Below are 144,179 nucleotides of genomic sequence, written 5' to 3' on the forward strand. Positions count from 1 at the left end.
GTTGGCTCAAATACTAAAGCTAAGAGCACAATTTTCAGATTATACAATTAAGATAATTCGTCTTAATAATGCCGGTGAGTTTACATCCCAGGCCTTTACTGATTATTGTATATCAACTTGGATAACAATTGAGCATCTGATTGCTCATGTTCATACACAAAATGGTCTAGCAGAATCATTGATCAAACGCCTCCAATTAGTTGCTAGACCAATGCTTATGAGAACAAAACTCCCCATTTCAGTATGGGGGCATGCTATTTTGCATACAGCAGTATTTGTGCGGATAAGGCCCACAAGTTGTCATAAAGTCTCCCCATTGCAATTGGCTTTTGGTTAGGAGCCAAATATTTTCCATCTTAGAATCTTTGGATGTGCGGTATATGTTCCAATTGCTCTACCACAACGCACAAAGATGGGTCCCTAAAGAAGGTTGTGGATATATGTTGGGTATGAATCTCCTTCTATTATAAAATATCTGGAGCATATGACTGGAGATTTATTTACTACAAGATTTTCTGATTGTCATTTTGATGAATCAGTATACCCAACATTAGGGGGAGAAAATAAGTAGATGAGAAAAGAGATAGATTGAAATGTATTATCACTATCTCATTTAGATCCTCGAACAAATAAATGTGAACAAGAGGTTCAAAAGATAATTCATTTGCAAAATATTGCAAATCAACTGCCAGATGCATTTACTGACCTACCAAGGGTGATTAAGTCATATATTTCAGCTGCTAATGCTCTAATTCGAGTTGATATCCCGGTAGGACAATCAATTAAAGCAAATAAGTTTAAACCACACTTGAAACGTGGTAGACCAATCGATTCTAAGGATAAAAATCCTCGAAAAAGAAAATGAGCAAATGATCAAAGTGATCATAATACGGAGGTAGTGGATCAAGAAGAGCACGGAGACATAACAAATGATAAAACCTCAAGGGAGGTTCAGGTACCAGAAAATGATGAGAATGGAAAGATCTCAATAAATTATGTCTCAACGGGAAAATGATGGAACCGAAATAATATTGTTAACGATAACATTTTTGCTTATAATGTCGTTGTTGAAATAATGCACCAAGATGAGGATCTTGAACCAAAATCTATTGATGAATGTAGACAGAGAAATGATTGGCCAAAATGGAAAGATGTTATCCAGGCATAATTAACTTCACTTGCGAAACGTGAAGTTTTTGAGTTTGTAGTCCAAACATCAAATGGTGTTAAGCCTGTTGGCTATAAATAGTTTTTTGTACGTAAAAGGAATGGTAAAAATGAGGTACAAAGATATAAGGAACACCTGGTTGCACAAGGATTTTCACAAAGGCCCGATATCGATTATGAAGAGATGTACTCTCCTGTTATGGATGCTATAACATTTCATTATCTCATTTGTTTTGTTGTCCATAAAAAGCTTGACATGTATTTAATAGATGTGGTAACAGCCTACCTTTACGACTCACTTGATAATGAGATATACATGAAAATTTTCGAGGGATTTAAAATGCCTGACGCACATAATTTGAAGTCACGGGAAGTGTTTTCAATCAAATTGCAAAGATCTTTGTATGGTCTAAAGCAATCAGGAAGAATGTGGTATAACCGCCTTAATAAATATTTATTAAAGGAAGGTTATATAAATGATACCATTTGTCCATATGTTTTTATAAAGAAAACAACATCGGAATTTGTTGTACTTGTTGTATATGTTGATGACATAAACCTTATTGGTACTCCTACAGAACTCCAAAAGGCAACTGATTATTAAAAGAAGTAATTCGAGATAAAAGATCTCGGAAAGATAAATTTATGTCTTGGTTTGCAAATTGAACATTTGGCAAACGGGACTTTTGTTCATCAATTTGCCTACATAGAAAAGGTATTGAAATGGTTTTACATGGATGGAGCACATCCATTAAGTACTCTGATGATTGTTCGATCACTTGATGTGAATAAGAACTCGTTCCGACCTCAAAAAAAAGAACAAAGAGATTCTTGGTCCCGAAGTACCATATCTTAGTGCAATTGGTGCACTAATGTATCTTGCTAATACTACAAGGCCTGACATAACTTTTTCAGTTAATGTCTTAACAAGATATTGACAAGAGTGGGTTGCTCTAGTGGTAAGCACCCTCCATTTCCAACCAAGAGGTTGCGAGTTCGAGTCACCCCAAGAGCAAGGTGGGGAGTTCTTGGAGGGAGGAAGCCGAGGGTCTATCGGAAATAGCCTCTCTACCCCAAGGTAGGGGTAAGGTCTGCATACATACTACCCTCCTCCGATCCCACTAGTGGGATTATACTGGTTTGTTATTGTTGTTGTTGTTGTCGTCTTAGCAAGATATAGCTCTGTTCATACAAGGATACAATGGAATGGAATCAAACACATATTGCGGTATCTAAAAAGGACTACCAATATGGGAATATTTTATGGCAATGATTGCAGTTCCGATCTTATTGGTTATGCCGATGTTGGGTATTTATCTAACCCACATAAGGCTCGATCTCAAACAGGCTATGTGTTTACATATGGAGGCACTGCCATATCTTGGCGATCGACTAAGCAATCAATCATGTCTACTTTATCTAATCATGCTGAGATAATTGCTATTCATGAAGGAAGTCGAGAATATGTATGGTTGAGGTCTATAATACATCTTATTCGAGACAAATGTAGTTTGAAGTGTGACAAACTACCCACAATTTTGTATGATGACAATGCAGCATGCATAGTCCAATTGAATGGAGGAATCATAAAAGGGGATAGGACAAAGCACATTTCATCAAAGTTATTTTTCACACATGATCTTCAAAAGAATGGTGATATCAATGTGCAACAGATCCGTTCATGTGATAATATGGCTGATTTGTTCACCAAATCTCCACCGACGTCAATCTTCAAGAAACTAGTGTACAAGATTGGGATGCATAGACTCATGGATGTGAATTGATGCTCTCATCAGGGGTAGTTAATACGCGTTATACTCTTTTTCCTTTACAAGGTTTTGTCCCACTGGATTTTCCTTGCAAGGTTTTTAACGAGGCAACCAAAAGGCGTATTTCTAAACATATGTACTCTTTTTCTTTCACTAGGATTTTTTTTTTCTAATAAGGTTTTAACGAGGCACATTATCTATGGACATCCGGGGGGGAGGGGGAGAGTGTTATAAGAAATATCAAATTATGGTAGATGTCTACTCTTCCTCCATGATCTTCAATTCAAATGCTTAATGACATATTCAATGACATATTTTCTGTGTTTAATGACATATTCAATGACATATTTTCTTCACTTTTCATGCCTACATAAAGGCCTTGTAATAGATAGGAAAATACATACAATTGAAGAAGAAATAAGAATCTCTTCCTCTCTATATCTCTTAGCTTGTTTTTCTTTGTTCTATATTGTTACTTTGAGTAATAATAGAAATGTACTTTTATGCTAACTTTTTTTTGCACGTGTACGCCCTGTCATAGTATGTCATTTTATAAAATAATATCAATATTATTAAAATAAAGCTTTTACTAGTAAATAATTAAACATAAAAGAATAAAGTACATATTTGTGTGAATGGTTAATGTAGACATTATATGATAACTTGTTTATGGAGGTCAAGATGATTGAATATATCAGCTGAACCTATTAAGATGGACAATCAAAGTTTAGCTATATGTGATTTTTTTACTGATCTTATATTAGTGAGGTACAAACATGTATCGAGGCGTATTTTACTGAATACTTTATTATAGATGATATTCCTTATGTGCATTCCTTTTATTCGTTTAAATTGTTCATATAATATTGCGTCAATTTAAGAAAAACAGTATAAAAGTATTATTTGAGTTGTTTATGTGAGTTCAATTTAAGGAGCAAGGTGAAGCATTGTACAAAATAATAATAATATGTAATAAGTTGAATTGATTCAGTGTGATAATTTTTTAATTCAGTTTGTTAAAGAGATTAACTTTCTAGTATCAAGCAGACATGAGGATTCTTTTCCTTTACGGAAAAGGTTCAAATATGCCCCTGAACTATTTAAAAATAGAGCAAGTATGCCCTCCGTTTGCATTTGGGTACAAAATTGCCCTTGTCGTTAATAAAATGGTTCACTTTTGCCCCTCCCCAATAACAGACTCAACATCAAGGACAATTTTGTACCCAAATACAAACGGAGGGCATAATTGCTCTATTTTTAATAGTTCGGGGGCATATTTGACCCTTTCCCGTATAAAATAATATTTTTTTGCTGAGTTGAAAATCCATGTTTGAGAAAAAGTCTTCTCTATAAAAAAAAAGAGGGAAATGAATGACTTGCCATATCTTTTACATAGTAATTACTACGATGACGAGAAATCTCACTGGAAAATTCCTTCGGCCAGCTGATAACAACCTCCTACTTTATTTTTTTGACTTATTATTTTCTTACTAGATCAAATTTGTGTGATTTGATTTTTATATTCTTTGAACTCCTAAGTCCTAGCTTGTAAGATAACCAAATAATACCTTATTAGAGGGACTCGAATCCGGATGTAACGACCCGACCAGTCATTTTAAAAATTTAAGTCTCGTTCGGCGGCATAAGGCCCTAAGTAGCTTCGTATTATGTGTATTGACTTGCGTGCGTGGTTGAATTCAGTCACCGGATGATTTGGAGTCAAATCGGAAGAAGGATGCAAGTTTTGGAAGCTTAAGCGGTAATAGTTGATCGGAATTTGACTTTTGTGTAAACGGCTCCGGAATGGATTTTGGATGATCGCAATAGCTTCGTATGGTGATTTTGGACTTAGGTGTGCGTCCGGATTTGGAGACCCGTAGGGTAATTTGGAGCATTTCAGCGAAAGTTGGAAAAGTTAAAGTTTTGAAGGTTGAGAGGTTTGACCAAGAGTTGACTTTGGCGATATTGGGGTCGGAATACAATTCTGAGAGTTGGAACAACTCCGTTATGTTATTTGGGACATGCCTGCAAAAGTTGACGTCATTCCGGGTTGGTTTGATAGGTTTCGCGCTCGAGTTTTAGAAGTTGAAAGATTTGAAAGTTCATAAGTTCGATTTATGGTGCGATTTATAGTTTTGGCATTGTTTGATATGATTTGAGACCTCGAGCGAGTCCGTGTTAGGTTATGGAACTTGTTGGTATGCTTGGACGGGGTCCCAGGGGCCCCGGGTGTGTTTTAGACGAGTTTCAGATATTTTTTATAATTCTGAACAGGTCTGGTTCTAGTGTTTTCGCATCTGCGACACTTTGGAGCGCATGTGCGGCTCCGCTTCTGTGTGAGCCTAGTCGCTTCTGTGATCGTTGAGGTCTGGGAGCTAGCCCGCTTCTGCGTATGCTAGTACGCGAGTGCGAAGGCCGCTTCTGCGGTTGAGTGATCGCATCTGCGAATGAGTCCGCTTCTGTGCTCATGTCATCGCTTTTGCGGCACCGCTGGTGCGACTATGTTGTCCGCAAATGCGGACCTGGTCCTGGTAAGTTAAGTTCGCAGATGCGAACGTCTGCCCGCAAATGCGATAGCGCATATGTGCTTAATGGTCCGCAGATGCGAAAGTCCTGGGCAGAGAGTTTATATTCGAGGGTTTTGCCATTTTCTCCATATTTTGAGTTTTAGACCTCGGTTTTGGGAGCTTCTTTGAAGGTTTTTCAAGCAAATCGATTGGGTAAGTGTTCTTCACCTAAAATTTATTATATTCCATAATTTTATCTTTATTTTATCATATAATTTGTATTTTGAGTTGAGGAAAATGGAGGTTTTTGAAGAAAAAAATCAAAATGAAAAATCATGATTTGAAGGACGAAATGGTATCGGAATTTGATAATTTTAGTATGGTTGAACTCGTATCGCAATGGGTATTCGGGTTTTGTGAAATTTGTCGGGTTCCGAGGAGTGAGCTCGGGGGTCGACTTTTGGATCTATTTTTAGATTTTGATAAAGATTGAGGCTTTATGATCCGGAATAGTTTCTTATGAGTTTTATTTGTGATTTGAAGTTATTTTGGTTAGATTTGAGCCGTACGGAGGTCATTTCACCCGAGAAGTTCATTTTAGAGTATCAGTCTGTCTTCTTTGAGGTAAGTATCTTGCCTAACTTCGTGTGAGGGAACTACCTCTTAGGATTTGAGTCTTCTACGCTAATTGTAGTCCGTGTACGCGAGGTGATGAGTACATGCTGGCACGACCCGAATTTCCCACCGACGGGACCGTGATGGCGCCTAACATTTCACTTGCTAGACAAGCCAACATTAGAGAATCATTAAACCAATTCCTTGTTCCCATTCAGTAATTAACAATAATTAACTAAGATGAAATATAACAAGTGCAGAATATCATAAAAAAGTATTAATTACTACCATCCCGATCTGGAGTCACAATTTACGAGCATTCTAGAATTTATTACAAGTAATAGTCTGAAAGAAATACAACTGTCTGAATGAAAGAAACAGTAAAACATAAAAGATAGACGTGGACTTCAAGGTCTGTAAACGCCGACAGATCTACCTTGAGTCTCCGGACAGCGGACCAATAGTAAAATCTCGATCAACCCGAGCCGGTATCAAAATTTGCACAGAAAGTGCAGAGTGCAGTATCAGTATAACCGACCCCATGCACTGGTAAGTGTCGAGCCTAACCTCGACGAAGTAGTGACGAGGCTAAGGCAAGGCAAGGCACCTACAAATCAACATGTACAATTTAACAGTTATATACAAATAACAGAAATGAAGAACTAAACAGGAAATGTCGGGAGGGGAACATACTGAGGGGATACAAGATAAAGAACTACAACAGAATGATCACCGGAGCAGTCAATATACCATGAATCAAAAGGAATAGTGAATAAAATAAAGAAAAAATGCACGGCATCACCCTTCGTGCTTTTACACTCACAATATGGCACGACATCACCCTTCGTACATTAACACTCATAATATGGCACAACATCACCCTTCGTGTATTAACACTCACAATATGACACGGCATCACCCTTCGTGCATTAACACTCTCACTTACTATAATGTAATGCATAAATAACAATAGGGAGATAGAATAACAAGTACAAAACCTTACTTCAATATTTGGTTCCACAATATAAATCTCAACTTTTAAATGAATACTCGATTACCAACAGAAAATCCGTAACCATGATAATGACGATCAATTTAACAACATCAGTATAAACATGTAGCAATTAGGCATAGGAAAGAGACAATATAAGAAAATGGAAGAAACATGGAATACAGGTAAATTGGTGGAGCATAAGTACTCGTCACCTCACATATACTCCGCTCACATGAATTTCACTTAACAAATAATCTAAGGTTCATAATTCCCTCGAGTCAGGGTTAGACACAATACTTACCTCGCTCCTAAGGCCACTTAATTCTCAATCACAGCTTTTCCTTTAGAATTCACCTCCAAAACACTCGTATCTATTCATAAATGAATCAATAATATCAAATATTGCTAAAGAAATCAATTATATTGTATAAATTAAATTTCCCAAATTTTCTTCCAAAAAAGTCAAAAAATCGACCTCGGACCCGCTTGGTCAAAACCCGAGGTTCGGACCAAAATTCATTTACCCATTCACCCCCGAGCCCGAATATGTAATTATCTTTGGAATCTGACCTCAAATTGAGGTCTAAATTCCCAAATTTCTGAAATCCCTAGCTTTCTACCCTAACCCCTAATTCTACGATGAAAACTCTAGATTTTAGGTTGATAATTCAAGAAATGTAATGGGTCATTGAAAGAAAATGGTTTAGAATCACTTACCAACACTTTGGGGAAGAAAATGACTTTTGAAAATCGCCTCTACCCGTTTGGTTTTTGAAAAATGTTGAAGAAATGGCTTAAACCCATGTTTGATTCTGTTTTATACACTGGGCGACAGTGTGCATCGCGTTCGCGAGGCCACTGTCGCGTTCGCGAAGGATACTAGCTGCCAAACCTTCACGTTTGCGAGCCCCTGCTCGTGTTAGCGATGGTTACTCCCCCCTGGCCTTCGCATTCGCGAGACATTGCTCGCGTTCGCGATGAAGGAACGACCAATCCTCCTCCAGGTCCCCAAGTGCTTCGCATTCGCGATGAGCCGGTCGCGTTCGCAAAGGGTATATCCCCCATTACTTCGCGTTCGTGACCAGGCCTTCGCGTTCGCGAAGAAGAAGTCTCAGGCTCCCCAGTTTACTCTTCGCGTTCACGAGAGGACCTTCGCGAACGCGAAGAAGGATATGCCAGACACCAGAATCTGCAAAAAACCAAAATTTTCCCAAGTCCAAAACACCCCGTGGCTTATCCGAAACTCACCCGAGCCCTCGGGGCTCCAAACCAAACATGCATACAAGTCTAAAAATATCATACAGACCTGCTCGCTCGATCAAATAGACAAAATAACACTCAGAACTCCAAATTTAGCACCAAATCAAATGGAATTCTTAAGAACGCTTTAAAATTCCTATCTTCTCAACTGGACGTCCGAATCACGTCAAATCAACTCCGTTTCTCACCAAATTTCACAGACAAGTCTTAAATATCATAATGAACCTGTACCGGGCTACAAAACCAAAATACTAACCCGGTACTAACAATGCCAAACATCAATCAATTCATAAAAACAAATAATTTTCAGACTTTTAATTTTCATCAAAAATTCATAACTCAAGCTAGGGACCTCCGAATTCGATTCTGGGCATATGCCCAGGTCCCATAATTCGATACGGACCCACCGGGATCGTCAAAATACGGATCCGGACCCGTTTACCAAAAATATTGACCAAAGTCAAATAAAATTAACTTTTTAAGGCATAAATTCTTGTTTTCATCAATTTTCAACATAAAGCTTTTCCGGAAACATGCCCGGATTGCGCATGTAAATCGAGAAGGGTAAAAATGAGATTTGTAAGGCTTAAGAGCGCAGATTCAACTTCTAAAACGTAAGATGACCTTTTGGGTCATCACATTCTCCACCTCTAAAATAAACGTTCATCCTCGAACGGACATAGAAAAGTACCTGAACTGGTGAAAAAGTGAGGATATCTACACCGCATATCGGACTCGGACTCCCAAGTAGCTGCCTCAATAGGCTGACCTCTCCACTGCACTCAAATTGAAGGGTAACATTTTGATCTCAACTGGCGAACTTGCCGGGCTAAAATAGCCACCGGCTCCTCCTCGTAAGTCAAATCCTTGTCCAACTGGACAGAGCTGAAATCTAGCACATAGGACGGATCGCCGTGATACTTTCGAAGCATGAACACGTGGAATACTGGATGAACAGCTGCTAAACGAGGTGGCAACGCAAGCTTGTAAGTCACCTCTCCCACTCTCTCCAGAATCTCAAAAGGTCCGATATACCTAGGGCTCAATTTGCCCTTCTTTCCGAACCTCATTACACCCTTCATGGGTGATACCCGAAGTAACACTCTCTTTCCGACCATGAATAAAATATCTCGAACTCTACGGTCGGCATAACTCTTCTGCCTGGACTGAGCTGTGCGAAGTCAATCCTGAATAATCTTGACTTTATCCAAGGCATCCTGTACTAAGTCTGTGCCCAACAACCGAGCCTCTCCCGACTCGAACCATCCAACTAGCTACCGGCACCGCCTACCATATAATGCCTTATAGAGAGCCATTTGAATGCTCGACTGGCAGCTGTTGTTGTTGGCAAACTCTGCAAGGGGCAAGAATTGATCCCACGATTTTCTGAAGTCTATAACACATGCGCGAAGCATATCCTCCAAGATCTGGATAGTGCACTCGGATTGCCCGTCCGTCTGAGGATGGAATGTTGTGCTTAACTCAACCCGCATACCCAAATCACACTGTACTGCCCTCCAGAAGTGCGAGGTAAACTGTGTACCTCGGTCCGATATAATAGACACGGACACACCGTGAAGACGGACGATCTCCCAGATGTAAATCTCTGCTAACCGCTCCGAGGAATAGGTAACTGCCACAGGAATGAAATGCGCTGACTTAGTCAGCATGTCCACAATGACCCAAACTGCATCGAACTTCCTCTGAGTCCATTGGAGTCCAACAATAAAATTCATAGTGATACGCTCCCACTTCCACTCAGGAATCTCTAACCTCTGAAGTAAACCACCAGGTCTCTGATGCTCACACTTTACCTGCTGGCAATTTAGGCACCGAGCTACATAGGCAACTATGTCTTACTTCATTCGCCTCCACTAATAATGTTGCCTCAAGTATTGATACATCTTGGTGGCGCCCGGATGAATAGAATACCGGGAACTGTGGGACTCCTCAAGAATCAACTCACAAAGTCCATCCCCATTAGGCACACAAATACGACCCTGTATCCTTAAAACTCTGTCATCTCCAACAGTAACCTGCTTGGTACCACCATGCCATACTGTATCTCCAAGGACAAGTAAATGAGGATCGTCATCATGTCGATCTCTGATGTGCTCAAACAAAGAAGACCGGGCAACTGTACAAGCTAGAACACGGCTGGGCTCAGAAACATCTAACCTCACGAACTGGTTGGCCAGGACCTGAACATACAATACTAGCGGTCTTTCACTAACTGGAATATAACCAAGGCTGCCCATACTGGCTGACTTTCTACTCAAGGCATCGGTCACCACATTGGCCTTCCCAGGATGATACAATATGGTGATATCATAGTCTTTCAATAGCTCCAGCCACCTCCTCTGCCTCAAATTGAGTTCCTCCTACTTGAACAAATACTGCAAGCTTCGATGATCAGTGAATACCTCACATGACACGCCGTAAAGATAGTGCCTCCAAATCTTCAGCGCGTGAACAATGGCTGCCAACTCTAGATCATAAACAGGATAATTCTTCTCGTGAACCTTCAGCTACCACGAAGCATATACAATAACCTTGCCACCCTGCATCAATAACGCACCCAGACCAATACGAGATGCGTCACAATATACTGTATAAGATCCTGAACCTGTGGGTAACACCAATACCGGTGATGTAGTCAAAGCTGTCTTGAGCTTTTGAAAGCTCGCTTCACACTCGTCTGACCACCTGAACGGGGCATCCTTGTGGGTCAATCTGGTCAACGGGGCTGCTATGGATGAAAAACCCTCCACAAATCTACGGTAATAGCCCGCCAAACCCAAGAAACTACGGATCTCTATAGCTGATATGGGTCTAGGCCAGTTCTGAACTGCCTCAATCTTCTTAGGATCCACCTGAATACCCTCTGTTGATACAACGTGACCCAATAAAGCAACTGAACTCAACCAAAACTCGCATTTTGAGAACTTAGCATATAACTGGCTATCTTTCAGAGTCTGAAGAACGATTCGAAGGTGCTGCTCATGCTCCTCTCAACTATGGAAGTAGATAAAGATATCATCAATAAACACAACTAAAAAGGAATCCAAGTAGGGTTTAAACACCCGATTCATCAAATCCATGAATGTTGCTGGGGCATTTGTCAGCCCAAATGACATCACTAGAAACTCATAATGCCCGTACCGAGTCCGAAAAGCTGTCTTAGGAACATTGGATGCCCTAATCCTCAACTGATGGTAGCCAGATCTCAAATCAATCTTTGAAAATACCTTGGAACCCTGGAGCTGATCAAATAAATCATCAATCCTCGGCATTGGATACTTGTTCTTGATGGTGACTTTGTTCAACTACCGATAATCTATACACATCCTCATCGATTCATTTTTTTTCTTCACAAATAACACGGGTGCACCCCAGGGAGAGACACTAGGTCTAATGAAGCCCTTATCAAGCAAATCTTGTAACTGTTCCTTCAATTCTTTCAACTCTGGTAGGGCCATGCGGTATGGCACAATGGAAATGGGCTGAGTGCTCGGAGCCAAATCAATGCAGAAATCAATATCCCTGTCGGGTGGCATCCCCGGCAGGTCTGCAGGAAACACCTCTGAAAACTCGTGAACAATCGGCATTGAATCCATAGAAGGAACATGTGCACTAGAATCGCGGACATAAGACAAATAAGCTAGACACCCCTTCTCGACCATATGCTGAGCCTTCATATAAGAGATAACCCTGTTGGTAGAATGGCCAAGAGTCCCTTTCCACTATAATCGAGGCAACCACTACAAGGCTAAGGTCACCATCTTGGCGTGACAATCTAATATAGCATGATAAGGTGTCAGCCAATCCATACCCAGTATGACATCAAAATCAACCATATCGAGAAGTAGAAGGTATACACAAGTCTCAAGACTCCCAATGGTGACCACACACGAACGATAAACATGATCTATAACAATAGCATCTCCCACTGGTGTGGACATATATACAGGAGCACTCAAAAAATCACGGGGCACAACTAAATATGAAGCAAAATAGGATAACACATAAGAGTAAGTAGATCCCGGATCAAATAGAAGTGAAGCATCTCTACTGCAAACTGAAACAGTACCTGTAATAACAGTGTCAGATGACTCAGCCTCAGGCATAGCTGGGAAAGCATAACACCGGGTCTGGGCCCCACCACCCTGAACTACGTCCCTTGGACGGCCTCTAACTGGCTGGTCTCTACCTCTAACGGCCTGACCTCCACCTCTAATAGTCTATCCTCTACCTCTGGCTGCCTGACCCCTGCCTCTGGCTGGCTGAGCAGGTGGTGCAGCAACTGGTGCCGGAACCATGGCACGAGAACTCTGATGCTGTGAGCTGCCCGTTGCTCGAGGGCAAAATCTAGCAATGTGCCTCAGATCACCACAAGTATAACATAATCTCGGCTGTTGTGACTGTTGACCCTGAAACTAACCATGTCGACCTAAATAACCACCCTGATAACTCTAGAGTGGAGGTGCACTAATAGGAGCTGGTGGTGCACCGTAGGCTAGCTGGTCGGAATAATGCATCTGAGGGCCACGACCATCTGAAGCACCGTGGGATGCCTGGAGAGTTGAATGAAACGGCCTGGGAGGATGGCCTCTACCAAAAGTACTCCTGCCTCTAGATGAGGCACCGCTGAACTCACCGGAATGACGAGGCCTCTTATCAGACCCCTGACCTCCCTGAGTAAGAACCATTTCGACTCGTCTGGCGACATTTGCAGCCGCCTGAAAAGAAATCTCAATCCCAGTCTCCTTAGCCATCTTCAATCTGATAGGCTGAGCAAGTCCATCAATAAACCTCCTCACCCTCTCTCTCGCTCTCTCGGTGGGAAGCAGAAGAATAGCATGACGGGCCAAATCCACAAAACGGGCTCATACTGAGTAACAGTCATACCGCCATGCTGGAGACGCTCAAACTGACGGTGACACTTCTCTCTCAATATGATAGGCATAAACTTCTCTATGAAGAGCTGAGAGAATTGGTCCCAAGTAAGAGCAGGCGATCCAGCTAGTCTGGTCAACAAGTAATCTCTCCACCACTTCTTGGCAGAACCAGTCATCTGAAATGCAGCAAAATCGAGCTCATTGGTCTCCACTATACCCATGTTTCGTAGAACCTCGTGACCGCTGTCAAGATACTCCTTGGGTCCTCTAAAGGAGCACCACTCAAGTGAACAAGAAAGAGCTTGGTAAACCTGTCTAATCTCTATAAAGCCTCAGAAGACATAGCTGGCCCATCTCCGACCTGTGCCGCAATAACTGGCTGAACTAATCTGACTGTCTGAGCTGCTGGAGCCTGACACTGGGGAGCTATCTGCTCCGGAATGGGAGTGGTGGGAGTCTGGGCTCCTCCTCCAGCCTGAGAGACTGCTGGTGCCATGGGAAATGCGCCAGTATGGGCCACACTCTCCATAAGGCCCACCAAACGGACCAAAGTGTCCTGAAGTACTGGGGTGGCAATGAACCCCTCCGGAACCTGAGCTGGTCTGGCAGGAACAGTCTAGGCTGGAACCTTCTCGTCAAGCTCTATCTGAGGCTCAACTGCTGGGGCTACTGCTCGGGGTCTAAGCTGAGCCATGCCCCTGCCTCGGCCTCTGGCACGGCCTCGGCCTCGACCTCTGCCCCGCGTAGGAGCTGCCACTGGAGGCTCTGGCTGCTGCTCAGCTGAGCAAGCGGTACGTGTTCTCGCCATCTGCTAGGGAATAAGAGTAAAAGAATTCAATCAGTATTGAGAAAGCGAAATCGCATGACAGAGAAGAATAGAAGTGAAACTTGTTCTTTAACATCATAGCCTCTGGAAGATAAGCACAGACGTCTCCGTACCGATCCTCCAGACTCTACTAAGCTTGCTCGTGAATTGTGAGACCTAGGCAACCTAGTGCTCTGATACCAACTTGTCACGACCCAAAATTTCCCACTGACGGGACAGTGATGGCGCCTAATATTTCACTTGCTAGGCAAGCCAACGTTAGAGAATCATTAAATCGATTCCTTATTCCCATTTAGTAATTAACAATAATTAACTAAGATGAAATATAATAAGTGTAGAATATCATAAAACTGTATTAATTACTACCATCCGGATCTGGAGTCATAATTCACGAGCATTCTAGAATTTATTACAAGTAATAGTCTGAAAGAAATACAACTGTCTGAATGAAAGAAACAGTAGAACAGAAAAGATAGACGGGGACTTCAAGGTATGTGAACGCCGACAAATCTACCTTGAGTCTCCGGACAGCAGACCAATAGCAAAATCTCGATCAACCCGAGCCGGTATCAAAATCTGTACAGAAAGTGCAGAGTGCAGTATCAGTACAACCGACCCCATATGTACTGGTAAGTGTCGAGCCTAACCTCGACGAAGTAGTGACGAGGCTAAGGCAAGGCACCTACAAATCAACCTGTACAATTTAACAGTGTATATACAAATAACAGAAATGAAGAACTAAACAGGAAATGTCAGGAGGGGAACATACTGAGGGGATACAAGATAAAGAACTACAACAGAATGATCACCGGAGTAGTCAATATACCATGAATCAACAGGAATAGTGAATAAAATAAAGGAAAAATGCACGGCATCACCCTTCGTGCTTTTACTCTCAATCTCACCATAAAATTAATAGAAACGACACGGCATCACCCTTCGTGCATTAACTCTCATATCATGGCACGGCATCACCCTTCGTGCTTTTACACTCACAATATGGCACGACATCACTCTTCGTGCATTAACACTCACAATATGGAACGACATCACCCTTCGTGCATTAACACTCTCACTTACCATAATGCAATGCATAAATAACAACAGGGAGATAGAATAACAAGTACAAACCTTACTTCAACATTTGGTTCCACAATATAAATCTCAACTTTTAAATGAATACTCGATTACCAACAGAAAATCCGTAACCATGATAATGACGATCAATTTAACAACATTAGTATAAACATGTAGCAATTAGGCATAGAAAAGAGACAATATAAGAAAACGGAAGAAACATAGAATACTGGTAAATTGGCGGCGCATAAGTACTCGTCACCTCACATATACGCCGCTCACATGAATTTCACTTAGCAAATAATCTAAGGTTCCTAATTCCCTCAAGTCAGGGTTAGACACAACACTTACCTCACTCCGAAGGCCACTTAATTCTCAATTACAGCCTTTTCTTTGGAATTCACCTCCAAACCACTCGTATCTATTCAAAAATGACTCAATAATATCAAATATTGATAAAGAAATCAATTATATTGCATAAATTAAATTTTCCAAATTTTCCTCCAAAAAAGTCAAAAAATCGACCTCGGGCCCGCTTGGTCAAAACCCAAGGTTTGGACAAAAATTCATTTACCCATTCACCCCCGAGCCCGAATATGTAATTATATTTGGAATCTGACCTCAAATTGAGGTCTAACTTCCCAAATTTCCGAAATCTCTAGCTTTCTACCCTAACCCCTAATTCTACCATGAAAACTCTAGATTTTAGGTTGATAATTCAAGAAATGTAATGAGTAATTGAAAGAAAATGGTTTATAATCACTTACCAATACTTTGGGGAAGAAAATGACTTTTGAAAATCGCCTCTACCCGTTTGGTTCTTGAAAAATGTTGAAGAAATGGCTTAAATCCGTGTTTGATTCTGTTTTATGCACTGGGACAGTGTGCATCGCGTTCGCGAGGCCACTGTCGCGTTCGCGAAGGATATTGGTTGCCAAGCCTTCGCGTTTGCGATCGTTACTCCCCCCTGTCCTTCGTGTTCGGGAGACATTGCTCGCGTTCTCGATGAAGGAACGACCAACCCTCCCCCAGGTCCCCAAGTGCTTTGCGTTCGCGATGAGCCGGTCGCGTTCACAAATGGTAAATCTCTCATCACTTCGCGTTCGTGACCAGGCCTTCGCGTTCGCGAAGAAGAAGTCTCAGGCTCCCCAGTTTACTCTTCGCGTTCGCGAGAGGACCTTCGCGAACGCGAAGAAGGATATGCCAGACACCAGAATCTGCAGAAAACCAGATTTTTCCCAAGTCCAAAACATCCTGTGGCCTATCCAAAACTCACCGAGCCTTCGGGGCTCCAAACCAAAAATGTACACAAGTCTAAAAACATCATACGGACCTGCTCACGCGATCAAATCGCCAAAATAACACCAAGAACTCCAAATTTAGCACCAAATCAAATGAAATTCTCAAGAACACTGTAAAATTCCTATCTTCTCAACTGGACATCTGAATCACGTCAAATCAACCCCGTTTCTCACCAAATTTCACAGACAAGTCTTAAATATCATAATGAACCTGTACCGGGCTCCGAAACTAAAATACGGACCTAGTACTAACAATGCCAAACATCAATCAATTCTTAAAAACAAATAATTTTCAGACTTTTAATTTTCATCAAAAATTCATAAACTCAAGCTAGAGACCTCCGAATTTGATTCCGGGCATACGCCCAGGTCCCATAATTCGATACGGACCCACCGTGACCGTCAAAATACAGATCTGGGTCCGTTTACCAAGAATGTTGATCGAAGTCAAATAAAATCAACTTTTTAAGGCATCAATTCTTGTTTTCATCAATTTTCAACATAAAGCTTTTCCGGAAATATGCCCGGATTGTGCACGTAAATCGAGAAGGATAAAAATGAGATTTTTAAGGCTTAAGAGTGCATATCCGAGTTCTAAAACGTAAGATGACCTTTTGGGTCATCACACGTGCTCAGACTTATTTGTGAAAAATTGATCTTTTAGGGTTCTTAGGTCCTTGTATTCACTAAATATGTAGTTGTTCTCATTATGATTACGTTTCTTAATTAATAATTTTACTTATACCTGCTTTAATTAGAATTAATTGCTTCATGATCCACTCTTATTGTTCATTTGATTCATATGTGCCTTAACTGAAATTGTTATCTATTCTATTGCCATGTTGTCTTTTACCTAAGTGCCTATATTTATTTGAAGTTATAATTATCTCTTATGTAATTGTTCATCCTTAATTGAAGCTATGATTATCTTTATACTGATTATCCTTAATTGAAGTTGTTATATCTCTTTCGTGATTGCCCAACCTTAAAAGAAGTTTAGATATTTGTCACAAGCCGAAATTCCCACATTCGGACCGTGATGATGCTTAATATTTCACTTGCTAGGCAAGCCAACGTTAGAATAATATTAGCCATTTTAAACAATTTTAAATTTATTAATAACAAGAAATAAACGCAGAAGTAAAGTCTTAAATGTAGTGAATAATCCATAAAAATAACGATATCTAAATACCATCCCAGAATTGGTGTCACAAGTGCACGAGCTTCTAGAATAATACAAATAAAGGTCTGAATAAAATAAAACTGTCTAAAAACAAACACACAGCTAAAATAAAGTAGACGGGGACTTCAGAACTACGGACGTCGTGCAGTTATACCTCAAGTCTCCTCTGGTAGCTGAAATCCGAGCAAGTCTATGGTATGCCGCTGGGACCAACTTCAAAATCTGCACAAGAAGTGCAGAGTGTAGTATCAATACAACTGACCCCATGTACTAGTAAGTGCTGAGCCTAACCTCGACGAAGTAGTGACGAGGCTAAGGTAGGTCACTTACATTAACATGTACGCAATATTAGTAACAACAACAACAATAGAAATAAATCAGGTAACTCATTTTTAATAGTTGAAGCCAACTCAACAGTCATAATCAATTATTATTTCAACCAATTTCCGTTACAGCGTGTAACCCGTTCCCACAATATGTTCATTTCCAACCCTCAAATATATTTATTTTAATCAAGTATATATATATATATATATATAGACTTTTAAATAAGTCTGTTGCAGCATGCAATCCGATCCCCCAATATAGACTTTTAAATAAGTCTGTTGCAGCGTGCAATCAGATCCCCAATATAGACTTTTAAATAAGTCTGTTGCGGCGTGCAATCCGATCTCCCAATATACACTTTTAAATAAGTCTGTTACATCGTGCAATCCGATCCCCAATATATATGTATTTACTTTCATTTGCGTTGCGGCGTGCAACTCGTTCCCCCAATATAACTTTAAATAACTCATAAATGTAATAAAAATTACTCCAATAAATACCACGTCCAATGAGAATTATTAAGCATCAAGGCACACAATAATTATAATTTATTTATGAACAAATAATGGCAATTAGTAATTAATTGTGAGAATCGTGGAGAAAATAAGCAGTTTAATATTTAGTATGCTAAATGTCAAATAACAATTAAGACACATAAATCAAATAGCATGTAATAATTATTGCAGGAATTCAAGAATTAATATTTGACAAAGAATAGGAGAGAAACAATTATTATAACAATTAATTTGTATCTTAGAACAATTTATGATTTTTAAATAATTATGCAAATAATTAATTTGACGACGTATAGACACTTGTCACCTCGCTTATACGTCGTTCACATGCATTTCACATAACAAATAATTTAAGGGTTCTATTCCCTCAAGTCAAGGTTAACCATGACACTTACCTCGCTTTACAATTTCAATCAATTACTCGACCACAGCTTTTCCTTTTGAATTTGTCTCCAAAAGCGTCAAATCTATTCACAAACAATTCGATATACTCAATACGAATCATAGGAATTAATTCCATATGAATTTACTAATCTTCCGGATAAAATCCGAAATTCACTTTAAAAATTGAAAGTGGGACCCACGTCTCAAATCTCGGAAAAACTTACGAAATCCAAACACTCATTCCGAGACGAGTCCAACCATATAAAAATTATCAAATTCCGATATCAAATGGACCTTCAAATCTTAATTTTTTATTTTTGGAAGATTTTATAAAAATCTGATTTTTCTCCCATAATTTCACGGATCCATGATATAATTGAGTATGGAATCATGAAATATAATCAATATAGGATAAGAAACACTTACCCCCAATGAATTTCTTGAAAACCCACGAAAAATCATCACAAACCGAGCTCCCAAAGTCCAAATTGTGAAATAATAACCTAACCCTCGGTTATATAGTACATTCTCTGAACTCAACATGTGCAGTACGCACAAAAATGGTGCGGCCGCACATCCCCAGCTCCTGCGGTCGCACAAAAATGGTGCTGCCGCACTCTCTTGAAATTGCACTGCCAGGCTTTAGTATTTTGGCCATAACGTTATCTACAGATATCCAAATTATGACTTCTTTACCTTCATGAAAACTAGACACGAAGGGATACAACTTTTGTTTTTGAATCATCTTAAAATTCCTTATGGATCAAAATATATAAGCTTCCGAAGTCGGGCCATCGAATCTGAGAGTTCCTGAATGCGGCCGCACACACAATTGTGCGGCCCACACACTCCTCTGTGGACTTCAGTGCGGCCGCACCAAAATTGTGCGGTCCGCACAATTCTCCTGAGGTCCGTACTTCCCTTTTTGCCTTAGCACTCCCAAAATGTGCGGCCCGTACTTCCAAAGACCCCCAGAACAATATTAGAGTGCCGAAAAGCACGTACTCGCTCAAAACTCACCCCGAAACTCACCCGAGCCCTCGGGGCTCCAAACCAAATATGCACACAAGTCCAAAAATATCATACGAACTCTTTCACGTGATCAGAACACCAATTTAACACCAAATCAAATGAAATTTTCAAGAAAACTTTAAAACTTCTATTTTCACAACCGAACGTCCGAATCACGTCAAATCAACTCCGTTTTTTACCAAATTCGACATACCAGTCATAAATGACATAAAGGAGCTATTTCAATTTTCAGAATCAGATTCCGTCCCCGATATCAAAAAGTCAAATCCGTGGTCAAACTTTGAAAATCTTTAGCCTTTAAATTTTTAGTTTCCGTTAAATGGCCATAACTTAAGCTAGAAACCTCCAAATTAAATTCTGGGCATACGCCCAAGTTCCAAATCACGATACGGACCTACCGAAACTGTCAAAATACTGATCTGGGTCCATTTGCTCAAAATATTGACCAAAGTCAACTCAGTTAAGTTTTAAGGCTCTATTTCACATTTTAATCCATTTTTCATATAAAAACTTTTCGAAAAATTATACGGACTGCGCACACAAGTTGAGAAATGATAAATAGTGCTTTTTGAGGTCTTAGAACATAGAAGTAATTATTAAATTTAAAGATGACATTTTGGGTCATCACATTCTCCACCTCTAAAACAAACGTTCGTCCTCGAACGAAGTTAGAAAAAGTACCTGAGCTGGTGAATAAGTGTGGGTATTTACTCTGTATGTCCGACTCAGACTCCCAGGTAGATGCCTCTACCGGTTGACTCTCCAGTGCACCCGAACTGAAGGATAACTCTTAAACCTCAACTGTCGGACCTGCCGGGCTAGAATAGCTATCGGCTCCTCCTGATAAGTCAAATCCTTGTCCAATTGGACTGAGCTGAAATCTAGCATATGGGACGGATCACCATAATATTTCCGGAGCATAGACACATGGAACACCGGATGAACCACTGATAAACTAGGTGGTAATGCAAGCATGTAGGTTACTTCACCCACTCTTTCAAGAATTTCAAAGGGTCCAATATACCTAGGTCTCAACTTGCCCTTCTTTCCAAACCTTATTACACCTTTCATAGGTGAAACTCAGAGTAATATTCTTTCTCCAACCATGAATGCAATATCACGAACTTTACGGTCGGCATAACTCTTTTACCTAGACTGATCTGTGCGAAGTCGATCCTGAATAACGTTAACCTTATCCAAGGCATCATGTACCAAATCGGTACCCAACAACCGAGCCTATCCCGTTTCAAACCAGCCAACTGGCGAACGGCATCGCCTTCCGTATAATGCCTCATATGGAGCTATTTGAATGCTCGACTGGTAGCTATTATTATAAGCAAACTTCGCAAGTGGCAAGAACTGATCCCAAGAACCTCCAAAGTCTATAACACAAGCGCGAAACATATCTTCCAATATCTGAATAGTGCGCTCTGACTGTCCGTCTGTCTGTGGATAAAATTATGTACTCAACTTAACCCGCGTGCCTAACTCACATTGTACAATCCTCCAGAAGTGTGAGGTAAACTTCATACCTCGATCTGAAATAATAGACACAGGCACACCGTGAAGGCGGACAATCTCACGAATGTAAATTTCAGCTAACCTCTCTGAAGAATAGGTAACTGCCACTGGAATGAAATATGCTGACTTGGTCAACCTATCCACAATGACCCAAATTGCGTCAAATTTTCTCTGAGTCCGTGGGAGTCCAACGACAAAATCCATAGTGATACGCTCCCACTTCCATTCAGGAATTTCTAACTTCTGAAGCAAACCACCAGGTCTCTGATGCTCGTACTTAACTTGCTGACAATTCAGACACCGAGCTACATATGCAATTATATCCTTTTTCATTCTCCTCCACCAATAATTTTGCCGCAAATCTTGATACATTTTGGCGGTACCTGGATGAATAGAATACCTGGAACTGTGTGCCTCTTCAAGAATTAATTCACGAAGCCCGTCAACATTAGGCACATAAATACGACCCTGCATTCGCATAACTCCATATTCCCTCACAACAACCTGTTTGGCATCACCGTGTCACACCGTGTCCTTAAGGACAAGTAAATGAGGATCATCATACCGCCTCCCTCTAATACGCTCATATAAAAAAGACCGAGCGACTGTGCAAGCTAAAACCCAACTAGGTGCTGAAACATCTGACCTCACCAACTGATTAACCAAAGTCTGGACATCTACAGCTAACGGTCTCTCACCAACCGGAATATAAGCAAGGCTACCCATACTCACAGCCTTTCTACTCAAAGCATCGGCCACTATATTGGCCTTTCCGGGCTGATACAAAATGGTGATATCATAGTCTTTCAACAACTCCAACCATCTTCTATGCCTCAAATTAAGATCTTTTTGTTTGAACAGATACTGAAGGCTACGATGATCAGTAAATACCTCACACGAGACACCGTAGAGGTAATGCCTCCAAATCTTCAGCGCGTGAACAATGGCTTCCAATTCTAAGTCATGAACAGGATAATTCTTCTCGTGAACTTTCAACTGTCGTGATGCATGTGCAATCACCCTGCCATCTTGCATTAATACTGCACTAAGCCCAATGTGAGATGCGTCACAATATACCGTATACAATTTTGAACCTGTGGGCAATACCAACACTAGCGTCATAGTCAAAGCAGTCTTGAGCTTCTGAAAGCTCAACCCACACTCGTCTGACCATCTGAATGGGACACCTTTCTGGGTTAGTCTGGTTAATGGGCTTGCTATATATGAAAACTCTTCCACAAACCGACGATAATAACCTGCTAAACCCGGGAAACTCCGGATCTCTATAACTGAAGTAGGTCTAGGCCAATTATGAGCATCCTATATCTTTTTAGGATCCACTTTTATGCCTTCTACCGATACAACATGCCCCAAAAAGGCAACTGAGTCTAACCAAAACTCACATTTTGAAATTTTGGCATATAACTGATTATTCTTCAAAGTATGAAGCACACTCCGAAGATGTTGCTCATGCTCCTCTCGACTGCTGGAGTAAATCAAGATATCATCAATTAATACAACCACAAAAGAATCCAAATAGGGCTTGAATATCTGATTCATCAAATCCATAAATGCTGCTGGGGCATTATTCAACCCAAATGACATCACTAGGAATTCGTAATGCCCAGACCGAGTCTGAAAAGCTATTTTAGGGATATCAGATGCCCTAATCTTCAATTGATGGTAACCAGACCTCAAATCGATCTTCGAAAATACCTTGGCACCCTGAAGCTGATCAAATAAGTCATCAATTCTTGGCAGCAGATATTTGTTCTTAATAGTAGCTTTGTTCAACTTTCGAAAATCTATACGCATTCTCATTGAACTATCTTTCTTCTTAACAAATAATACTGGTGTACCCCAGGGTGAGACACTGGGTCTAATGAATCCCTGATCAAGCAAGTCTTGTAACTTCTCCTTCAATTCGTTCAACTCCGGCGGGGCCATACGGTATGGTAGAATAGAAATGGGCTGAGCGCCCGGAGCCAAATTAATACAGAAGTCAATATCTCTGTCGTGTGGCATCCCTGGCAGATTTGCAGGAAATACTTCTGGAAATTCACGAACAACTGGTAGTCCATAGAAGGGACATCCGTACTAGGATCGCGAATATAAGACAAATTGGCTAGACACCCTTTCTCGACCATATGCGGAGCTTTCATATAAGAAATAACCTTGCTAGTAGAATGACCAGGAGTTTCTTTCTACTCTAACCGAGGTAACCCCGGCATGGCTAGGGTCGCTGTCTTGGCATGACAATCCAATATAGCATGATAAGGTGACAACCAATCCATACCCAAGATGACATCAAAATCTACCATATCAAGAAATAAAAGATCCACACTAGTCTCAAGACTACCAATAGTAACCACACACGAACGATAGACATGATCTACTACAACAGAGTCTCCCACCGGTGTAGATACACACACAAAAGTACTCAGAGAATCACAAGGCACAACCAAATATGAAGCAAAATAGGAGGACACATAGGAATAAGTAGATCCTGGATCAAATGGAACTGAAGCATCTCTATGGAAAACTGGAATAATACCTGTGATCACAACATCAGATGACTTGGCCTCAGTCCTAGCTGGAAAAGCATAAAATCGAGGCTGGGCCCCACCACTCTGAACTACGTCTCTGGGACGTCCTCTAACTGACTGGCCTCCACCTCTAACGGTCTGACCTCCACCTCTAATGGCCTGACCTCCACCTCTAGCTACCCGACCCCTACCTCTAACTGGCTGAGCATGCGGTGAAGCAACTGGTGCCGGTATGATGGCACGAGAATCCTGCCGATATCTGTTACTCGCCAACCTAGGGCAATACCTCCTGATATGACCAATGTTCCCACAGTCATAACACCCATCCTAATGATGTGGCTGCTGAAGCTGAAGTTAACCCGAATGGGCCGGATAACCACTGTAGTAACTCTGGAGTGGTGGTGCACTGATAAGAGCTGAATGTGCACTAAATATTGGTTGTACATAGTAAGGCATAATAGGACCGTGACTCCCTGAAGAACCGGGAGATGCATGAAGTGCTGAATGAAACGGTATGGGAGGATGCCCCTACCAAAATTACCCCTGCCTCCAGACGAGGCACTACTGAAACCACCAAACTGACGAGGCCTCTTATCAGACCTCTGCCATCTCTCCTGTGCAAGAACCATCTCGATCCTCCTCGCGACATTAGCAGCCGCCTGGAAAAAAATCTCACTTCCAGTCTCTTTTGCCATCTGAAGCCTGATTGGGTGAGTGGGTCCCTCAATAAACCTCTGCACTCTCTCTCCCTTGGTAGGTAGTAAAAGGAGAGCATGACGGGCCAAATCCATAAAACGAGACTCATACTGAGTAACAGTTATACTACCCTGTTGTAAACGCTCAAATTGCTTGCGGTAATTCTCTCTTAGTATGATAGGAAGGAATTTCTCCAGAAATAGTTGAGAGAACTGCTCCCAGGTAAGTGCAGGCGATCCAACTGGTCTAGTCAATGTATAATCTCTCCACCACCTCCCGGCGGAACCCGTCATCTGAAATACAACAAAATCAACCCCATTGGTCTCAACTATACCCATGTTTTGTAGCACCTCATGTCAGCGTTCTAGATAATCATGTGGGTCCTCAAAAGGTGTACCACTAAAGTGAACTAGAAAGAGCTTGGTAAACTTATCCAGTTTCAATAAGGCCTCAAAAGACACGGCGGGCCTACCACCGGTCTGTGCCGCAACAACTGGCTGAACTACCCCAACTAGCGGGGCTACTGGAGCCTGATTCTGAGGAGCCATCTGCTCCAAAGCGGGATTAGTGGGAGTTTGTGCTCCTCCCCTAGCATGTGAGACGGCTGGTGCCACTAGAAATGTACCATTCTGTGCCACGCCCTATATAAGACTCACCAGACGGACTAGAGCGTCCCGAAGCACTGGAGTAGCTATGAACCCTTCCGGAACCTGAACTGGTCCAACCGGTACAGTCTGAACTGGAACCTCCTCCTAAAGATCCTCTTGAGGTTCTACAACAGGTGCAGCTGCTCAAGCTCTAAACTGAGCTCTACCTCTTCCTCGGCCTCTAGCACGACCTCGACCTCGACCTCTACCCCTGGCCATAGTTGCCACCGGGGGCTCTGGTCCCTGTCCATCGGTAGAGGTATTACATGTTCTCACCATTTGCGAGAGAATAAGAGTAGAATGGTTCAATCATCGATGATAGAATAAAATTACATGACAGAATAAGAAAGAAGTGATATTGTTCCTAAACTTCATAGCCTCTGAGAGATAAGTACATACGTCTCCGTACCGATCCTTCAGACTCTACTAAGCTTGCTCGTGACTCGTGAGACCTATGTAACCTAGTGCACTGATACCAACTGTCAACTCAATTGCGATTTAAGGCTCTATTTCACATTTTAATCTATTTTTTACACAAAACTTTCCAAAAAATTGCACGGGCTACGCACGTAAGTCGAGAAATAATAAATAGTGCCTTTTGAGGTCTTAGAGCACAAAATTAATTATTAAATTTAAAGATGACATTTTGGGTTATCACAATATCCTATATATTAGTTGACTTATCCTTATTTGGAATTATTCGACTTGTGTTAACTAGGGGTGTTCAAAACCAAACCGAAACCGAAGCTTAATGGCTTATTGCTATCGGGTTAACAGTTTAACGGACAGGGAATAGATTGAATTTTTTTATTAACGGCTTATCGGTTTGGGGGCGGATTATTCAATTTTCTTAATGGATAATTCGTTAACCCGTTAAGAATATATATATATATATATATATATATATATATATATATATATATATATATATATATATATATATATATTATAAATATCAAAAATCCTTCTACTTCTTCCAGTACTCTATCTCTAAGTTCTAACGCCTAATTCCTAAATAATCAGTACCCTTACGTACTATGCATCAAAAGATCCCAGGCTTGGCTTAGCTTAGCTTATTCTCCTACCCTACAATAAGGTTGTTTAAGCTGCTGTCTATGGTTCACCTCTGCTTTTATTTTTTAAAACTAATGCCTGTTGTCTATGTTTAATAGAAGAACAACAGTGTTGTGCCACAACTTTTTTCACTCTATAACACATGACACACTACCTCATTCTTATGTAGGCGTTAACAGAAATGTATGTCTGGACTCAATGTGTAATTTCCTATTCTGAATTTGTATGCTAGGCGGTCAGCAAACAATTAATGCACATAATATAGATTGAATTAGGCCGATAAACTGCCCGATAAAAGCTAAACCGATACTAATCCGCCCGATATCTTATCAGGTGGCTAGCGGATTAATACATTTAAAAGCCGATAACCGTTAAGCCAAACCATTAAGAGTAATTAACTGCCCAATCCGCCCGATAAGCAGCCCTAGTGTTAACTCCCTTGTTGTTGAACTTTACATTGTGAGACCGTTGTTATCTATTATTTTCTTCCTTGTTGAGTTGTTCTTATTATGACTAGCATTCTCTATTCTGACTACCCCTTATGAATTAGTTCCTTCGTTCCTTGGAGTTCTGAAATTTTTGAGTTGACTTATTTGTCGTAACCTTGTATTACTGCCATTGTTGTTGTTATACTTGTTGTGGTGAGGCGCGAGGTTTCTCCAGTGCGGTTGTTGTTATTATGATACACGAGGTTTCTGTCGTGCAGTTGTTGGTATAAGGTTGCATGAGGTTTCTGTCGTACTATTATTACTATTGATAATTGCACATGCGACGTGACAAGGCGGGATATATATATATATATATATATGGGTTGCGCATGTGGCGAGACAAGGTGTAAACATTATTATGCACGTGTGGTGAGACAAGGCGGGCATTTACTTTACTATTGCACACGTGGCGAGACAAGGTGGGCTATATTAGGGATTGATTTGTGATGACCTGGGGTAATTCTTATTGTTGATGTTTGTATAGTGGTACGCTTACCTATGTGAGCTTTATCCTGTGGAAAGTTGTGAGAAAACATTCTACGTGTTGTCCATTTCTTTTCCTATACTTACTAGCTGGCATGAACCATGTTAGGACACTTGCACAAGTATACACGTAGTTGAGCACTCTTATCGATTAAGAGATTTTCTTGCTATTGCTGAGTATAGATGCACCCCCTTGTTTACTTGCCTTCTATGTGAGAATGGCTCTATTTGGCACGTGAGTCGTCAGTGCGGTTATGAAGTGTAATGAGGGCACAAGATGCCAAGTGTTAGGACCTGTGAGTTGTGAATAGTATGAGGTTCGGTACCTCGTGGAGTTTATTGACTAAAACCTAGTATGAAAGTGGTTGTTTTCATGTAGTTGCTATCTGCCCTTCTTTTAATTGTATTCATCAGATTTAGGTTGTGTTTCTGTTAGTTCTTCTAGTTATTATTATAGTGTTCTGCTAATAGTTGTTGTATCCCTATCTTACTGAAATTAACCGTATTAATTGCCACTTCGCGTAGTCTTTATGTAGATATCATACTTTGTTGTCTCTAAACTTATACTTGTTTAGGTTATTTAGTCCAGTAGGTGTCTTGACTGTTCCTCGTTACTACTCTACTGATGTTAGTCTTGATACTTATTGGGTACCGTCGTGGTGTACTCATACTACACTTCTGCACATTTTTGTGTAGATCTAGGTATTTCGAAGTCAGTTGATCATTAGCTAGCTGTGCGAATTGTTGATGTGAAGATCAATGTAGATCTATTGCTGCGTTCGTAGGCTTCAGAGTCACCTTTCTATTTTGTATTCACACTGTTTTACCTATTTCTAAACATTTGAAATTTGTAGCAAACTCTGTAGAGCTTATGACTTGTACTACCGGTTTTGAGAATTGTAAATTTTATAGAGATTTTCATTTCAAAAAATGTTAAATGCTATTTAATTATTGTTGTTATTCAGTAAATGTTAGGCTTACCTAGTCCTTAAGACTAGGTGCCATCACGATACCCAACAGAGGGAAAATTGGGTCGTGACAGAACTGCTCAAAGGATACAATGCCATTGTTCTCATTGATGTATTCGTAATAAAATGACCTTTTACATTGTAATATCAATTCTTAATGCAAAATCTTATTATTATAGTACCAAATAATTAATGGTGAATTTTTTTTCATTTTGTCTTCCTATTTTAATTTGCAACTGCATATCGATACATCCATAAGTTACTATCACAAATTGCACTTTTACAATTCTCTGATGTGAGTATTTGGGTACAAATTGTGCCCTCATTTTGTACCCAAATGCAAATGGAGGGCATAATTGCTCTATTTTTAATAGTTTAAGGGTATATTTGGACTTTTTTAACTCAGCAAAAAAGTATTATTTTATACGGAAAAATGGTCAAATATTCCCCTGAACTATTGAAAATATAGCGATTATGCCCTCCATTTTGTATTTTGGGTACAAAATTGTCCTTGATGTGGAGTCTGTTAGTGGGGAGGGGCAAAAGTGAATCACTTTATTAACGGCAAGGCCAATTTTGTACTCAAATACAAACGGAGGGCATAATTGCTCTATTTTTAATAGTTCAGGGACACATTTGACCCCTTTCTGTTTCCTTTATTGGTTCAAGTTAGGCAATTTATACCCATGCCTCATTTGACGTTTCCGAGGAATGTCATATCTATGTGAGTAACCTTTTCGTAGTCTTTATTAGTACTAGTTGCACGTTAATAATGGCACGTGATGATTTAAACTTTTATTTATACGAAGGAACAATAAAATTTAAGTAATGAGAGAAATTTTATGTATAATAATACAACAATCATCTAAATGCTGAAAAATATTATTACATTAGCATAATACATGAATTTAAAATAAAATGACATCATCAAAACTTACACAAATGATCAATTTTTTCATGTTAGTTAGATTATTATGTATTATAGTTTAAAAATATTTAATGTGTTTTAACGAACACTTCTCTGTGGACAATATTTGTTTGTGTATGTTTCCTTCTAATGCTTTGGTTGCTCTGCCTTAAAACTATTGTTGTCGATCTTGATATCTCTCTTGAAAGTGCAACATACAGTTGTTCGTGCGAAAAAATATATTGCGGTAAATATAGTCTAATATTTAGGATATTTGTCCTTGTGCTTTATTTGTTATATTTACAAAATATAAACATACTAAAAATTATTTTCACATAAATTTAAAAGGATATTTCTTAGTTTCGGAAGACGAAAGTTGAATTCAGGGATAAGAATATACTTAAAAGTACATTGACCAGTATCATAATTTTTGTATGTATGACGTTATTGTCAAAACTTCTATATACCATTTGTGTATTATTATATAAGCTATTCGGCTTATCTAAATTTTTTATTAGCATAACAAACATATTATTTTTAAAATTAACCTATATACAATGGAAGATCAATTTTAACTTAGTCTATTATATATACGATGACACTAAAGTACGTAAGAAATAATAAACTTGACAACAAACATGTATGGTAGAAGGCCATTTGTTATTAAAGTATTTAAGTATTCTTCTTTGTAGTAATTATTGGTATCATTTTCTACTGAGTCAAAAATTGAAAAACACTTTATTTTTATTATAAAATTTTGCAATCAACCTTTTATTTAGTTGATCAACATATGCATTTTTGCTAGCTAATTAAGATATCTTTTTAATTCTATCATGCGATTTGCACAAAATATATTTTAATCTAATGATAGAAATATTTCTATTATTAAATATACTATTATTACCATTGTGATTGATAATGAAGTGTTTAGGAAAAATAAAATTATCTTTTATTGGATGCTCTTCTTCGTTTCTAATATGAAGTAAGAAGACACTAAATACTGTATCTGTTCTTACTTTATATTTCTTGTCAATTGAATCTTTTTTCATTTGAGGCCAGAAGTATAATTTTAGCAAGCTAGCTTTTACAGTATCTACTTTTGTCGATTTTAGAACTACTGGTAGTACTTCATAGAAGTCATCTTCCAAACCATTAATTTTCTACCAAACGGTTCATTGATAAGAACTATGGGCAATTATTTCGATCGTTTGATACTTTACCATAAGTGCTTCATACAATATTATCAACTTTGCTTTCGTGACAAATTTAGTATCATTGCTATCTTTTGATATATTTGTGATAGTTATTTAAGTTGTTTGAAGAGGTATATCAAATCTAAAGTGGGTGGCATCACAATAAAATCGTCGTTGGTAAACCACTTTGCTATTATTGCTAATAGTGTCACGCCTCTTGATATGATATTTGCAAGTAATGCATGACATAGAAATATTATTTCGATTACGCCGGAGACATCTACAAAGAATAATCTCATTATACCAGAGTCGACTCTTTATAATATAGTTTTGAAAGCTTGTTATTTATTATGATTTAGCTTTGAATGTGCTTCCTCACTCACTTGTATAACATTTTGATTCTTAATAATATACAAACATTTTTACTTTGTGTTCTAACACTCTTTTTATGGAATAAATTTATGTATCCTAGGATATTTTTTTTAACTTGAATAAGAATTTTACTCATATGATGAATTTAAAAAATAATTGAATTGGACTCTCTTGCTAAATAATTAATTAAAGATTTAATTATTTGATTTTAACATAAAAAATAATTTATTCTATGTTGATTTAGATCTTAATATTTCATCTCTTATTTTGAATATTTAATCTTAATTATAATTTTATCCACTATAAATTTTATTTTCAAAAAGTAAAAGATTGATATGACATTTCACATTTAGATTTTTATGTTTGTAGAATCATTAGTGGTATTGACTCTTACAAACCATTTTTTTTCTCTTTATCATACATTTATATTCTTAAATATTTTCTTAGTTGCTGTTTAATAATTGGGTATTTTTCAATATTATATGAAAAATTGATAAAAAAATATTATTTGAGTAGGAAAATAGTTCAAATATAATATAAAAATATATTATCGTGGGGGTATTTTTTCTCAATTTCAACTCTTTATGTAGTCCATTTAATATTACTTTTATTTTTTTTTGGTATTGGACATTATGGAGTGGTAATGCATTACCAATACAGAGGATTCTTATGAAATTAATTTTATTAAATCTTCCTACATATTTTTAATAAGAATTTAATAGATAAAATTTTATTAATTTTAAAAATTAGCAAATAAGGTATTGTAGTCCAAAAAATAGGTTATTGAAGTTATGTCCTTTCCCTATGAGTTCTTCCGCTTAATATTTTAGGGCTATTTTGGTATATTAATATTGTATTTATATTTTTATAATAAAATAAGCTCTCCTTTTTTCTAAATAGATTTGGACAATATAATACATTTTTAAATTAAATTAGTAATAGGGCATTATAATATGTTTTAGAATTAAATTAGTAATATAATTTTTTAAGAAGTATATCCTAAAAGTAATAGGATTACATGACTAAAGATATTTACTTGTTCAATTTAATATGAATTAGACCGCCCGAAAGTAATTATACTAATAGGATTCCTAAAGGTAATCATGTAGGATTTCTAACGTGTAGTATTATGTCTTAAAATTAATACGATTATAAGGCTAATATCTATAATTGCGGTTATGTTCTTTTATTATGATTTATTATGCTTAATATTATAAGATTATTTTTGTAAACCGACATTGTATTCATGCTTTTATAATAATATAGATATAAATATAGATATACAAAGAAGAGATAACGCGAGATATTTATAATTTAAAGTAGTTTAAAAATAAATTATTTGTAAAAAGAAAATAACTAAGGAGAGCGTATTGATAAATTTTAAAAATAAAAGTTCCAAGGAATGAAATGAAAGTTTATTTTAAATTTTTTTGATAACATAGGAGGTAGGAGAAGGGAAAGCGGGGAAAAGGATTACAAGGTGGGGAATCGAATTCTCACCGAAATAAAATAAAATTTTAATTTAAGAGTATAGTTCATATCTAAATATCAATTGGGGATGGAGGCAACGTGCATGAAGCTCCGACAGAAAAAGAAGATTACAAACAAATTATTCTATGACTATATAATTTTTTCCTTTTATTTTAGAAAATTTGTTATTAGGTTCATTGTATTAAAATGACAATTAAAATTTCGTTAAAAAAATGACTAATGTACCTTAACAAGACATTTCACAAGTTTGATGATTAATACTATTTTTTAAGCTTTACTAGTACTGATTAAAAAGAATAACTCAGTTAATGTGAATCACGAGATAAGGGCGAGCTTGAGACATTAACAAAGATTGATTTTAAAACATTTTCCAACGAGGGACCGACTTAACTCGTCACAGTTTTCCAAATTATATACTATGAATAGAATAAAGCAATTATTTGCCTACTTGCGTGAGGAATGAACTTTACACAAATCTTCAAGGCAAAGGTCAAGGTACCTAATCATAATCAGTAGGTACAAGCACCCTTTAGCATGTCCTAATAATCGCAGATACTCGTTAGAGTTGGATTAGGATTATATTATTTTGCGTTAACAAGAAAACAACAAAATAACCCAAATTAAAATATTTGAAGGGCAGAATCACACGAAATTATAGCCTAAACACGACTCTCCAAGTCATCCTTCATATCCCTTTCTTTTGACTGCTCTTTTTAATTCTCTAAACCCCAAATTTGATCCCAATTCGATTCTTAGACTTGGATGGAGTCAGATTATGCTAAATTGGAAACCCTAAGAATTTTCTGGCTCTGAAGTGTAAAAATGTTTCCGTGGAATTTCGCGAGGTCTGCGGAGACTTTGTTCTCGCGATGGGCGATCAAGAGGGTTTGTAAGTTCCTTTTGAAGAAGAAATTGGGGAAATTCATACTAGGCGATATCGATCTCAATCAGCTTGATGTTCAGCTCAGTGCTGGTACTATTCAGCTCTCTGATCTAGCTCTCAATGTTGATTATCTCAATCAAAAGGTACGCGCTTGTTTTTTTTTTTTTTTTTTTTGTTGCAAATTCCAGAGGATGTGAATTTGAATTTGACTAGAAGTGGTGCAATTTTAATGATTTTCTTTTATTTTGATCTCTATTTATAGGATAAAGTTTAATTCTTTCTGTAGTTTTGTGAGTTATGTTCATTAAGTTGTAGGTTCATATAATCCTTTTAACTTTGGAGCTAGGTAGTTAGTTTATCTAGTTGCTATCGGGATTTTAATCTGGAAGGCTGGGAATTCTGGTGTGGTAATGCTTTTTAGAAGTGGAATTTATTTTCCTCATTGTTGGATGAGCTACGTTTGAACTTTAACTTCCATGGCCAACTATGCTAAATCCCGAGTTAGTTGTGATCAGCTATATGAATTCTCTAGGTCTATTTCACTCTATTCAAGTCCATTTTATTCCGAACTAAATAATTTGCTTTTAAGGCAAATCAAGTTAATCAATAGTTAAAGCTTCTCTAATCTACAGTTATTCTACAAGGATATACAAGTTTTTATCAGGGGAAAAAAAAAGAGAAAGGAGAAGACTCCTCACTGACACCAAACTTAATGTAAGTGTAACAACAAGAAGTAGCCCTTAACCCAAACTAGTTGTTTTAGCCTATATGGATTCTTTTGGACATTTATCCACCAAAAAAAAAGTTGGAAGAAAAATGTTTTTTTTTTTTTTTTTTTTAATAAATAAATTGGCTAAACACACTCGTATATAAGAAGTATCAAAAAGTGGAAAACCTTACAAAAATATTATGTTTCTATGAACGACACAATCTTTATACAAATAGGAACCTCGTGGATGCATCGATAAAAAGAATAAGAGATAAGAGGCTATTCCTCAAGTGTACAGAATCCTCTATTCCATCAAAGAGCACACTCCTATTTCTCTCTCTCCATATGGTCCACATAAGTGTTAGAGGAGCAACATCCCATCCTCTACATCTTCTCTTCCGTCTTCTAAAGATCCCGCTAAACATTGCTTCTTTAACAATGCTTGGCATCACCCCTGGAGTCCAAACCAAAATAAAAAGAGGAGGAAAATTAACAGGGCAGACAAAATACTTTATTTCCGCTGTCTGTTTTTGCTTCAATGTTTATGTGGTGTCACTTAACCTTTCAAAAAATATATATATTTATGCGCTGCCACTAAAATTCTTCTAATGGTTACTCCTGCCCGGCGAGCCTTGTTGAAGTCTAGGTAATTGGATTCGAAATCATCCCTGGAACTCAATATCTTTGTCTTGCATTCTGGAAAGGCAGGGTAATAGTTTCGATCTCCACACTTTAGGTCCACATTTTCCTTTTAACTTTAGCTTTTTCCTCTTTCGAGGGTTATCACATTTTGGTTGGTGAATTATTTGAGAATAGAAGTGTGTTTTAATTGAAAAATTAAGTTATGGTATCCTTTAGGGTAGAAAGCCAGATTCTTTGGCTGCCAGAGAAGGTTTCAAGCTTTTTAGGTGTTTCTTACATGAAAGTTACTCGCTAGCCTCTTTCAGCAGAGCTAGCTGATTTTAAGGTACTTCATAGGAGATCATGACCTGCATATATGTTAGAGCTGATCAATTTGGAATTCCTGCTTTTCACCTGTTTTCTAGGGATTGTATTGCATGTTGGGCTTATTCTCCCTGAAACCTCTTTTTTGCGGGGGGTTTGGGGGTGGTGGTGGTGGTGGTGGATATTTAGTTAGAGAACCAACTACATGTATCACTCCCTTTATCTTACTAGTCAGGTACCAAAGCATCAATTATATTCAACCATGGTATTTTTGAATTTCCTTTCTGCCTATCTACAACCCATTGCATCTTCTTCTTCATTATCCAAAGAGATGCTTGATTTTAGCTGATTATGACAGTGTTGCATCTTTCAGTTTGGTTCCACAGCAGCCGTGTATGTGCAAGAAGGGTCAATTGGCTCTCTGCTTGTGACAATGCCTTGGAAAGGGGATGGTTGTCGGATAGAAGTGGATGAACTTGAGCTTGTGCTTGCTCCTGACGCAAACTTTTCTCGAAGTACACTCGGAAATTGTCTTTCAACCAAAGCTTCGGTTAACCAAAATTTGGGAAACCGTAATGATGATAATGTAGACGAGGGTGGTGCTAAAACAACTGCTTTTGATGTTCATGAAGGAGTCAAGACCATTGCTAAGATGGTTAAGTGGTTGCTCACTAGCTTTCATGTAGAAGTTAGAAAATTGATCATAGCATTTGATCCTTGTTTAGGTGAGGAGAAAAGGACAGGGCTTTGCCAAACTTTAGTATTAAGAGTAACTGAAGTGGAATGTGGTACATGTATCTCGGAAGGGGCTTCTTTGGATAGTGAAGCAGTGGATGATAACTTTCTGGGGTTGACTCAAATGACAAATTTTATCAAATTTAGTGGAGCAGTTCTTGAATTCCTTCAAATTGATGAGATTGTTGATAAGAAACCGAATCCATGCGCTTCAGGAACAATTACAGGTGAGTGGTCAAGCCGTTCACCAAATGTCACAACCCCAATAATAACTGGGGAAAGAGGCGGACTTGCTGGGAACCTAAAATTGACTATACCTTGGAGAAATGGGTCCCTAGATATTTGCAAAGTGGAGGCAGATGCTTCTATTGATCCTCTGGTAATCAAACTTCAACCGAGTAGCATCAGATGCTTAATATATTTGTGGGGAATTTTAAAAGATATGGGGCAGAAGAAGGATACAGAGTTTTCCCCCTGTGATTCAGTAGGGACTTGTGATTCAACAAGGGCAGATACTTCTATGCTCAGTATGGACGAGGTGCTTCCAGCTTCTAAAGCATTTTCTGCTGAACGTGCATTCGACAGTGAACCAGTGAGGGAAGCCTTGCTGTCCGAGTCGTGTCTTATATCGGATTGGGTGAGTAGAAGCCGAAAAATCAACAATGAAGAGGAACCAGATTTTGGGGAAAGGTTGATACCCTTTTGCATTTTACTGATCATGCAGTAGCACCTTTAAATTATGATAATTCTAGAGGGAGTTCATGAGTGTTTATATGTGTTTTAATCTTTTACAAAGAAATGCAAACTCTTTGACATGCTGCTAAGTTTCATTTTTTTTGTTGACAAATTAATCATTTTATTAATGCATTATATAAAAACACCTGTATAAAAGAAGTGTAGCAAAAAGGTAGAAAACCTTAAAAAAATATGGTTATCAATGGACGACATTCAATCTTCAATACAACAGAATAAATTTTCAGTTAAGTTTTCAATCTTCAATACAACAGTATCTGTTAAGTTTCAGTTGCATTTGTAACAACACGTGTCTTGGGGGAAACAGAATAAATTTTCTGCCTTTTGTTGCTTCAACCCTTTGCAATGTCTTGTAGGAGTTGTATCTACCCTTATAATGTCGTTTTTTCTAGGTATTTGGCCTTGAATAGTTTAGTCTTTCAAAAATTTGAAGTCTTTCCAGCTTTACCACTATAGTAGTTGTTGAAGACATAATTAAGTAATTAAAAGTGTGATCTCTCTAGCGGATTGAACTTTTAGATGAGATGGTCACACAATTCAATCAGAGGGCCTGGGGCACGTGCTTGGCCCAAGAAAAAGAGTCAGATCCATACGTAAGGAAGCATCTTGACGACATAGTTCAGTAATAAAAGTGTGCTCTCTCCAATAGCTCAAGCTCTTAGATGTGATGGTCACACAATTCAATACTAGCTCTTTACAATGATCATTATGATTTTAAATTGCATGTGGAAGTTTTACGTATTGCTTTTGCGTCGACACTGAATTTTCAACTTCCTATACTGATAGCATGACATAAAATTGTTAATGGAAGCAGGATCTACTTGCGCTGATAAATCCTTATGTTCTTATGGTTGTATCTGCTTATGTTCTTATGGTTGTATCTTGCAGTGTGCACCAGTTTTTTGAATGTTTTGATGATCTAAGAAACTCGCAGTCAGCTTTAGGAAGCAGTGGGATGTGGAATTGGACTTGTTCTGTTTTTAGTGCAATAACAGCTGCCTCTAACCTTGCTTCTGGGTCATTGCTTATTCCTTCTGGTATGTTCTTTGGCCCCACATGCACAAACACACACCACATATATTATCCTAGTTTCTTCCTGGCAGAAAACGTGCTGATCTGCCTTGTGATTAGTTATTTCTGTTGCAAAAATGATTCATATAAACCATTGGCAGTTAGAACAGAGTATTCTAGACATAGCAAAAGTAAGTGCACACAAGGCTAATCCATGCTTAGTGAAGAAAATATACAGACTTGAGTACAGGGAGGAGCTCAAAAGCAAATTCTTTTTTATCTTTTAAGATGATTAAACTGAGCTGATACTCGATTTAGTTTGTATTTCCCATTTATTTTTAATCTTTTCTGTTTCCCTGATTGGGTGGATTATACAGCTCAATATATATTATTTAAAAGTATGAAGATTGAGATTGTTCAGTCGCTTTAGTGGGGGACTTCAGTAATGACGTCTTAGCATTTTAGGTCAGCCCTTTTGTCAAAGAACTGATTTAATTTCTTTTGACATTCACTGCAGATCAGCAGCATCTTGAAACCAATCTTAGGGCAACGGTTGCTAAAGTATCTCTTCTTTTCTCTTTTATCGATGAGGAAGAGAGACATTGCTGCAGCGTGGATGCTGATAAAGGGAATGCTGGTTTTTGTGTTCATTATTTAAGTGCAAATTTTCAAGATTTGCTTCTACTGTTGCAGGTAATGTTCCATTTCTTTGTTGTTGGTTTTACTTCATAATATTTAAAATTCTTTGAATTTAGAACAACTCCTTTATTAACTTTAAAACCCATTAAGGCTTAATAGGTACGGCGTCAGGAAATGAATTTTGAAGCAACAGTTCAGCATATGCAACTTACTGATCACTTCTCAAGAAAGGATGATACAGTTGATTTCAAATTGCGTACCTATAATGACATTAAAGTAATTCAAGATGCAGTTCAAACTGCCCTTCCACCTCTTGATTGGTCCACCAAGAATATTGATCTGGATAATCAGAATGCATCTGCTGCTCCTAATCCATTAGGTATGAATTTTACAGATGGGTTCACTCATCCAAGGAACGAAATAAGTATGTTTGCTGACAACGTAGTGCAGGTAGAATTGCTTAAGACTTTTGGTGCTTGCCTCTGCCAAGCCACAAAAAGTTCTTCAGGAAACTCATTTGTTGGGCCAACATCTTTTTCATTGAAGTTGCCACCATTTATTTTCTGGGTAAACTTTGATTTGTTAAGTGAGACCTCAGAACTTTTCAAGAAAATTATGGATCGTATTGAAATGACTGGCACTCTGGCCCGTGAGCATAGGCATATGGATTCATCCAAAGGGATTGGAAGGACTAGGCCTTGCTCTGGCACTAGAAGAATTTCAGAACGGGAAAGTTTCAGGGGCACTGTATCTCTTCCAACTGCCAGGATTATATTGTCTTTCCCCTGTGGATATGATGATGGTTTTAAGAGCTATTACTCTTGGCAACAGTTTATTTCTCTTGATGTATCTTCACCATCAATTCCTGGGGAGAAAGCAAGTCATGCAACTAAAAAGAGTGCTGCTACTAGTTCTAAGAGTCGGAATTCTGTGGCTACATTGTGCTCTTTGTACTTGAATTTTAGAAAGCTTGATGTCAACTTAATTACTTCATTGTCCGGAGAGAATGCCGAAATTACCTCTAGAAGTGCTCCAAAGTATAGACTTTTAGCACAGAAAATAATGACCACATCAGATGGAAGGGGGCCTTCTGTTGTTACCTTTTCATGGCTGGACAGTGCCAGGACTGGTCCTTGGATAATGAAGAGAGCCAAGCAGCTTGCTTGTTCAGACAATGCACGGTGCTTAGAGAAGTTCAGAAGAAAAGGATATGAATTTTCCTCTGTAACCGCTGTTAAGGGTTCGGAGGACTTCAACGGTAATGTTCGACAAGAAATGATTATAAGCTCTGGGTTCTGCATTCATGCACATTTATCTCCTGTTACAATTGCTCTAAGCAAATCAGAATTTGTGAAGTTAAATGATCTTCTGAGTCAAGTGATTGATAGGTTATCGGGACTGGACCTTGTTCCTGTTGATACTGAAGAAGTGAGTTCTGGCTCTCAATCATCAGTTCTTGTTGAATGTGATTCTGTAACCATATCAATTAATGAGGAAGTCGTGGAGAAGAATAATAAGGGTTCGCTTCAGAATGAAATGACTGGTTCTTGGCATAGCTTTAGACTGGAACTTCTGAATTTTGGTCTATTATCTGTTTTAGATATTGGAGGAACAAATGGTGCTAGCTTCCTCTGGGTGACGCATGGTGAGGGAAACTTGTGGGGTTCAATTACAGGAGTTCCAGGTGAAGAGTTTCTCCTCATCTCCATCAGTGACTCTTCCAGCAGCCGTGGTGATGGAGAAGGTTCAAATGTATTATCTGCTAAGTTGTCGGGTTCAGATATTATCCACTTCCACGATCCACGGAGCAGTACCATGTCCATCACCATCAGATGTGGCACTATTGTTGCAGTTGGGGGCCGCTTGGATTGGTTTGACACAATTTTCTCCCTTTTCGCTGCACCCTTTCCTGAAACTAAACAAGAATGTGATAGTAATGTGCAGAAAGAGGATTGTGAAACTAGTGTCCCTTTTGAATCTTCTTTTATCCTTAGCTTGATAGACATTGCCTTAAGCTATGAGCCATACCTAAACAAATTGATGATCCAGGGATGCGCTGATTCTCAATCAAGTTCTCCCTATTGCGAGGAAGCAATAGATGAGCAGTATGTAGCATGCCTGTTGGCTGCATCTTCCTTGAGGCTTTCCAGTACAACTGTTGCTGATTCTGTTATCAGCAGTTACAAAATTACTGTACAGGATCTGGGTCTGCTTCTTTCTGCTATGCGTGCACCCAACTATGCTGGCAGTGTCTACAGTGTAGAGCATCTTCGCAAGATTGGGTATGTTAAAGTTGCTCAACAGGCAGATGTTGAAGCTCTTTTGAGAATCAGTTCTGACAACGGGGGTCTTTGGGAAATTGATTGTTCGGAATCACAGATTGTTCTGAACACTTGCCATGATACAGCTAGTGGATTGACACGTTTAGCTGCTCAATTGCAACAGCTGTTTGCACCCGACTTGGAAGAATCCGTGATTCACTTGCAGACAAGATGGAATAATGTTCAACAGGCACGTGAGGGCAAAGAATTCTGCACTTTTGACGTGGATTCTGTATCATCAACTTCTAATATGCAGGCTATGACTGGAGATGTAAGTAGTGAAGGTGGTAATATCAACTTGATGGATGAAATATGCGAAGACGCATTTCAACTGGACCACGGGGAGGATGGCCAAGCTGATTATCGTGAATCACCCATCGATCTGTCACCGAATAATAGCTTCATTGGCGAGACGTTTTACTACAGTAATGAAGACTTTCCAAGGTTCTTGAATAGTTCGCCTCTCACTGGCTCAGTTCCTGTAGTTGGACAAGAAACTAGTGAGACTTCATTATCACCTGAACAGCTACCTCAGTTAATTGAAGAATATTTCCTGTCTGACCTATGTCCTTTGTCTGAACTAACATTCACAGACCATTCGTCGAAGGATAATCTTAGATATACACCTAGTCCCATGAGGAGTGGTGATGATTTAAGGGGAAATACTGGATGGTATGGTGACAACTCTTTAAGAATTTTAGATAATCATGTTTCAGAAGTCAACAGAAAAGCTGGTTCACTGGAGTTGACCGAATCTGAGGCTTCTTGCATTCTCAGTGAACCTGATGAAAACAAAAATGTTAAGGGTCGCATAGTTCTTAATAACATGAATATCATCTGGAGATTGTATGCAGGATCTGACTGGCAAAATGTTCAGAATAATGCACAGCAATCAACAGGAACTTGTGGGCGGGATACAACTGTTTGTTTAGAACTGACACTCTCTGGAATGCGATTTCAGTATGACATCTTTCCTGATGGTGGAACTCGGGTATCTAGACAATCCATAACAGTTCATGATTTCTGTGTTAAAGACAACAGTAATGCTGCCCCTTGGAAACTGGTATAGAAAGTTTCTTCACGTATTTGGAGTTGCAAATAGTTTACCATCAATTATGCTGGATTTAAAATTCTTTCTTCTGTTTGACGATCAAGGTGCTGGGGTACTATCAATCAAAAGGCTGTCTAAGGAAGTCTTCTTCCAAAGCATTTAAGCTGGATCTTGAAGCTGTAAGACCTGATCCTGCTATCCCTCTTGAGGAGTACCGGTATATTAACTATTTCCCTTTAACTTTTTCTCAATTTTGCACCGGTTTCTCTTTTCCGGGGAAACTTTGTCGTCTCCATAATTTGCTCGATTTATTTCAAGAGAGCATGTCTTTGTAATACCTTTTATATGCATGCATAGTTTCATTTGGATGCGCTCAGAAGTCAAGTGCCTGAATAGTTGGTTATAAAAATGGTAACTAGAAAGTAGTTCGAAATTATGTGCTTTAGAATTGGAAGGAGAAAAGACAAACAAAGTCTACGCCATAGAGAAACATAAGACTTCAGGCATGATGACATTTACTCGTTTATTTCCACCCAGCAGTTAGAAAAGAAGTTTATGACTAGTCTTTTACTATTACAAATCCGTTTGACTTGGTTCTTTTTTGTTTAGTATACTTGCGCAGAAGTTCACATATCTTTTCTGTCCTTCTATCAATCCCTTTATGTATCATTATATAGAGATGCTCATTACTTACTGTATTTGTCCATTTTGTGCTTAATCTGCTGTTTATCTGTCTGTTAAAGGGATACACAAATGCAGATTATTTGTCCTTAGAGGTGGAAAAATTGGTGACTATATGGTGAGTATAAATGGGTTTGGGTGGTGGAAGGCTACTAGACCTGTTGAGGGTTTGGTAAAGCTTTCAAACTATCTATAACCTGTTATGAAATCAAGACCATGGAACCAAGACTTAATTGCAAATAACAAAAATAGAACTATTTGAGCTATATATATTTTTGTGGAACTCCTATGTGTTTGTAGGTTAATGGCCAGCGTAAAAATGATGATGATATATGTTAGTAACCCCCCCCCCCACCCCCGCACGCAGCGCACACACTACCCATTCGGCTTCTGCCAAAGTTAGGAAGATAAAACACTAGAAAGAGTTGGTGCAATTATGAAATTTCCTTTGGTTAATCTAAAAAAAGAGGGAAAAAGGACTCTTAAAAGAGAGAATGACGAAGTCGAGCAAAATTAATATTACCACTCTTGTTAGGATACCCTGTATTACAAACGAATGTCAACATGACTTGATATTACAAAATGATTATGACAATAATTTTAAGAATTTGTTATTGTTGTATACCACGATTATAACATGCGAACAATTCTAAAATCCTTTCTTACTTATTTTTTTTCGGCAACGTTTGTGTCCGAGTCAATCTAGCTCTTACTTCGACCATTTACCTATTATCTCCCATTATAGTAGGTACCAGCACCAACACCAGGTAACTCTTGCCACAAAGGCTTGGACGGGGAAAGAAATTACCTAGTGTTTCTTTGTCACTGTTGGTACTTTAACCTTGGTATACCATGGTTTTTATTCCACTTAATTGACTACTAGATCACACTCTTAAGTCTTAGGTCTTTTGTTACTTATCATTTTTTAAATAAAAATAGCGTGCAATCCAGCTTGCGCGCACTAGGTTTTCGTCGTAAGCCTAATTGCTTATTTCCAATTACGTGAATCAACAATTCAAATTGCACTCAAAGGTAGGGCATTTTCCTCGAATATTCCACCGGATACTTGTGATTATCATCAAGCATGCATCCATGGCCCACACCCACCTTCTACCACCATTCATCAACTTCATATCCTAAGAAACACCGGAAATTTATTTGGGAAATAGTTCCATTTGAGAAAACATTTCCTATGGAAGTTTTTGTGGGGAAATTCATTTTATGTTTCCACGGAATATACTGTGTGTCATACCAAATGGGACCATAACCTCGTTTAGTCTTTTTTCCATGTTTGCATTTGAGCAGGAACATATTTAGTTCTCTAAAATAGTAAAATGCTAAAACAAATTAATTACTTAAATCAGAAATTTAAAGGAAAAACAATATTTATAACCTTCTTTTGGTGGGAAGGGGCAATTCACAATAAACTTTGGCCATTATATGTCCCCCATTTTCTATTAAACATTGAATTCACAAATGGAAAAAATCGATTGATTTTGTTAACACTATTAAACCATCAAAAGGATTGAGCTTATTTGGATAGGTTTTTGCTTCTTTTGGAATCTGTAAATAGTTACCAAGCACAACCTTTGTGCTGGGCTTCTTTTTTTATAATACATAACTGTTACCTTTGTCAAAAAAGGATTGAGCTTATTTGGGCACTCAATTGAGACCTCATTTAGAAATCTGTCCATATTCATACCTAACGATTTTCCACAAAGATGTATAACTTTTACCCAGCCGAGGGTCTAATGGAAACGGCCTCTCTACCCTTCTAGGGTAGGGGTAAGGCTGCGTACGTCTTACCCTCCCAAGACCCCACTTGTGGGAACTCACTGGGTTTAATGTTGTTGTTGTATGTTTAACTTTTACCAATCTTTTCATCCTTTTTTGAAGGATTGTGGCACAAAATATGGGTACATAAAAAATTTACTCAATCGATTTAGAGTCAAGTTTTCAGATACTTTATCTAAGATGCTCTATCCATCTAGGGGGGAAAAGTAGAGATGTCTTATACGTCATCCATAATATGTGGAAGTATCGAAATACTTTGACTGTCTTTCAGTTTGAGCTTATTATATGTTGGAACAAGTTGACGCCCTTTTTAAGTCCCATGGCTGTCTCATCATTCATATGTATGTTCAGAAAAAAATTGGGCTATTGAATGCACATCATTAATTGTTCACACTGAATCCAGCCTACAAAAGTTTTGTGCTAGAAATTTTAGATAAAGGCACTTATGGTCTCTTTCGTGCAATAACTGTGGCAAACTGTACTGTGTTGTTTCCTTCCATCACGATTTTATCATTTCACATGCGGATTTCTCTTGCTTGCTCACGCGTATAGCTTTAGCATTTGTTGCTTTTCAACACAAAGCTCCTCATAGAATTTTCAACAAAGAATTCATCCCAAACCTGTAATGAAGTGATTGTACTTATGATGCTTTCATTTTCAGGTTACGCATCGCTCTCCTCCCAATGCGTTTACATCTTCATCAAAACCAGTTAGATTTTCTCATCAGCTTCTTTGGAGGAACAAAGTCAGCTGTTACACCATCCGAAAGTACTTCACAGAGTCTCAGTAAGTCGGACATAGTAGCAAAGAGAACCAAAGTTGGGGGTGATGCAGTCATCGAAGAAGCATTGCTTCCTTATTTTCAGGTGAGAAATTGGAGGTTCCTTTTGCCAAATTTAACATATAGCTGCCTCCTTTCAAGTAAACTTTAAAAGCTTGCAGTTGGATAGGTTTATTTATCTTTGTGAAAAGGTAAGGTAAAAGAAAAAAAGAAAAAGAAAAACTGTTTCGTCTTGCCTAAAAATGCTTGCGACTGTTGCCTGCAATTTGAATCCTTTCATCTGTGGATATACCAGATCTAGTCTGAGAGTGGTGTTGCTGGTTGCTTGATCAGTTTGCTACTGTTATGTGCATTTCGTGATAGCTGAAGCTGATTTTACTGGATTTTGGTTGCAGAAATTTGATATCTGGCCGGTTCATCTTCGGGTTGACTATAGCCCTTGCCATGTTGATTTAGCAGCGTTAAGGGGTGGCAAGTATGTTGAACTTGTTAACCTTGTACCTTGGAAGGTATTTCACTTCCTTCTCCCTCATGATTTTCCTTTATAGATTTAATTTGGTAATATTACTCTAGTGTGGTTTTAGATAGCTGGTTAGAGTTTTCATTCTCTTCTTATTCTTTTGTTGTGTAATGCATATTCAGATTATTCAGATGGAGTTGAATTAGTTTATGAGGTGTCATAAGGCTGCATTAATTTTCACGATAAATGGTAAACTCTAGCTGATCTGACTTTGATAAAATATTAAAATGACATCTGATTGCCAGGTATTTAGTGTTAAAATTCATCACCTTTTCTTGAAATCTCATTTACCTAAAATGAAAGTCGGGAAGAACATTAGACATGCTTCAGAGTTGTTTTTCCCTGGTGTAGTCAATAGTATCTGTCTCCTAATGATGTGGTACTCTCTAAGGACCCTTCAGATGCATGCAAACTTGGTAAAGTTAGATTTTTCCTGGTTTCTTACGTCCTTTTGTTTGATAATCATTCAAGTTCCTGTCTTTCTATTGGAGATACCAGCAATCACTCTTGGTATCGTGGTTTTTTAGAACGGCTGTACCTTTTTCACCATGATAAATTCAATTGTTCTGTTGAGAGCTATTAGAGAAAATGTTAATATTACGTTGACAGTAGGCAAGAAAAGTTCCTCTATTTCATTTTTCTTTCAGTAGATATTTTGTAATTGTAGAGAACCATATGTACCACTTAGATGACCTCAAATTTTGTTCTTGGGGCAACAACATTCATTTATTGGCTTGAACGCTTGCTTTGAGAGAGAACTCTCTTTCTCTCTCTCTCTCTCTAGATTGAAACATTGGAAGTAGAAACTATAAGGTAAGGTTATGAAGTTTCAACTCATAAAAGGCAAGTTTTATAGGAATATTATAAAGAAAGAGGATCAAGTACACCAAATAATTGTCCAGGGTCATATAATTCAGGACCTTAAGGTGCTTGGCTTGGCCTCCTTGACTTGGCATTAGTTCAATGAATATGTACGGACATAGCCAGTGGTATATTTTTGTACTTGACGTACATGAGGTGAAATATTTTTACGTACAAGTTTATAATATTGTGTGTCCCAATACCTTCCTGATGCAGGGGGTTGACCTGCATCTCAAGCATGTTCAAGCTCTAGGTGTCTATGGCTGGAGTGGAGTATGTGAAATAATAATAGGAGAATGGTTGGAAGATATTTCCCAAAATCAGGTTTGCTATATTTGTTAGAGTAGTGATAATTTGAGGCTTGCATGTGAAAGTTTGAAGTGGGTTCTGATCCTAATTCTTGTGTTTCCCTTAGATTCATAAACTATTGAAAGGCCTTCCTCCTATTCGATCACTGGTAGCTGTTGGTTCCAGTGCAGCAAAGTTGGTATCTCTACCAGTGAAGAGTTACAAGAAGGACCAAAAATTGTTGAAAGGAATGCAAAGAGGTAACATTAAAGAAATCTATCTCTTACATCTCTGGAGGATACATGTAGTGGAAGAAATAGAAGTCCTTACACTGTTTAATGAGTCTTGAACTGATTAGGTTCTTCCTGAATGTGGAGTGTTTGTTTATAGGAACTCAAGTTCTGCACTTTTTGCACTGATAAAATATTTGCTTTATTGCACTGTTATATTGTTATTATGGGTTTACTCATACAAGGAGCTGAAACTATAGCATGTAACAACAGAATATGTGTATATGTTGTGTTGGTGTGTGAGTGTGTCTGGTTTGTGTGTGTATATACTTGTCTTGTTTAGTATTTGGTGACAAATAGTAGTACATCTTCAGTGATTTCTGTTATCTGTTAAACGAGAGGGATTGATACTTTGGACTCTTTTTTTGCTCAAATCATTGGACAACTCTGCCACAGGACACAAATGCTTTTTTTTCCTCAGGGGACATTAAAAGCCATGTAATTATCTCTATCCTGTGTGCCAAGAGAGATACTTCTTATAGATCTCAAAATGGCTTCAATGTTTGCAGGTACAATAGCATTCCTTAGAAGTATTTCACTTGAAGCAATTGGGCTTGGAGTGCATTTGGCTGCTGGTGCTCATGAAATCCTTCTGCAAGCTGAATATATTCTTACAAGTGTTCCACCACCAGTACCATGGCCTGTGCAAAGTGGAGGAAACACTGGCGTGAGATTTAATCAACCTAGAGATGCCCGACAAGGGATCCAACAGGTGATAATCCCTTTTTTGAGACATTCTTTCATTTTACTTTTTGGCTGGTTAGTCGAAGGTTTTGAATTTTAGTCCCAAATTGCATCTATTCAAACTATTTTGGAAGGCCAAATACATAGGTAGAGACCCAAAGTTGGCATAAACGGTCAGATAGATACCTTAACTCTCCTTGTGTCTGGATAAACATTTCTCGTTGTCACAAGTGTGCGTCGTGCATAACCGGGTCCAGCAGACCTCACTCGTGAGTTACAATCATGGCTGGCATATGAAAGTATAACTGAGGTACTGATCCCTGATAATCTTGGCAGGCTTATGAAAGTATGAGTGATGGCTTCAGTAAGTCTGCTTCTGCTTTAATACGCGCTCCCATGAAACGATATCAGCGTGGTGCTGGAATGGGGTCTGCTTTAGCAACTGCTGTCCAAGCAGCTCCAGCGGCAGCCATTGCCCCTGCTTCTGCCACAGCACGAGCTGTTCATTGTGCTCTTCTAGGTGTAAGGAACAGGTTGGCACCCCCCCCCCTTGTATCAATTTATGTTTTAGGACAACTGCCTTTTATTTTTTAGCCAGGTAGAATTACAAAACTATCATATAGTATTAGCATTTTTTCTTCTCTTTTTAGTATTTTACTTTAATTTTTATGTGGTTGTGTTTTGGCTCAATAAGAATTTGACTAAGTGAAGATTTTTGCTTCCATAAGAAGTATTGCTTATAAGATTCTTGCCTAGGTTTAAAGTCTAAGGTAGAAGTTCTAATAGTCATTTTGATTTTCTTGATCAATTTGTAAATAGTCATTGTAATTTGCTTCTATTTTTAGTGATGACCGGTTATTGATTATTGAATATTATTACTCCATTTTGAGATTTTATCTTGATCCCAACGTTTGAAGATGAGTTCTTCAATATGTGGAGTTTTAACTCATAGTACCATGCAGCCTCAATCCGGAGCGTAAGAAAGAGTCTTTGGAGAAATATTTGGGGACTTCTCCACCTCAGCAGTATATGTAGGTGGGTATGCAGCTTCAGTCTTAGTTGTCTTTGGAGATATATTTTGGGACTTCTCCACCTCAGCAGTACATGTAGTGGGTATGCAGCTTCACTCTTTAGTTGTATCTATTAGTGCATTTCCAGCATGGGTTACATTTTCTATTTATACAACTAATCTTTCGGAGTAACCAGTATAACAAATGGAGACATAGGAAACTTTTACTTCCTGAATGAAATGGGTTAGAAGCAGTAACAAATTTTATTCTTGTTTGCATAGGGAGGTTTCTTCATCAGGAGCTCCAACAAAATTGCAAGTCAGCTTTAGTTTTGTATAGGTGAGTTTGGAGGTTATTAATATGTTGCAACATGGGGCTGGTAAAAGTGAAACTTCGAAGTCAACTTAGTTCCTTCTTCTGAGCAAAAACTATTTTACAACCCCCCCCCCCCAAAAAAAAAAAAAAAAAAAAAAAGTTATCTCCGGCTTCTCCTTAGTTATTCAGCTGATTTTTCATTTGTCAATAGCTCACCTTTCTCCCCTCTTTCATCTCTTTAATACTGATATCATGTTTGAACGAGTAAACAGGAATTATATATTTTATATTTTTTTGATAGGTTTTTTTTACCACCCAGGTAGTTTTAATTGATTTGCTTTGCCTATTGCTTGATGGCAGGTGTACAGATTGTAGGACAATTGTTCAGATTATTTAATTTGAGGAGATAGGTAATCATGTAAATAATGTATATATATCAGAGTGGTGATCTTATTTTTTGCTCATACGGCCGAGCCATGCCGTCAGTTTCAGTTGTTCAACTATGTCGGCTGTCGTATGTGTAAATTGTAAATATATTGGTTCTCTTAGTTTTGCTGGCCGAATTGCCATCTCATCTGTACAACATTATTTGTTGTAATTATCCTGTGTATACATGTTTTAAAAAATTCTGTATATACATGTGTATCCTTTCTGCCCCCTTTATTTTCTTACCTCTCGTAATTGTGCCCTATATCTCCTGATGTATAACCAGAGTTCTTTTCAGAGGGAAAGAGTGCTTAGTCCGTATAATTTACTATCTTTTGGGCTTTTGGCAGTACGCTTTCTTGATATACTCTATCATCAAGGGCCTCGGACTGGTGTGATTTACTGGTAAAATTTTATGTTAATGTCAGGTCAGTGCAACTGTATAGCTAATGTTCTGCCTCCCTTTTCGTGGGGCATGATTCACATCTACTGGATGATAATACACTGTATGTACAACACTGTTTCTGGAGATTTTGAACACGTTACTCAACATTGTTTGCTTTCCGTTGTTAAGAATTTGAAGTTTTAAAATATGCTCCCTTTAGGACTAAGTATTTGTGATAAGCTTGAAAGTCGATTCCATACAGTGCAGTATTTAACTCCTTTTCTTCAGTGCTCATTTTATCCTACATAAAATCGAACCGGTGGTAATGCTTTGTGTAGTGTGGCTATAAATTGAGCAAAGGAAGCAGCCGCTAAATGGCGAGCACTTGTTCCTCAGTTTCATGTTTATCAGATATGCTAATCTTGCCTATTGGAGGTTGTGTTGCCCGTGATTTCGTTTTGTTTATTGTGGCTTTGATATTTCAATAAATTATTTGTTGAGCGTCAAATTCCTGTCCTAGCTATTATGCCCAGAAAAGGGAAAAAACTTTTGGATGAAGTCGCAGATAAAAATAATTATTTGGAGTACCTGAACGGTCGTATTCCAATTTCATTTTGAAGCAGAGCCTTTTCATGCGACTTTGGTGAAATGTGAGTTCAAAAGTGAGTGATTTTGTATCTGCTGATTGCATAAGCAATTTATAATCCTATTTGAGATAATACTATGAAATTTGTGAACAAAACAGTTGGGATACAAAAAAATCGGCACAAGCAGTTTAGAGTCATGTCTTCAGGCGGCATTTCTACAAAATATGGCAGAGCATTATTAGATTAGATTCTATCAAGAACAAATAGATATGATTACATCAAAAGTACTTAGAAGCAGAAAATATTTGTACAACATAAAAACAATCACGACGCTGCAGGTGTGTACATGGTCCAATTCTCTAAGGGGTGAATGAATGATCAAAAGATCACAAGTTTTCAGTCTCCTAATAGTCAAGAAAATCTCTAAAAACACCCCGAAACAAGAAAAAAAAGTTCCACCCTTGTTAGATCCAAGAATTCTACGACATCACCATTGTTCCCATCCCTCTTCAATCTATCAATTAGCTCCTGAAAGACGAGAAAAGAAAAATTAGGAGGCTGATACATGACATAAGGAAGTCTTACTATTTCCATTGGAATCTAAGTTAGATACACTGACTGTGCAAAAAAAATTATTAGTGTAGTTTAACTTTCAACAGTAGCTTAGTTACATCTTTAATGTGCATTTACCTTAGAAGTGATCTGATTGTATAAACTCAACAACGACTCAGTAAAATCCCACAAGTGGGGTCTCCATACCACTCTTTCCGTTGCAAATTTCTAAATTGAAGTCAATGCACTAGTTCAAATGGTGGATTACCTGTGATAATGTCATTGAAGAAATCAGGCATCTTTGTCTCTTTATCAGCTTTCTTTGGCTGAATTGGAGCTCTCTTAAAACCAAACCGTTCTTTCCAGCTCCCCTTTCCAATTGGTCGAAATATATCTTCATAATCATCATCAGCAGCAGCAAGGAGTTCATCTTTAAGTGTTGTAGACTTAGTGCTGTTTTCTCTCAAGGGCAACAATTTACCCTTGAAAAAAACTTCATCTGCTGGAATCATCTTGTAACCAGAGACAGAGAATTCGAAATCCGAAGACACAGGTGCTTCTTTGTAGCCATGTTTTTGCTGAGTATCAGCAAAATCATTTGAGAAGGAGATTCTTGGACCCATTGTTGTGCAAATTCCTTGCTGATTTAGGCATGCCATGGACCATTCAAAGGAAAAATAATGTCTCACTAATTTTCAATGTATTCTTTCTAATAAACTCTGAGAAGTCACATGCAGTTTTTCTAGTCTTTATATAGATGGTAGTTTGTTCTATCAGTTATCAACTTTTGACTACCAAATATCTTCAAAGGACAATGACCACATTAGTTTACATATATAAAATTAAATTGTCTATGACTCGCACCTATATAAGCTTGCTCACGTTGCCGTCACGATCCAAAATTCACTATAGGTCGTGATGGCGCTTAATGCCACCGTTGGGTCAGGCAAGCCAACGGTGATTTACCAATTTGTTTGCTCATTTTATTACTTTTGAAATCACAAATTTTAATAAGAAAAGGAGATTTACACTTCCAAGTCACGAGAACATACAAAATTTGTAATTTATAAAAGAAATAAAAGGCGATAATAAGGTACGAAACCCTAAGCATCAACTAGTATAACCCCAAAACCGGTGTCACAAGTGCATGAATATTTTCTAAGGAGTACAATAATAATACAAAATCTGTCCAGAATGTAAATAAGACAGGATAAAATAAATAGTACGATGAAGACTCGGTGGACTGCGATGCGTAGCCTGAATTGCAGCTCACATAAAGTCTCCTCAATAGATGCGCCTACGCACCAAGATGATCACCAAATGAACCTGTCAGATCCTGTACATTTAGTGTAGAAGTGCAACATGAGTACGTAAATCAACGCATACCCAGTAAGTATCTAGCCTAACTCCGGAGAAGTAGTGACAAGGGGTCGACATTGACACTTACTAGAGGTCCAATAAAATAATATAACAATTCATAAACAAGTATGAAGTGCACAACGATAGTGGGGTAAATCTGTAAATTTCATAATCTTCCAAATATTTCTTTTAAAGTATAAATTTCTCGATCTTGTATTCTACCTCAATAGATCAGGAAATGCCAAGTGTCAATATCAAATAAATAAAGAATACCATAAAAATGCCGGGCATCAGTGAAAGATTTATCTCGTGAATATTCGTACTACTAGCGATATAACGCACGATTCTGCTAGGTCGTTCGTCCCGATCCAGAATAATGTGTACACTGCCGAAGTTCGAGCGACATGAACCATAGATGCATATATCATACTATCGAGACGTTCGGCCCGCTCCACAAGAAAGGAAGAAAGTTACCGAATTACGAGACACGTGTTTACAATACAGTACATGAGCACAGAACGAATATAATCTTTACCGTTTATCAAATAACTCGCCCACAACTCAAAGTGTTAAGGCTCCACCTATTATACATATATTTATTTCTAAATCAAATTCAGTTATAATTTTAATTAATTAAGCCAACAGAACGAGTTCAAATAATTCAATTATTACATGATAAAGTCCTAAGTTTACCCGCACATACACATGCTTTAGCTACGTACGGCTCTCGTCACCTCGTGCGTACGTAGCACCCAACACTAGTTGCACATAACAATAAATATCACTTATGGATAGTTTTTCCCTCACAAGATTAGATAAGAGACTTACCTCGCTCCGAAGTTCCATGACCGGCTCCAACGCCTCTCTAACACCTCAACTCAAAGCCAAACGATCCGTAACTAGTCAAACAATGTGCAACTCAATCAAAATATACTCAAATACTTATAATTAATCAATTCATAAAAATCCTCAACTCCGCTCTAAAAGTTAATAAAATCAACCCTCAAGTCCACGTGCCCAGATTTCAAAAATTTTCAAAGATAAACTTTACCCATAACATCACGAACTCAAATATATAATTTATTCCTAATCCTATTTCTAAAATCGTGGTCAAAATCAAAAAATATCAATTTTTAGGTTTTCCACTAAAATTCTAAATTTCTACAAATTCTCATATGCTTAAATCCATATATAAACCATATATTTAACTCACAATGTGAAGAAACCACTTATCCTATAATAGATGATGAAGATGGCACTCCAAAATTGCTCCAAAATCGGCTCCCATGGACGAAATGAAGTGAAATTGAGCCAAACCCCCATTTTAAAAATCCACACTGCCCAGTACGACCTTTGTACCTGCGGTCCATTAGCCGCTTCTGCGGCTCCGCACCTACGGAAATTTCCATTACAGGTGCGGTTTCCACTAAGCCCAACCAAGTTTGCTTCTGTGGACAAAACGCCGCACCTGCGGCGTCGCTTTTGCGACCACTCCTCCGCTTCTGCGGAAAATCCCCCAACACGAAGCCTCGCACATGCGGAAACATTCCTCGCTTCTGTGGCATCGCAGGTGTGAGGTCCTTCCGCTCATGCGCCTTCACCTGCTTCTACGCCCAGGGTTTCGCTTCTGCACTTGTGCAGATATGGCCAAAGCTCCGCACGTGCGGCCCTTCTCCTGACCGGCTTTCTTCGCTTCTACGACGACCCCATCACACCTGCGTGTGTGCACCTGCGACCAAACCACCGCAGGTGCGGTGACACCAGATTTCAGTAGTTTCCAGCATTACCTCAAATCCAAATTTCAATCCGATTTTAATCTGTTTCAAACCCGAGTCCAAACATACCAACACATCCCAACATACGACATGAACCTACTCAAGGTCTCAAATCACACCAAATAACATCAAAGTTGCGAATCGACGATCTAAAACTTTCTTTAAACTTTCAAACTTCGATGAACGCGTCCGATTCATATCAAAACATTCCAGAATGACGCCAAACTTTGCGCAAAGGTCATAAATCACAATACGAACCTATTCTAAGGGTCGGAATCCCAAACGGATATCGACAACACCAAGGTCCACCTCAAACCAAACTTAGGAAATTCTAAAGCCTTTCAAATGCCAACTTTTCACAATTTGCTTCGAAATGCTCTCGGATAATCCGATACTCAACCCGAACCTACGCCCAAGTCCGAAATCATCATGCGAACCTATTGGAACCTTCAAATCCCGATTCCAAAGTTGTTTACTCAAAAGTCAAACCTTAGTCAATTCTTCCAACTTAAAGCTTCCGAAATTAAAATTTTCTTTCCAAATCAACTCCGAACTTTCCGAAATTTAACTCCGACCACACTACAAGTCATAATACCTGAAGTGAAGCTACTCAAGGCCTCAAACCGCTAAACGACACTCTAGAGCTCAAAACGACCGGTCGGGTCGTTACAAGTTCCTATATCGAATAAAGGAGGAGTGTTACGATAGGTTTACAACATAAAAACTAAAGAATTATGATGAATTTTCACAATATAGAATATGTTGGGATGTACTCATGTAGCACTCGTCACTAGGGGTGTACAAATAAAACCGACAAACTGCACCAATCCGATAATCCGAGTCAAATGAAGAAAAAAAACCGACTATGGTTTGGTTTGATTGGTTTGGTGTTGGAAAAAAAAAACTCGACGATATTTGATTTGGTTTGGTTTTTACTAAAAAAAGTCAAATCGAAACCAACCCAACCCAACCCAATATTATATGTATAGAAGTTTTAAATATATTTAGTACATGAAAATATTTATTGTAGTGTAGTTTATAAATATTCTTAAGCTTTTTCATAATTTTATCTTTCAACGTATTATTTCAAATTTGGACTTATAATTTTGGATGCTTCAAAAAGTTTTATAGTCCATAAATGTTAGTAACTCATATAAATCCTAAACCAAAATCAAATCAATACTAATGATAATAAAAGACATTCAATTCAATTATACTATGAATGAAAATAGTGTTGGATATCTATTATTTAGTTTTTCCATGGTTTAGATAAAATGCATAATTTATTTTTCTTGTAGTGTTTAGTCATGTAAATAATAGTACTTATTAGTCGTACTTATTTTAGCAACTTATTAATAATTTTAAATTATATTTGTTTTTATTATGGCTAATTAATTATATTTATTTTATCCGATTTTCTCATCTTTATTGTTGAATATTTTAATATAATGCCATGAATCATCTCATATTTATGTTATTTTATTAAAATACACCTTATATAGTTCTGTCTGACTAGGATTACAGAAATATTTGGAGCATAAATTCTATGTTTTGTACTATGAAGACTTTATGATAAAAAAATCCGAAACAACCCGAAAACCAGAAACAATCAAAGAAAAACTAAGATTTAAAAACCCGACTTTTATTGGTTTGGTTTGGTCTTTAGATTTAATAACCCGATATAATTGGTTTGGTTTGGTAATTAGAAAATCCGAACCAACCCGACCTATGTACACCCCTACTCGTCACATGGCCAATATGGACAGTATGATTCATATAAGAAGTGGTGGATCCAGAAATTTAAAATCATGGGTGCTAGTTGATAAAAATTACGAAAAAAAAGAAAAAAAGAGTTTAGTTATGGATGATCACTCAATATTTATCTAAATATTTTTTTAATTGCCTAAGCAAATTTACTAATTCTAGTCAAGGGTAAGCACCCACAATTGTCATGTAGAGATCCGCCACTGCAAGAGATGGATGATTTATAATCAATGGTTCAACTGAATCCAATAATTTCAACATGTTATATAGTTGTGTGTGAGAAAAATCACCAAAACTAGACAAATATTAAATTTGGATCTCAAAATTTTAAAAGTGTAATAAATTCAGTGGCAAGACAATAAATGTTAAACTCATTAAATTTTAATTTTGAATATGTAGTTGTTATATAAATTGTGTAGTGATACATTATGCCACTCAGATCTGTTTATAACTAATTAATATTATCTTTTAGTTTTCTATTTTTTGCTTCAAAAGTTGTTCACTGAACAACTACTTTTAACTTAATCTAACATTGCAGGCATGTGAATCCATTAAAATAAATCAGATTGCATGTGTTTTCTCCTCTGTTATAAGATAGTGATATCTATCTGCCACCATTCAAACATGAAAGACTGAAATAAATTTATCTCGAGACTTATGCTAGATGCATTGTATTAGAAGGCAGCTTTTTTGCTCTAATTGTTTACTGCTCCTAAATTATTGCTTTCTTTATTGACTATTTACCGCTCCAAGATGAAAATGGCAGAAAAAAAGGAATTTAATATGATTCGAGTAGATTACGTACACACCACTTTTTTGTGAAAAAGTAAATTTTCATGTATAAACATGCCATTAGGAACCCATAATAACAGTAAAGTCAGTGACAAATCCACAGTTTAAAGTGTTATACTTCCAAAAACCTTAATTATGAAGCAGAACATGTCTGATATTGTTGTATTATAAGATCCCCGCTAATTAATTCAACGGAAAAGGTCCAAATATGTCCTTGTATTATACGAAATTGAGAACATTTACCCTTCGTTAATACTTTAGCTCAAATATGCCCTTACCGTCACATAATTGGTCCATATATGCCCTTAGAGTTACACAGTTGGCCCATATATGCCCTTTTCGAAACGAAATCCACCCAAACTAATTAGCTATTTCGTTAATTGTATTAAAGTGAATTACAAATACTATTTCCTTTTTATTAATATTTTTTTTCTTTACCTTTCTCTTTTCTTTCTTCTTTTTTCTTTTCTTCTTTTTTTTTTTCCCTTTTTCTTTCTCCCTTATCCGATTTCCTCCATTACTGATGCATTCTCCATTTTCGTCACCAATTTTACTTGACAAAACTCATGAATTTCAATTACTAAGAAAATTCTCCCATAAGAATATTTTAATAGATCATATATTTGTCAATTTTTTAATTTTTACTGAACATATATTTAGTTCTAAAAAATTTAACAAAGTAAGATTGAAATAATATTTATGTAACAAAAAATCCGAAAAATCCAACAAAATCGAATAATCCAAACCGATATAATTGATTTGGTTTGATTTTGATAAAAACCGAATCAACCCATTCCATGTACACCCCTAATTTTTTAGAACTAAATATATGTTCAGTAAAAATTAAAAAATTGACAAACTTATGATCTATTAAAAAATTAGGGGTGTACATAGAACGAGTTGATTCGGTTTTTATCAAAACCACACCAACCAATTATGTCAGTTTGGATTGTTCGGTTTTGTTGAATTTTTCGGATTTTTTGTTACATAAATATTATTTCAATCTTACTTTGTTAAATTTTTTAGAACTAAATATTTGTTCAGTAAAAATTAAAAAATTGACAAACATATGACATATTAAAATATTCTTATGGGAGAATTTTCTTAATACTTGGAATTCATGAGTTTTGTCAAGTGAAATTAGTGACGAAAATGGAGAAGATATCAGTAATGGAGGAAATCGGATAAGTGAGAAAGAAAAAAGAAAAAAAAGAGAAGAAAAGAAAAAAGAAGAAAGAAAAAAGAAGAAAGAAAAGAAAAAGGTAAAGAAAAAAAAGTACTAATAAAAAGTACTAATAAAAAGGAAATAATGTTTGTAATACACTTTAATACAATTAACGAAAGAGCTAATTAATTTGGGTGGATTCCGTTTCGAAAATGCCAACTGCGTAACTCTAAAGGCATATATGGACCAACTATGTGACGGTAAGGGCATATTTGAGCTAAAGTATTAACGAAGGACAAATGTGCTCAATTTCGTATAGTACAAAGACGTATTTGGACCTTTGCCCTTAATTCAAGCAGAGGAAGAGGGTAAAAAAAATTGTTTACTTTATAACAAGGCCTCACATAAAGCTGTAAATGCCTTTTATGTAATAGGTTGTCGCAGTTAGACTACCAGGGGCTTGGTTTAATGACGAACAATGTATTGTATTTTGGGTGGAGCGAGTTAGGGGTAACGTAAATCTAATAGTTTTTGTTGAGACTTTGTATATATAAAAAAAATTTATTAAATAATATTATATTATTAAGTTGAGATCGTGGTAAAAATTCACAAATTCAAACCCCTCTGTGGGGAGCAGAACACTGTGAACTTTTTTTATTGTGGAATATATGAATAAATAAATCAAAGAGCTTAGGTGGTAAGGCATTTTCCTAATCTAGAGGCGAGGAAAATGGTACACTGAATTTTAGCGTCATTTTCTTCTTCAATTTTTTTTTTTTGGGTCTTTCCAGATCTTGTTTCATTGAAGTAGACAAGGGGATTTTTTCTTCTCGTTAGATTTGTAGGAAATTAGATGAACCCTGATGATCTTAGATTCCCGATGAAACAATACGGCGAACATACTTGTGACGTGGAACTAGAATTTTAAGTTTATGAATTCTGAATAAATTATTTTATTATATTCTGGATAAATTATTTATTCGTGAATCTTTTAACACAAATACATAATTTAAGCTAAAACTACTAACTTATACCGAACTCATAAGCACTGCACTAGCTTCGCTCATGCTTGCACTAGCTTCGCTCATGCTTGCGGGATATTTGAACAAGAAGACATATTTATCAAGTTTGAACTCTTCGTTTCTAATTTTTCTTAACATTATCAAGAGTAACATATAGGTAAAACAAAAACCCAAAAAAGGAGGTCATTATAACAGGGAGGATGCACCATACATTTGATGGATTCAATCATTTAAAACGCGAACAAGTATACAAGTAAAAATTTACTAGAATATCAACAAATATTATAAATTTCGGATCCGCCTTTAGTTACCTTATAGCGTATGCTCTCGAGTTTGCATGGTTGATCCAGATAAAAACCTGTCCACTTTCATTCGTAGCCAGTTAATCTCAAGGTGGTAATGCTTAATTTCTACGTTTGAGATTCATTTTCTCCGTTACTTCTGGCTTTTCCCCTATTGTTAATGTTATCCCTCTTATTATGGATTCATTATGACTTTTTGGGAAGGTATTCACTTTAAATATATTTACATTTTGTTTGTTTTTCATAGTTCAGAAAAACCACCTAAGTTCTTGATCAGTACATTATACAGTCAGACCTCTTTATAACATCATTCTTATTAACAACACTTTATTATATAAGTCAAACTTTTTCGGATCCAATTTTCATGTTATGTTATAATATATGCCCTCTATAACAGTATTTCGATATAATATCCAAAAATATTCGAAACAAACGAGATTATTATAAAGAGATTTGACGGTAACATGTCATCACAAATGAATCTAACTGCACTCAGATTGACTTCTTATTGGCGAGACTATATGAACGAATCATGGTTAAATTTGGATGGTATATAGGACCCCATTTTTGTGGCCGTAATTTAGGGAAGACTGACTAAATATGAGTTGGCGTTAACTTATTCTTATCTTTATTAGAGAGCAGACCAGAGAGTCATTTCTTTCCGTTTTGACATGTTGGAGACCCAAAAAAAAAAACTCTTTAATACGCTAATTACTCCATCACTTATAATTAGTATTACAGTAAATCAAACAATTTAATGTTAATGGTTGTTAAGTACTACTCCTTCTGTCTCAAATTAACTGTCATAATTTCTAAAAATAGTTGTCGCAAATTATTTGTCATTTTGGAAGTTCAAGATAAAATTAATTATTTTTTCTCATTTTACCCTTAATATATAGTGATTATTCTTGAAGATGAAGATAACACATGAATAGAGTAAATATTTAATGAAAAAAGATTATATCTTAAGACATAAATAAGGATAAAATAGTTCAAAATTCCTTCTAATTAATGTTTTCTTAAAAGACGTGTAAAAAAAAAAAGAAAACATATAATTTGAGATGAATGGAGTATTATTTAAGTTTTGAACGGCCTGGAGAGAGCAATAAGCATATTACAAGATGGGGCTTTCATATATTACGAGTAAGAATACAAAATTTGTTCACGATATGGGAGACCACATGGCCATCGAACCAAACCTCTCTTAGTAATTAAATCTCCTAAAGCTTTTTATTCACAGTTTTTGTCTAAGAAATCAGCCAACTGTTGAGCATCCATTCAAAGATTCCACCTGAAATACCTTTCCGATGAAGATAAACCATGTGAGGATCAATTTCGCCATCCATTAAAATTGGAATCTTTTTTTTTTCTTTTACCTTTTTTGTACATAATATTAATTACACTAGTCAATGAAATACCTAAACCAGTCTTACTCTTTTTATGACTCTCCAAGAATTCACGAGAACATGTGCAATGCCAGTTAGGCCTAAGGAGATAACTCCAATCTTGTTGTGCTGTAGAAAATTGTAATTACGGCAACCACCTTATCAATAAGATATTAACGTTAATGGTTTCAGTATCTAAAGAGCCAGCGCGGAAGTAAAGCTTTTGTTCGAATAGTATATTTGTGTTAAAAGTTTTCGACATAGAACCTACTATAACCGATAAAATTTTTATTTTAAAATCCAAAAGTCATAAAGTTAGAAATACTAGATCTGACTAGGTAAAAAGAGAGGCTTTCACAAGTTTTTAGAGCATGTATTATGCCTTAGAAAAGGAAAAGATTATCTAAGACTTGGTTCTTAAGGTTGCCAATTTAGTGGTTGTAGTAGTCCACTGTACTGTGCTTCACATGTTATGCATAGTTGTGTGTTGACCACCTTTTTGCAAAGACCTTGTGCTTTTCAGATCCCCAGTGGATTAGCTTAAATGGGTAATTAAAGATCAAATGCACTTTGGACCTCCATAACATCTTGGGGAGGCCATATCTGGCCCTTATAATGTGGAAACTTTTGCAGCAATAGAAAAACAACATGCTTTCTTGACTAATAGTGTTTGTTTGAGTTTCAGAAAAAAAAAGTTGCCTGAGAATTTTTTTAAATTAAGGTATAAGCATATTTTATGTTGGCAACAGAAGTTTCAAAAATTTAGGATTTTTAAAATCAATAATGTCACACCTAAGTTTTGAACCTATTACTTAAAGCAAATTTTGAACTGCTACGTGACTACTAGAATCTTTCCTCGTGTCAAATGGATTCAACACCTAATAATGTCAATTGAACCCCTTGATTGAACCTAGCTCCGCCCCTGCTTCAGCATTACTTTGGGTTCTTGGACCTCTGTTAGGTGTCTGTTGTGTGGGCCAATAGCACATCTCATATGCATATTTGTTTGGCCCATATTCTTTTCAGCAGTCTATCTAGTTGGTCTAATCAGATGGCTCTTCTTTGGCAGTGGATTAAATTTTCTTTTTCTTTTTTTTTTTGGTGTAAAAGATAGATTGCATTAATTAAAAGTTTGCGTACAGGTGTTGGTGCTCATGCACCCCAGTACATACAGAAACATTAGTCACAGTAGCAGCTAAGTTGGAGTTGTCGTCCCTAATGCTAACATGTTGACGACCCCCAGTGCTGCAAGCAGTTAGTTCTGCCTCAGCAGTAGTCAAAACAGTAGGTTGAAGAGTATCTGGACCTATCAAGTTGCTAACAAAATATGGTTAGGTATTCTGATAGTTTGCTTCCAGTGCTCCTGGGATTGCAACTATGCGTTAAGTAGTGGCTCCTAGTTGATCTGCCTGCAACTGACTTGACACAAAAAGTGGTGGTTCAACAAAAACTTGTAGAGCAGCATCGCATTGTATCCTACTTCCTAACTTTGCAAATTGATCTGCTACGCCATTTTGTTCCCTGTACGCATGAAGAACTACTGGATCATGGAGCATCCTGAGGAGGTGCCTGCAATCAGAAATCATATTAGTATATCTAGTGTTGTCTATAGCTAATAGTGTTATTACCTCCTGCGCATCAATTTCCACTTCCAGTGGCAATAGTTGCATTTGGACTGCTAGACTTAGTCCTCGTATGAGGGCCTGCAACTCTGCTGTGATGTAATGTAAATGTGTGACTGGGCCAACAAAACCCACTATCCAAGCACCTAGGTGGTTTCGAATGACTCCTCTGATGCCGTCTGTATCAGTGTTACATGAGGTTGCACCGTCTGTATTTAATTTGTAAAAAATTGGTTTGGGTGGCATCCATCTAAGGTTTAGACGTACCTTATTAGGCTGCGTGGTTTGTGATCCAGCCATGTATGCAAACTCAATAGCTTGATGTAATACAAAATTTGGACTAGTTGTTAGAGATGTTTGATCGTAGAGGTTGCGATTACGGGTAAGCTAGATATTCTATAGACTTAATGGTATAAAAGTGCGAGGGTTCAATTTATGTGGGAGGTGAAGTGCCTTTGAATGTATGAGTGTGTGCAGCCAAAGCTTAGGTGAATCCATGGTTGAAAGGTTATTGATGTAATCGTGGATTCCTATGAAATGCCAATACTGTTGAGCATTAGGGCATGCTAGAAAAATGTGATTTAGTGTTTCATGAGCAGCTGTACAGGTAGAACAATTTGCTACTGTTGATATGCCAATAGGATTGAGGTAATGGCGTGTAGGTAGTCTATTATGTTGGAGTAGCCAAAGGAATGTTTTGATTTTTGGTTGGATTGGCAATACCCAAATCCATTTAAAAAGGTTGAGTGTAGCAGTGATGTGAGTGTTGGTATTAACTAGGGCCTTATACATAGTTTGGACAGTAAACTGTCCGTTGTTAGTGAAGGCCTAAAAGAGTTGGTCTAATTGGTGTGTGTATATAGAAAGGTAGTGCTTGTTGATTGTATTTTTTAAGTCGGGAGGAATATCAAAAGGTAGATTGGCCCAATTCCATCCATGTGAGGTTAGGATAGTAGAAAGTTTAAAGGTTTGATGAAATTGTGGCAGAGGTCCTTGGATTAGAGAGCGCAAATGTGTCCCTGATTTAATCCAGGAGTCTGTCCATAAGTTAATATTGTGCCCTGTTCCAATTCTCCACTAGAGACCAAGTTGACAATGGTTCCACCCTTTGAGAATATTGCGCCAAGTTGGTGAGTGGTTAGTGACGGAGGTGAGAGAGGCGCATTTATGTAATAAAGTCTTAGCCCATTGACGAGCGCAAAACACACGCTTAAATTGTGCTCGCTAGTCAAAGATAATATAGTATAATATCGTGTCCACAGAGATTGGATTTAAATAGTGTTCTCATAGTTTGTAGCTAGATTGCTATCCAGGAGGATCAACAATGTGGATTTATATAATTAATACTCTTAAATCTACAACTATTGACTAATGACAATCGCAACAAAGGTAAGCAAGGGAGTTATCAATGGGAGAAAATATAGGTTGATAGGATAGGTGCAAGATAATTGTTTGGGATCTAACTCTAGATAATTCACTTCTAATGTTCAAGTGAGTCTCTCGATTTCACTTAATTATCAGTATAATTGTTTAGTAGAAACTCATCTCTTGATTAAGTTTCAACCTCACAATATGAACAAATTTAAGCTCGGTGAAGATATGCAAGAATTCGTAATGGATTGGTCTTTAGGAGAACCTCTTTCGATTATCCTCCTAACTAGGTTTAATCAAGGATTCAACTAGCCTCTTTCGATTACTTAGAAGAATCTATGAACTCAACCAACAATATAGTGTAAATATATCACAAGTTATGCCTCTCTCGATTAAAAGAACAAGTAAACATAGATGCAATAATTAAATCTTCCAAAAATGATTCAAATACATAAAAATAGAGTTATCATCCACAAACAACTATCAATACACCAAATCCATCAAAACCCAAAAGGATCTACTCCATAGACATAGAGAAGTTCTTCACAAATGAAATAAAAGTAGAGGCAAACATAAATACAATCCAAACCCGGATCGTGAGAGAGGAAGGAAGGATGAAATCCTTGTACTATTGCTTCTCCCCTTCTCCTTAGCTTCCCTAGGTCTAAGGTATGTCCAAAATTCCAGAAATGGTGTTTTTCCCATGTCTTTAACTATCCCCCAAGTAAATCCCAGACGAAAATACCCTTTTTAGCAGAATTGGGAACATACTCTAATATTTTTGCACTACCGTGCCACATGCCGCGCCGTCCCATTTGTGAAAAATTCCAGAACGATTTGGAAAACACATTCTGGGCACATTTTGCACAGCTGCGCCGCCCCATGCGGCGCGACTGTGTAGTTTACTCAGAGTAAGTTCGTTTCTCCAATTTTTGACATCCGAACTTGGTACTCGACCCACGAACGCGATCCCGGTTTAATCCCTTGGGCTTCTACTCAGACTTCAAAGCTGCAAATAGCTCGAATTTGCTTCGCAACATCTAAATAACCCGAAATCATTCCTACACGGCATAAAACACACAATAAGTGTAAAACACTAATAATTAAAGCTCAACATAAGTAAAGTGCAGTGAATTAGAGTGTAATAAGTGACTAAAATACGGGTTTCCAGCCTACCATCAATACCCCACACTTAAATCATTACTCGTCCTCGAGCAATCAAACTACACTTCACACAGACACGACCTTTTTAAATAACTCTCCTAACTCATCATACCAAGAATAATCGAACAGATTAAGCATAATATCATAGCATCCTCGCCTCAAGATTTAACTCAAAAGCACCACACATCTTTTTCACAACTCGCTCACTTACTCTAACACAGAGGTTAATGACAATACCTTTCCTTCATGAATCAAGTGCCCTCACCCAACAATAGAGAGTAGTTCCACACACAATAAAAGTTAAGAATAATTGGGAACTCAAGATAGAAAGAATTCACTCACTCTCAGAAACAATATTCATATGCCACAAAAGATGCACCATAGATTTGCCCGTAGTGTACTACTATACTAATTGAGCTTATTCAGTCAAGGATCAAGTAGGACTTTAATTGGTTGTAATGTAGACTGCGGGATGGGTATGATATATTTAGATATAAGAGTAACTATACCTCCCTAAGCACTTTTAATACATATACTTAACCTTTAAATCCCACACTTATGTCAAACCATAATTCCACATTCACATCCGTATATGTCAACTTCCAACTTCTTTAAGCACAAATACATCAAGAGAAATTACCACTATCAATGAATATAAACTATTTTTTTCTTCATTTTTTTCCGATTCAAGTGGATCATACTTTTTCACAACAGTGAATCTTTTTCCTTATTTCAATAGTTCCACTCAAAAGTCAAACCAACCACCCACACTTCAACTTTTACAAAGTTCATACCAATTTTAAGTGCTCACGAGAGGTAAATGGTTCAAATAGATGGTCAATTCAAACAAAAGGGTAAGGCTTGTAATGTGGTTACCAAAGAAACAAGATTACAGGCTCAACGGGGTTAACTACGATACATAACATTTTTGTGGGTAAAATATATAGCTGGCTCAACAAAAAAATGCCTATATCACTTCCAAGACTGAACAAATCTACTATTTTGCTTTGCAAACACACGGGGTAAGTTCTAGACATCAAATACAATGCACAGAATATACAATCCTTACACACACATGGCATATAATTCATTCAGGATCGGACTTATCAAAATACTCTAATCTAAGTAGTTAAGCAAAGTTAAGATCATACAATTTAAGGTGTTTATACAAGAGTAAAAAAACTGAGCATAAGCGTCACAACTAAAGCACTTACTATTCTCAAGGCACATTAAAGTCAAGAGATAATGCTTTCATTTAAAATCACAGCACAAGATCTCCTACTCCTAGAAAAAAGATTTAACTATACCTGGTTCAAACAAAACCCTTGAAAAAGAACCGTGGCACAAAGGGAAAATTATTATACTACCTATTTTTTTTCTTTGACTTAATCCCTCAAGAAACATATCGAATGACATCCATCGTCAGGAAAAATAAATTTTTTTAAAATTTTCAATCAAATGAATTACAAAAACACACATACACATAGAGATTTATATATATACATCCCCCCACACTTTAAAATGTGTCATGTCCCTATGACACATAAATAAAATCAAGAGGTAAGGAAAACTTCCCCGAACATCTATCGGGGTTTGAGTCGAAGTTGGGCTCCATCCCTCGCGCCCGAACTAGTGCACTCATCCATGAAGATAGCTTCTTCTCAGCCTTCTTGGGGTACACCCCACACTTATCTTTTTCACTCACTGCATCCTTCACTGTCACACCCTTCACTTTCCATACAACACTACCAACTAGCTTCTCCCCTTTTACCCCCATTTCTATATTCATCTCAAAAGTCACAGTTTCCTCGCCCACTCTAAGCATGAGTTTTCTCTCATGTATATCTAATATTACTCTACTCGTTGCTAGGAATGGTCTTCCTAGGATGAGGGGAACCTCCTTGTCCTCTTCTATATTAACCACTATGAAATCTACATGAAATACAAACTTATCTACCCGAACTAAGACATCTTCAACTATTCCCTCGGGTATTAGAGTCATTTGGTATGCCAGTTGCAAAGATATTGGTGCAGACCTTATCTCTCCAATCTCCTTCTCCAGTTTCCTGTAAATAGATAGAGGCATTAAATTAATTGAGGCCCCAGAATCACATAGAGATTGATAAAAAATAGTAGTGCCTAAAGGGTAAGGTATGGTAAAACTCCCTGGATCTCCACACTTTTGTGGGAGTTAGCTTTGTAATATTGCACTGCAATGCTCTGTGAGCTTGACCACCGAGGTCTCTTCTATTTTCCTCTTTTTTGTCGGGATCTCCTTCAAGAACTTGGCATAAGCTGACATTTGTGAGAGAACTTCTGTGAACTGTAGGTTTACATGAACCTGTTTCAGCACATCTAGAAATCTCTCGAACTGCTTGTCCATCTTTTCTCTACTTAGCTTTTGGGGAAAAGGAAGTGCAGGCATATGCTTGCTCACCTCAGGTTCCTCCGTTCTCGAGTTTTCTTCCTTATTCTTTTCGACACCACTTTTCAGCTGCTCCCTGCTTTCTTTTTCATGTCTCATCTCTTTGTGGATTGGGGTGAGATCTTTCAATACTTGCCCACTTCTCAAAGTTACAACATTCACTATTTCTTTGGGATTTCTTTCTGTATCAGCCGGAAGTATTCCTGGGGCTCTCTTAGACATTAGAGTAGCTAAATGCCTAACCTGTCTTTCCAGGCTTCGAAAAGATACACCCAATTCTTTGATAGCTACATCATGGGCATCAAGACTCTCATCCGTCTTGATAATGAAGGTCTTCATAAGATCTTCTATGCTGGGCTGATTCGAATGTGGAGGTTGATACTGCTGCCTCTGCTGATTTTGAAAACTTGGAGCTCCTTGTTCCTGGAATTTGGGGTTGTTTTGTTGCCAGGCATTTGCAGTACCCCCAGGTGAACTCCATGAAAAACCGGGGTGCCTCTGACCCATTGCATTAAAAGTATAGTTTCATACAACATTTACTTCCTTAGTTGAGGCATGACACTCATGAGTAGGGTGTCCTCTTCTACATATATCCCAAGCTGCATGGTGTACATTTTGCATCGAAGCTATAGTTAGCTTTCGTATTTCTTTAGCCATAACATCAAGCTGTACTTGCGCAGATGTAGTAGCATCAACTTGGTGAACACTAGTTGATTTTCTTCTTTCCACATTATCAGAGGGCCACTGATTAGCATTTTCGGATAATTCATCAAGAATTGTAACTATCTACTCTGGAGTCTTCTTCATAAAGGGGCCTCCAACTTCATTGCTCAATGTTCAACGCGAGATCGGTGTCAATCCATCCCAAAAATCTGGGAGTTGCATCCAGAGTTCAATTTCACTATGTTGACACCTCATAACTATCTCCTTAAGCCTCTCCCATGCTTCAAAAATAGTTTCATTCTCTTTCTGGCAGAAGTTATGGATTTCTCTTCTAAAATTGATCATCTTAGCTAAGGAGAAATATTTATCAAGAAATTTTCTGATCATTTCCTCCCATGTTCTAATTGATCCATGTCACGACCCAAAATCCAACTAGTCGTGATGTAACCTAACCCAATCCATTAGGTAAGCTAATTACCAACTATCTGATTTCAATAAGAATTATTAAAGCAATTTAAGTGAATAAAGGTCTTAATATTGTACAATCCCCAAGAACTGGTAGTACAAATCATGAGCTTCTAAGAATAGAGTATACAAAGCGAAAATGAAATAAATACATAGTCTGTTTGAATAGTACATAAATAGAGCTTTTATAAAATCTAAGGCTACCCTGAATAAGAGGCAGCTACAACAGGAACGCATGTACATCTTCAAGTCCCGCAACCATCGAGCACAACAACAACAGCAGCCAACATCTGCACGCAATATGCAGAAGTGTAGTATCAGTACAACCGACCCCATGTACTGAGTAAGTAACAAACCTAGCCGTAGGTTGAAAGTAGTGACGAGCTTCCACCAAGGTCGGGTCCAAAACCAATAGTTCACAACAATCCATAACAACATAAAGCAAATAATACCAGAAGTAACTCAGGGATAAAATACTCATCCAAATAATGATTTCAAAAATAGTAGTTCTTTCTTTCAAATACATCAGTGAAAACCCAAATCGTTTGCCGAAGTTGCCAATAACATGAATAGTTTGAAAACAATAAATTTCTCCAAAAATCTTTTCAATAATAAATAATATGTTTCATTTTCCTTCCGGATAACCCGTGTAAAACAAATACATCACTATGCCCATCTGTCAAAATGTGTGAGAAATCATGAATGATGTGATGTTGTACAACGTGAGGAAAAATACATCTCTATTCCTGTATGTCATGTGTGCATGCCAATGGGATGCCACTCAGTGATAAAATAATAAACAGCCCCTCGGGCAGAACATCAATCATATACAGCCCATCGGGCAAACCTCACAGTCACTCGTGCCACTCGGGAATACCTCACAATCACTTTTGCCACTCGGGCATACCTCACAATCACTCTTGCCACTCGGGCATACCTCACAATCACTTATGCCTCCCAGTCACTCAGCACTCGGCACTCGACACTCGCACTCAGTAGGTACCTGCGCTCACTGGGGGTGTGTACAGACTCCAGAGGGGCTCCTTCACCCCAAGCGCTATAATCTACACGGACAACTCACGTGCTGCACGGACAACTCACGTGCTATAATAATAAAGTATGCTACAGGTGAGCAGCCCCGATTCACACTCATTCTCACAATCAATCCCTCGGCCGATATCAAACATGCTGCGGCGTGCAGCCCGATCCCATAAATATGCAACATGCTGCGGCGTGCAGCCCGATCCCATAAATATCCTCACAAATCAGGCACTCAGCCTCACTCAGTCATCAATCTCTCCAGTCTCTTGGGCTCACAATGTCATGAAAATTACCCAAAAATAATGATATGATGTATCAATAAATAACAACAGAGACTGAGATATGATATGCAATGAAATGAATATGACTGAGTATGAATTTTCAATTTAAATAAATAATTCACAACAATATGACCTCTTTGGATCCCAATAATACTGGCACATAGCCTAACATGATTTTTAATATGCTTTTCATCTTAATTTCTCTAACTCATAAAACACATGGAAAATGCCAAGATCATTTAACTACAAAATTCCACAGAAATAATTATGTCACAATTTCTATAGTGCATGCCTATACGCCCGTCACCTAGCACGTGCGTCACCTCCCAACAATTCACGAAATACATATATTCAGAGTTCATACCCTTAACTCCGAGATTAGAAGAGTTACTTACCTCGAACATGCCAAATTCAATGTCGAGCAAGCTAAGCAATGCTCCAGAAATTCCATTCTGCGCATATCAACTTCCAAATGGCTCGAATCTAGTCACAATAATTTGACTCAGTCCACACAATTTATAAGAATTAATTCCATATCAAAACGCTAATATTTTCCATAAAATCTAAAATTACGCCCCAAAAATCACCCGTGGGGCCCACGTCTCGAAATCTGACGAAACTCACAAAATACGATAACTCATCCAATTACAAGTTCAACCATACTAATTTCACTCAAATCCGACTCCAAATCGATATTCAAACTTGAAAAATTCATTTTGTGACATTATAGAAATTTCCTTCTATTTCTCTTGAAGATTCAATAATCTTACACCAAAAATGAATATAAATTCATGGAATATAATCACAAGGGAGTTAAGAATACTTACCCCAAGTTGTGTGGAAAATTTCCTCTCCAAAATCGCCCAAACCGAGCTCCAAAATGTCCAAAATGAGAAAAAATCTCGGAACCCTCGTTTTAAACACTGCCCAGGCATTTCCGCACCTGCGGTGTCTGGGCTCGCACATGCGCATCCTCATTTGCGGAACAAATTGCGCGCCTGCGGACAATGCCAACCTTTCAAAACCTCGCATCTGCGGGCTCGCAGTTTGAGAGCTGGAATAGTACTTATTTTGTTGCAATTTTTGTTGAATTTCTGATTTTTTATTATCAATTGAACTGGTTGAAGTTGTAGCTACTTTGACATATTTTATAGGCAAAATGGCCTCGTGGCCACTTAAACTTGCACCCAATTACCAACCCGGTACACAAACTTATATATTTCTCATTTGAACACTCCAACTTGACAGATTGAGTACTAAGAAACACATCCAACAACACGTGTATATCAATTGCGGTGACATGTCAACACATCATATGTTAGACTATTTATTACTTGTCATGTGTTATTTGTGGGTCCCATTTTAAAAATAAATATATTAAAATTTCATGTCATCTTCATCACTGAACTCACGTCCCCCCCCCCCCCCACCCCACCCCCACAGTAAAAGAAGCTATTGCCGGCAAAGCCTCCGAGCAAGCCCCAAATCCAAGAAACTGATAGGCCACCAAAAAACTCGAGTTGGCCGGAGAAGTCACTGGTAAATATCTCTGAATTTTCAGCCACCATTTTCGCCCAAAACCCCTAATTACCATCTCCGTTAAACCTCCTTCCCACCAAGCCCAGACCAAACAAATAAAAAATAACCCAATTCAATATCCCCTGCCACAAAAATTTAAAGAAAGAAAAAGAAAGGAGCAATGACCAGAAAAATTTCTTCGGCACCATCATCGGAGATTTTCTTTTGCCGACATTGAATTGTGAGGATAACCTTTTCTATCTTTCTTCTTCTGCATTCTTGTACTCAATTGAACAGAAATTAATCCTTCTCAAGTAAAAATTAATAATGGAAAGGGGATGGGGACGAGATGGAAATGGATCACTGGGGGATGAGGACGAGATGGAATTGGATCACTGGGGGATGAGGACGAGATGGAATTGGATCACTGGGGGATGGGATATGAAACTAAAGAAATGGGGATAAGGAAGGAGGACGAAGTGGGCCGGGAGAAACAGAGGAAGTTTTAGTTTTTTTCTTTTTTCTTTTTGTTATCTTTTTATTATTTATATTTTTTAAAATACTTCTTCCATCAAAGTATTACACTCCCACGCTTTTTTAGTGTGGTGTGCACACAATTTGGCCATGTGAGCTATGCTGCCTCCACATAGGCATGGTCAACGGTCAAAGTGGTTTATTAGTTAACAAATATCGGAGTTAGAGTGTTCAAATGGGAAATGTATAAGTTTGTGTACCGGGTTGGCAATTGGGCGCATGTTTAAGTGGCCACGAGGCCATTTTGCCTATTTTATATATAGACTCACGATTTTTTCTGCTTCACATTTGATTTTATTTTTTGACATTCACTTATTTTATTATTTCAGGTTATGCAACGAGTACCAAAAACATCAAGGATACCTACTGTTGCTGAAAATGCTTCACTTTCTCACGGTACATCTTTATCCTTTAGCGCGCTACTGTTTGAGTTTTTTACTGTTTGAATTTTCCTCCAATTTATTTTATCACTAGAATCTGGTTTCATATACCCAAATGCTTTTGCCTTAACTGCTTTTTGCTACTAGTTGTTGTTCTCACTGCTGCTGCTCTATTACTCACATAGTTATTACTCTTGCTCTCAAAAATTTCTTTTACCTTTGTTTAGTTTTGTTGGTTATTAGCCAAAACAGAACTCTGTTTGTTGACCTGGGGTTATTCAAATCAAGTATTAAACACATTAGCATTGACTGGGGGACCTTGAATTCCTCTGGAAACTTGTGCGGAGTGTAAGTTATTAATATGGATATGGGTCAAAAGAACATGCTTCCCATATGGTAAATCTAATTACAAGTGCAAATCTAATACTTCTATCCACAATATAAACATTGCTGTTAGAACAAAGTAACCAGCCAAACAGAGTTGTCATCAGCCGTCTTAAGGCCTTGATTCCGAGAATGCTGTAAAGATCCAGCAAATGGCATTAGCCAAACTGGCCTAACTATTTTTCTGTAACTAGTAAATATGCTTATCTGTGAGCCGAGCATCAGATATTGTAGTTTGGTACACAAAATGACATGACTACCAATAGGCAATAGTCTTTACAAGAACACTGCCCTTTACTGAAGCAGTGGAATCGATTACTATCCCTTACAATAATCTCCCTTCCCTCCAACTTTGAAATGATTTTGATTGCTGTGTGCACAGTTGGTATATACGCACACATTTGGTAAATCCATATACAGTTGGTATATACGCACACATTTGGTAAATCCATATACAATTGGTATATACGCACACATTTGGAAGTGCAAATCTAATTGTTCACTGAAAGTGCACAGTTGGTGTATAAGCACACATTTGGTAAATCCATATACAATTATTAGGAAGTAGAAGGAAATATAAGCATCATACTTCTATTGGTAATTCATCTTATTGGGAGTAAATGGAGCTCTTCATATGAGCAGAATATTTAGTGCAGAACTACAACTTCTCCTTAAGTGAAATCCCTCCAAATCTTGCATAAAGTTTATATGTTTTTGCTGTCTACAATGGTGTGATTATCTCTGTCTTGCATTCCTCTTATATTTAGTGATGGCTAGTAGAAAAAGAAGATTTGCTTGCATGCGTACATGTACCGTGCTCATATATTTCATGTATTGACGTAGTTATTTTATAATTTCAGGTCATACAGTCTGATGATCGATAATTTAGCGGGTCGAAGATTTCAATATGATGAAGAGTTACATAAATTATTTGAAGACTATTATTCGTTAGGATTAGTCATATAATGACATTAGCTATTTACTTCAAACAATATAAGTTTATTTTTAAGTTACTGTGATATTAATATTTTGGATTAGTACTTTCTTTTATTTGTTAAGATTTAATGAGATACATTATGTTTTTATGAATTATTATTAATATGTTTTGTTATTTGGATCATCTTTTGAACGGATGTAGTATTATTAATGATTGGTAAACAATTGCCATTATAACTGGTGACTTTTAGCGACCGTTTAACAGGATTTACCAGTTATAAAAATGGACGACAAAAGGGCAAATTACGATGTTTCCATAGAGGATATTGTAGCCATTATAATTTCTGTTAAAGATGACTTTTAGCGGCAATTTAATTGAATTTACTAGCCATTAAAATAGATGCTAAAAGGGAATACTAATACGTTTTTCAGAAGGGATATTATAGCCATTTTAATTGCCACAAAACAATTACCGCTAAAAGTATGCACTTTTAGCGACAATCTTTTTAAATTTATCGGCTATAAAAATGGACACTAAGAGATCATTAGTAGCCGTTTTATATTGGATTTAGCAGCCATCATAATTGTCGCAAACAATTGTCGTTAAAGCAAATGATATTTAGCGGCAATATGTCATCCCTTTTACCAGCTTTTGTGATAATCGCCGCTAAAGGGTTTGCCGACCCCAATTTCATCGGCTAATAATAAATGGCCGGTAAATGATATAGCGGCGATTGTTATTGCCGCTAAAGCCCCTTTTTGTTGTAGTGCGAAACACACCCGAGGCCCCCGATACCCCGTCCAATCATACAAACCAGTCCCATAATGTAACACAAACTTTCTCGAGACCTCAAATCCCATCAAACAACATCAAAATCATGAATCGCACCCCAATTCAAACTTTAATGAACTTTGAAACTTCAACTTCTACAATCGATGCCGAAACCTATCAAATCACGTCCGATTGACCTCAAATATTGCACACAAGTCACATTTGACATTACGGACCTACACCAACTTCCGGAATCGAAATCCGACCCCGATATCAAAAAGTCCACTCCCGGTCAAACTTCTCAAAATTATCCAAATTTCCAACTTTCGCCAAATGACCCCTTAATGATCTACGGACCTCCAAATCCACTTTCGGACGCGCTCCCAATACCGGAATCACCATACGAAGCTATTCCCAGACTCGAAATTCCAAACGGACATCGATAACATTGAAATACACTTCAACCCAAATTTATGGAATTCTTCTAAAATGCTAACTTCCACAATAGGCGCCGAAACGCTCCCGGGTCATCCAAAATCTGATCCGAACATACGCCCAGGTCCAAAATCATCATACGAACCTGCTGGGACCTTCAAATCCCGATTCCGAGGTCGTTTACTCTGAAATCTAATCTTAGTCAATTCTTTCAACTTAAAGCTTTCGAAATGAGAATTTCCTTTCCAATCCAACTCTGAACTTCCCGAAATTCAATTCAGACCATACACATAAGTTATAATACCTGACTTCTCATGGCCTCAAACTGCCGAACGACGCGCTAGAGCTCAAAACGACCGGTCGGGTCGTTACATTTACGATTAGATTTTTTTTAAAGAGTGCAAAAAAAGTTAGTTTATTTATTTTATTCTTGATCTTCCCGAATTACATATGATACGTAGGCAACCCACATCAGGTTCGACCGAATCATCTAAACAAAAAAAAAAAGAAAAAAGTGAAAGAAAAAATAAAAAAAATAAAAAGAGAGTGTTTATTCTAACATGTTTGTTGTTTTGAAATAAAAGCTAGTAAAAGGTGGTCGGTTTGACGGTTTGCAATGGCAAGTCACAGAAACAATCCACGATCCTTCAAAAATTAAGCAACATCTCAACCAGTGGAACAAGTACCATTGTTGTTGATCCATCCAAGGTCATAAAAAGGCAAGTAAACAAGTTGTGGTGAAAAATCAAAATGGAAGGCAAATGTTGGTTTGACTTTACCAGATTTAAGTAATAGGACATGCCCTGCTCGGGATGATTTTATGATGGGGAGACATGATAATTCTTCCAAGTCCTTTGGTAAATAAGTTGTTTTGAAATTTCCCATGCCATCAGTACTGAAATCCGACAGCCAATATTTTGAACGGTTCGGTCAAAAAGTCAAAATTTGAGTGCTGAATCAAAAGCAATAAAAATGATTGAATGCTGTAGTAATGCTGATGTGGAAATTTGTGGCTAAGATATCGCTTAGCAACTGGAAAGTCACTCCTCTTTTAGCCAGGGAGGAGTCTTGGTAGCTTATTTTATCGTCTTTTATGTTATCTGGGTTATCCAGAGTTGTTATCCAGATTTCAGTTTGTTTGTCTTGTCGTCAAATCCTTCTATCCGTTATTCAATGAAATACAGTTTGTCCTTTTGTGCCATTCTATGCTTAGTTTTTCGCCGCTAGTTCTAGTGACATGACATGCATGCGAAATTTTTGTCCAGATCCTAGAAAATTGATTTAGTATTGAATTGATAACTGAGAAAAAAACACTTTTGAGGATGAATAAAGAGTCAAAATACTTTGGAATTAAGCTCGAGTAAAATTCATGTGGAACTAGAATAGTCATACCCATGGAGGTTAATGATCTTTACCTTCAAATCATTGTGAATGTCGGGTTTGAGGAAGAACCAATTGAAGTTTGGTGAAAAGTTTGATATTAATGGATGGAAAGTGTCTTTCGACCACGACACACCAAGAAAACAGACATGTTCATCAATGTTGTGACCGCGAAAAGATAGCATGATTGGCCATTCTCGAAGCTAGGAGGCCCTTTTTCTGCTTCCCACACACTTTATACCCTTTGTTACCCCTTTTGAGTCTGTATTATTTTCTTTGACCACCCTCTTTTGGAATCAAGTTTAGAGTCAAAAGTTTAAAAAAAAAATATGAAAAAAAATGAAAAGAAAAAGAACAGTCAAAGGTCCATGCCCCCAGAAAATAAAAGTTGGGGCAACTTGTTTTGAAAACAAAAAAAAAAAAATAAGAAAAGAAGAAAAGAAAAAAAAAGAAAAAAAAAGACAAAGAAAAAGAAAGAAAGATGAAAAAAATTAGTTAGGTCACATGTTTGAACTACGTTTGACCTGATTCCTTAAAACAGAAGGATACGTAGGTAGCCTTACATGGTTCGGTCCAACCAAATACGAATTCACAAAAACAAAATCCAGTATCTAAAACTGGGGCATGAGTTTGTTTTAGTTTTTGAAAGAGTCGATTCCAAGAATTGTAAAGTATATGACCCCCATCATTGAGTCTTTTGAACTTTCATACCGTCCTTTATTTCTAACCATATCCAAAAGCCTTCCAAATAAGACCTCCTGATCAGTTTTGAGAATGCCAAGGGAAATTCGCAATGAGCAATGTTTGTCATATGAAGGACATGGTCATGGTTCTCACTCAAGGAATCAAGAAAAAAAACAGAAAAAGAGAAATGATGAGAGAGTCTTACTAGTGAAAACCCTCACAGGAACTGTAAGACGACGATAAGTAGAGATAAATAAATGAGAGAGACTAATTGGTGAAAACCTCTTGGGGCACCACTAGCCGAAAGTGAGTCGTGAAACTGATGCAAAGAATTAACACAAATAAGCTCGACTTCAAAGCCCGAAGAAATAACTAAAGGAATGATTAGATCAGTTTGATAGATCAGGCTGGTGAGTCTAAAATGCATGTCACGATCATTAAGGCTAGTTACCTCATTTAAAAAAATAAAAAAAATAAAGCCTCTTCCTTCTTTATAAAAAAAATAAATTCTCTTCTTTCTTTCCTGACTTAGGCATCTCTTGTTAATATTGTTTCTTCGCATCATGATGTCATTTGCTTTGAATCAGTCCTTGTCAAAACAAGCAAGAAAAGATTTCAAAATCTGCTACTAGCTTTTCAGTTGCACAAAGTAGATTTGGCCAGCACACTCAATTGTTACAGTCAACATGTCTTGAGGATTCGTGCAATACGAAGGTTTCCCCCAAAAGATGCTCATGCCGGCTCATTTGTCTAAGGCAAGCAAAGAAAAATTGCAAGGTTAGGTTTTCTGTAGTACTGAATAGAGACTATAAAGTGTGTATATCACGCAAAAGGTGCATACCCAGTTGCGATTCTCTTTGACAAACAAATTGCTCAAAAGGCAAGAAGTCATTCAAGATATCAGAAAAGGTCACCTAAGCAAAGATCTCTATTTGGAATAAGGCCTGATTGATCCACAAATACAAATGGTATTGGGTGTGAAACAACCAGGGTTGATACAGAGCAAAAGTCTCTTGAAAGCAACAACAAAGTCTCCCAGTAGTGCATCCAACTACCAATACTGTCGGTCTCCCAAAAGCGAATGGGCACAAGGCCAAGCTGCCAAAGACATCAAGGCCATAAACCGATCACCACTTTTGAAACTCACAAAAATTTTCTTTATTTGAAACATGAACAAAGCAGTGCAAAGAAGGTGGTTCAAAAAAAAGAAAAAAAAAAGAGAAAAATAAAAAAAATGATGAAAAAAGAAAAGAGAAAAAAAAAGAGCAGTCAAAGGGAAGTTTCTCAAGTCTTTGCATTTATTTGTCTTTCTAGTATGCATAAAATCATGCTATTATTCTTCACGTTTTCCTCCTAGGGTAATACATCCTAGTCTGATGGATTTTTCTCCCAATAAAAAAATCTTAATATGATGAATCTTTCTCCTAAGATAAAAAGACCTAGTCTGATAAATTTTCTCCTAGGATAGAAGTCTTAGTCTAATGAATCTTTCTCCTAAAATAAATAAAACCTAGTCTAATGAATTTTCTCCTAGGATAGAAGTCTTAGTCTGATGAATCTTTCTCCTAAGATATAAAAACCTAGTCTGATGAATTTTCTCCTAGGATAGAAATCTTAGTCTGATGGATCTTTCTCCTGAGATAACAAAAAAATGACCTAGTCTGATGAAATTTCTCCAAAGATTGAAGTCTTAGTCTAATGAATTTTTCTCCTAAGATAAGAAAACCTAGTCTGATGAATTTTCTCCTAGGATAAAAATCTTAGTTTAATGAATCTTTCTCCTAAGATAACAAAAAAAAGACCTAGTCTGATGAACTTTCTCCTAGGATCGAAGTCTTAGTCTGATGAATTTTTCTCCTAAGATAAGAAAACCTAGTCTGATGAATTTTCTCCTACGATAGAAATCTTAGTTTGATGAATCTTTCTCCTAAGATAACAAAAAAAAGGACCTAGTCTGATGAACTTTCTCCTATGATCGAAGTCTTAGTCTGATGAATGTTTCTCCTAAGATAAGAAAACCTAGTCTGATGAATTTTCTCCTAGGATATGAATCTTAGTCTGGTAAATCTTTCTCTTGAGATAACAAAAAAAAACTAGTCTGATGAATCTTTCTCCTAAGATAAGGAAACCTAGTCTGATGATTTTCTCATAGGATAGAAATCTTAGTCTGATAAATCTTTCTCCTAAGATAACAAAAATAAAGACCTAGTCTGATGAACTTTCTCCTAGGATAGACGTCTTAGTCTGATGAATCTTTCTCCTAAGATAAGAAAACCTAGTCTGATAAATTTTCTCCTAGGATATAAATCTTAGTCTGATGAATCTTTCTCCTAAGATAATAAATTAGAAAACCTAGTTTGATGAACTTTCTCCTAGGATAGACGTCTTAGTCTGATGAATCTTTCTCCTAAGATAAAAAATCAAGTCTGATGAATTTTTTTCTAGGATAATTAAAAAAAAGAAGTCTGGATTTTTTAAAAAAAGGGTCATTTGTTCATGCCCTCAGAAAATAAGCGTTGGGCAATTTGTTTAAAAGAATGATTTTCTCAACAAAAAAAAAATCCTTCATGGTTCATTTTAGCATAGGGTACACAATTTCCTAGTCTCGTTTTCCAACATAGGGTTTCCACTCCCTAATTGATTTTATTTTAGATATAGAGTCTCCACTCCCTAGTCTTCTTTTTCAATATAGGGTCTCCACTTCCTAGTTAATTTTATTTTAGACATAGGGTCTCCACTCCCTAGTTGATTTTATTTTAGACATAGGGTCTCCACTCCCTATTCTCCTTTCCAACATAGGGTTTCTACACCCTAGTTGATTTGATCTTAAATGCAGGGTACACAACTACCTGATATCTTTGCCAATATAGGTTATACCATTCCCTAGCCACATTTTCCCAACATAAGGTACACCAATCCTTAATTGAGACATCTTTTTGAAAATAAAGGAATACCATTCAAAAAAAAATCATCATCATCTTTTCAGGGTAAACTATTCCCGACCTTTTATTGCTTTCAATAAAGAAATAGTTTAGAATTTTGTTAAACTAACTCACGAAAATTTTTGTTCGTTTGTTTGTTTTGGTGTCTAAGCAGGTTTTACCTCAATGCACAAGGTTCGAGATGACCAAAAGAAGAAGTCTCAACCCAGAATAAAAGAAAACAAAAAAGAAGTAAATCCAAAATGCAGAAGCAGATGAAAGATGTGAAATGCTCAAGACATGACTGAAGTCACGAGCTCTGCATTCCCCGTTTATATCAGAAGAAGCCATAGAAAAATGAACTAGCACCTGCAAGGTTCAAATCAAAAGTCTGCATGAACAACCATTCAAGACTCAAGATCAAGCTTTGGAAGATTTATATATAGGAATCTTGTAACTCATAGCTGATAGGCATGTTTAGTTCCTTTTGATTTTGATTTTAATTTTGATGTAATAACAGAACCACGGACCGGAGCCTCGACGGAACCTCACTCGACTCTCGAACTCATCACTCCATCCTTTAACCCATTTGAACTACACGCGACATGATTCTCTTATAACCCGGGATATGTAGGTTGTCCAAAACCAGGACTCGGTTGCACTCTTTTCTCTCATTTCTTCCCTTTTGAATAATGGTATGGTCAAAAATTAGTCACATGGCTCACCTTGTCTTTGCCTGAAAACTCTTCATGTTTCCAAGCAAAGAGGAGCATGTTGTGAGCACCTAATTTTTGACCATAATCGAAATTTTTACCACTTTTTAGTATGTAAATATCTTTGAGTTTAAACTACATATTTTAGCTTTTATTTTACCTTTTATGAATTTTTCTTTAAAAAAATAAAAATCACAAAAGATTCACATTTTTGAATTACTAGCTTTTTTTTAATTCGCAAAAGAAAAGAAATTCACAAAAATATGTTTTTCTTCTAAGACTAACAATTTTATAACTTTTTCCTTAATAGTTTCTTATATTTTTCTAGTTTTTAGTTTTAGTGTAGTATCTTTAATTTTGATTATCTTTAATAAATAAAAAAGAAAAAAAGAACCAATGCAAAAATGTCACTTAGCAAGATTCTTCCATATCTTTTGTAACAAACTCACATGCTCTCACTCAAAAACTCACATGCACATACACACTCTTATTTTCTCGGCCACCAATTAATTCCTAAACATACACCTCTATATCTTTCACTCACTCACACAATTAAAAGGACACACACACACGAAAATAGATCTGGAGAAGAAACAGAAAACAAAGGGACGGAGGTCAAAAAATGGGGGGAGGAGCTGAAGGAAAAAATGCAGCCTTCCTCTTTCTTCTCCAGCACTGAAAATACCATGTCTCACCACCCAAGCACTCCCATCTTCTTCCTTAAACCACCAGTAAAAGGCCAGCCATGAAAGGCAGCTAAACCATCTCCAAAAAGGCACCAAAACCCACCCATAACGACCTCCAAAGCCACCCCATTTCAACTCCAAAAATGAGCTGAAAATTATCCATAAACCAGCCCTTAAACCACCTCAAAACAGCTGCAAAAACGTCCAAAAACAGTCCGAAAATTAGCTCCAAAACACCATCATTTTTAGCCCCAAAATCGACACCAAAACACCAGTTGAAACGCCCATTCAAAACCATCGAAATCTGCCCCAAATTCACGCTAAAATAGCCCCAAATTTACTAAAATAAACGACCATGAACGAAGCTCCAAAAATCGAGCTACGTCGCATCATTGACACCACCTAAAATATGGAAAACAGTCCCCTTTCACACAAAAATAGCAACTCCAAAAATTGAGTTCGGGGTAGACGTCAAGTTTCTCTGGTTGGGTCTCTGTCGTGGTCTTGTGTACCAGTCATTTGATCTTCTTTCTGTCGATTGCTTGCCTCCGATTGTTGAGGTTTGTTTGCTGGGAGATTCCATATTAATTCAACTCATTTGTTTGAAAAGAAATCTTTTGCAAAGAAGGTGCATCTCTTTATGTCTAATATTGTGTTTGGCTAGTTTTCATGCTTATAAATATTGTTATATTGTTGTTATGTGGTTTAATTTAGTTGTTGATCCAATATGTGATTAACGTTCGCGGATATAAATTTGCATAAAAATAATGACCTGATAAATGATTTAATTAGGAGATGATGTTTTTACTTTGATACTAGCTTATTAATCATGTTGTTAATCAATTATCATGATTATGCACACATTCACGTGACATAGTACGATTTTCCAAATTAAAAGCAAAATACGCGTTCGCAAGACTTTGGCCAAACAATCTTAATTATTAACAATGTGTTATTGATTGTGTACACGTTCGCGTGATATAATTTCGAAACACCAAATAAAACGAGTACACGTATGCATGACGCGTTTCAAGATAATTTCATAATTATGAATAATCAAGCAATTAAAAGCGGTTTAAGGCAAAAATGCATAAATTTTCCTAGAACACGTAATAATCCGTTGATTAAGCCAGGTATAAATTGCAAAGCGACCGTGCTAAAATCATGAAATTCGGGAATGCCTCACACCTTCTCTCGGGTTAACAGAATTCCTTACCCGGTCTTCTGTATTCGCAGACCATAATTCAGAGTCAAAACTTTCCTCGATTAGGGATTTAAAAATTGGTGACTTGGAACAACTAAAAAACTCCATTCCAAGTGGTGACTCTTTAAAATTAAATAAAATTGATCCCTTTTCGAATAATGTCACTTTAATTAAAAAAAACTACCAAGTCTCCGACATTGAAGTGTCGAAGGTTGGTTCTTCGATTATAATATCTCTTGATACGCTACTTTTGGGTGGCCAACAGGACAAAGGCTGCTTCGCGCCTTTTATCCAATAAATCTAGGTTCGTGTTCATAGCTTCGCCGTTTGATCCCTCGGTTGCATACCGGAATCTAAGGCTTGGATCTCTGACTTCGACCGATATTAGAGCTTCAACGCCGTAAACTAGTGAGAACGGGGTGACCCCGGTGCTGGACTTCGAGGTCATTCAGTATGCCTATAAGACTTCGGGCAGGATTTCCTTCCATCTTCCTTTGACATCAATTAACCTCTTTCTGAGGTTTTGGAGTATGGTTTTGTTGGTCGATTCTGTTTGTCCGTTCCCACTAGGGTGGTAGGGCGTTGATAGTATCCTTTTGATCTTATGATCTTCGAGAAACTTGCTTACCTTGCTGCCGATGAATTGTTTCCCATTGTCGCACGCGACCTTGGCCGGCAATCCGAATCGGCATATGATATGATCCCAAATAAAGTCGATAACTTATTTCTCCCTGAACTTTTCATATGCCTGGGCTTCCACCCACTTAGAAAAATAGTCAATCATAAATAATATAAATTGAGCCTTACCGGGTGCCCATAGAAAGGGGCCGACAATATCCATTCCCCACTTCATCAACAACCATGGTGACAAAATCAAATGCAGCAGCTCCCCGGCTGATGAATCATCGGGGCGTGTCTTTGACATTCATCACATTTTCGTACAAAATCATTTTCATCCTTTTCCATATCAATCCAGTAATAGCCGGCTCTGATAACTTTTCGAACCAATGATTCAATGCCTAAATGGTTTCCATAGGTGCCTTCGTGGATTTTCCTCAAAATGTACTCGGTGTCCCCTTGTCCTAGACATATCATGAGTGGGCCATCGAATGTTCTTCTGAACATGGTTCTGTCTTCGGATAGAATAAACTGGGCTGCCTTTGTACGTAGGGCTCTCGATTCCTTTGGATCCGATGGCAGTTTTTCGGTCCTTAAGTATTCTATATATTTATTTCTCCAGTCCCAAGTTAGGCTCGTTAAGTTAATCTCAGCTTGACATTCTTCCACAATTGATCTCATAAGTTGTACGACTGCCCCTCGAGTTGAACTTGTCGTCCTTGACTGATAACCCTAGGTTAGCAAGGGCATCGACCTCACTGTTTTGATCCCGAGGTACGTGTCGCAAAGTCCATTCTTTGAATCGATGCAATGTTACCTGTAATTTATCCAGGTACCTTTGCATTCATTCTTCTCTGACCTCGAACGTCTCATTAACTTGGTTTACCACAAGGAGGGAGTCGCACTTAGCTTCATTTAACTCTACCCCCAAGCTCTTAGCTAGTTCGAGACCTGCAATAATGGCCTCATATTCGGCCTCATTGTTAGTCAATTTCACAGTCCTAATAGATTGTCTAACCACATTGCCTGTTGGTGGCTTCAATACGATGCCAAGTCCGGATCCTTTTGCGTTCAAGGCGTCGTCCGTAAAGAGGGTCCAGATCCCCGAGGAGGTCCCTGAATTGATTAATAACTCTCTTTCGACCTCGGGTATTAGGGCCGGCGTAAAGTCAGCTACAAAGTCTGCCAAAATTTGAGACTTAATGGCGGTTCGGGGCGATATTTAATATTGTACCCACTGATTTCTACGGCCCATTTGGCCAACCGGCCCGAGAGCTTGGGTTTATGCATAACATTCCTCAATGGGTAAGTAGTCACGACATATATGGGGTGACACTGGAAGTATGGTTTTAGCTTTCTAGAGGCGCTTAGCAGAGCAAGCGCCAGTTTTTCTAGGTGAGGATACCTAGTTTTGGCCTCACCTAGGGTCCTGCTAACATATTAAATTGGAAATTGCGTACCTTTCTCTTCCCAGACCAGGACCACACTTACCACTATCTCCGATACTGCCAAGTTCAAGTATAGTTATTCGTCTATCTTCGGCGTGTGGAGCAGCGGTGGGCTCAATAAATACCGCTTGAGTTCTTCCAAGGCCCGTTGGCACTCCGGGGTCCACGAAAATTTATTCTTCTTCTTCAATAGTGTGAAGAACCGGTGGCTCTTGTCGGAGGACCTCAAAATGAATCGCCCAAGGGCGGCTATGCGCCTGGTTAATCTTTGCACGGCTTTCACATTGTACACAACCGTGATATCTTCGATGGCTTTGATCTTGTCGGGGTTGATCTCGATTCCCCAGTTGGATACCATGAATCTGAGGAATTTGCCTGACCCAACTCCAAATGCAAATTTCTGTGGGTTTAGCTTCTTATTATATTTCTTCAATATGCTAAAGGTCCCTGTAAATGTTTTAAATGGTCCTCTGCTCGCAGGGACTTAACCAACATATCATCAATATAAACCTCCATTGAGTTTCCTATTTGTTCCTCGAATATTCGATTTACTAGGCGTTTGTAAGTGGCACCGGCATTTTTTAACCCGAATGGCATCACGTTATAGCAGTAGGTGTCGTATTTAGTAATGGAGGAGGTTTTTTCCTGGTCACCCGGGTCCATCTATATTTGGTTGTACCGGAATAGGCATCGAGAAAACTGAGAATCTTGTGGCCGATCGTGGCATCGATCATGCGATCGATGTTGGGCAAAGGGAAAGAGTCCTTGGGACATGCCTTATTCACATCCTTATAGTCTACACACATTTTTGGTTTATTCCCTTTTTAAGGACTACCACTACGTTCGCTAATCAATCCGGGTATTTGACCTCCCGAATGGAATCTATTTTAAGGAGTTTAGATACTTCGTCCTTGATGAAAGCATATTTGATCTCGGACTGGGGTCTCCTCTTCTATTTCACTGGATGGGATTTAGAGTCCAGTCTTAGCTTATAAGTGGTTATCTCCGGCGGGATCCCTGTCATGTCAAGGTGGGACCAAGAGAAATAATCTATGTTTGGTATAAGAAACTGAATGAGTTTTTTCCTGAGCTCCGGGTTTTACCCCGTGCCCTGGTATACCTTTCGATCGGGTAGGTGCTCGACCAATATGACCTATTATAGCTCCTCGACCATCGATCTTGTGGCATCGAAATCATCGGGGGCTATAAAAGACTTGGGTACCCTATAGTCATAATCATCGTCTTCATCAGTCCCCTGTTTATCTAGTTGGATCGGAGCTGGTGTCGGTAATTGCTATTTAGTTTCTAGCTTTGTGACCGAACTCAGGCCTTTTGTCATTGTAAGTGCGGATACCGGAATCACCTCTTCGACCACAAACATCTTCTTTGCGACTGGCTGTTCTCCGTAGATTGTTTTGACTCCGCCAGGTGTTGGGAATTCAATACATGGTGTAGTGTCGAGGACACTGCTTCATGTTGTGAATCCACGGCCTCCCGAACAAAGCGTTGTACCTCATGTCTCCTTTGATCACATAAAACTTAGCTTCCTGGATGGTTCTGGCGGTGTTCACGGGTAATGTTATCTCTCCCTTAGTGATTTCACATGCCATGTTGAATCCGTTTAGAACTCGGGTTGCATGTATGATTTGGTCTTGTAGACCGAGATGCTCCACGACCCTCGATCGGATGATGTTGGATGAGCTACCTGGATCAATTAACACACACTTAACTCAAACTTTATTTACGAGTACAGATATTACCAGTGCATCATTGTGGGGCTATATGATCCCTTCCGCATCCTCGCCATTGAAAGACAAGGTCACTTCTGGTATGTAATCTCGAGTCCGCTTTTCCCTTGTGATGAATACTTTGGTTTGCTTCATCATCGGCCCTTGAGTGACATCGAGCCCACCGATTATCATGTTAATGATGTGTTGAGGTTCCTCCTGTTTGGTCTGTTTGTTAGAATCCATATTCCTGAAATGATTCTTTGCTCGGTCGCTCAGGAATTCTCGAAGGTGCTCGTTGTTGAATAGGCGGGTTACTTCCTCTCTTAACTACCGGTAATACTCCGTTCTGTGGTCGTGAGTGCTATGATATTTACACATCTGGTTAGGATCCCTTTGGGTTAGAACGAATTGTAGAGGTCGAGGCCATTTAGTATCTTTTATGCGTCCGATAATCGATACAATGGCGGCAATATCGACATTAAAATTGTATTCCGATAACCTCAGTGCTTCTTTAGGCCCGATGGGTCTATCAAAGTTGTTTTTGCTCATGAGTCCCCGGTTGCTCTAACCTTAGTCACTTCTCATTTCGTTTCTTATAGGGTTCTGACCAGACCCATTGCTTCTTCGATCTCTATTATACGGCTGGTACCGATCGCTGTTTGGTATTGGTTTAAGATCGATGTCTCTCCTGACTATGTCGATGTTTCTGACGGGATAAACAGACCCCGAAGAGGCCCCGAGTTGATCATCTTCCACTATGATCTTCGATTGATACCGGTTATGCACGTCGGCCCAAGTAACGACCGGATATTCTATCAGATTGTTTTTCAACTGCTGTGAAGCCACCGATCTTCGAACAATGAGTCCTTGGGTGAATACCTGAACTACCCAATCATCAGTGACCGATGGCAGGTCCATTCGTTCCATTTGAAAATGAGATACGAACTCTCTGAGCATCTCGTTATCCTTCTGTTTTACTTTGAAAAGGTTCGATTTTCTGGTCTCGACCTTGATGGCCCCGGCGTGCGCTTTCACGAAAGAATCCGCAAGCATAACAAATAAATTAATAGAATTAGGAGGTAAGTTGTGATACCATATCATAGCCCCTTTTGATAGTGTTTCCCCGAACTTCTTCAACAGGACAGACTCGATCTCATCATCCTCCAAGTTGTTCCCTTTGATGGCACATGTGTAAGAGGTTACATGCTCATTTGGGTCGGTCATTCCGTTATACTTAGCAAACTCGGGCATGCAGAAATTTTTGGGGATCGGCTCTGGAACTGCGCTCGGAGGAAAAGGTTTTTGCACGAACTTCTTGGAATCCAGGCCTTTCAATATCGGCGGTGCTCCTGGGATTTGGTCTACCCTGAAATGGTAAGTTTCCACCTTTTTGTCATTAGCTTCAATTTTCTTCTCCCCTGATTCTATCTGTTTTGTCAGCTCTCCGAGCATCTTTATGATCTCGGGGTTAGCCCCCGATTCAAGTTCATTTGACCTTTCTGCGACCAGTTCATCCATGCGGGTGTATTTCCTGGGGCGAATCGGGTTCAACCCTTCTCGGTGCACGGCTTTGGTTCTGTAACAGAGTTATCGCTGCCTGTTGAGCATGCAGCATTTTGAAGATCACCCGTAAACTGATCCCGTCTCCTCCAATATTTTGTGTGTTTCGAGTTACCAATCGGGCTCCACCACGGATGCTATTCTCAGGGTCGGTAGGCAAATTTGCTTTGATAGCCATATGTGAATTAGCGTCAATCGGACCCGCGACCGGAATTCCGATGAAATCAACAGGCGGCACCTCGTCACCGGCCGCTATGTTGTTATTTTCACCTTGGTGGTCGGACTAGTTGTCCACATGTAGGGGTGCTGCTGATTGAGAGTTTGACATTTTGTGTTTTAACCTGAAATTAAAGACACTTCAAAGAACAAGCATAAGTGGTGAGTGATATGGAGATTTGTATCAAATAACCACTATTATCCTCAGCCCCACGGTGGGCGCCAAACTGTTTACCCTCAAAATCGGATAACAATTGAATTTATAAGTGGTTTTAAAGATACGTAATCTAACTTGATACAAAACGATAAATCAGTTTGCAATTGAAATAAGTAATGGTTAAGTGAATGCAAACCACAAGAATTGAGCGGTCTTAGCCCTGGAAGGTTAGCCACCCTCGAGCCAAAAACGCCTTGATCGATATCAGAAGAACAATAAGAGAATAATAAGAACTTAAAGAGAATAACAATATATTGCTTTGGGATGCGTGTTACCATCTCCGCTATGAATAATCAAACCCCCATTTATATAGCAGAGGAATCTTACTTTATGTACAATTCTATAAAAGGTAAAAGATCTCTTGATTCACTGATTGCCGGTTCTTTATTGATTCGTGCCGAGATTCACGCCGTAATATCCAACCGGTCACGGATATTTTAGATTTCTGTTAGTTATCTCAGCAATGTTTCTCCGAGCTCGTCCGAGGCTAAGGTCGACACCGAACTTAATGTTCTTCGAAGGCAGGCTTTCCGACCTCGGGTTCTAACTCGGTGGGACTCGAGGTCGATCTTCAGTCCTTGATCGCCACGTTCCAAGCCTAATCTACCAAGTTGTAATCGTGCTCAACTTCGACCGTATACAATATATAATGCACTTATCTCACATGTGTTGTATCAAGGTTTAAATGTTCATTGTGATAGGATTTGGGAATAATTAGGTATAATTGTACAGTTTGACTTATTTGTCTAGAACCTTGCAATGCGTTATAAATGGTTGGAGCACTAATAATTAAGCCTCCAAACGGGTTGTTCATAAAGGTAACAGAGTTAACTTCTTTGTAGATAATTGGTTTTCTAATCCAGGTACCCTACGAAGCAACATTTGTGGACATCTGAACAAATAAACAAATATTTGAAGGGACTATACTATGAATAATTGAATACTATGAATTGACCAGATTGGTGGTACAAAAATTTTATGAAAAGTGCATCATATAAGGAGGAGGCAATTATAGAACATTACTGGTTTCAACTCATTCAAAATCACCACGTGATACCTTTATAAAAAAAAAGACTTGTTTATTTTAAAGATGTTTATTCCGCCCAATCCGAAGAACATATATAATAGACAAACGGGTGAATTACCTGTCGAGTATGGTAATTTATAAAGTTTAAGTTTTATGTATTAAAAGTATAGAAATTATTTACACGATCAGGTTCATTATTAAGTAATTACAGATAAATCTCTTGAAAAACATTAATTTATATTCTGCCAAAGATTATCGAACCCATTAACTCTACTCCTTTTGAGCCTGGTCTCTTCTTTCTATCATGCTTCAGATTCACCCTTTATCATGTTGAACTATTCCAACCCCGCCCGCTCTCTCTCTCTCTCGATCCACACTTCCAACTTCTTAAAGATTTTTTTAAATAAAAGCTCCCTATATCAGGTTACACATACAAGATAATAAGAGGGTTTTAGAAAATACATCTTTTCACATTGGCTATTCAACTACTAGGTTTAATATTTATATTCTTTAACACATGACTGAAAATCGAAGTTTGATTAATAAGGGCATTCTATGTATCGAGGAAGTGATACTGTCACGATCCAATTTTTCCTCCGTTTGGGTATCGTGATGGCACCTAGTCTTAGGAACTAGGTAAGCCTAACAATAACTAAAACAACAACATTATTAAATAGAATCTCTTAAAATTCTCAAAACCGGTAGTACAAGTCATAAGCTCTACAGAGTGTTTGCTAGAAAACTTCTAAATACAACTGTCCAGAAATAAGAATAAAAAGTACAAAACAAAAAGTTGAAGGTGACTCCGAAGCCTGCGAATGCAGCAACAGGTTTACCTTGAGTCTCCATAGCAACAGTCCACACAACTAGCTAACGAACAAGTACCTGGATCTGCACAAAAAAATGTGCAAAAGTATAGAATGAGCACACCACAGCAGTGCCCAGTAAGTATCAAGACTAACCTCGGTGGAGTAGTGACGAGGAACAGTCAAGACACCCACTGGTCTAATAAACTGAACAGGTATAAATATATGAACAATAGAAACATGACGTCTATATAAAGACTATGCAATTTGGCTCACAATACAGTAATGGCAACCAAGAAGGAAACAACGAGTATCAACAAAATATCATGAAAATGATACAGACAAAGTGAATGGAGCACAACCTAAATCCGGAATCACAAATACAGCAAGGACAAGTAATAACTCAGCGACTATAACTGCCTTTACATCAGATTTTAGTCAACAACTCCACGAGGTACCGAACCTCGAAAAAATTATAATTCACGGGTCTCAATACCTGAACCCTAACACTTGGCATCATGTGTCCTCATAACCGCACAGACGGCTCACGTGCCAATAGAGCCATTCTCACATAGAGTAAAATAAACAAGGGTGAGTATCTATGCTCCACAATATCAAGAACACCTCTTATCCGATAAGAGTGCTTAACTACGTATCTGCTTGTGCAAGTGTCCTACCATAGTCCATGTCAGCAATAAGCATAAGGAAAAAGAACGGACAACACGTAGAATATTTTCTCACAGCTTTCACAAGATAAGGCTCACACAGGTACATATACCACTACACAAATATCAACAACAAGAATGCCCCCAGGCCACAAATCATCACAATTCAATCCCTGACACAGCCCACCTTGTCTCGCCACGTGTACAATAGTAACATAAATGCCCGCCTTGTCTCGCCACAAGTGCATAATAATGTTCCACCTTGTCTCGCTACATGAGCAACCCATATATATATATATATATATATATATATATATATATATATATATATATATATATATATACACACACACACACACATACATATCTCGCCTTATCACGCCGCATGTGCAAATATCAATAGTAATAATAGCACGGCAGAAATCTCGTGCAATCCCATAATAACAACCGCACTGCAGAAATCTCGTGCATCACAATAATAACAACCGCACGGTAGAAACCTCGTGCATCACCACAATAAGTGCAATAGCAACAATGACAATAATACAAAGTACGACAAGTAAATCAACTCAAGAACTTTAATTCACAAAGAAATGGTACAACTAATTCACAAGGAATAACCACAGTAAAGAATGCTAGGCGTAAAGAGAACAGCTCAACAAAGTGAAAACTAATGTGTAGCAACGATCCCACAATATACACTTCAACAACAGGGAAGCTAACACGAACCAAATAATGACAAACAAAACAAGTCGACTAAGATATAGGGTATCTAAACTTCTTTTAAGGTTTAGGAAATTATTAAGGGTATTCAACAATTCAATTAAGGATAAGCAGCGGAAAAATAATCATAACCTCAATTAAGACTGAACAATTATAGGATGAAATAATAATAATTCCAAATAAATATAAGCAGTTATGAAAAGATATCATGGTTATAAAAAAGATAACAATTTCAGTTAAGACACATAAGAATCAAGTAACAATAATAGTGGATCATGAAACAATTGATTCTAATTAAGCAGGTAGATGTGAATCTAGTAATTAAGATATATAATCATAACAAGAACAACTATATATTCAATGAATACAAGGACCTAAGAACCCTAAAAGGCCAACTTCCCACAAATAAGCATGTACACGCACTCGTCACCTCGTGTACACGGACTACAATCAACATAGAAGACTCAAATCCTAAGGGGAAGCCCCAACACAAGGTTAGGTAAGATACTTACCTCGAACCAAGCTCAATCAGTCCGTAAGAATGCCCTTTTATCAATTATCCGACTCCGAATGGTCCAAATCTAGCCAAACACAATTGCATATCATGAATACAACCATAATAGACTCATCTAATTAATGAATTCAATATTTTAACAAAAAATCCAAAATTCGCCTTAAAAAGTCGACACGGGCACACGTCTCGGAATCGGATAAAAATCATAAAATACGAACACTCATTCACTCACGAGTCCAACCATATAAGAATTACTCAAATCCGACCACAAATCCCCCTTCAAAACTCAAAATCTTTATTGAAGAAGTTCTTCTAATTTTTCCCAATTTTAACCCCAAAATCCGAAATTAAATGGAGAAAATAACTATAGATTAATGTAGTACAACCAAAAACAAATTAGGAATCATTACCCCAAAGCTTCCTCTGAAAATCCCTCGAAAAATTGCCAAATTCCGAGCTCTCAAGTCCAAAAACGAAGAATGAAATCAAACCCTCGAATTTCTCTTTTCTGCTCAGGCGTGACCGCACCTGCGACATAATTAGCTGCATCTACGCAACCGCAGGTGCGCATGTCCAACCGCACCTGTGCTTCCTCTCACTTCTGCATCCCAGAATCCGCTTCTGCAGAGCCGCTGATGTGCACAAATTCTCCGCACCTGCGGAGACTGCCAAGTCCAGCTCTTTTCGCACCTGCGCCTCCATCTTCGCATCTGCGGGCATCGCAGATGCGAAAGTTTCCTTGCACCTACGACCCCTGGCACTCCTCCACTTTTCCGCTTCTGCTCTTGACTCTCCGCACGTGCGCTCCCGCACCTGGGGTCTCTCCACCGCAGGTACAAAAATACCAGATGCCTGAAGACTTCAGTAGCAACACAAATCCAACTTTTAATCCGTTAAGCACCCGAAACTCACCCGAGGCCCCCGGGACCTCAACCAAACATACCAACCAATCCTAAAACACCATACGAACTTAGTCGAGCCCTCAAATCACATCAACTAATGCTAAAATCACGAATCACCCTCCAATTCAGACTTAAAGAACTTGAAACTTTAGATTTCCACAATCGATGCTAAAACTTATCAAACCACGTCCGATTGACCCCAAATTTTGCGCACAAGTCATATTCAACATCTCAGACCTATTCCAACTTCCGGAATTAGATTCCTACTATGATATCAAAAATTCCACTACCGGTCCAAAACTCCAAAAATTCAACTTTCGCCAATTCAAGTCTAAATAAGCTACGGACCTCAGATTCACAGTCCGGACACGTTCCGAAGTCCAAAATCACCCTACGGAGCTAAAGGAACCGATGAAACACCATTCCGGAGTCGTCTTCACATAGTTCTGATTACGGTCAAAATTTTAAGACTTAAGCTTTCGTTTTAGGGACTAAGTGTCCCAAATTACTCCGAATTATTCGATAACTAAATTCAACCACGCACGCAAGTCAATACATATAATACGAAGCTGCTCAGGGCCTTATGCCGCCGGACGGGACTTACATTCTAAAAATGACTGGTCGGGTCGTTACAAATATAAAAGTTATTCTTTATGTTATTTCATAGTACGGAGATAATGATATATTGTTACTGAGTGGCTACCGTTTAAAAAGAATTATTTTAGAAGGAGAAAAATTAATATATTTTTTATACTAGTTCTTGTTGATGTTACTTGGGCGAAAGGAGCCACCATTCTAAAAGTGATAATACTCCTTTTCTTTTTTTTCTATTGTTGAGAGAAGACAATTTACTATTTGGAATGGAGGCTATTTGGCAACAACTTTGAAAAGATTGACCTTTCCTTGGAAAATATAAACATAGTACTTAACAAATAATTTCCTTTGATTTCTCTTGAACGAAAAGAGTTATCACCTTCGTACTTTGTAAAATCGTTTCGATAAAGACAAATGAGTTGGTTCGTTTCTATTTGGAATTTTTACATTCCTATATACTATTTCAATCTTTATTACCCTCCCTACTCAAGTTTTAATATAATTACATATTATATACCCAATTACCAATTATGTATATTTTTAAGAATTTAATAATAATAATTAGTGTCCTAAAATCACTCTAACATATCTTCCACCCCCTCCCCACTCCCCCCCACGTTTCTCTCTCCACAAACTTCAGTATCCCTCCATTAATGCCTATTTCCACTCTTCTTCAAAAATAAATCTACATTTTTTCACTCTTCTTCAAAAATTCCTCTCCATATTTATAGATTCAAGCTCTAAATACTCTACCACATACCTCCATTAACGCATGTTACTTGCTTAATTTTCAATGAAGAAGATAACAGTTTCAAAGATCAGCCCTAAAAAAACTAAAGTAGGTAATCTTCCTACATTTGATTTGGGTGTTTTCTCAGAGAATTCACCCAAAAAAGTTTTAAAATCAGCACATGCAAAAGAAGAGACCAAGCTCAGGCTTTCCCCTCGTGAAGCTAGGGCAGAAGCTCGTACAAAACAAAAGCACGATATGGATGCTGGTGAATCCTCGATACCTGTTAAATCTGCAAAACGAAAAGGCAAAGAAATTACTTCCGATGATGATTTCGTCGAAGAAGAAGCTATCATGAAAGTTGCAAAAAAAATTTAGAGTGTCTCCTACTGTTAAACCTTCAAAAAAGAAGAAGGTTCAAAAATCTTCTAAAACTATTCCCCAACAGTCTTTGGAGAAGGTAAATATTTAGTAGTTTCAATTTTTTTTAAAGCTAAAAAACTTGTTCTCATTCTTATGAATATGCATAATTTTTGTTTTTGTAGTTGTAGAAATTTTGTCTACTTTGTGTAGATTTATTGAAGATTTATGTTTTTCTAATTGTAGATAAATTATAGTATAAACGTAATTATTTTGTTTTCTGGTTTTGACTCTATTTTTCTGATTGTAGATAAATTGTAATATAACTGTAGTTATTTTGTTTTCTAGTTTTGACTCTGTTTTTATGATTATAGATAAATTATAGTATAAATGTAGTTATTTTATTTTCTGATTTTGAAACAAGTTTTAATAACTTTCCTTTTCTTTTGCTGCAGAATGGACCATTTTTTACACCTTCTAATGTTGATTATGAGATCATTAGGTTCCAGACGTTATCCGACTCCACTATTCCTGGCCAAATCAAGGATTTGCTGTCTGAAAATGGATTAAAGCTGTTTTAGAAGACATATTTTGGGTATTTTCTTTCCTTGCCCAAAATATGTATGCAAAATCAAGCAATTCATCTTCTCATGAAGTATGAATTGAACGCATCTGGTTCCGACTTTTTTTCCGCAAAGATAAAGGATGAGAGGCTGAATTTTAGTTTGAGAGAGTTTGCCCTGATTAGTGGCCTTAGATATTTTACGGAAGTGACAAACTTTGGTTACACACCTAAGTATGACTGTAAAATAATGAGAAGCTATTTTCCAAACAAGAAAAAAGTTGAGAAGTCGTACTAAAAATAAATTGTAACCAGTTGTAGTTGGGTGAACGATGAGGATGCAGTCAAGCTGTGTATTCTCTATCTCATAGAATTCTTACTTTGTCCTTCAGACAAAGATAATGTAGGTTTGATGACCATTTTAGGTTCTATTTGGTAGACTCAGGGCAGTATGCGAACTACGCATGGGGTAGTAAATCTTATACACAATTGCTTCAGTCCGTTAGGCACAAGCTCAACCCTTCTGTTCATTTTTATGTCATTCGAGGCTTTGCACTAGCTATGCAAATATGGTTGTATGAGTGTTGCTCTACTGTCAACACTGATATAGCTACAAGGGTTACTAATTCGATCTCTCGCATACTTAGCTGGTCGGCAATTGAAGATAGAATGATCAAACTATCATGGATCAAGGTAAATGGTTTTCACTTCTGCGCAGACAATCTAATGCAAATTATCTACACATTTTATACATATTATGTCTAAGTCACTCACATTTATTTTTTCACTCAGTTCACCAACATAATTGAAGCACCAAAAGAGCTTTCAAGAATGAATTTGTCAGATAAAGTTGAATACATCCTTGAAGAAGTTGAAACAAAGTCCGAGCATCCGATAGATGCTCCATCTCTATCCGGACATAAGCAGGTAATTGGAATAGATGACAAGAAAGATACTGTGAAATAAATAAATAAACTAAGAAAAGATGTTGACAGGTAACATATATACATAATCCTAGATGTTTTCTTTAATTTATATTATGCAAATTATTTCGTTAACTTTTTCTATTTTAATATGTAGGTTGGTTCAGATCTTGGAACTTTCAAGAAAGAGGATTTTCAAGAACTAGGTAGCATTCGACTGCTACTCAATGATTCAATCAAGGCTGTTTTATAAGCGATAAACAGTCAAAAGGATAACATTGATGCTAAGGTTTCATTTGAAATATATTCATTTTAGACAACATTTTTTACCATGTCTAAGTTTATATTATCATTCATAAAGTATATAGCCTAACAAATTAAATGCTTGCAGTTTACTGGCAGTTCTACAAAAAATGATGAGCACTCCAAAGAAAAGAACAATCAACACTTTTCGGGCAGTAGTACTAAACCAGTGCATACCAGCAACAGTAAAACAGTCATCTACATTATATCTAAAATATATATACAATATATCTACATATATCTATATATCTACATTATGTCTACAATATATCTACATATATCTACATATCTACATTATGTCTACAATATATCTACATATTTCCTAAATTACCAGCAACTAATCTGCATTATATTTCCAATGGTTTTCTTAGATACAGGGCACATGAATGACATAGAAATTGAGGAGAATGTTCATGTAGGTGTTGATTTATCTTCCCAATTTGAAGGGGCATTTGATGAAGAGAATGCAGGTATGATTTAGTACATGTTATCATCACATTTCACAATACATTTTGCATATCAGCTGCAGGATAATATTTTAATAAATTTACTACAATTAAACTATAATTTATATGTAGTGATGTTAATGTTTACTGCAAATTATCTACAACTTTATTAAGTTATACATATTTATTGTAACAGAGAAGGAAACTATGCATGTAGAATCTCCAAAACATGAAGCTACAATAAGCATTCTAGGAGAACAAAAAAATGAGGAGAATGAGACAGAAATGCAATCTCCCATTCAAGAAGAGAACGTTATACAACAAGGAGATGATTGCTGTGAAGATTTCAGTGGTATTATACATTATATTATAATTGTAGGAAAAAAAATAGGTTTAACATAAGTTTCAATTTTCAATAAAGAGCTGATGCAACATATCTTCTTATTCTTTTGTCTTAAATTTTGAAGGTGAACCAGCCGACTATATTAATGTAGGTGATTCAGACAATGACTCCAGATCTGAAAAAAGGAAAGTAACACTTGATGATTTTGAGCTGCCAGAGAACTTCTCCCAGATTGTTAAGTTCGACGAGCTTAATAAAGATGAAACCGCCCCTGTGCATCAAGGAAGAACAAGGCAGCCTTGAAAGCATGCCAGATCCCCCTTTCTCCCTTTTTACAGTCCTGGGGGGGAGCACTTCTGTTGGACCTCTAATTTTCCTCATCAAGCATCCATTTACTGGGGTTATTGGCGAAGATGTTGATCCTGACTTGTTGGAAGAATTCAATAAGTGGTTATACTTTGGTACCAATACAGTTTCAAAGAGGTTAGTTTATACAATTTGTTCATATTTTCGAGTGCATCCATCTTTTGGATTTCCACTTGAATCTACATATTTATTGCAATTGCTATGTGTTTAAATAGGAGGAAGGCGCTTTATTCTGTAAAAGATAACCAGCTTAAGTCGTGGTATGATCTTGGAGTGGAGAAAGTTGATAAAAAGGAGTGGTTTTACACTTGGCGCATCCCGAGCAAGTCCTCAACGACACGGTAAATACATACCCTGACAGAATTTAATGACTAGCTGTAGTATTCTATCATCTAAAGATTTTGTAGTTTTTTTGTTTAAAAATTGTAGTTAAATTGTATGAAGCATTGAGAAATAATGAAATCTATTTTTATGCAGCACATTGATGTTATTTTATACTATTTGAGAAAGAGAGGAAAGTATGGTCCTCAAAACAAAATACGGTTTACAACCACTGATTGTATGTTCAAGACTAGAATTGAACAAATTTATCAGAGGTACATCAATGCTCCTGCTGATAAGAAGCTTGTTTTTGTCAAACCCCAGGACGTCGTATCAGAATACATATTGGGGTACAGGTTACTCGCAAATATTGTATGGGATTAAGTTAATTTTGTGATTATGCCCATAAATATTGTGGAGAAATTTCAATGGTTGTTGGTTGTGTTTGACATTACCGATAAGGTTCTATATGTTTATGATTCTATGGTCTCTTCACAAAATCACAACCTTATTGAATTTGTTGTCAACAAGTTTGTTGTTATGATCCCCCTCTACTTGTCATGCGCCGGCTTCTATGGCAAGCGTCCAGACATCAACTACAAAAACACAAAGGCATACATTAAAAAAGATGTTACTGACCCTCTTGACATTCAGTGATTGGTCAGTGAGATACCCCAGCAAAAAGAGGGATCACTGTATGAAAAAACTATTTTTCCTTCTATCTATTTAACATATTTTATTTTACAATGAATGCTAAATCTTTTCCCATAATTTTTTTTTGCAGTGACTGTGGTGTATATGTGGCTGCATTTGCAGAATATGTCAGCATTGGAGAGCTAGCAGTTTCAAAGGAAGGCCTTTCTGATATTGATCAACATCATAGACGCTATGGAGCGCTACTTTGGGATTATCCTAGGAAGAAGCAAGATACTGGTGCAATTAATGAGAGCGAGGTGACTGGCAGATTAGGAAGAAGAAAAGGTGCACCAGCTGTGAATGAGAGAACACAAGTCCGGAAGAAGAAGAATTAGTTGCCCTTTTCTGTAGAAAAAATTGTAGTTAAATTGTTTAGTTGTAGCTGTTTTGTAGTAAAGTTGTAGATAAATTGTTATCTAAGAACAAGTCAGTTGACGTTTATTTGTAGCAGATTTATGCTACAATTATTTTACCCTATGTTTTGTTATTTTATCGAAGATACTACTACTTAGAATATGAAACATCTGTTGTTTTATTTTTTTGGTTGAAAGTTGTTAGTACTTGATATCGTTATTGTTAGCATATAATTTCTTTACAACTTAACTACAATTATGTATTATACATACAAAAAATACATAATCCAATCAAGTTATGAAAGGCTGAAATGAATACACTCAGTAATTAAACAAAACAAATACAAACCAATTGCATTAAGAGCTAAAAATATTTCATTATAGGAGACAGTCTTTAATTAATTTATCAACAAAATTACACCTCAACTATAATTCTCCAGAACACCTCAACACAATTTATCAAAAAATCTTGTGACTTTATCAAATTTTATTTCCTCTTGGGAGCATTCTTACAAGATATTTTGTTATGCCCTTCTAGTCCGCAGTTTCCACATGAAACCTTGTACTTCTTTGCATTTACTTCATCATATGAATTGTATCTTTATTTTTTAGGTCTTCCTGACTGTCTTTTCCCAATAGGTGGCATTACAACTTTTTCAGCTATATGTTGTGGCACATTCCATTTGCTTTCGTCAGGCAGCGGGTCTACTGGTATTTCATAAGTATGCAAAAGGCTCTCCCTCGTGTAATAAGGAGAACAATAATTTTCATAAGACTCATTCTTGTGCCTCAAAGCCGCCAAAGCATGTGCACAAGGAAGTTCATCAAGCTGGAATTGTCCATAACTACATCTCTTGTTTTGAAGACAAACAATAAAGCGCTTCACATCATCTATCACGGTATGGATGTGATCTGTTAAAGCCCTCTCCTACAATTTCATTACAAACACACAACAAGTTGTCAAAAATATATACAAAATAACTACAATTATACAACATTTTATCTACAATTAACAGTATATATTTAGTTTGATGGAATCCTTGATCTGATGTTACTGGATATAGCTTACTCTCATCTTCCGCGATAATGTCATGTTGTCCTCCAACTCTTTGTTGTATTTTTTTCCAAGGTATGTGAATGTAACCTTTGCTTTCAATAACTTTTCATTAGTCCAACGTTCAAGAAGAGTCATCATGTACTCTAATAGTTTAACTATGGGCAGCTCTCTTGTATCTTTTGTTACCGCATTTAATGACTCTGCAATATTTGATGTCATCATCCACGTTTTGTTCACCGTAGCATGTACCCGAGACCATCTGTGATAGCCAATATCGTATAGGTATGCTTTAACACGCGTATCGATCTCTTCAATCTTTGACACTCTTTCATTAAATTCATCAAGTGTGTATGATCGTGTCGTGGCAAAGTACAATTCGCTTAACTTTAGATGACCCTTCTTGAACTTTGACTTTATATTTGTCCAAATATGCCACATGAAAGCATAATGTGGTATGCAAGTATAAACAATAGATGTTGCCTTCAAGATACTCTCATTCCGATCCGAAATAACACGCATATTTGGTTTTCCACCATACATGTAACGACCCGGCCGGTCTTTTTGAGAGTTAGAGCCCCGAACCCCTATTAACTGCTTTTCCCATATCTATTTCTGCTATTGTGACTTGCCGGGATGATTGGTTTTGAGTTTCGGAGTGTTTTGGGACACTTAGTCCCTAAATGAGAGCTTAAACCTTAGGATTTGGACCGTAGTCAGAACTGTATGAAGACGATTTTGGAATAGAATTGTGTTGGTTCCGATAGCTCCGTTAGGTGATTTTAGGTTTAGGGACGTGTCCGGATTGTGTTTTGGAGGTCCGTAACTCATTTAGGCTTGAAATGGCGAAAGACGAATTTTTGGAGTTTTGGGCCAGTAGTGGAATTTTTGATATCGGGGTTGTTTTCTGATTTCGGAAATTGGAGTAGGTCCGTAATGTTGATTATGACTTGTGCGCAAAATTTGAGGTCAATCGAATGTGATTTGATAGGTTTCGGCATCAGTTGTAGAATTTTGAAGTTTCAAGTTCTTTAAGTTTGAATTGGAGGGTGATTCATGATTTTAGCGTTGTTTGTCATTTGAGAGCTCGACTAAGTTCGTATGGTGTTTTAGGACTGGTTGGTATGTTTGGTCGAGGTCCCGGAGGCCTCGGGTGAGTTTCGGACGCCCAACGGATCGATATTTAGACTTAGGAGGTTGCTGAAGTTTTCTGGTGTCTGAGTTCTGGTTTCCTTATACGCGATCGCGTAGGCTTAACTGGGAAGAGGATGGAATTGTTCTTCATGTTCGCGAACATGGGCATGAGAACGCATAGTGATGTGAGGTGGTGGTTCGCGAACGCAGAGACAAGGTCGCGATCGCGTAGGGTTAAGTGTGCCAAAGCTGGACCACGCGCTTTGCTCATCACGAATGCGTGCGGATGTTCGCGATCGCGTGAGTAGGGGAGCCAGAGCATCGCGTTCGCGTGGTGTTTTAAGCGATCGCGTAGAGTAATTTCTGGGGCAGCAAAGTTGTTCTTCGCGATCGCGAGGCTATTTTTGCTATCACTATTAAGGAATCGCTGGGCAGTGTTAAAGTTTCCAAAAAACGGGGGTTTTCCATTTTACCAAAAACTTGAGATAGGGAGCTCGGATTTGGAGGATATTTTGAGGGATTTTCAGAGATATTGATTGAGTAACGATTCTTAACTCTTTTATGGTTATATCCCACTAATCTATCATTAATTTCCTCTTTGATTTCGGATTTTGAGGTTGAAATTGGGAAAACAATTTGGAAGAACTTCTTCAACAAAGATTTCGAGTTTTGAAGGGGATTTGTGGTCGGATTTGAGAAATTTTTATATGGTTAAACTTGTGAGTTAATGGGTGTTCGTATTTTATGACTTTTACCCGATTCCGAGATGTGGGCCCCACGGGTGATTTTTGAGTAAATTTCGGAATTTTTGTTAAAGTGTTGATTTCATTAATTAGATGAGTCTATTATGGTTGTATTTATGATATGTAATTGCTTTTGGCTAGATTTGGGCCATTCAGAGCTGGATATTCATGGGAAAGGCATTGTGACCGATTGATTGAGCTTGGTTCGAGTTAAGTGGCTTGCCTAACCTTGTGTTGGGGACTCTTCCCTTAGGATGTTTGATATTAATTGATGTGTGGGTGCCGTGTACGTGAGGTGACGCGTACGTACACAGGCTATTATTGCAAAAATCACGTCTTTCCTTTCTAAATCATAAACCGTTTTCCCTTATTAAATTGTACTAATACGTTTAATTGTTTAGCTTAGATTAGAGAAGCATGCTTACGTGTTTTAACTGCCTATTTGACATTCTGTGCGCCATGCTTAGTTAAGTCCCTACTTTTCTTATCTGTGTTCTGTATAAACTGTATAACTCGATGCCTTACCCGTCATTTCATCTTGTGTTGCATATTTAAATTGGGACTACGAACGTATTCCGGGAGATCCCCCCGTCTTGCATATTTATTTTGGGACTACGGATGTATTCCGGGAGATCCCCCAGCATTGCATATTTACTTTGGGACTACGGACGTATTTCGGGAGATCCCCCAGCACTAAATATTTACTTTGGAACTACGGACGTATTCCAGGAGATCCCCTTGTACTGCATATTCATTCGGAACTACGGGACGATATCCAGGGAGATTTCCCATTGTGTTTACCTTGTTTTGAGCCGAGAGCTTCCTTAACTGTTAAATTTTAGAGAATTTCTTTAACCGTGTTACTGTAAATTTTATTTATATTTTTTACTATTTAATTTATTATATTTACTCCGGTAGGGTCTTGACCTGACCTCGTCACTACTCGACCGAGATTAGGCTTGCCACTTACTGGGTACCATTGTGGTGCACTCATGCTACTCTCTGCATATGTTTTTTTGTGTGTGCAGATCCAGGTGCACCTTATCAGCCGCACTATCAGTGAGCCGGGACAATTTTGGAGACTTCAAAGTATATCTGTCGCGTCCGCAGACCTCGGAGTCCCCTTCTACTCTTTCCCATATCCATTATCTTCTGTATTTTTCCTTGTTAGACTCTGATGTATAGAGACACTAGATCTTCCCTTCTGTAGTTTGTGATTCACGATGTTCCGGATTTTGGGATTTGTTGTGTATTTTTGTATAGTTGGTTAAATTATATTTTTATTTTATTATTTCGCAAAATATTAGGCTTACCTAGTTGCAGAGACTAGGTGCCATCATGACGTCACACGGAGGGGAAATTAGGCCGTGACAATACGCATGTTTGAATTGCTCAAAAAATCACTTCCATGATGCGTTATTTTCTGAATCAACAACAGCGTATGCCAGTGGTAATATGCTACCTATCACATGTGGCAAAAAGAAATTCAATTTCCATAATAAAACTGGAGATAAAAAAAATACATACTAAAAAACAAAATTACAACAATATTTCTACAATTAATCTACAATACATGTTGCATCCATTGTGCTAGCTGTTAACATTATTCCCATGTATGCCGACTTCAAGAAGGTCCCGTCAACTACTACAATTGGCCTACAATACTCCCAACCCTTGATGGACGTACTAAGCGTAACAAATGCGTACAAGAAACAGTCATCGTCAGTCTTCTGTAATTTAACTACCGACCCCAGATAAGTCTTCTCCAGAATATACAAATAACTTGGCAAGCGACTGTAGGAATCAGCAGGATGACCTCTCAAAAATTTCAAAGCTTTTTCCTTTGCTCTCCAAGCTTACATGTATGTTAAGTTCACATCGTGTTCCGACAACATATCAGTTTGTATGTCTTTTGGTGTGTAAATTATCTTAGGATCCACATATTTTGGTATAACCATGCTACCAACTACCGTGGCAGTAGGTTTGCGTTGTATGTATGTATTGTCCATCAAAGAGTATGTGTGCAAGCTGTTGAATTTTCGAACCTTGAACAATTCTGAATCATTATGCTGGTGGACTTGAAGTGCCATGTACAATTGTCCCCAATACATACCAGGCAGTAGGTACAGAATAAAAATAATTTAAAGAATATTATGAAAATGTAGCTACAAAATAATAGGCTGTTTAAGCATAAAAATCTTATATTTAACAATTTATATACAAAAAAACTACAAATTATATACAATTTGTATACAATGATATTACAAACTATACAAAAAAAATACAAAGAAACTACAAATTAAACAAAAATATGATGTTGACAATTGAACTATTTCTACCTTCTTGCGCTAGACCTTTTCACCCTAAATTGGAACTTGTTCATGATAGAATAGTGCTTCATTGCACTGGCAATTGTTTGCTTGTCTTTGTAGACTTGGCCTACTTCAATAACATTTGGCGTATCTGTTATGATGATACTTTCATATTCCACTATCGCCGGAGATGTTGGCATATCAATCAACTTCAGTGTTTCAGATGAACCTGCACTCAATTAAAGCTAACTACAGTTCAGACATACATTGTAGATAGTTTGTAGTAAAATTGTAGAACACGTGAAATTCAATACTTCAATATTCATAACAGTTGAACTACACTTGTTATGTAGTATTTTTGCATCTATATTGTAGAAAAATTGTAGAACACATGAAATATAAAAAAACATCACCACTGAAATAATAGAGCAAACCTGCAATTGTGTTCGAATTAGAGATACTGCATTTCAAATCAAAATCAATCACTGTTATACATAGCGGATACCTTCCTAAGCTTTTGTTTTCCTTTTTCGTCTCCATGTATACTCGAACTCCCATATCATTCTGAATTTTCATTGGAGGACAATGTTCGTTGACAATGAATTTGATTTCGATAATTTTTTCTGATGTATCGATCATTATTTGCTCTGCAATTGCAGAATTCAATTGACTATAATTTGAATCATCGCTGACTATAATTCCGTCAACACTAAAATCTCTGTATCTCCCAAAGCTATCCCAATTACCATTTAGCTGAAGCATAATAACTATTTTTGACATTATGTCGCAGAATTCAACACAATTATAGATAATTGTTTGTAATTTCTTTTTCAAAACCTTCGCTTATGATTGTGACACCAGAGGAGACAGAGAAAATCAGAGTATCGGCGATGATAAACTGAGAAAATCAGCGTAATAGCAGGCTTAATTCAATTGCGATGATTGTGTCGCAAAATTCTCGAAAAAATCCTACGCGATCCCAAAATTCCTCCTCTAAAAAAGGAAGGCTACTACAGAAAGGATTCTAGTTTAAATAAATGTATATAATTTGTAGACAAAATGTGTTTAGACCGGGTAATTAAGTAAACATGGATATTTTTGATAATAAAGTTTCATATAGTGTATAAGAATGAAAAAATGTCTTTCTATTTTCTACCTAAGCAATTTTACATTCGTGATCATGTTAGGCGAAAAGTAATATTAAAAAAATAATTTTTGAGCTTAAAAATAATGAAGATTTAACCTAAATAGCATCCCACTTAATTACTTAATTTAAAAATAGCCGGTGAATATATAATATATATAATTATGTATAATCGATGTATAAATTATATATATTGGTTAGGAAATGTAAGCAGTGAGACATGCTATTTGTGTAAAGATCCCCTTAAAAATCTCTTTCATTTTAGAGAAATTTTCATAAAGACTATAGTTTAGAGCCTAGTAACTATAGTTTGTTTAATTACCATTTGTAGCTATTGTTCAATTGTTACCAGCTTGTATCACTTGTATTCAAACACGCAACGATTACAACATGTGTCAATTGTATTCGTTCGCGCAACGAAGACAACATATATAAATTGTATTCGTTCGCGTAACAAATACAATATGTATCAATTGTAACCAAGGCGAAATACAAGGATGTATATAAGGGATACAACATATATCGACTGTATTTGTTCATGCAATGAATACAATCACGGCGAAATATAGAAATACAGAAAATAAAATGCTCTTGTTGAGAGTCGAACTCAAGACCTCTGCTAACTAAGCGGACACTTTAACCAACTTAGTTGTGAGAGCTTGTTGCTCTCTTGCTTCAGTTCAAAACAAATTAATCTCATGTTTTATGAATTTGCTATAAGATTTAAACATAGTTACGAATGATCAATTTGCTGAAAGTATAGCTACGAATAAAAAATATATATGTATTTTTGACGTGTCGCGTAATTTTACTTGTAAAGCTGTATTAAACCCAATTTACAAAAGGGATCTTTACACAAATAGCCGGTCATATTCACTTTTTACCTTTTCTAGCCATATATATGGATTATACATTGATTATACATAATTATACACATATAATATATAAAGTATTCATGTATTATATCTTTACCGACTATTTTTAGTTTAAACGATTTAGTGGGCGGCTATTTGGGTTAATTCTTCTTTACAAAATCCAGACCAATTCGTTATATGAGCCCAATATTCTCCGTGGAAAGTTGGCCCTCAAAGATTGGATTATGGCTGAGTATTTGTGTAAATATCCATATTGGAAAAGCCCAGAGTTTTTTACGCGCAATAACGAAAAGCGTGCCGCCATTTACTTAACGACTAAGCTACGTGTCACCGTCAGATGTACGCCAACTCGCAAATATATATATCCATTTTCTTCATCTTTGGTTTATACTCTTTCCAAATAAAGCAAATCAAATTCCCCATTCCCGATTTATCTTTTCCACTTTTCCCCGCTTCTGAATTTCAATTTTTGTGATTCCTTTCTTTCTCTCCTTAAAAGAAATTCAAAATCTACTTTTCCAGCGATCATTTGCTCGGAACACCGTGATCATGGGAGCTTCTCACAGTCGTGAAGGTCTAGAACTTTCCGATGATTCAGATTACGATGACGACGAGGAAAGCACCAAAACGGAAAGTGAAGAACAGTACGAAGACGCCGCCGACGATCACGCTTCAACGAGGACTCCGCCGGTGAGTAGCAAAACCCTAGACGAAGTCGATTCTAAACTCAAAGCACTAAAACTTAAGTACGGTTCAGCTGAAACACCGTCTAATCTAAAAAACGCCGTTAGATTGTACTTGCATGTCGGCGGTAACACGCCGAAAGCCAAATGGATAACCTCTCAGAAGCTAGCGTACTATGAATTTGTTAAAACATTGAAAATCGACGGTGATGATGAAGATGATGATTACGAATTGTCAAGTCGAGAGGGGTTTTGGGTTCTGAATGTGGGGAAGAAAATTAGGGCTAAGGTTTCGACTGATATGCAGTTGAAAATGTTTGGAGATCAGAGGAGGGTTGATTTTGTGGATAAAGGAGTGTGGGCTTTGAAATTCTTTGTGGATGATGAGTATAGGAGTTTTATTAGTAAGTTTCAAGATTGTTTGTTTGAGAATGTGTATGGAATGGAGGCTACAGAGGCAAATAAAGTGAAGATTTACGGAAAGGAATTTGTTGGATGGTTAAGACCTGAGGAATCAGATGATGCAATGTGGGAAGATGCAGATTCTGGAGTGTGGAAGGGTAGCGGGAAGAGTCCCATGACGCCGGTGAGGGATAGCCAAGATTTGCTGGAGGAGTTTGAGGAAGCTGCTACTGGTGGAGGAATTCAGAGTCTGGCATTAGGGGCTTTGGATAATAGTTTTCTTGTGAATGATTCAGGGGTGCAAGTTGTGAAAAATTTCAGCCATGGGATCCATGGGAAAGGTGTTTATGTGAAATTTGATGAAAAGGATAAGAGGGGAAGTTCAACCCCAAAAAAGGCTCTTTTGATGCGTGGAGAAACTAATATGATGCTAATGAGCCCTTTTAAGGAAGGGAAGCCTCGATCTACGGGGCTTCACCAATTGGATATTGAGACCGGGAAGATTGTCACTGAATGGAAGTTTGAGAAGGACGGGACTGATATTACCATGAAGGATATAACAAATGATACAAAAGGGTCACAGTTGGATCCTTCTGAATCGACATTTTTGGGCTTGGATGATAACCGGCTGTGTCAGTGGGACATGCGTGATAAGAAAGGAATTGTTCAGACATTAGCCAATACAAGTTCTCCTGTTTTGCATTGGACACAAGGGCACCAGTTCTCTAGAGGGACAAATTTTCAATGCTTTGCCACGACTGGTGATGGCTCCATTGTAGTTGGATCACTTGATGGGAAGATTCGTTTGTACTCGAAGACCTCGATGAGGCAAGCAAAGACTGCATTCCCTGGGCTTGGCTCTCCGATTACACATGTTGATGTTACTTATGATGGCAAATGGATACTTGGCACGACAGATACATATTTGATCTTGATATGCAGTTTGTTTACTGATAAGGATGGGAAGACCAAAACGGGTTTTACTGGTCGAATGGGAAATAAAATCCCTGCCCCAAGATTGTTAAAGCTGACTCCAGTTGATGCGCATATGGCTGGGGCAAATAACAAGTTCCATGGTGGCCATTTCTCATGGGTAAGCATGCTTAATTTATTTAGCTGCTTAACATATAAGTACTCTATAGGTAATTGCTATTGTCATGTTACTTGTTTGTTGAAGGGGCATTACATTGTTAACTCCATGAAAGCTGTCCGTTGTGTTGTGAGTTCATATAAGTTGGTTGTTGCTACTTCCGTATAGGCTCTTATGCAACTTTAGTAAATGCAATGACCTTGGACTTTAATGACTTTATTAACAAAAAAAAAAAAATCCTTGACTGTAATGATTTGTATGGCATACGTAATGACACTTTCGCACTGTTTTTTTTTCCTTGTTTGCCGGAGATCATAAATTATAAGTTTAAAGCTTTACTATAGCTTCTTTTTGTTGCCTCTTGCCATGAAGTTATGGAAGTTTAGCATATGTGATGTCTGCAACCTGCTTTTCTCCATACCTTGGAGGTTACCGCATCCATGATGGTTGCTCATTTCCTTGTATACTATATGTAGCTTCTTCGAAATATGATCTCCTAATCAGCTTTTCTCACCTCAGATTCCACTATGCTGCAATTTAAATCTCGATCCTTTTAGTCATCAGCCTCGATTTATTCTTTATAGTGGCAGTAATCCTTCTTTTCTTTATTTATTGACCAAATTATCTGTTCTGAATGAACCAGATGTTTAAAAGTTTCCTGCAACAAAACAGTTATATCTCTTTCTCAGGATGATTAACCAATGGGAAATATTCTGAAACTTAATGCCTCTATCGTAGGAGTGCTAAAAAATTTTAATTCTTGGTTGGTGAAAAATAGTATTTCTCCAATAAAAGCTTATATATTCAAGATGAGAACTCCAATTGGCTGCTGAAACCCTGAAACTAGCAATTTCTGAAATAGCTGACAGTGCAATATCTTCTTTGCTTCCATATTTTGTTAGGCTATGGGATACTTTTTTCTATATTCTGAAGCAGATTTTGGAAGTTGGCAATAGAGTGGTGGACTGTTGCACTTCTTTGTCTTAGCAAGCTTCTCACATTTGTCTATACCACTGGGAGTCCTCCTCTTTAGTTTCCTGCCATCTTTTGTTACCGTCCTGCAGCAGGTCATGGGCATGTAATATGACCTCTACCGCAGCTCTCGATTGACGGAAGTATAACTTGAATTTGACTATTGTTACAACTTGCACCAGATCCACTGAAGATCTGGTTAATGTTTGTTGCATGAGAATTTGTTTGTCCCGCGGCAGGTTTTACCCTTTTATATGTTTTTCCTTCTCTGATGTAGGTCTATACTGTAGTAACTGTGCATGCTTGTGTTTTCTATTCCTCAAGCTGAAAGTAGGTGAATAACCTGACCTGCCTTGTATGTCATTTTCCAGGTTACTGAAAGTGGAAAACAAGAACGCCACTTGGTTGCAGCAGTAGGCAAGTTTAGCGTGATATGGAATTTCCAGCAGGTGAAGGACAGTGCTCACCGTTGCTATCAGAATCAGCAAGGGCTGAAGAGTTGCTATTGTTACAAGATAGTGCCAAAGGATGAGTCAGTTGTTGAGAGTCGTTTCATGCATGACAAATATGCCGTCAGTGACTCACCAGAAGCTCCTTTGGTTGTGGCAACTCCAATGAAAGTTACTTCCATCAGCATGTCTGGCAAGAAGCGGGGGCTGGGAACTAGTTGACCGGTGATTTGATCAATGCGTGCAAGAAAAACTTTCTATTGTGTATGTAGGGAGGTTTGAGTTCATTTTTTTTTTTACGATCCCTGTATTGTTTTATCGTTTATTTGTTTGTGTTTATGTTTTACAAACTGCTTTTTAAACCGCATACTGTAAGTACGAGTGGAATTCTTATGAGTTATGACGTGCAAGATATTGTGTCAGAGAATGTTTGGATGAAGAAGTTTGTGCATATAATTCAAGTCAAATAAATTCAAGCCCTATGATTTTCTGTTGGCATATCAATTCTAGCCTTCCACTGTGCATGAACAGTACAATCTAGAAGGGTCTTTGCACACTTTTACTTGCCAGTGCTCGTAGGTCGAGTTGTGATGCAAGATTAACTTAAGTGTCAAATAAGTAATAAATTCTGGAACAAGTTTTAGAATTGAATCTGGCAGCTAAGTTCTCTTGTCATCCAACTTAAGTTGTTAAGATTGCGGTGGCCTATCTTGCACAGGAGGTGATATCAGGTAATTCTTCGCATTTTCTTTTGAAATGCCAGATTAGGCATAAAGTGAATTTCACGTATAGCGACTGCACTTTCCTGACTAAACCATACAATTCAAAACTATTTTTGTTACATTACAGTAATCGAACTTTACTCACTGTAGCATAAAGTTATAGAACCATCTCGTCATATTAAAGTAACTTAATTTTTTCTGTTACAACAGTAAAGCCACAAAACTTTACTCATTATTATAACAATAAAGTCCCAAAATTTTACCCATTTAAGAGTAAAATCACCTTGATAGGTAGGTTTTGTTGTCACAGTAGGTAAAGTATTGGACTTTACTATTGTAGTAGATAAAAAACAATTACTTTAACGTGACAAAAGATAATTATATTACTAATACTATAATGGTATATAAGATTTAGTGACTTGACATTTAAAATGAGTAATATTCAATTATTTTAATGTGACGAAAAAATAGTTTTGTGACGCTTAAATTATATGTAATTAAACCATAAGCCATCACTAGTGACTACAGAATCTCTCCGACATTGAACATAAGCCAAACAAAATACAACATCAGAGAATGTTTAACAGGGACCAAATAGCGCCTATGAAGCAATCAGAGTAGCAAAATGGTATTTTCACACAAGGTTCGGGAAGTTATTTCTCAGACAACAGTTTACAAATGAAAAAGATAAAATAAATAGTGCCCTCCCCAGACCCCCACGGTGTGGGATAATACTGGGTATGTTGTTGGCGTAGGCGTGCAATTCTCATAAAGCATCTCGGGCAGCAATTCTGCAGGTGATGGCATCAGCAAGTGATGATATCTCCAGCTCCAGATTAGATATCTTGTAATGCTGTCAAATTTCAAATTATTAATTCATAATGAAAAAGGAAGCATGACCATACTCCTCCAAACCACTTGAAAAGATAGCTATCCACCCACCTTTTGAATCTGAGCTTGGTTTATTCTTTGTTCCAATTCCTTCAAGTCAATCTCCTTGCCCTTTATGAGTTTTTCTATGGCCACCATCTAGTTGCAAAGTAAGAACACATCATTACCGCCAAGAAAAAGAAGTCAATAAATCAACTCGGGTGACATAAACAATGTTGCCTCACCTCATCAACCGAAGCACTAAAGCGTGCTGCAAGGATGTAGCTTGTGTTATCTGCAATGCCACATCTTTTCAAAGATTCTGATATCTACTACGATCAAGCAGAGCTAAAGTCAATGGACCACAAAAGGATAAAATCCACTCAATCATTAGATTTAGCCTTAAATCTACTTACATGCTTAGATCCTGAATAGTTGTAAACAAGCTCAGAGTGGAGGGTCCGTGTAGTCAGTGAATCCCGTGATTTAGCTACAAGTGCCTTGTGTGCAGCTGCCAAAACAGGAAATACTTCTGGAATCTGTTGTAATATGCCCAAAAATGAAATCAGCTTGATATGCACAAAGCAAAAACAAGGGAGCTTTGAATGAGAGAGTGAAGAGTGTACTTACAAGTGATGCATTCAGAAATGCTACTTCTGGCTCCAAAGTTGCTGACTGCATTAAATCCAGTAGTTCTCTGAAAAAGATGGTCACTTAGGTTTATTTTAACTTTAGTCATTAATGTAGTTTTGTATTAAGCATAACTTATTTTTCTGATTCTAATTGTTCGCATTTGCTGATATTATCTTTTACTTCAGTTTAGAACTTAATGAGTATCTTCCCTTTTTGGCAAAGCAAACTTTTCCATGTTGGCACCCAAAAATTGGATCACAGGAAACCTAAGATTGCACAATACACATAGTTTTCAAAGATTTTTCAATAAAACAAAACAGTACAACAATTTCCTTCTAGGCAATACCCCTAAAAATTATACTTCCAGAAGATGCACACTTTTTGTCAACAAATTTTGTCTCTTCTTGTTGCTCTTTTTGATCTGTGAATTAGCTTAGCTCATTGGTGCCAAATAGGCTCAAGGTGGTCAGCTGAATACCCTTCACCAAAAAATTATTTTGTGTATATAGGTCAAATATTACTTCTTATACATATATACCCTTAGCAAACTTCCGGGCTTCACCACTGTTTCTAGATGCCTAATGCCGAGTAGAGTATAGTTTTCAGATAAAACATGAATTAATCCCATGTTGTTTCTAGTGCTGAGTGCAGTCTTTTTTCTTTTAGCTGGGGGGTGGGGGTTTAGGCAGCATTGGGGATAAGTTCTAGTACTTACTGCACATGAAGCTATCAGAAGAAAGCCTGAAAGTGCAACTATGTAGTCTGGTACTTCCTGAAAAGGAAACGCTTGATATTTTGGATACAACTGAATCGGGATATAAGAAAATCTTATGACAGAGTAAAAGTCATGGATCAATTTTTTCCACATCTTCTTTATACTGTTAGGCTTTTGCAAACTAGTGCAGCATAGCTATGTATAGCAACAAGCCTCAGACTAGTGTTACAATTAGTATGACAATTCTAAACGATAAGTCCCTCATTCGACAAAATTGTGTTTATTTTTGTGTCGAAAGATAGAGAAGTTCTCTCCTGAACTTAGCACCGTTCATTCGGTGCACAGTTAGATTAATTTGGTCCTAATTACCCCTGATACTTGGCTATTTGAATGTCTAGACCCCCCAAAGAGCCACCTGGCACAACAAGTGGTTTCAAATGATGAGAGAGTAATTTTAATGCCACATCAGATCATTTCACGGTAATAAAGGCTGAAATTACCATTTTCCTTAAAACTTTTTTTCCGTTCCCAACGGTTATTTCCCTTCTTCCTATTTCTTTTCTCCTTCTTCTATCCTCTTCTTTTTCTTCCATAAAATTTCAGCTCTTACTATTTCTTACCTTCTCATATGCTAAAAGTCCTCGAGGTTTCAATTTCTCCCCAGTAGTACCCTCATTGACTTCGGCTTTACTAATCACTAAATTGGTTTCACTGGAACCCATCGTAACTAGCATTTGCTGCTGTATAAACCAATTTCAAAATGGGATAACTGCTCGATAGGGCATGAGTTCTAGTATCACAAGCATTTCCTCATAGGAACATCAATTTTTCTTCGTCTCCTCCTTTTTTATTAGATAACATTTTTTATCCCCATCTTTATCACCTTGACAACATCATGGACTAATGCAAACCCCGAACAAAGATACTTCGATGCAGGCATTATGGCGTATTAAAGTCAGTTGTTTTATGTCTAGAAACTTCAATTTCGGCCTAATTTAGGATTTTTTTTTTTTTCTTGTTGGGTCTCGTTTAGGATTTTGTTTCTGATTTAATTTTTTTGGATTTAGCACAGGCTAGATGTCAGAATTGCTTGTGGACATTTTCGATTTTTCGATAAAGCACATTTACCCCTACATCTTTAAGCCAGTGTGTTAACAGCCAAGCAACTTACATTTAAGCTATAGGGGAAAAACCAAGTAAGGTCTACCATAATTTTTAAAAAGATAGGCCCTTTAGTAATCATTCACAACATAATTACCAACAATTACTCAAAAGATAGGCATACAAAAATGAATTCCAGACTTAATTAGTTGTATAAAGACATCAGAGAGAAAATAACGTACTTAGAATTTGTAACATCGCAGAAAAGGGCAAGACAAAGGGTGGTTCCACCAACTTCGAACGCCTTCATTGCTAACTGAAAACAAAACAAAACAAACTAAAAAAATCATGAAATTCTGGTAGCAGAAATGAGAAGTGAGAAACTTGAGATGCAAAAATAATAGAGAAGGCAACCTTTGTCGTGCCAAACTCAGCTCAAAAGAAGCTAAGAAGAATTCAAGCACGTCGCCAGGGAAAGTGGCGGCGCTGCACTGGTACAGTGTAATCTGGGGTCAAAACTATATTTTAATTTCTACTAAGGTAGATCTTATTCGAGTAATTACACAATGGTCCCTGAATTTTTCGTGTAATACCTTTTTCTTCCCTGATATTTCTTTTCTTTTTCTATCTGATTTCCTCATAATTGATAAGCCAATTCTTTCCCGGATTTTGACATGTCTCTAAAAACAAATCCTCAAAGTTCAGTGCTAATCTTATTTTCATACTATAAAAATAAGGATAAATGGAAGAGAAACATACTTTTTTTAATGATCTGATTGAATGGTTGGAAGAAAGGAGGAGTGTTAATTTCATCATGTAAAAGTGTATGAGATTGGACAAGTTTGCTTATGATTCATTAATTAACTCGTTTTAACTCAAAATATTTGTTTCTCTAAATTTTAGTAGATATATAATCTTAGAAATGCAATAATTAATACCTCATACAAAATTTAACCTTTTTTTGTAAGTCCAACTATATGTTGAATATTTTAGTAAGTCATAGGAAATTCAAATCTGAATTGATCAAAGCTTATAATCTAATAATACCATTTGGAGTTTCTCCTACAATAGACGTGGTTCAATTTCCATTATCTTCTTATTCTTTCAACTTCTTCCATTTATGTTATAGAAAAATTTGCAATAAAAAAGAAGAAAATTTCAATATATTCCTCAAGTATGTATTTACAAGTTAAAAGCTTTTGTTTACGGTTTGTTTGGATGGCTGTTATTCATCGTTTCATAATGTATCGTATGGTACTTATATTATTGTACTGTATCGTTTTGATGTATATAATATTTGGATATATTATTGATTACCTGTAAAATGGTATAGTTGAATTTATACGTGGTTTCTAGACAAGTGAACTAATTTGATCCTGAAATAATGCAATAATTAAAGAAATGTACAATACTTAGCCTTGGAATGTAGATGAAACGACAGAGATGACAGTTCCGGGTACAAGGTTTCCCGGCACAACAATGATGAGATCAAAAAATAAGAAAGTAAGATTGTATTAAGCTTTATATAAAATGTAGTATGTGTTTAGCCAGAAAATTCATGTCCTTTACAATGATCACTTAGCTCACTATTTATAGCTATGTCTCGGGAAGGAGGTCCTAGGATCGTACCCTCCTTTAATGTCAATTATGAGGGTCATTGATGAAGATGTAACGGTAAACACAAATGCTAAATTCTTTGTAACGGACCGTCGCTCTTAATGCGACAGAATATTCCCTATTAAATGCTACCGGGCGCAGAGAATTTAACACACCTTTATGAACGTTATCCTTTCCGGTGACAAGCGAAATGGCTGTGTTCGGCCATCCCCGTCTTAGGTTCCACGTTTCCTCCCTTTAGATGACCACGTGTCATATCATATTTCACCCTATACATATAGTCCCCCTGCTTTTCGGTGACATAACTTTGTGTTACCGAAAAGTTGGTAGAAATACCTTTTTGGCGGGAATTACTATAACTCCCTCTGAAGGTTCCTGACAGTTGGTTAGACGCGTGTCTCTCTGCATTTAATACCCCGAACACACATCATCCCATGATTCAACATAAATTTTGCCGATTATCGAGGTAATCATGGCCATGAACTTAGCCGCCAAAATTTTACTTATACGCAACATTCTTTTCCTTTTGCGTTTCATAATTTCTCGAGCTTCCAATTTGCATCTCTGTTTTCCATCCTCTCTTTAAATCTTTTCAAACTCAAAACCTTTTCCTTCTTCTTTTTCAATGGCTTCTTCCTCCAAGCGTGCTGGTTCTACAAAGAACAAGAACAAAATCGAGGACTCTAATCCTCCAATGGTGGGTTCCATCATCCCAAAAAAACTCAGTACCACAGAAGATCTCGAAGAGAAATTCCCTATTGCTAACCCTCGTACATGGGCTATTAGTAGGTATCCTTCTTCCATTCGTCCTTCCAGTATTCTTGTTGTGAAGGAACACTGTCGCTGCCATGACTTGGATATCATTGCTCTTGATCTATCGGAGCGAGTGACCTTTCCTAAGGAAGATTTTATACACTATTAAATGTATCCCTTTACTTTGGGTGCGTTTTCTATGAGTGAAGAAATTGATTCCGTGATTGCGGAGTTTTGCCTTCGCTACCAAGTGTATTTGGCACAGGTAAGTCCTTCGGTGTGGAGGACGGTCGCCTGTTTTCGACACCTGTACCAGGAAACTGAAGATGAGCTAACCTTAGCTCATATGATAAATCTCTATTCCCCCAAAATCTTCCGCGGGGGAATAATAAACTTCTGCAAGAGTGGCCACCATGCTTTGCTGTCTAGCATGGATACTGGAAACAACCGTGGGTGGATGAAACGGTTCGTTGCAGTTGCCACCAATGACATCATTCCGACAACAGCTTTATCCTTTTCGCCCGCTTGGAACCGCACTCGTAAGCTCTTTGTTTTGTATTTCTTTTTACTAGATATTCTTTTGTGGTCGTATCAACTCTTCACCCTTCACATGTTTCAGCAATTCGATGGATCCTACCGGTGGTGGAAGGTTTGGACCGATGGGTTCAGAGCCCGAAACTCATTTGTGGAAAGAACTGGCCCTTAAATATGGGTGGAAGGCCAAAAATCATGGTAGTTTTAGTTTACCTTGCTTCCATTTTTTTTTGTATATGGAGAACTTGGTTGAATCCTTCTGACTTGTTCATGAAATTAGGTCTACCTGTAGGCTCTGTTGCTGTCCCCGAGGAGGACATTTTGGCTGATCCTACTGATGCAGCGAGGCTGCTTCAGGAAGCACTTACTCGAACAGGTATCTCCGGGCCTGTTTCAAGCGCAAATACTTCTTTACGGAGTCCTCGACCGGAGGATAAGCAACCAAAGAGAAGACGTTCCTCCGCGACCGGGGAAAAGAATAAGAGGGCAATGACTGATGCCCCCGAACCATCTCTGGTGGTGATGATGACTGGTCCTCCTTTCGGGCTGGTCATAGACACCGTGATGATTGATGAAGATGAAGAAGCTAGCGATGAGGGAGCTTCTCTACATAGAGGGCGATGATCATCATCATCTCAACAGGATTCTCGACCTATTGAGATAGTTACACCAACTGGAGACGATGTCTCGGCACTTTGGGGAGAGTATGATTTGGTAGAAAATGCCAACTCCTATTTTTGGGCCCCAATTGTTGTAGCCGATGCTGCGGGACTGAGTACCGGGTCCCTGCCGTCTTTGGTTGGCGAGCATCCAACATCCAGCACTGCATTTGATGTAGCTGCTTCTCATTCTTCAACTTTATCATCTTCATCTCCACCTTCACCAACACCAGCAACTGCTACATCACTTCCATCTTCAACCACTCTTCCACCAACAGTTGCTACATCACCTCCATCAGTCGCATCTGACCATGAAGAAGGCGTTCCTCTTCTACAGTCCCTAGTTCATGGGAATTTGGGGCAAAATTATGCTGCTCCTTCTGAAGATCCACAAAGTAGGAGGAATGTTATTCTTTCAGTCTCTACCGGATGCAACTTGTTATCCCGGTCGGTAGAGCTTGCTAATTATCTGAAGCTTTTGGCTTTAGAAAAAGACTGGGAAAAGATTCGGGCACTCTTGGGAGAATGCTTGTCGAACAATGCTATGCACAATGCCGCAGCGGTACGTTCTTTTCTTCCTTCATTATTCTTCTACTTTTGTATGAATGTATTCTAATTTTCACTTCTTCTTATTTTGTAGGCCAACTTTCTTGCTTCTGAGGGACTTCAAAGGTTGATTCGTGAAAAGGAAGAACTTACTTTTGAATGGAATCAGCTTTTGGTGGAACGAGACCAAACTGTTCTCCACCGCTCGGAACTGGAAAGCAAAGCTACTGAGGCCGTTGTTTTGGAGGCTCGCTTGCAGCGGAGCGAGCAAGAATGGTAACCCTTATCTAAGAAATTGGCCCGCTGAGGGTTAGATTTGATGAGGCTAAGTTCAAATGGGCTGAAGTCTAGGACGCCGTTCTTGCTGCAACCGAGCGCTAGGCTGCTATTGCCGAAAAAGTAACTAACTTAAAAAGAGCCTTGAACTCCAAAATCGAATCGCTTGCTACTGTGGGGGCGAAACACGCCCAGCTAGAGGAGAAGTACAAGAAAACTATCGAGCATAATAGGCTTTTTAGTTCAACTATCCGCTACCTTGATGTCAGCCTCAAATCTGCTAGGTCCGTTAGGGAAAGCCTTTCTGCCGAGGTTACCCGACTCAAAGAAGAACTTAAGTGCCGAGCGGCTTCCTTCGTTATCGAAAAAACTTACTCCATGTATAGCATGAGGAGAAAAACCTTGGATGAGGCCAAAACTAGTATCATCGACTTTGATGCCGAAATTGCTAAGGCCCGAGAGCTTGAGTTAGCTGCCAAAAATGGACTCCCGGCGCAGTCTGATGCTCCTGATTCTTCTGGTTTCGGTTCTGAGTTTTTAGAAACTAAAGAGAGATCAAAAGGTGACGATGCTGAAGACCAAACTGGGGAAAACGTCGAGCCATCGGTGGACCCACCTACTTCTCCCGGGAATGCAGACACTTCTCTTCCTCCTGGTTCCGGAGGCGCTGCAGTTTAGCTTTTATTTTCTTTTTCTCATTTTAAAATTTTACCGTTTTGGCATGTTCTTGTAAATACAAACATATTTTTGCTCAAGTATTGTTTGAGTCTTACTTTCATTTGAATATCTATGCAAGTTTTTAATCTTTGCATTTGCTCAAGAGTTCAGCGCATATTTTCCTGTTCGCGCTTTACTATGTGTAGTCTCGAATGTGTTTTCCTCGAAGCACTTTGGTTCCGAGCATTATCCCTTTTATGTGAGAGTTTATAAGTATTTGTGCAAGTTTACTTTTTGCGTCCTTTTCATATGTGGCTTTGGGTGTATTATTCCCCCAAGGCATTTGTGATTCCGGACATAGATTTTTCCGGAACCAACCCTTTAGCATGAGGGTTTTTATAAGAGAGGACCCTCTTATGTTTACGGTGCTCTTGAAGAGGACGTCTCTTGTTCATTACGGCACTAACATTTGAAGTACTTGTTTAACTTTTAAATGACAAAGTTTATTCATCGTTCAGACAAGAAACAAGATAAAAATAAAAGGATTTCATTTTATTCCTTCTATTTTCAAAAAATATATAAGTATTTGCTATGCTGAAAAGAAATTTCCATTACTTGTGGCTATCTTGTACAATTTGTTTTTACGGGGTTGGCTGCGTAGTCCCCGGTCCCGATGATGCGTTTAGTTTTCGAATTTTCGTTCCTCGGTTGACGTGGCAGTCATTGTTGTCGTATCCTCATATCATTCCCCGCCAGTGTTCGAATACGAAGAGTGCGAATTGGAACACTAGAAGTCTTGTATCTTCGAAGATACCACTAATGAATTGCTAGATAATCCTCAACTTGGTAACACAACTTTACTTCCCCTCAGGAATTTATGTTATCGAGCGAAGGAATATCTAACAACCCTCTAGTGGTTTGTGCTCATGAACGGTTGGGTAACCTTTGTTCGGTAGCAAACTTAACTTTCCAATGGGAATTTGCTACCGAACCAAAGATTATCTAACCGTCCCCGAGTGTAAGCTTGCTTGTTTGCCTTGCTATCAAAAGTCTTATTGATGTTGTATTCGTAGTATGCTTTCTGTTGCTGTCTCATTAAAAACCTTGTCAGAAAAACCCAATTGGGACAAAAACTGAACGAAGGAAAAAAGAGTGCAGCACGTACTTTCCGCTTGAATAATGTTCATCAGCAATAATATCTTTTGAGGTGTGCCACGTTCCAGTTGCTAGGCAACTTGTCTCCCTTCTGGTTCTCCAACTCGTATGATCTTTTCCGAGTGATAGCTGAAATTCGGTAGGGACCTTCCCACGTTGGACCTAGCTTCCCCGCGTTGAGCTCCTGGGTGTTTTAGGTTACTTTCCTCAGAACCAAGTCTCCTACTTTGAAATAACGGAAGTTGGCTCTTCAATTATAATATCGCTCCATTCTCTGCTATTGAGCTACCATTCTTACATACGCCAAGTCCCTGCATTCCTCGAGCAGTTTTAAGTTGATTAACATCGCTTCGTTGTTCGATTCTTCACCTTCCTGAAAATATCTCAAAGTAAGTTCACCTACTTCCACCAGGATTAGGGTTTCAACATCGTACACAAGGAAAAAAGGAGTTTCTCCTGTACTTGATCTGGTCGTTGTTCGGTAGGCCCATAGGACTCCGGGCAATTCTTCGGGCCATTTGCCTTTTGCTGCTTCCAACCTTTTCTTGAGGTTTTGAATAATCACTTTGTTTGTTGACTCCGCTTGACCGTTTGCGCTCGGATAATAAGGGTAAGATGTGATCCTATTTATCTTCAAATCTTTGAGAAACTTTGTAACTTTTGTGCCGATAAACTGTTGCCCATTGTGGCATGTTATTTCTTTTGGTATTCTGAAGCTGCAAATTATGTTTTCCCACAGGAAATCGACCACTTTACGTTCTCCGATCTTCTGATAAGGACCTGCCTCCACCCATTTAGAAAAATAGTCAGTCAAAATTAAAAGAAACCTTACCTTCTTGGGAGCCGGTTGCAGCGGTCCGATGATGTCCATCCCCCATTTCATGAACGGCTATGGGGACAGAACCGAATATAATGATTCCGTCGGTTGGTGTACTAGTGGTGTGTAGCGTTGGCACTTATCACATTTTTATACGAAGTCTTTGGCGTCTTATTCCATGTGAGGCCAGTAATATCCTTCCCGTAATAACTTCAACACCAAAGAATCTGCGCCCCAGTGATTGCCGCATATCCCTTCGTGGACTTCTCTCATGACACAATTAGCTTCTGACGCTCCTAAGCATCGGGCCAGCGGGCCTTGGAAGGTTTTTCTACACAGTTGGCCTCACTTGAAGATATATCATGCAACTTTGGCGTGTAATGCCCGTGACGCTTTGGGGCTTCAGGCAACTTCCCGTGCTCGAGATAGTTTATTATTTCATTTCTCCAGTCCCAGACCAGACTAGTCGTATTTACCTCATAGTAACCGGCTGTATCCAGGACTGAGCTCATCAGTTGTACTACCATCCCGAATTCTGATTCCTTTATTTCCGTCGATAATCCAAAGTTTGCTAATGCATCCGTTTTTGTGTTATCCTCCATCAGGATGTGAGTGATTGACCACTCCTAGAATCACGACAAAAGTGCCTGGACCTTTACCGCATATTGTTGCATACGTTCTTCTTTGGTATTAAAAATCCCGTATACCTGATTTACCACCAGCTGCGGGTCACATTTAATTTCGATAACCTCGGAATCAAGTCCCTAGGCCAATTCGTGCCCTGCAATCAAAGCTTTATACTCTGCTTCATTGTTAGTTAAAAGGATCATTCTGATGGCTTGCCTTAGGGTTTCCTCCTAAGGCGTGATTAAGATTATTCCGAGTCCAGACCCATTTACGTTGGAGGATCCGTCCGTAAATAAGGTCTAGATCCCCGATGTTGATTTTGACACCATTATTGCCTCTTTGGTTGCCAAAGGCAGCAGTCCCGGACTGAAATCGGCCACGAAGTCAGGCAAGACTTGCGACTTAATTGCAATCCTTGGTTTGGATTCTATGTCAAACTCACTCATTCCAACGACCCATTTGGCCAATCTACCCGAGAGCTCGGGTTTATGGAGGATGTTCTGCAAAGGGAAGGTAGTCACCACAACTATCAGGTGATATTGGAAGTAGGGGCTCAGCTTCCGAGCGACGACTACGAGATCTAAGGCCAGTTTTTCTAAATGTGGGTAGCGAGTTTCTGCACCCGTTAAAATTTTGCTAACGTAATAAATTGGAAATTGCGTACCTTCGTGCTCCCGGACTAAAATTGCACTTACTGCTACTTCTGAAATCGCGAGGTAGACTAGCAATGTTTCACCTTCTTTTGGTTTTGAGAGAAATGGAGGGCTCGATAAGTATTTCTTCAGATCCCTCAGAGCCTGATGGCACTCCAGTGTCCATTCGAAATAATTCTTCTTTTTGAGCAGTGTGAAGAAGCGATGACATTTTTTCGATGACCGGGAAATGAACCTGCTCAAAGCTGCTAATCTTCCTGTGAGACTTTAGACTTCCTTTACGTTCGACAATTAGTCCGGGATATCCTCTATGGCCTTGATTTTGTCGGGTTTACCTCAATTCCCTTTTGTGAGACCAGAAATCCCATAAACGTACCGGAACTAATCCCGAACGCGCACTTCTCGGGATTAAGCTTCATATTATGCTTCCTCAGGATGCCGAATGTTTCTTGCAAATGCTTAAGATGGTCACCTGCATTCAAAGACTTAACGAGCATATCGTCTATATAAACTTCCATAATCTTTCCTATTTGCTTTTCGAACATCTTATTTACGAGTCGTTGATAAGTGGCTTCGGAGTTTATCAATCCGAAGGGCATTACATTGTAACAATATGTACCGAAATTCGTTATAAACGAAGTTTTTTCTTGATCTTCCAGGTCCATCTTGATTTGGTTGTACCCAGAATAAGCATTAAGGAAACTCATCAACTTATGCCCGGCCGTGGCATCAATCATTTGATCGATATTTGACAGTGGGAACGAGTCTTTCGGGCACACCCTATTAAGGTATTTATAGTCTACACACATGCAAAATTTATTATTCTTCTTAGGAACTACTACTACATTGGCTAGTCAGTCCGGATACCTTACCTCTCGGACCGAACCGATTTTAAACAAGTGAGTTACCTCTTCTTTGATGAATTTATTCATGGCCTCGGCAATAGGGCATTTCTTCTACCTTACCAGAGGTACGTTGGGATCCAAACTCAGGTTGTGCATGACTATTTCTGTCGGGATACCTGTCATATCCTCGTGCGACCATGCAAAACAATCAACATTAAAATTATGGAATTCAATAAAACCAGACCTGAGCTCCGGGTGCAGTCCTTTCCCCAAATGGAATTTTCTCTCTAGGAATTCCTCGAACAATGCAACTTGCTCCAGTTCCTCCATCGTGGACTTAGTTGTATCCGTCTCTTCTGAAACTTAGAAATGTCTTGGTACCTGATATTATTCTGACGACTCTGCTTCCGGGCTAACTCCTTCTAGATCGGGAGTAGGTGCAGGTTCCTGTAATTGCTATGGCATGTGTTCCTTCCCTTTGCTACTAGAAACTGAGATTGCATTCATCTCCCTTGCTGCCGGTTGATCACCTCTTATATACTTGATTCCTTCGGGCATTGAAAACTTTAGCAATTGGTGATATGTTGAGGGTACAACTTTCATCTCGTGTAACCATGGCCTTCCTAGGATGATGTTGTATCCCATATCACCATTTACTACTTCAAAGAGATTTGTTTTCATTACCCCTTCAGCATTTGTGAGCAGTAAAATCTCTCCCTGGGTCGTCACGCTCGCAAGGTTGAGTCCAGTGAGGAGCTTTGTTGCCGGGATAATGCTTCAGGTGAGTTTAGCTTGCTCCAATAATCTCTATTGTATGATATTAGCCGAACTTCTTGGATCCACCAGAACACATTTAATCTTAAAATCTAACACATTTAAAGAAATTACCAGTGCGTCGTTGTGTGATAACAACAATCCATTTGCGTCCTCCTCCGTGAAAGTGATATCGTCTTCCCGGAGTCTTTTAATATGAGTTATTGATACTTTCGTCTTCTTTGCTGCCGAAAAGGTGACCCCATTAATCTCATTCCCCCCGAAGATCATATTGATCGTTTGGTGTGGAGGTTCTTCTCTTGCTTTCGGAAGTTCCGTGCTATCTCTGTTACGATCATAATTGTTCTTAGCTCGGTCACTCAAGAGTTCTCTGAGGTGACTATTCTTCAATAGTGTTGCCACCTCCTCTCGGAGGTGTCGGCATTCCCCTGTCTGGTGACCGTTCATCCTATAGTACTTGCACCATAAGTTGGGATATCTCTGGCTAGAATCAGATCTCATAGGTCTCGGGAATCGTGCATCTTTAATGTATCTCATGGCTGACACCAGCTCCACTATACTGACGTTGAAGTTATATCGATAACTTAGGGTAAGAAGAATCCTGAAACCCCGACATCTCCTTGTCCTGGAGTAATCTATTATTTTGACCACGATCGGTCCCTCTGTCAGTGATGAACTTGTTTGCTGCTCGAAAGTTTCTGCCATGGCCTTCGGTCCGCCTGTAGGGAAAAAAACCGGCCCCTCAAAGTCCGTCTATCCACGTTGTAATCATCCTTTGATTTTCTCTGTTTTTCTCTCGTCTTTTGGCCGATGATGTGGAATCGACCTGGTCATCTTCGATCCTTATCTTTGACTCGTACCGGTTATGGACATCTGCCCAAGATGTTGATTGGAACTCAAACAAGCTCTTGTTCAGATTCCGGGAAGCGTCTGAGCTTCTCGGGTTCAATCTTTTTGTGAATGCTTCACCTGCCCATTCATCCGGGACAACCGGGAGCAACATTCTTTCTTTCTGGAATCGGGTAACGAATTCTTGTAGTAATTCGGATTCTCCTGTGCGATCCTGAATATGTCGGCCTTCCGGGATTATACTTTTCTGGCCCCAGCATGAGCCTTGATGAAAGAATCCGCGAGCATCTCAAAGAAATCTATGGAATGCTCGGGTAATAATGAATACCGCGTTAGGGTTCCCCTCGTGAGAGTTTCTCCAAATTTCTTTAGCAGCACATATTCAATTTCGTGAGGAGCTAGATCATTTCCTTTTACCGCCGTTGTGTGTGGGGTAATATGCTCCTGTGGGTCTGAAGTCCCGTCATACTTTGGCATTTCAGGCATTCTGAACCGCTTCGGGATTAGTTCTGGTGTCGCGCTCGGCTTGTACGACAATTAAGTATACTTCTTCGAGTCTAGGCCTTTCAATATTGGTGGCGCGCCCGGAATTTGGTCCATGCAGGCGTTTACTTCCCTCATAAACCGTAAAGGTTCATTCTTGAATGGGTCGCTCTCGTTGTTGAGACCGAATCTACTCCCCCTAGCTCCGTCGGAGCCAACTTCATCCCTGGGAGTGTTGTTGTTGACTCTCTGCGTCGTTTGGTTTGCGGGAACATCGAGTGGAATTGTATCTCGTCTGTTTGCATTATCTGAAGCCCCCGATAGCGCCTGCTTCAGTTCTGTCATAACCTGATCATGCCGCGTGAGATGGCCTAGAATGATTTCTTGCTCTCACGGGATCCTCACCGCATCCACGACATGCTCCTCATCAGCATCATCGGGAGTTGTCTCTCGAACCTGTCGAGGGTTCGGCCTGTCATGCATCGGCGTTGCGTCATTTCCCTCATTGCGGGTGTCACTGATTGAATCCTCGAAATGAGGTTGATCCCCTCGAATTTCAGGGTTGTGCGTATTGTTAACGGTGTTATCTGCCATTTTTTATGAATTTTTCTAAGACAAAATAATCAAATCGCGTTAGTAAAAAAACAAGGATCAATTTAATTGCATGGCTGTCTAGGCCCCACGGTGGGCGCCAAACTGTTTACCCGGCGGTACAGTTGAATTTATACGTGATTTCTAGACAAATGAACTAAGTTGATCCTGAAATAATGCAATAATTGAAGAAATATACAATATTTAGCCTTGAAATGCAGATGAAATGACAGAGATGACAGTTCCGGGAACAAAATTTCTGGGTACAGCAATGATGAGATCAAAAAGCAAGAAAGTAAGATTGTATTAAGTTTTATATAGAATATAGTATATGTTTAGCCAGAAAATTTCTGTCCTTTATAATGATCACTGAGCTTACTATTTATAGCTATGTCTAGGGAAGGAGGTCCTAGGATCGTGCCTTCCTTTAATGTCAATTATGAGGGTCATTGATGAAGACGTAACGATGAACATAAATGCCAAATTTTCTTTAACGGACCGTCGCTCTTAATGCTGCAGAATATTCCCTATTAAATACTACCAGGCGCAGAGCATTTAACACACCTTTATGAACGTTATCCTTTCCGGTGACAAGCGAAATGGCTGTATTCGGTCTTCGGTCATCTCCGTCATGGGTTCCACGTGTCCTCCCTTTAGACCACCACGTGTCATATCATATTTCACCCTATACAATTATATTGTTAATCGTCATTTTATGATGTCATGTACCAACGATATGAAGAATAAACTTGCAATATTATAAAAAAAAAGTAAGGTACATGGTAGAATTATTATATAAAAAAGTAGAATAAAGGAGATAATAGGACTATTTAAAAATAAGGAAGGGCGATATGTGAGAAAAGAATAAGGTAACGACGCGACCACACCAAATCGGTCGTTACATAAATTGACACTTTTTATTGTTACGTAACGACGGATTTAACGATATGATACAATCAAAACAAACATTATATTTAAAATGATAATACAATACAATAGGTAACAACCATCCAAACAAGCTGTTAAAGAGAATATAAAGAAAATTACCATCACCTTAGTACTTATAAAAAAAAATGTAGTTCTATTTTCTTTTCTTTTTCTTCACAATTCTTTACATCATTTAAACATATATAAAAGAATGCAACGTAAGGTGGTCCAGTCAATCTCCGAAAAATGGAGTAATCTCTATCTCTTATGCCCAAAAGCCTTGAATTTCTTTCTTTCTTTCTCCCCTTTACCAGGAGCAACCAGGCCAAACCATTTTCCAAAAATGTCCACCTCCATTTTCCTCCTTTGGCTTGTTAGCATTCCTCTAGCCATTTATGCCGCCCCTAATAATAAAATTCAACCCCACGGTAATTACTATGCTGTTCAATTTCAATGACATTTGTAGATTATACATTAACATTAGTCTTAATGTGTTTTCAGATGATCTAGAACGGGTTCTGTTATGTTAGTTCGATTGAACTTACAGTTTTTGGCTCGAAATTATATGTGCATATATAAGAAAATTGAAAATGTATACATATTAATCTACTGACTCTAAATTCTGAATTGGTCTATGAATTCGTTAAGTTGAGTTGCGAATTGTTTTGACATTTTCGATTTATCATTTTGATCATGCCAATATATCTATTGATGTTATGTTTTTACAGGTTTCCTTCTAAATTGTGGTGGAAGTGAAAAAATAGAACAAGATTCGCTTACATATACACCAGATGACAACTTTATAAAAACAGGAAATAAATCAGAGATACAACAAGAAGGGCTAGTGCCTTTATTATCATCTGTTCGGTATTTCCCAGATGATGTAGAAGAAAAATTTTGTTATCATTTCCCAGTGAATAAAGGAAGGAAATTGCTGGTGAAAACAATATATTATTATGGAGGTTTTGATGGAGGCAAAGAGCCACCAATATTTGATCAGATTATTGATGGTACAAAGTGGAATATTAATACAACGGCGGATTATGCAGAAGGCCTCAGCTCCTATTATGAAATTATTATGGTTGCTCATAATAAGGTTTTGAGTATTTGTCTTGCAAAAAATGAGCACACAACTTCAAATCCTTTTATCTCAGCTATTGAATTGCTGTATCTTGATGATTCCCTTTATAATTCTACTGATTTTGGGAAATATGCATTGGTTACGCTTGCTCGTCATAGCTTTGGATCTCATGATACCATAATGTATGTATGCATCTCTACCTCTTCAATTTTTTATTTTTTTTTGAGTTTTCACTATTAGTTTTTGGGATAATTTTGTGGATGGTCATCCAATTTTCAGTTTAGTGCATCAAACTCATGAGACAATTGTAACCGCCCAACCACTAGTGATATTGTTCACTTTGGACCTAGACCCGCACGACTTTAAAAGGCGTCACTAGAGTCTAAGACATGTTTACTTATATACCCAATATCTCTCCCGTATTTTGTCAATGTGGGATTTGCCTAGGGTGTCACAACACTTCAACTGTGCCCATATACGGCAGAACATAAACAATGCCGGAAAATGCTAAATTCAATCCCGAAATCACAAGTAGGTAGTTACATGTATAAAATTGCCAGTAAGTATAGCTACGTCTTTAACTCACCTTATATAATATTCATGTGGCACCACTTAAAGAAAACAAAAAGCTCATCTGCCAATCCAATCTAATACCCGATGTCTTTCACCATGTGGCATATAATAGTCTTTTTAAAAATCTTTTAAGTGGTGCCACATGAATATTATGTAAGGTGAGTTGTTGAAGTGACACAACCTACTGCTTCTATGGGGATGTATTTAGAATTTTTCGATGTTTTTCATTTTCTGTGATATATATAGTCATAGTAGAGTTATTTTTCCTTCCCATTACAAAAATTAGTTTTAGATTTTGGTAGAAGAAATTGAAAGTTGGATGATCCGTCTGTGAAACTATCCCTTAGTTTTATGATCCCTTTCTTGAGCTGGAAACAACATAAATATACATCTATTTTGATGTTGAAATTTTCAATACATTCTTCTTTAAATGTTTTGTTTGGTTACATGGATATTAATTGACATTTGATAGATGATGTTGAACATGTTGAACTAGTTTTCCAGATGACAAATTCAATCGTTATTGGTATCCATTACTCGACGACAATCCAGTTGTAACAAGCCATACAAGTATAACTCCTTCAGCATTCTGGAATATGCCACCTGAAAAGCTATTTGAAAATTCAATAACAGCCAGTCGAGGAAAAACTCTTGTGGTAAATTGGCCACCATTTCCTGTTCCTAAGACATACTACTACATTGCTTTGTACTTTCAAGATAGTAGGACGCCGAGCCCATTTAGCTGGAGAGTTTTTGATGTCTTAGTAAATGGAGCAAAATTCTACAGCAACCTTAATGTCACAACCGATGGTGTTACTGTTTATAGCACAACTTGGCCTCTTGAAGGGGAAACTAAGATTACATTGATTCCCCCGAATAATAGTCCTGTTGGACCTGTGATTGCTGCTGGTGAAGTCTTCCAACTTTTGCCGCTTGCTGGACTCACTCTCACTAGAGATGGTAATGGTTTTTTCAGCAATATTTCCTTTACTAGTCAGTGGCGGATCCAAATTTAGACACCATGAGTTTTGAGTTGGATCCGCTACTGTTACTATTTGTCTGTCAATTTAGTTGTTAGTTTCTAGAGTAACGACGAGAAGTCTTGACGTAACTGGTAAAGGTGCTGCCATGTGACCAGCAGGTCACGGGTTCTAGCTGTGGAAATAATCTCTTGCAGAAATGCAGGGTAAGACTGCGTACAATAGACCTTGTGGTCCGGCCCTTTCTCGGACCTCGCACATAGCGAAAACTTAGTGCACCGAGTTGCCCTTTTTTCCCAGAGTAACACATTTTTTGTTGCACTTAAACAGTGGCAGTCATGGATGATTTGAGAAAAAGCTTTAACAAAAAACCTCAAGATTGGCATGGCGATCCATGCCTTCCAAAGGACAAGTCATGGACTGGAGTTACATGTTCTTCGGGCATGAACACACGAATCATCTCACTGTAAGTTTAATTTTCTTATTTAATCCAGGAGTATTATTGGTAATTTGACTACTGATCAATCAATAATATATCACTTTTCTGATAACAATTTTGTGCACTTGGTTATGTTTTGGATGAAGGAATTTAACCAATGCTGGAATTTCTGGACCATTGCCACCAAGCATATCTAAATTAACTGCACTCACTCATCTGTAAGCTATCCTTTGTCATATCACATTGCTTGGTTTTTGTTATCTACAAATTAATGGAATATTACTAATTAAAAATGGCTCATTAAAGGTGGCTTGGAAGTAATGAACTTACAGGTCAAATACCTGATTTAAGCCAATTGAAGTACCTAGAAACTCTGTAAGTTCCAAATATTTTGCTTCTTTTTCCTGCTTTGATTTATAACCTAGAAATTCCCGAGGGCCAGCTGGTGCATGGCTCGAAACTTGGCATATAGTGGGCATAATTCTATTCTTCTCTACTTAAATACCAGACTTTTGTTCGATATGCAAAAAAAAATAAGATTTTTCTTTTTCCTATTTGACTCTATTTCTTATCCTATATCGGAATCTATAACAAATCCAATATCTCCCTGCAATGAAAAAGGCACTTGGAAAACAACCAGTTGCAAGGATCAATCCCTGAATCATTAGGACAACTTCCAAAACTTCGAGAAGTGTATGCTCCTCTTTGACTAATCTCTGTTTTCATTTTGTACTTTTGATGATTAAAGTTCAGCTCTTTAAGTGTTATTTCTGGTTTTATAGGTTTCTCCAAAACAACCACCTCAAAGGGAGCATTCCAGCAAGCCTAAAAAACAAAAATGGCATAAACCTTACGTGAGTAATCTTGAATTGAAACATGTCTCTATTTACAAATTTGATACAACTTTTTTGATCTTATTGATGTTATTTAATATCTGTTGTTTTAGGGTCACTCCTGGAAATGAAGTATCAAGTTAAATACAGGAATAAATGAAGTACGCACCAGAATTTGTTACACATTTCAGGAAGTGGACAGAAACAAAGAGAAACACAAGCAAGAAGTTGGGATGGAGGGATTCGAAAGAAGTGCATTTAGTCTTTGGTATACTTGGTGTATAGCATAAGCATAATCAAATCTAAAATTTAAAAAAATAATTAGCAAAGTAAGGGTGTATTTGTATATCAGTTATTATGACTAGTAATGATTTAATAACTAGTAATGATTTAATAGAGGATAGATGTAACCATGTTTTTCTATGATAGATTTCACAAATAGTCATATAATTTTGACTTTTTTTTCCCACTAAAGTTATATAATTTTGTTTTTTCACACAAAAATCATAAAACTTTCACTAATTCACACAAAAATTATAGTGACCGGAAAACATAATTTGCCGGTAGTATTTTCTTATTCCACGTCTTTTATTTTTTATTTTTAGTCTAAAATAATAACTCAATTAAAATAAGAATGACCCAATCCGGTCCGACTCAGCCGACCCATATATATATATATATATATATATATATATATATATAATACTAAAAGTGAATCCTTCAAAACACGATACTTCTATATTTTATTTTCTTTTCAAGATTTCCATTCACATTGATAGTATTTTTATTTCAAATGCTCTCTAATTATACCATTTATTTTTTTTCTTTTTTGGTCAGGCTCTCGCGCATTCCGAACTAAGTTTTTTTGTGGGGGTTTAGGATTCAATTTTTGTATTATTTTAATTTATGTATATAGATTTTGGTTAGGTTGGGTTAGATCATTCCCATTTTAAGGGAAAATACAAAATTAACCGGAACCGAAACTAATTACATTCGTTAGAAAAAAAAACTAATATATATATATATATATATATATATATATATATATATATCGGCTATTATTTTTGTGAGCGGTTAAAAATATGTATTTCTCTTATTTTAATTGGGCTATTATTTATTAGATAAAAATAAAAAATAAAAAAACGTGAAAGAAGAAAATACTACCTAAAAATTATGTTTTCCGGTCACTATATTTTTTGTGTGAGTTAGTGAAAGTTGTATGATTTTTGTGTGAGAAAATAAAATTATATGACTTTGATAAAAAAAATTATAATTATATGACCATTTATAAAATTTACCGAGTTTTTCTACTACAACTTGCTTTTTTTTTTTTGGGTGGGGGAGGTAATGAAATATTGTATAAAAAAGTGTTTTGATGGGGACTTTGCCAAAGTTTATGGAGAGAATGTAAACTATCATCACCTATTCTGACCACCTAAAATTTATCTGAAAAAGGAAAAAAAGAAGGCAAATGCAAATTCTTCCAAGTTTAAATGGAACAGCATTAGTCACGTTACAGTTTGCTCGACCTACTTCTTCTAAGAGCCAAACAAAACTACGTTTTTCGTCTAAGAAACCATTTTCGCTACTAAGTTGTGTATTCAAATTATCTTTTCCGAAATTGTTTTTGAAATTTTTTAAGAAATATTTTGAACATCTAAAAGTACAATTTAATAGTACAAAAATCTTAGACCTGAACAAACTCTGAGAATCCTTACTGGTCAGTGGTCCTCAAATTATACTCTTCTTCACGTAATTATAAAGAGAGCAAGAAAATCTAAGTAAACAAGAATGATAATAAAACTACTGAAATTCAATACTAGTAATGTTATTCTTAAACATTAAACGTGCTGAAAAACATAATAATTGACGGAGAAACTTACTTACATTCGATATTTTAAAAATTATAATAATTTATCATATTTAGTAATAAAATTAAAGTGACAATGTATATTAGTAATTAATACGGTTAAGCAAATGATTTATGTTATTAAGTTGGGCAAACCAAATATAATAGCCTGTTTGGCCAAGCTTCTAATTCAACTTATTTTGAAAAATATTTTTCTCAAAAGTATTTTTTGTGAGAAACATATTGTATTTGATTAATTAATTTAAAAAGCACTTTTAAACATTAATTAGTGTTTGATGAAGCTTTTAAGAAATAATTTTAAATATATTTTTCTTTAAAATACTTTTCAAAAAAGTGTTACTTCTCAAAAACTGCTCATGGCTTCTACTCAAAAAATACTTTTTTTTTTTTAATCTAAAAACTTGGTCAAACGTCTTTTAACTTTAAAAAAACAAAAAACCAAAAAAGAAAAGCTGACCAAACAGCTATAATTTTTTTCGGAATTATACTTTGCAAATTTCACCGACCTTCTCCAGTGTTTTGGCAAACTCCGCTGTCTTTTCTCCGTCCATACATACTTAAAATTCCTTAAAATGAACACCCACGTTTTTCAAAACTCACACTGTTACTCCTTTATCTTTTCTCCGATAAATGACATTAAACCAACATTCGACAACACACTTGATTATTACTCTATGATACTACAATTCAACTTATTAATTTCTTTCAAATGTTGCCTTTAATAAATCCTTGTTCAATCTACACTCCTCCAAATTCCTCCATTTCCACAGTTTCTCTTTTTCCTCCTCATAAACCCACCTTCATTCGTTGCCACGCCGCTGCCGACTCAGCAGCACCTGGGTTTGGCAGAATTAGCCAAAACTCCGACGAAATTGCTAATAAGCGAATTGGGAATAATAACATAAAAAAGAACACAAAAGTGAATGCAAAGGAAAGGCGTTGGTCGCGTAACAGAGAGTTATTTGGCTGATGATAGTGAAGCTCTTCCTCTTCCTATGACTTACCCTGGTACTTCCACTGTTTCGCCTGACGAAATTGACCGCCGGTTCTGGTGTGACCCCGTAATTAAGGTTCTTGTTTTAAATTTATTTTAAGTTCTCTTTACGTGGAATGGTTTATTTTGTTGTATTATTTGTTGGGTTTCTGTAAAGTTGCAAACTTGTTGGCTCTAATTGAGAATCTTGACTTGAGATAAGGTTGCTAATACTTCTATCCTGACCTAATGTACGGTGATAAGACTGGTAAAATTATTTGAACCGTTTAATTTGCTAACTGTTATACAGTATACTCATTAGTTAAGCTGTGTACGGTCAAAACCGATTCCCAGTCATAAGGACCGGTCGAGACAATGACGTTTCAATCGAAGGGTATCCACATGACAAGCTCAAACAAATTCCGAAGTAGAGACGTCGAGTTTCGAACTATAAGACCAATCAACGGCAAAACTCGATATTATTATCGAGCCCGTGTACGAATCGGGCTATGGGGCAACACCGATCGACACAGGCCCCGAATATCGATGCCCCAAGGCAGAACCGAGCTCGAACCAAGACTCGGGATTCGATCTAACACCGAGCTCGAGTCAGTGTCAAGCTCGCAGACAAGAGCCATTACAACCGCACCAAGGGAGAGAATCTTGGCGAGAATCAAGGAAGAGACAAACCATCATGGGTTCTCCACTATATGTATTATTTTATTATGTTATTATAGATAAAGCAGTGACCCTCTACTATAAAAAGGGAGATAGACTGCAATGGACGCAGGTCCTCCAAGATACATCAACGTTTCATTGTGCTTATTTTTTCTAATTCATTTCAGCCTTCCCGTTCATCATTCACATTTTATAGCAAAGATACTTGTATTGTTATTTTGTATCAAAGGAATTTGCATACCTTTAGAACCATATCTAAATTTAACGTTATCCGATTTTTTGGGTAAACAGTTTGGCGCCCACCGTGAGGCTAAGGGTAATAGTGATTGTTTGATATAAATCTACAGTGCACTCCAGCTTGAAACTTCAAAATGGCTCTACCTATCGACCTCGAAGCCGGCCTTCAAGATGAAACCAACAACTTGGTGCCCGGGGCCGGAAGGCTACCTGACGACGGTAACGAGGCTCGAATCGAAGAACCCGAAATTCGAGCTGAAGTACCATTGGATATCAATTCACAAATAGCTCTAGAAGTGAATCAGCGTTCTGAACCGGAAAGAAGCGTTCAGGGCGGTGCTTGACCCATAGCCCAAGACACCTACAACACGGGGGAAATCGGGGTCAGCTTGCGTATGATTTTCGAAATGTTACAAGCTCAACAAACAGCGATAGTTCAGTTGCAGAGCCGAACTCATATGCAAAGCGGGCCGAACTCCAATCCGCTTCTTCGAGAAGTCACCCCCAGAATGGAGCCCGCCGTAGTGAAATCAAACGAGCAGGAATCGGGGACCGCTCCTAAAATTGCTAAATTGCTCGAGGAACTCACAAAACGAGTCGAAGCCAACGACAAAAAAGTGAAAACGTATAACGTTAGGGTCGATCAAATCCCGGGGGCTCCGCCAATGATAAAAGGGCTCGATTCGAAAAAATTCATACAAAAACCTTTTCCCTCGAGCGCGGCCCCAAAATCAATCCCCAAAAATTTCCGTATGCCCGAAATTCCCAAATATAACGGTACGATCGATCCTAACGAACACGCCACCTCCTACACATATGCCATCAAAGGCAACGATTTGGAGGATGATGAGATCGAATCCGTGTTGTTGAAAAAGTTCGGAGAGACTTTCGCAAAGGGAGCAATGATCTGGTATCACAACTTACCACCAAATTCCATCGATTCTTTTGCCATGTTAGCAGATTCGTTCGTAAAAGTACATGCCGGTGCCATAAAGGTTGCAATAAGGAAATCAGATCTCTTCAAAGTAAAACAAAGGGGTAATGAAATGCTGAGGGAATTCGTATCCCGATTTCAAATAGAACGTATGGACTTGCCACCGGTCGCAGACGATTGAGTCGTACAAGCTTTCACCCAAGGACTGAGCGAGCTAAGTTCGACAGCGTCAGGTCAGCTAAAACAAAATTTGATCGAGTACCCAGCAATAACTTGGGCAGATGTACACAACCGGTACCAATCAAAAATCAGGGTTGAAGATGATCAATTGGGAGCTCCGTATAAGCCCGTACGTCAGAACCACACAACCACTAAAAATCAGAGGGAAATCAACAGAGAACAAAGGTTGAACAGAGACCGATACCAACCATACGACACAGATCGGATGAACAACGGTTCAGCACGTGATGCGGTTCTGAACAATCGAAGGACTGATCAGGGACAAAATTCTCGGGGACTTATGAGCAAGAGCGGCTTTGATAAATATGCCGATCCTATAGAAGTCCCTCGATTATCGGAGTATAACTTCAACATTGGTACATCCGCCATCGTATCGGCCATCGGACGCATCAAAGACACCAGATAGCCTCGACCCATGCAGACTGATCCTGCCCAAAGGAATCTTAATTAAATGTGCGAATATCATGGCACCCATGGCCACAGAACGGAAGATTGCAGGCAACTAAGAGAGGAAGTGGCCCGCTTATTTAAAAAAGGACACCTTCGGGAATTTCTGAGTGATAGGGCGAAGAACCATTTTAGGAACAAGGAATTCGGCAAGCAAAACGAGCCAGAAAAACCGCAACACGTCATTCACATGATCATCGGCGGTGTCGATGCCCCCCAGGGACCAATGCTTAAACCCGCTAAAACATCGATTGTGAGGGAAAAGCGATCTCGAACTCAAGATTATACACCCATGGGGACTTTGTCCTTCAATGATGAAGATACATAGGGAATCATCCAACCCCATAACGATGCACTGGTAATATCCGTACTCATGAATAAAACTAAGATTAAGCGTGTGTTAATTGATCTAGGTAGCTCGGCCAATATCATCAGATCGAGGGTCGTAGAACAGCTGGGCCTGCAAGATCAGGTCGTACCCGCAACTCTGGTTCTAAACGGATTCAATATGGCATGTGAAACAACCAAAGGCGAGATTACCCTACCCAATAAACGTGGTCGGAACCATCCAGGAAATAAAGTTTCACGTGATCGAAGGTGATATGAGATATAACGCCCTTTTCGGAAGGCCGTGGATCCACAATATGAGAGCCGTACCCTCAACCCTACACCAGGTCCTCAAATTCCCAACATCGGGAGGTGTCAAAATAGTGTACGGAGAACAACCGGCCGCAAAGGAAATGTTCTCCGTCGAAGAAGCAAAATCAATATCCTCGTCTTCGCCGATAAAAGGATCAGGTTCAGAAGGAGACACAATCGGAGAGCAGAGCGCCAAATAGCAATCACAGACATCGGCTTCGACCCAGCCAGGTAAGCAGAATATTGAAGAAGATGATGACGACCGATGGATCCCTCGATCCTTCGTAACCCCCGATGATTTCGATGCCACCAAATCAACAATTGAGGAACTGGAGCAAATCATACTGATCGAGCACTGGCCCGAACGAAAGGTATACCTGGGAACGGGTTTGAGCCCTGAACTCAGGAAGAAACTCATTCAATTTCTTATCAATAACATCGACTGTTTTGCCTGGTCCCATTTAGATATAACAGGGATCCCGCCGGACATAATAGCGCACCAGCTAAGCTTGAACCCTAGGTTCAGACCGGTGAAGCAAAAAAGAAGGCCCCAGTCCGAGGAAAAGCACGCATTCATAAAGGACGAGGTAACCAAACTTCTCAAGATAGGGTCCATTCGGGAGGTAAAATACCCCGAATGGTTAGCCAATGTAGTTGTATTACCTAAAAAAGGAAACAAACTTAGAATGTGTGTGGACTATAAGGATTTGAACAAAGCATGCCCCAAAGATTCCTTTCCACTACCCAACATCGATCGCATGATCGATGCCACGGCCGGCCACGAGATCCTCACCTTTCTCGACGCCTATTCCGGTTATAATCAGATTCAGATGAACCCGGACGACCGGGAAAAGACTTCATTTGTGACCCGACATGGAAAATTTTGTTATAACGTAATGCCCTTCGGGCTAAAGAATGCAGGAGCTACTTATCAACGCCTAGTAAACAGAATGTTCGAAGAATAAATAGGTAAAACAATGAAAGTCTATATTGATGACATGCTAGTTAAGTCCCTGCGCGCAGAGGACCATTTGGCCCATTTGCAGGAAACGTTCGAGATTCTGCGAAAATACACCATGAAGCTCAACCCCAAAAAATATGCTTTCGCGGTCGGTTCAGGCAAGTTCCTCGGCTTCATGGTGTCAAATAGGGGAATTGAAATCAACCCCGACAAAATCAAGGCCATCGAAGACATCACCATCGTGGACAGCGTGAAAGCTGTACAAAAAGAAAAACGACTTCGCTTGGACACCGGAATGCCAACAAGCGTTACAGGATTTGATCACTTTTTGAACTAATGTGTCGGCACCGGAGTGATTGCCACAAGTGCCCTCGTGTACTTCCCGGAGGAGGTAATTGGTATCTCCCGGACCCACACATACCGCCATCGGTCCATCGAATGTTCTTCGATATAGTGTTCCGTCCACAGCCAACGTGAATCGAGCAGTTTTAGTCTGTAGGGCTCTGGAATCTTTAGGGTCTGAAGGGAGCTTTCCGTTTCTTAAGTATTCAATATACTTGTTTCTCCAATCCCAGGTTAAGCTAGTAGAATTTATTTCGGCGTGCCCATCTTCGATTACCGATCTTGAAAGTTGAACGACAATCCCCGAGCTCAAATCATCTGCCTCGACAGACGATCCCAAATTTGCAAGAGCATCGGCCTCATTATTCCGTTCTCGTGGAACATGCCGTAGGGTCCATTGTTTGAAATCGCGTAAAGTGATAAGCAGTTTGTCCAAATACCTTTGCATCCTACCTTCTCGGACTTCGAAGGTTTTGTTTACTTGACTCACCACCAGCAAAGAGTCACAATGCGCCTCAATGATTTCTGCTCCCAAGTTTCAAGCTAGTTCGAGACCTGCAATCATGGCTTCATACTCGGCCTCGTCGTTAGTTAATCTGATAGTTTTAATAGCTTGCCTAATAATGTTACCCGTGGGGGGTTTCAAAACTATGCCTAACCCGGATCCCTTTATATTCGAAGCACCATCCGTAAAAAGGATCCATACCTCGGACGATATACCCGATTTCAAAAAGAGTTCCTTTTCGACTTCGGGTATGAGGGTTGGCGTGAAGTCGGCCACGAAGTGTGCTAAAATTTGAGACTTGATGGCCGTACGGGGTTGATATTCGATATCGTACCCACTGAGTTCAATGGCCCATTTGGCCAATCGGCCTGATAGTTCGGGCCTATGTAAAATATTACGGAGTGGGCAGGTGGTTAATACGCTTATGGGGTGATATTGAAAGTACGGCCTTAACTTTCTAGATGCGCTTACTAGCGCAAGTGCCAATTTTTCTAAGTGCGGATATCTAGTTTCCGCTTCTCCTAAGGTCCGACTTATGTAATAAACGGGAAATTGCGTACCTTGATCTTCTCGAACTAGGACACTGCTTATGGCGACTTTCGATACCGCCAAGTACAGGTATAGTTTTTTGTCGGTTTTTGGAGTGTGAGCGGGGTATTATTGGATCGATATGGGCAAGGATGCGAAAGAATTTGTTCGTAAACGTGAAAAATGTCAAAGGTTTGCGCCAATGATCCATCAACCCGGAGAGCAACTTCACTCGATCCTATCCCCATGGCCATTCATGAAATGGGGGATGGACATCGTCGGCCCTCTGCCATCGACCCCAGGTAAAGCCAAATTTATTTTATTTATGACTGATTATTTTTCTAAATGGGTTGAAGCACATGCGTTCGAGAAAATAAAAGAGAAAGAAGTTATAGACTTTATTTGGGATCATATTATATGCCGATTCGGGATACCCGCCGAAATAGTGTGCGATAATGGGAAGCAATTCGTTGGCAGTAAAATCACAAAATTCTTCGAAGATCACAAAATAAGGAGGATATTATCAATGCCATACCACCCCAGTGGAAACGGTCAGGCCGAATCAACAAACAAGACTATTCTTCAAAACCTGAAGAAGAGATTGAACGACGCGAAGGGAAAATGGAGAGAAATCATGCCCGAAGTCCTTTGGGCATACCGAACAACGTCAAAATCCAGTACGGGGGCGACCCCATTCTCCTTAGTATATGGTTTCGAAGCATTGATACCAGTCGAGGTTAGCGAACCTAGTCCCATATTTTGATTCATGACGGAAGAATCAAATAACGAGGCTATGAACACCAGCCTTGAATTATCGGACGAAGGACGAGAAGCTGTCCTCATCCAATTGGCCGCTCAAAAGCAACGAATCTAAAGGTATTATAATCGAAGAACTAAACTTTGCCATTTCAAGCCCGGGGACTTAGTGTTAAGAAAAGTCACCATCAATACTCGGAACCCAAACGAAGGAAAATTAGGACCAAATTGGGAAGGACCATACCAGGTGCTCGAGAACGTTGGAAAAGGATCATACAGGCTCGGCATCATAAACGGCAAACAACTATCAAGCAGTTGGAATGTATCACATCTAAAACGATACTACTGCTAAGGTACGACCTTTCCATATTCATCTAACTGACCCATGCAGAAGTCCGAACAAGAGCTGAAGAAGATCTTTCGATTAAGAGCATGCGTTGCACTCTTTTTCCCTTAGACCGGTTTTCTCCCAAATGGGTTTTTCGGCAAGGTTTTTAATGAGGCAACCATCGATCGTGCTGCACTTTAAACAATATTCGAGGCCTCTTTCCGGCAGACCTCGAATACCGGGGGAGCATCAGGGTCCTCAAATACATCGAGTTCATATGCAAGAAAGTCATATCACAACAATAGGGTTCCAATAGGAAAAATTGTAAGAGCCAAATGGTCAAAATGAACCATGCTCATATATATATTGGCCCAAACATAAACACATGTGCGATGACTTGAGATTTATTGTGCAACCAGAATTAAGATTCACTCAACTATTAAGCCTACGGGCTACTATTATTTCGAGTTCGAGCAAGCACTCACTCTATCTCTAAGCCTACGGGCTACTTACAATCCGAGTTCGAAATAATCACTCGAATATTAAGCCTACGGGCTACCTTTATCTCGAGTTCGAAACACTCACTCGACCATTGCGCCTACGGGCCACATTATCTCGAGTTCGAAACATTCACTCGACTATTAAGCCTACGGGCTACTATTATTCCGAGTTCGAGCAAGCACTCACTTGACCATTAAGCCTACGGGCTACTTACAATCCGAGTTCGAAATAATCACTCGAATATTAAGCCTACGGGCTACCTTTATCTCGAGTTCGAAACACTCACTCGACCATTGCGCCTACGGGCCACATTACCTCGAGTTCGAAATATTCACTCGACTATTAAGCCTACGGGCTACTGTTATTCCGAGTTCAAGCAAGCTCACTCGACCATTAAGCCTACAGGTTACTTACATTCCGAGTTCGAAATAATCACTCGAGTATTAAGCCTACAGGCTACTTTTATCTCGAGTTCGAGCAAGCACTCACTCGACCATTACGCCTACGGGCTACAATATTTCAAGTTCAGAACATTCACTCGACGGCTAATAAGCTACTTTTATTCTGAGTTTACATTAATTCAACCATTGCATTACACCTACGGATTATGTTCCTTCAAAGTTTGAATCGTCGACTAAACAAGCAAACCCAGGGGCTACAAATCTGATCGATCAGAGAGACTACAAGGTCAACATTCGATTAAAAGTCTTCACAAAACAAAAACAAGTCGATCCGATTATACATCGATTAAAAGTCTTCACAAAACAAAAACAAGTCGATCTGATTATACATATATATACAAAAATTGCCTACGAGATTAATATACAAACATGAAGAATCAGAAACTAAGCTTCCTGGTCGAGCTCTTCCCCGTCCTCGGATCCGCCTTCGCTACCATCATCATCATCATCGGAAGCCAAGGCTTCAGCTTCCGCTTCAAGCTCTTTTGCCTTTTTACCTCTTCGGTAAGGTCGAAACCTCGAGAGTGTATCTCCTCGAGGGTCTCCCTCCGAGACCTACACTTAGCAAGTTCGACAACCCAATGAGCTCGAATATCGGCGGTCTTCGCTGCTTCCCGGGCCTCCATCTGAGCAGCCTCAGCATCAACCTGATATACAGCAATGGACTTATCCGCCAAGACTTTCGACGACTCAACCTCCGCCTTAGCCTCAGCAAGTCGTGTTTCAAGCTCCTCGATCTTCTTAGCTTGAACCGACCCCTTTTGCTTGACACTTCGAAGTTGAACGTCGGCCGATAATAATTTTGTTAAGATGGTTTCTTTTTCCGCTGCCAGGCGGTCGAGGGTCTCCTTCCACTGATTGCATTCAGCTCGAATTTGATCGACTTCTTCTCGAAGTAACCCGATCTTTTCGATCTTTTGCTGCAACTGAGACTATGAAGGGTTAACTTCCACGGTTGAGTCAGACCCATACTTTAACAGAACGAGGCTCACCTGCTTATCGAGCTCGACCCCTTCTTCACGGACCTTAGCCAAGTCCGCTTGGAGGTCCTTTATAGCCTCGTCCTTTTGGCTGCAAAGAAGCCGCAGGGCATCTTTCTCACCTGAGACCTTCCGGAGCTCGGCCTCACACTGGCTAAGATCGACTCGAAACCTGCTAATGGCCTGCACAGTAAGAAACACGATTCAAGTATGGAAAAGAACAAAGAAACCAAGTATGGAAGAATCATTACCCGAGTAATAAAACGCTGAGCCTCCTCTAATAAAAGAGAAGCGTCACCGATATCGGAACCATCGTCGACTCCAGTAAAACAATCCCTAAAAGGATCCCCTGCACCAGAGCCTGCGCCGATATCGGGAGTCTCAACTCTCGAGCTTCCTTCAGCGCCTCCTCAGAAAAAGATGGAAGAGAAGGCGAATCAACCATTGTCATAGCCCCGAGCAAATCGCTCGGAGTACTCCGGTCGAGATTCGGGTCTTCGGAAACAACCCCGACAGGCACAGCCGCCATCGGCTCGGGAGCTCTGGCAACCTCGATGGCCTCCGTAGATTGGACTACCAAAGCTGAGGAGCTATTTTCTTCTTCTTCTTCTTCTTCTTCTTCTTTCAGTCGTTGGACCGAGTCAATCAAAAGGGCAATTGCTTTTCTCCTCACCCTTCGAGTTTTGGGCTTGGGGTCCTCTGACCAAGAGGAAGCTTTTCGCTTCTTATCTTCCCCCTGTGTAGGGCCAGGGGCTTGTTTCCTTCTTCACTGCTCGAAGGCCTCAAAGCGGCATCCCTGGTTACGCCTGCATAAGAGGAAATCGGTAACGAATAGAATGCAAAGAATACTTCGAAGGAAATAAGAAGCAAACCCCACCATGATTCTTGGCCTCCCATCTGCCTTTTTCCAAATCACGCCAAGCGCGCTCGGCGTAAGAGGAGGTCGAGGCCAACTTCCGAACCCAGTCCTCGAGGTCAGGCAGTGCTTGTGGCATCCAAGGGGCAGCTGAACATTAGGGAAATACATCAGAAAAAAATCGAAAAAGTACCTGAAAAGTGAACAAAAATCACTTACGGTCAAAATTCCATTCTTCAGGGAATGGCATCTTTTCCTCCGGAATGAGATCACGGGTCCTCACTCGAATATAACGACCCATCCAACCCAGATCCTTGTCTTTATCGATGCTCGACATCAATGCCTTCGATGCCCGACGATGAAGTTTGATTAGTCCTCGAAAGATCTGAGGCCGATACAATCGTATGAAGTGGTTCAGAGAAAAATCCAACCCCCGGCTTTGATAGAGAAGAAGCGCAATAAGATCACTATACGCCATAAAGAGGGATGAATTTGGCCAAGGGTGACTTGATACCTTTTGCAGAAATCAATAATCACCGGGTCGACGGGTCCTAGTGTGAAGGGATAAGTATAAACACTTAAAAACCCCTCCACATAAGTGGTAACATTCTCGTCGGAAGACGGAATTTGCAACACGACCTCGGAACCCCAGTTGCAGTCTTTTCTGACGGCCTCGAGGTGATCCTCCGTTATAGAGCACATATATATCGATACGTGTTCACATCGACCCGGAACGGAAGAAGGGTTCTCCACCTTAAAATCAGTCTTCAAAATGTACGGGCCAGGAACATAGTCATGAACTGACGGTTCTGCCGGCGCCTTATTATCAGACGGCCGTGAGGAAGAAGCTTTTTCCTTCTGAGGTACGATTTTGAAAGTTTTCGCCATCGATATGAAAGGAAAGAGTGCAAAGGAAGGTGAAGAAATAGACAGCACCAAAATTCTGGTATGGGCGGCCTCGTAGCAGCGAAGTAGAGAGGATAAATAAGAAAGTTTGGAAGAAGAGAAGGCGTAAAAGTGGTAAAGGTTGTTTGGAAAGACTATTTATAGAATAAAGCATGACGGTTCAGTATCAGAGATGGCCGACCACCGTCTGACACACATTAAATGCCTCGGTAAAATCAAGCGGATGGGACAGCTACCACAAACATCAAGATCGGGTTTGATAGAAACGTCAACATAAATTTGATCGAGCCGCAGGGAAATTATATCGTTCCTCGTCACATCCTTTCCGAGGAACGAGGGGACTATCTGTGTACGGTCAAAAGCCGATTTTCAGTCATAAGGACCGGTCGAGACAATGACGTTTCAATCGAAGGATTTCCACATGACAAGCTCGAACGAATTTCGAAGTAGAAATGTCGAGCTTCGAACTATAAGACCAATCAACAGCAAAACTCGATATTATTATCGAGCCCGTGTCCAAATCGGGCTACGGGGCAACACCGATCGACACAGGCCCCGAATATCGATGTCCCAAGGCAGAACCGAGCTCGAACCAAGACTTGGGATTCGATCTAACACCGAGCTTGAGTCAATGCCAAGCTCGCACACAAGAGCCGTTACAACCGCACCAAGGGAGAGAATCTTGGCGAGAATCAAGAAAGAGACAAACCATCATGGGTTCTCCATTATATGTATTATTTTATTATGTTGTTATAGATAAAGCAGTGACCCTCTACTATAAAAAGGGAGATAGACTGCAATAGCGCAGGTCCTCCAAGATACATCAAGGTTTCATTGTGCTTGTTTTTTCTAATTCATTTCAGCTTTCCCGTCCAACATTCACATTTTATAGCAAAGATACTTGTATTGTCATTTTGTATCAAAAGAATTTGCATACCTTTAGAACCATATCTAAATTTAACGTTATCCGATTTTTTCGATTTTAAGTGCCCCTCCTAATATATATGCATGCTATTAAAATTTATTATCCCTTTTAGTTTTGTATATACATATACATATATAGTTGAAGTTCTAGACAGTGGGTTATTCTGTTGTTCCTCTTTCTTCTTGACTTCGGATTTCACTGTGCTTATAATTACTAAATATGAATATGAGGAAGACAGACGTTGCATTTTTCTTGATTGAGTTCTGTTATGTATGGAATGGACATTTGGAGTTGGAATATTTAGAAAATGAGAGAGAGAGAGAGAGAGAGAGAGAGAGAGAGAGAGAGAGAGAGAGAGAGGGCTAGTCAAAGAAAAAGGAAACAAAAAACTTTCGGGAGTTCCTATGCAGTAATGTTCGAGATAGCGATATCTGTGCGACGTACAAGAGTTAAGGCACTGGATAGGACACTGTCTATGTTTTCAGAACTCTATGAGACTTACTGATAGAATTGCTG

At 38.3% G+C, this 144,179-nt stretch overlaps 7 protein-coding genes, 1 long non-coding RNA gene and 1 other non-coding gene across 14 annotated transcripts; 5 read left to right on the plus strand and 4 right to left on the minus strand.

Annotated features, from left to right (window-relative positions):
- Nucleotides 1-32,870: 32,870 nt before the first annotated feature.
- Nucleotides 32,871-49,145, plus strand: LOC104106007 (autophagy-related protein 2). 5 transcript variants are annotated; one of them, XM_009614457.4, is made up of 15 exons: nt 32,871-33,267; nt 35,137-36,203; nt 37,155-37,303; nt 37,795-37,970; nt 38,076-41,300; nt 41,393-41,505; nt 44,425-44,629; nt 44,940-45,053; nt 46,142-46,249; nt 46,341-46,473; nt 47,013-47,215; nt 47,524-47,720; nt 48,150-48,300; nt 48,479-48,536; nt 48,873-49,145. In XM_009614457.4, exons 1-13 carry the CDS (start codon nt 33,064-33,066, stop codon nt 48,220-48,222), a joined length of 5,967 nt encoding a protein of 1,988 aa, XP_009612752.1. In that variant the 5' UTR covers nt 32,871-33,063; the 3' UTR covers nt 48,223-48,300; nt 48,479-48,536; nt 48,873-49,145. The 5 variants fall into 5 exon arrangements, with proteins under 5 accessions (XP_009612752.1, XP_009612753.1, XP_018629597.1 ...); XM_009614458.4 differs by having other exon boundaries at nt 48,150-48,222; XM_009614459.4 differs by having other exon boundaries at nt 32,872-33,267; nt 35,152-36,203.
- Nucleotides 49,146-50,180: 1,035 nt separating this feature from the next.
- Nucleotides 50,181-51,215, minus strand: LOC104106006 (uncharacterized). Its single transcript, XM_009614456.4, has 2 exons — nt 50,731-51,215; nt 50,181-50,438 (listed from the first exon to the last, which is right to left on the minus strand). Exons 1-2 carry the CDS (start codon nt 51,119-51,121, stop codon nt 50,428-50,430), a joined length of 402 nt encoding a protein of 133 aa, XP_009612751.1. The 5' UTR covers nt 51,122-51,215; the 3' UTR covers nt 50,181-50,427.
- A 15,159-nt stretch (nt 51,216-66,374) lies between these two features.
- LOC138906796 (uncharacterized) lies at nt 66,375-67,115 on the minus strand. Its single transcript, XM_070196465.1, has one exon. It carries the CDS (start codon nt 67,113-67,115, stop codon nt 66,375-66,377), a length of 741 nt encoding a protein of 246 aa, XP_070052566.1.
- Nucleotides 67,116-67,503: 388 nt separating this feature from the next.
- Nucleotides 67,504-67,610, plus strand: LOC117279150 (small nucleolar RNA R71). The gene has a single exon (XR_004509558.1). It is a non-coding gene; the product is annotated as a small nucleolar RNA R71 (small nucleolar RNA).
- Nucleotides 67,611-70,110: 2,500 nt separating this feature from the next.
- Nucleotides 70,111-72,994, plus strand: LOC104096634 (uncharacterized). Its single transcript, XR_686393.4, has 2 exons — nt 70,111-71,506; nt 72,735-72,994. It is a non-coding gene; the product is annotated as an uncharacterized lncRNA (long non-coding RNA).
- Nucleotides 72,995-98,629: 25,635 nt separating this feature from the next.
- LOC138906800 (uncharacterized) lies at nt 98,630-99,625 on the minus strand. The gene is made up of 2 exons (XM_070196467.1): nt 99,098-99,625; nt 98,630-98,956 (listed from the first exon to the last, which is right to left on the minus strand). Exons 1-2 carry the CDS (start codon nt 99,623-99,625, stop codon nt 98,630-98,632), a joined length of 855 nt encoding a protein of 284 aa, XP_070052568.1.
- Nucleotides 99,626-105,677: 6,052 nt separating this feature from the next.
- Nucleotides 105,678-109,384, plus strand: LOC104109721 (protein CYPRO4). Its single transcript, XM_009619070.4, has 2 exons — nt 105,678-107,468; nt 108,809-109,384. The coding sequence occupies exons 1-2, from the start codon at nt 105,840-105,842 to the stop codon at nt 109,106-109,108; spliced, it is 1,929 nt and encodes a 642-aa protein (XP_009617365.1). The 5' UTR covers nt 105,678-105,839; the 3' UTR covers nt 109,109-109,384.
- A 743-nt stretch (nt 109,385-110,127) lies between these two features.
- Nucleotides 110,128-113,455, minus strand: LOC104109722 (uncharacterized). Of its 2 annotated transcripts, none has more exons than XM_009619071.4 (7): nt 113,342-113,455; nt 113,170-113,243; nt 111,109-111,175; nt 110,895-111,017; nt 110,724-110,807; nt 110,551-110,637; nt 110,128-110,461 (listed from the first exon to the last, which is right to left on the minus strand). In XM_009619071.4, the coding sequence occupies exons 2-7, from the start codon at nt 113,235-113,237 to the stop codon at nt 110,375-110,377; spliced, it is 516 nt and encodes a 171-aa protein (XP_009617366.1). In that variant the 5' UTR covers nt 113,238-113,243; nt 113,342-113,455; the 3' UTR covers nt 110,128-110,374. The 2 variants fall into 2 exon arrangements, with proteins under 2 accessions (XP_009617366.1, XP_009617368.1); XM_009619073.4 differs by having other exon boundaries at nt 113,170-113,239; nt 113,342-113,435.
- Nucleotides 113,456-125,932: 12,477 nt separating this feature from the next.
- LOC104109723 (probable LRR receptor-like serine/threonine-protein kinase At1g67720) lies at nt 125,933-130,046 on the plus strand. Its single transcript, XM_009619074.4, has 9 exons — nt 125,933-126,118; nt 126,419-126,953; nt 127,841-128,304; nt 128,655-128,790; nt 128,910-128,981; nt 129,070-129,138; nt 129,385-129,456; nt 129,546-129,617; nt 129,710-130,046. The coding sequence occupies exons 1-9, from the start codon at nt 126,034-126,036 to the stop codon at nt 129,738-129,740; spliced, it is 1,536 nt and encodes a 511-aa protein (XP_009617369.1). The 5' UTR covers nt 125,933-126,033; the 3' UTR covers nt 129,741-130,046.
- Nucleotides 130,047-144,179: the final 14,133 nt, after the last annotated feature.

Source organism: Nicotiana tomentosiformis, chromosome 1 (genome assembly GCF_000390325.3).
Source record: "Nicotiana tomentosiformis chromosome 1, ASM39032v3, whole genome shotgun sequence".
Lineage (NCBI taxonomy): Eukaryota > Viridiplantae > Streptophyta > Magnoliopsida > Solanales > Solanaceae > Nicotiana > Nicotiana tomentosiformis.

Coding starts and splice junctions, on each gene's coding strand:
- LOC104106007 (XM_009614457.4), top strand. CDS start 33,064: ATGTTTCCGTGGAATTTCGCGAGGTCTGCGGAGACTTTGTTCTCGCGA. Junction 36,204..37,154: donor GAACCAGATTTTGGGGAAAG/GTTGATACCCTT, acceptor TGTATCTTGCAG/TGTGCACCAGTTTTTTGAAT. Junction 45,054..46,141: donor TTAACCTTGTACCTTGGAAG/GTATTTCACTTC, acceptor TTCCTGATGCAG/GGGGTTGACCTGCATCTCAA.
- LOC104106006 (XM_009614456.4), bottom strand. CDS start 51,121: ATGGCATGCCTAAATCAGCAAGGAATTTGCACAACAATGGGTCCAAGA.
- LOC138906796 (XM_070196465.1), bottom strand. CDS start 67,115: ATGGGTCAGAGGCACCCCGGTTTTTCATGGAGTTCACCTGGGGGTACT.
- LOC138906800 (XM_070196467.1), bottom strand. CDS start 99,625: ATGTATGGTGGAAAACCAAATATGCGTGTTATTTCGGATCGGAATGAG. Junction 98,957..99,097: donor CATTATCGCGGAAGATGAGA/GTAAGCTATATC, acceptor ATGAAATTGTAG/GAGAGGGCTTTAACAGATCA.
- LOC104109721 (XM_009619070.4), top strand. CDS start 105,840: ATGGGAGCTTCTCACAGTCGTGAAGGTCTAGAACTTTCCGATGATTCA. Junction 107,469..108,808: donor ATGGTGGCCATTTCTCATGG/GTAAGCATGCTT, acceptor GTCATTTTCCAG/GTTACTGAAAGTGGAAAACA.
- LOC104109722 (XM_009619071.4), bottom strand. CDS start 113,237: ATGAAGGCGTTCGAAGTTGGTGGAACCACCCTTTGTCTTGCCCTTTTC. Junction 111,176..113,169: donor TGCGATGTTACAAATTCTAA/GTACGTTATTTT, acceptor CATCTTTTTCAG/AGAACTACTGGATTTAATGC. Junction 110,462..110,550: donor ACCAAGCTCAGATTCAAAAG/GTGGGTGGATAG, acceptor GAAATTTGACAG/CATTACAAGATATCTAATCT.
- LOC104109723 (XM_009619074.4), top strand. CDS start 126,034: ATGTCCACCTCCATTTTCCTCCTTTGGCTTGTTAGCATTCCTCTAGCC. Junction 128,982..129,069: donor TTAACTGCACTCACTCATCT/GTAAGCTATCCT, acceptor GGCTCATTAAAG/GTGGCTTGGAAGTAATGAAC. Junction 129,457..129,545: donor CTTCCAAAACTTCGAGAAGT/GTATGCTCCTCT, acceptor CTGGTTTTATAG/GTTTCTCCAAAACAACCACC.